The sequence below is a fragment of the Alligator mississippiensis genome, chromosome 12, assembly GCF_030867095.1.
Source record: "Alligator mississippiensis isolate rAllMis1 chromosome 12, rAllMis1, whole genome shotgun sequence".
NCBI classification, from domain to species: Eukaryota; Metazoa; Chordata; order Crocodylia; family Alligatoridae; genus Alligator; species Alligator mississippiensis.
In genome coordinates, this window is record NC_081835.1 from 44,993,805 (window position 1) to 45,137,406 (window position 143,602).

The following is a 143,602-nucleotide window of genomic DNA, read 5'->3' on the forward strand; positions in this document are numbered from 1 at the left end:
AAAACCCTACACCTCTTTGCTATATCTGCTGGGGGTAAGAGATTCATAAATTCTAGGGTTGGAAGGGACTTCAATAGATCATCGAGTCCAACCCCCTGCATAGGGAGGAAAGAGTGCTGGGTCTAGATGACCCCAGCTAGATGCTTATCTAACCTCCTCTTGAAGACCCCCAGGGTAGGGGAGAGCACCACCTCCCTTGGGAGCCTGTTCCAGACCTTGGCCACTCGAACTGTGAAGAAGTTCTTCCTAATGTCCAGTCTAAATCTGCTCTCTGCTAGCTTGTGGCCATTATTTCTTGTAACCCCCGGGGGCGCCTTGGTGAATAAAACCTCACTAATTCCCTTCTGCGCCCCCGTGATGAACTTATAGGCAACCACAAGGTCGCCTCTCAACCTTCTCTTGCGGAAGCTGAAAAGGTCCAGGTGCCCCAGTGTTTCCTCATAGGGCTTGGCCTGCAAGCCCTTAACCATACGAGTGGCCCTTCTCTGGACCTTCTCCAGGTTATCCGCATCCCTCTTGAAGTGTGGCGCCCAAAATTGAACACAGTACTCCAACTGTGGTCTGATCAGTGCCCGATAGAGGGGAAGTATCACCTCCTTGGATCTGTTTGTCATGCATCTGCTGATGCATGATAAAGTGCCATTAACTTTTCTGATGGCTTCGTCACACTGACAACTCATGTTCATCTTGGAGTCCACTAGGACTCCAAGATCCCTTTCCGCTTCCGTGCTACTGAGCAGGTCATTTCCTAGGCAGTAGGTATGCTGGACATTTTTCCTCCCTAGGTGCAGCACTTTGCATTTCTCCTTGTTGAACTGCATTCTGTTGTTTTCTGCCCATATGTCCAACCTGTCCAGGTCTGCTTGCAGTTGTTCCCTGCCCTCCGGCATGTCTACTTCTCCCCACATTTTTGTGTGATCCGCAAACTTGGACAGAGTACACTTCACTCCCTCATCCAGAGAGTTTTGCCTTAAGTATAAAGTATACAGCTCTAAGCACTGATTCATTTGGCATTGGATATATGTCCTCAGCCTTTCTTCCTGGGGAAAAAAATGGGAGGAGAAAAGACCAACAATCACATTGAATTTCATGTAAATACTTTAATTACATCCGAATGCTTAAAACATAGAAACACTTGAGTTCAATGACATCTTAATGCTTTTACTAAATGCTATGTATACTTTCAAGTACTGGGTAAGGAGGTGGAATTACACTAAAAGAATACTAGAGTAGAAATCCAGCAAATACTAGGAATATTCTTTTAGCCTCATAGTTGCATTTCATTGATGTAAGGGCTTCCTGCAGAGGGCAGAGCCTGTGTATACCAGAGAAATGTCTGAATGGCATTTACACCTTAAGCTTCTTAAATACATATTATTAATATGTACCTTAGTAATATCACAGGACAGACAACATGTGTGTTGTATACCAGATGAATGGCAGGCAGGTGCTTTGTTTGGCCTAGAGCAGGGACATCAAACAAATAGCCCACAGGCCGGATTTGGCCTGCAAAGCCCCACCATCCATCCCCTGCAGTGCTGCCCTTGGGTCTGATCAGACCCACACATGGTGTGGGGCCAGTCTGCAGGCTAGGTTCAGCACACAACTCTCTCCTGCTCCCCCAGCATACTTGTTCCAATAGTGGCTTCAGTCAGTCTGGGATCCACTCTGTGTGCCCCATAGATCCCAGAGTGGCTGGAACAGGCACTGCATGCTGTGCAGTATGGCCAAAGCAGCAGCTGCACTGTGTATGGTGGCTGGCCCACCTGGACTATGCTGTATGTGGTGCCCACTCTGTGACACATGCCACATACGACACCCGCTCCAGCCAGTCCAGGACCTATGATGCACCCAGTACTTTCAGACACCATGCAACATGAATCCTGGACTGGATCTGCATGTGGCACAGTATTAAAGCCACTGGAGTGGGTACCACAAGCGGTGCAGTTTAGCCAGGGTTGTTATGTGTGCTGTCAGTGCAAGTTCCAGACCAGATGGAGCAGCCACCAGATCAGGTATGTTCCTGAGGGGGAGGGGGCTGGAGAAGGGGTCTGTGGGCCCCATCTGGTCCATGGCCCAGCCCTGCACCACTCCTCTGGCCGGCAGGGCCAGATGAGGTTGACACCCCTGGCCTAGGGCCTGCAATTGCCTAAGCATGGCAAGGATTTGGGTTCTGAGCATCTCAGTGTGCTGCTGTTCATAGGAAGTGCTCTTTGTTGCCTTTTTCCATAGTTAGTCATTTAAAATTCCATGTTTTTGATAATCATTGTTTCAAAATTGATAGTTTTTTGCCCAATCACTCCAATTTTATTTAGTTTTATTTTGTTTTTTTTTAACTGCAGAATATTGTAGTCCTAAAAGCATCAAAGCCTCCTTGCAGCTGCAGCTGAAGTCTACCTGGGAGGACTCTGGTGCAGCTGCTGGCTGCTACTCCTGACCTGACTGAAAATGATATTAGAGCTCTGGTGGCTGCATGCTGTGATGTATCTGGCTCAGCTCCTCAAGTGATATAACTTGGAGTAGATTTTTTGAAGCCACGTTCACACTCTCCATTGAGAGCAGTGGAGATAGGCCAGGTTACACCAGCTGATGCTCTACCCATTGTTTTTACACCCCCACCCCCAAGTCATCAGCAATCCCTTATTAGTGTTCCCACTCCAAGTAGCCTAGCGCTGAGGTGCTGGGTTGCCTTCTCATGATTCCAGTTGTGTTGTCTGGCTGTATAGTGAGGCCCTTTTCCAAGAGCAGTCAAAGACCCCCAGATTCAAATAGGATCCTCAAGTCCTCAAGCTTTTAACGGTAAAGAGAAAATTGGGGAGGGAGGGGGAAAGGTCTGATCCCACAGTGCCTCAGTGAGGTGAGCAATGCCGGTAAGGATGGGTGAGATGTTTATATAAGGACTTCTCACAAGAGAGCACTATAGAAATAGGCAGATAAGCAGGTCTTAGCACTTAAAAAAGGGGGCAAAATACAAACATAATTTGAGGGGTGTAAACTGGCTGGCAGACTCCAACTTGTGCAGTTATGTTGAGTACCTGAATTGTTAGACCCTTTTCCAGCCCATGTCTCCCTGCACAATGATCCTTTCTAGGAACACATTCAAATTGTGGCTGCCACTGGAAAAAGTGAGCTTCTTACTCTGAGCCCTGGAGCAGGTTCTCTCCCTAGCCGAGCTCACGGATAAAATCCAGGTCTGGCTGACAAATGCATGCATGCCAGAAAACCTAGAAGAGGATCAGTACCTGGACAGTGCTGATGCATCTATGCAGGCACCGCATGCATCAGTGGGACAGTTGGATTTGGTGCATATACCCAGAGTAACCCAAAGGAACACACTCATTTGGAAATTTCAGTCTACCTCTTCCATGAATATATAAAATGGGACTTTTACCCAGCAGGTGGAAGGAGGCCACAGAGGTCAGCATATGATGAATAGGTAGATGCACGCTTATTTTCTAGGTTTCCTCAGAGTCCCACTGCAGTTTTATAGCTGGGAAGGGAAAGAGAAGATGGGGGGTGATTGTCGTAAGATTTGGACATCTTGGAGAACATGGGTAAAGGGTTAATTAGCCAGGATACAGTACAGTGTGGCTCATGCTGCCTCCAGTACCTAAACTAACTCCTTTAGAGCTAGCTAGGGTTTCTTTGCACAGCCCTATCTTGTGCCAAATAGCCATGCTTCAGAGATATGGTATTCCTCTACACAGACCTCTGTAAAACTATTGCAACACCATACACGGCCTGCCACTCACTGCTGGCATTCCCCTGCTGGCTGCTTGTCTAACTGCACTTCCTCTTGGTGACTGCCAGAAGGCTTTGCGTATGAGATCACCCAGTCTGTACTACCCAAAGCTAAGGTGGCTAAAGCAGCATAGCTGTACCATGATCCATGACAGCCCATAGGTTCTATGTTTGGCATTCTTCCCTTCTGGTATCAGTTGAAGGCACTGCAGCAGGAGAGGTGCTTCAGCATTAAAGGTGAACTGAAAGACTGGTTTTGCCCACCAAGACCCAAGTCTAAACTTGCACTTCTGCATCCGTGGATGCAGTGCCATTTCTTAAAGAGGAGCATTCTGCTGGACACATGGCAGAGAGTTGCCTGCTTCAGTACCAGAAGCACAGAACCTTAAATGCAGCTTCTGGTGGGTACATAAATAATGCTTAGATTTCCAGTAACTACTGATGGAGGTGTATTGATGTTTAATTTTAAGCCTATGTACCTATATTTCTCCTCAAAAAAGGATTCTGTTCCTCCCTCAAGACTTGGCTTTGACGGGGCTTTTCTCAGCCAAAGTAGAGGAATGGATGGGATAATATCAGCATCCATTTTAATCATTCAGGCACTGTGGTGTTTCAGCATCAACACAGGCTTAGGAGGGCAGGTTGGTGCCCAGGGCACTTGCAATGCAGAGGGCAGCACTCAGGCTGCTGCAGTGCAGATTGCAGTGGTGCATTCAGCTGCCATTTCTGCGGTGGCTATATTTGTGCCTGTCCACAAATGTGAAGCCTGCAGCAGCTGACCTAGTACCCCTTCCCCCCAATTGCCCTATGGTGTATCAATCACTGTCTCAGCAACAGGTGGTTTTGCAGGCTGATATAAGAGCTCTTGGCCTCTAGAAGCTGAATGGGTCCCCCTGCACCCTTGCTGCATCACTGATTTAGGACATTGATTAAATGTCAAAAGAGAAAATGGTTCAATCAGTTATTTTTCCAAAGCCCTCAGTTCATCTTTATAGCCAGTAATGCCCAGGCTGAAAGTCTTTGACACCACCCTCTATATATGCTTATGAATAACTCACCTGGCACAAGGGTGGTGCTAAAAGCAAGGGGGATAATATTCACCCCTGGAGATAGTATTGCATGCTCATGGATGCTGTCTAGCAGGCTGCCCTAGCTTCCAGCTCAAGGGGACTCTGCCTTCCCTCAAGTGTCTGTGAAAGCTGCTGCCTCTGCAGGCCACTGGTGGGGAGATGCTAGTGTCATACTGCAGGACTCTTCCGGGGATGTTATGGCACAAAGCCAATGGGAGAACCCTTCTGAACATATACACCCCTTCCCACTGCCCCTGTATTCATTTCAAATTTATTTGTTCAGAGACCAATCCATCTCTGAACGTTTGCATTTCCATTAGCACACAACTTAGAGAGTGCCTACTGCCATCACCCCTGAAATCTGGGCATGGCAGTTCAGGACTTTCAAGGGGCAACGGATGCATCAACAACTGCTGCAGCCACCATCAAGTACTTGCTTCCTGAAGTGGGTTCAGTGCCCTGCACTTTCTCCCCAGGTGCAACACAAACCAATAGGGCAATCAGCTGGGCTCAGTGATGTCACCCATACTTGTAGTAAGTTCTTAATTGGTTGGTTCTTTGGCTATATCCTGTCCAATCTCAGCACAATTCCAAAGCAGGGGCCATTATTGTTCATGCATTGATGGCATTAGCAACATCTGTAAACACAAGACGGCTGGGTCTCTGGAGGGCTCCTTGGTTTGTCAGAAGAATCTGCAAGGAAGCAGAGAAAGGTGGGATATGCTGCAAGGTATCATACATGGATTCATCCCCTTACAAGGGTCGTGCCAGGAGGGTCAAACATAAGGCCTGTGGGCTGCATCTGGCCCACAGAGCCATACCATCTGGGCCACCAGTGCTGCCCCTGTGTTTGATCAGAACCACAAGGGGCTCAGTGCATGCCAGTGGCATGGGGCCAGTTGCCTTCTTTTCCCTTCCCTCCCTTCCACTTCCTTCCTTCCACTTCCCCATTCCTCTTCCCCAGCATTCCTGAACCAATGGCATGTCTGGGAGCATGGCTTGGAACATGGATCCCGGAGTGGCTAGAATGGGCATCATGTATGATGGTCTGACCAGAACAACAGCCACACTTCACATAGTGGATACTGTATCAGACATGGCACCCACTCTGGGACACATGCTGCATATGGTTCCCACTCTAGCTGGTCTGGGACCCACACTGCACACAGTGCTTGTAGGTGCAGTGTGCAGTGTGGGTCCCAGACTGGCTAGAGTAGGTACCATACGTGGCACAGTCCCAGAGGTGCTGGGGTGGGTACCACACGCAATGCAGTCCAGGTGGGGTGGCCACTACGCTGCATGCAGTGCATGTTCCAGCTGCTCCAGGATCTTCCTGCCACACAGCATGGGTCTTAGACTGGATGGAGCAGTCACCAGATCAGGTATGCTGTGGGAGAGGGAGAAACAGGAGGAAGAAGAGGAGGAGAGGGGGCCTGTGGGCTGATCTGGCCTGTGGAGAGGGCCTGTGCTAATCATTCAGCCCGCAAGGCCAGACAAGTTTGACATCCCTGGGTTATGCTGATTAATGTGGTTAATGAGTGTGACACTGTAACAGGGGGCAAGCTCAGGGCCAGATCTCTTGCCCATAAAAGTAGGTGAGTGGGTTGGCATGCTGCCCAGACTCATCTGCCACGATTTTGTTGTTTTCATAAACTGTTGTTATAATGCAGGAGACTGCCTATTACTGCCCCAATACCGTGGGCGGTATCTGTGGCTCCGTTCTTCCCCTACACTGCAGCCCAAGCCTTTTAGATGCCATCCACATGTTGTAATTATATCCCAGCCCCTAACTCCGGCATCTCTCATTGGGCTCCGTGCCCCTCACTCATACTGGGCTCCTTGCCCCCCCCCCACACACAGTTGGGGCTCCTAGCCTCTGGGCTCCTTACCTTTCAGTAGGCTCCACTCCCCTTGCCAAACTCTGGGCTCCTTGCCCCTCATTTGCTCTGGGCACCTTGGCCCACTCTGGACCCCCTTTGGTCCTGCTGACCTCCTTGCCAGGCTACCCACTAGGATGTGGGGAATCAGGTTAAGGCACCCCTACCCACCTTTCACCGGGGTCATAAGTCTTGGCATTTCCTAGGGTCTCCCATACCACTAGGAGCTCCAGCAGGCCATCCACTCCCAGCAAGGTGCAGTTTTAGGTCATGCCAAGGACCAGGAGCTTCTAAACCATTCCCATTAGTTCCTGCCCTCACCTCCAAGGTTGTTTCTGCTGCAGCCCAGCTAGGCAATATTTCTGCCTGAGCTGGTAGCAACAGACTGCAGCCTTTATATACTAGGTTCTAAAAATGGCTGCTGCCATTAAGCACCTGCTAGATGCCTGACCCAGCCCTTAAAGTGGCAGGCACCAACAGTGTCCTGCCACAGACACAAATATATATTTAGCCAGATATTGAAGTCACAGGAGCCATACCCATCTACATTACTGGAGAACTTGGACCCTTGGGTCTAGCTCAGGGTTTGGGGAGCCAGAATGACCCAGCTTGGGTCTAAGGAGTGCATGTACTAGGACCTGGCCACCTCCGCTGTTTCTCCCTGTGTGAGGCTGTGGCACAATTTAGTGCCTCCCTCCCCCACAAGTCCAGGCACCCAGCTGCAGTGTAGAATAGGTAGAGCCCTGCTCCCCCATCCATCCTGAGGCTGAATGTTACCAAAGCCACAGCTCTGCAGGCTGTATCCAAAGGCTTCACAGACCAGAGTCAGCCCATGGGCCATACTTTGCTGACCCCCGGTGTAGCTTATCCAGGCCCACATGGATTAGCAACGTGTAAAGCTTTCTATCTCCTGTACCCTTTATGAGTTTTATTGCCTCACTTTATCGACTCTTTATGTAGAAGTTCATATGTACAGGACTGTCGCTTAAATGTTACAAAACTAGAAGACTCCTCCCTCAGTGGTCCCATGGAATCAACTATGTGCAAAACTGCCTTCCATGTTGGATTGATTCCCTTGTTTTTTTAAACAGTTAAAATAGCCATTTTCATTTCAGTGGTAGCTGTGGGGCATGAGACTCCATGGGGATCCAGGGAGTCCTACTAAATAGCAGGGATGCACTATTCTGGGGCTGGATGGTCTGTGGTGATCTTCTCCATGTGTTACTAAGATGAGTCATTTTTATTTATCTTGGGTGCATCTATACAAGATGTTTACTGCAGTTGACCAATTAGCTCCACAGTAAACATTTCAATGTCTACACATATGGCCTTATTAGGCCACAGGAAACTAATAAACTCTGCAGCAGGGTAGTACTGTAAGTACTATCATGCTGTGGAGTTGTTTTTGTTTTGTGTGAAGCAGCGCACATGTAGACACTGATGTCGCTGGCTGGGGCATGAGGGCTTCAGTGCAGGGGCTGCTTGCTGGTTAGCCCCATGCTGGAGCACCCGTCTGCAGCACATTGTGTTGGGTGGTAGCAGCCCTGGGCTGGCAGGCTCACTCCTTGGGTCCCCTGCCAGCTGGGGCTGCTCTGACCTGGCTCAATGTGCTGCAGTCCTGGGCACATGTTCAAATGGTATGCCTGGGAGCAATAAATGCCAATGCAATATATGCCATTATTTGTTTCAAATTAATTGCATGAGTAGATGCACCCCTTATGCATAATCCATGCATTTAATGTTTGTCCCTACACACACTACATGTAGTCAGGACTCCTCCTTTACATATTACTCCTCTGATTCATGATAATCAAAATATTCAGTACTCAATCCTCTATGACTAAAAATCAACCCCAGCACATGTGCTCATGTGCACACAAGCACATACCCACCCACAAACTGTACTACAACAAAAAGTAAGTTATGCAAGAGTCTGAAGTCATCTAAAATGAACACAAGTCTTCTTTGCCTTACCCTCCATCCCCTTGTAGCTCCCAAGTTGAGCCAGGTCTGAACAGACACCCCATGTTTTGGGAGAAGTGAGTTGGTATCTGAAGCAAGACTTTGGGCCAGTTCTCATCATTGGCCTTTACTCATTCATTGGTGCCACCAAAACCCTGCATCTAAAGTCCCCATGAATTGAATCAAGTTTTATAGTTCATCTCTGTCTCTACCCTAGGTTTATCCCTGTTAATTCTTGAAGGATTTACCATGGCAACTCTCTGAAGGAGAAGAAAGAGCAGCAAACACCACTACTGTTTACTTGACAGCTCTAGGGTTTCCCACCTGCACATACTACAGTTTACTGCTACATCTCACAGTTGTGCTTCAATGGGTGAAGGGAGAAAGTTGCCTTGAGGAAAAGCCTTTGGCATTACAGCTTGTTTGTATTTCCTGTTTCTTCCAAATCTGTTACAGATGAGTTAAAAATATTAAGTGAAATGTATGCGCATGAAAACTGACAGGGCTACAAAGTAACTCCCTGCCCCCAAGGAAAAGGACCACAGCGAAGAGCTCCAGAGGTTGCATGGAGCACTTGAGGAAGATCTAAGAAGGTGGCAATGTCTGCTCTACAAAGGAGCTGCAGTCACCTTGTTGGCTTGGAGACATACCTGTTCTGGCTGTCCCTGCAGGCTCTGCATTTTAGAAGGACTCTTGTTTCCATAAAGAAAACAAAAATTGCTGTGAAACTTGCCAAAGACCATAAAAGGAAGCCCCCTTCCCACTCCTCCCACCTCCTGGTGCACTTGGCAGACTGGCATGGAGCTCTCTGAAGGCTGCTAGGACTATACCAGCAGAAACAGAACACAACTGACAGAGATCCACTTGAGTCTAAACACTTTACTAACTAGTTAGTGGCCTCTACGGGCATGTGGATTTGTCAGTGTGATTGCATGTCACAGCCACTCAGAGCTTCATGGCAGCCAGGACGGTACAACTCATGTCTTGTGGGTACAAATCCACAAACCCTTCTCACTTGAGCAAGAGATGAAACTCACTTCCCTTTCTTCTGCCTAGACCACAGTGGCCCCTGTACTCAGCTGGTCTCGAGACATGAACCCTGGCTAGCCAAGTTCAGACACAAGTTATCATATTTCTTCAATTCAAGCTTTGATCTTGTGCCCTTTGGAGCTAGTGCCAAGAAAAAACAGCTATGGTAATAAATACATTGAAGACTGCTCCTTCCACAACAAGGCCTGTGCTGAGATATGCTTGTACCACAGCTGACTTGTGGACAAAGAATGGGGTTAGGTTCCTTACGTGTAGTTTATAAATAGTTAGGTCCTTTGATGTAAGCCAGATGTGCCACCCCCATGCATTTGGGGATCTCTGTCTGTCAACTCCCCCATCCAAGGCCAACTCTATCCAATACCCTCCTCAGACCTTTTGGCATCTCCAGAAATGAGCTATAGGAAACCTATCCCTAACTGCTGAAACCTCCCAACCTCCTAGCAGACAAGATTCTGCATAATTTTCTCCCACAGCTACCCAGTAATGACAGGCACTTGCCCCATTTACCCTCCAAGCTGCTCACACCTCCCAACTTCAAGGGAGCCACATGGGTTAGAGAAGCCCACCTAAGCCCCTGCATGGCCTGATCAACACACAGCCTCACAGAAAGGGCATTATCCTACAGTAAATACAATGCATGTGCCAGTCATGAGAACAGAACCACCACTCATCGCTGCACAGACTGGAGAAGAGAAGAGCCACATGACTAGACAATGTACAATGTCTTCTGTAGACAATGCCTGCCTTGCTCTGTGAGGCCTGCAAAGATGCAGCATCTCGCCCGTGCTCCAGTAGCTCTTGCTCCAGCTCATCCTGTTCTTCCGTGGGGTCAAAGTTGTACATGGGCATGAGTTGGTGCCGCAGCTTCTCTAACCTGCCAGAGGAAGAAGGGCAAAGGGTTATATGAAAATCAGCTGCTAAAGGGGAGAAAGAGATGGAAACCCCAGCCCAGCCTAGGTGAGCCTCTCCCCATTCCACCCTTCTGCTGAACAGCTGTGTGCAGGCTGGGTGTCCACAGCTGCATGTGAACCCAAGGGGAGCTTTTGTTCAGTACCGTCTCATGCTGCTATGAAGCAAAGCGATTCTGCTATAACTACAACTCACTGGGAGGGTAAGAATCTACTCCTGCTATTATTAGCTAACAGTTGCTTTGCAAGCTGAAGCAGAAAATGCCTATTCTGAAGTCCCAATGTTCAATAACCATTAATATCTGGTGGGGATAGCTGTTATATATGTGGCAGTGGCCTCTATAGGGAATTGATACAGGACAGGCTTCACTTGGGAAGGTGCAGCTGGGAGTGGGGCATCACACATTGGCTAAGCATGTTGTCCCTCCCCTCCACAATCATGATTAGCCCTGCTGAACAAATTACACTTCAGCTCAAGTGGGCAAGGGCTGTACTTCAGGTCTGGATTCAGTCTTTGCAGAGAGGACCTGGGGAGTATCAGATGGATCTAAAGAGACTTTGTTGCTCTTTGTGGTATCCTTTGCTCCCAGGCTATCTTAAGCTGTGTTGCTGGATATCGCCACAAACGGTTGCCCTACATCCTGGCCTGGATCACATAGCAATGGAAGTGACTGCTATCCTCAGACATGCATGTGTGCTTGTGCTGGAGTCCCTGCCTGTGACGGTGGCTGCAGTTTATGAGTGTGACTGTGCTGGGTGGAATGGATTCCAGAGCTGTTCCTGGCAGAGCAACCGCAAATATCCTTCTTGGCGAACACTCGGATGACACATTTTCAGCACGCCCTCCTCCTGCTTCCAAATGGGCTTTGCCAACTAAGTTATCAACTCTGGCAATTTTATGTTTACAGGCCAAATGCTTCAGCCTCTAAATTTTAGATTTAGAGACCAGCTTGGAAATTTCACAGTTGGCAGAAGTATATCAGGCAGGTTTGTGTACAGCCCAGTACCGCCAGCAGCAGTCAGCAAGAGAGGTGCTGCCAACAACAGATATAAACTAGGTGCCCATCCATTAGAAAGGGCAGAGGAATCTACACGAAGAATCTTTCCCTGTATTCTTCCCTCATCTCTATTTCCAGCAGTGAGTTTAATAGGAAAACTAGCCAGTAAGTCTCAGGCTAGGAAGCTTAATGCCTGTGCAAAATAGGATTCTCCTGAGAATAGCAGAGTGCAACCTGCCATCCGTCACTCCTTCCAGGCCTACAGAGACAAGTAGGGGGGTGTTAGAATCCCCGCACTTGCCATACTGAGCCCAAGCTTTGAAGAGCTGGAGTTTGGCAGACGTAGGGCATGTCGCTGTGACTGCAGTGGAAAACGGAGACACCTGAGCTAGCATTGAACTATAAGGGTGCACCAATAAAGATTTTTTTTGGCCAATACCAATGGCTGATTATTAATCAGCCATATTGGCTGATTCTGATCTGATATGCAGCCCAGCCAGCTGAAGAGCAGCGTCCAGCCAATAAGTCTGTGGGAGGGAAGGGGTGGAGGGTAGGGTAGGGGCATATTAAGGCCCCCTCAGGAAGGGAGGAAGTGGGGCTGGGGCAGGAGCATGTGCTTCCGAGGCAGGGCAGTGAATGTGCCCCCACCGGTAGTGGAGCAGAATTGCGGGCAGCTTGTCCAAGGAGCATGGCAGAGAGGGGGTTCGCCCCCAGGGGAGGCTGTGCTCACCCCTGGGGGAGGCATGGGAGGCATGTGGCCCCTCTGGATTTGTGCGTGGAGTGAGGACAAGCTGCCCACTGCTGGCTTGGAGCCAGGGGCTGCACTGGCTTCTTCCCAGTGTTGGGGGCTGGGCCAGGGCTGTGCTTGGGGGGAGGCAGGTAGTGCTGGCACTGGGAGGGGTGATTAAGGGGTAGGCTGTAGCCTCCCAAAAATTCCCCATAGCCCCACCCCATAGCCTCCCCTCCCAGCACCACCACTGCCCCCCCTGCCCCTGCACGCCCAGTGCAGACCTAGCCCAGCCCCCCCCACCAGGAAGAGGTTGGCGCAGGCCCGGGCCCCCAGCCTACAGTGGGCAGCCCTTCCTCACCCTGTGCACAAATCTGGGGGACACATGCCCCATGTGCCTCCTTTGGTGGCACGTGCAACAGGGGGGAGATGTCACCCTCCCTGCCCCCCTGCATCCAACAGACGAGCTGCCCATGGCTCTGCTCCACTCCCAGTGGGGGGTGCATTCACTGCCCTGGCTGGGCAGCACCTGCCCCTGCCCCAGCCCCACTCCCTCCCTCACCATGGGGGCCTCAGTCTGCCCCCTGGGTCTGCCCCTTCTGCCCTACAGACTTACCGGCCAGACACTACTCTCAAAGCTGCCTGGCTGCATTCCTGGCTGTGTGCATGTTGCATTTGTGTGCATGCACACACATTTATTGTTGACATTATTGGCTACACTGACCAGAAAAAGCCAATTGCTGATAATGTTAATTTTCCTTTTCTCAGTGATGATCCAATATGGACTGATATATGGGATGCACCCCTACTGAACTAGCTAGCTTGGGGACTGCTAACAGTCTGGTCATGGTAGCATGAAGCTCCAGTGGGCTGCAAAACTTGTTTCAAAAGCACCTTCAGTTAGCCTGTACTAAGCTCCAATCTGTCCCAGCTACAGTGCTAGTTTACTACTATTTCTGGTATCTCTGTACCACATTGTTGTCACTGCTGTGATTGCAATATAGATGTACCTTGCAAGGAAATTTCACTGAAGCAGCCTGCTGGAACAGAGTCCCTTCTGCAAACATGGGGCTGGGGCTAACTGGAATTTGACAGACCTTCACTGCTCTCCAGACCCACTCAGTGCTACTCAGGCTGCAGCTTCTTTATACCAACACAGGCCTCCTCCCTGTTTAGGATTTGATGAAGTAAGTTGCTGTTTATGAAAACTTATGCATCTCTTACTTAGTCTGTAAGGTTCAAATCTACCTTACCTTCTGCACTTTTCCTTAGCCCACCTCAGACATGAATGGTAAGGAGTTCTGAGGAACCCTCATCCCACAGGCAGTGGACCACAACTGCATGGGAACCCTTCAGGAGTTGGCTTTAAAAGGCAGCCTAACACCATTGCACAATGTAGAGCAGTTGCTCTCTCCTACTCCTTCAGTGGCTCAGATAGAGTTGCTCCCAGCAGATCTTGTTCTCAAAGGGACAACCCTCTGCAGCCTTCCTGTTGGCTGGAGACTTCCTGGCCTTAGCTGTGAAGTATTAAAATACTCTACCCAAAAAACAGACAGCACGTACCTCTTTCTCTTCCTGATGTACAGAACCTAGAGGAAAAAAAGAAATGCCATTATGACAATTCTGTGAGTGTTACAGCTTAGACCTCTGGGCTTATGAATAGGACATGTCTAGTCCAGAAAAGGAAGAGCCCAACAGACATCTGGAAGGGATTGCTGGGAAAAGCTGAGAATCTGAGGATAACAGGGCGCATCTACATGAGACATATTACTGCACAGTAAGCTTCCACATCTACATGTGCAGGTGTTTACTGCACAGTAATTGGCTCTAATCATGAGTAAATTTGCTACCTGCAAATGCAAGTAGCAAATTTATTCATGATTAGTAATGCACAGTAGCGCACGTATAGACCCCTGACTGGGATCGAATGTGCTCCTAGTCAGCTGAACAGCAGGGGTTGGAGATTGCTCCCTGTCCCTGGGAGCTGCCTACAGCCAGGGCAGGGGGACAATGTCACCCTGCCCTGGCAGCAGGGAGCTCCCAGTCCCCGCTCCAAAATCATGGGGCTAAAGCTGGGAGATTCTTAGTTAGCGCTGGGAAAGAAGGATCTCCCAGCCTGGGCCCCAGGACTGTGGAGATCGGGCTGGGAGATAAGGATCTCCCCAGCCCCTGCTTCCCAGCCCTTGCTCCCTGCTGCCAGGTCAGGGGGATGTTGTCCCTGGCAGGGCTCCGGTGGCGAAGCCCGCCCCGGCAATAGGCAGCCCCCACCAGGAGACAGCTGTCTCCTGGCCCTGTGCTCCCTGTGAGCCCCTGAGCTAGCACCCAGAGGGAGCCTAGAGCACCTCTTGGCTGCTGCAGGGGGCTGGTTCAGGGCCAGCGGGGGCAGAAGCAAATGGCTGCCATGAACAGCAAATCTGCCCCCGAAACCCTGCATGTGTACTCTAGAGTAAACTGATCCTGGATTATTTTCATGTGTAGATGCTCCCACAGAGAGGGAAGTACCAATATCTGTAGTCACTGTACACCAAAAGGGGTAGACTGCAACCTGTTTTTTTTGTATATCAATGTAAATCCTGTGACTTATTGAACCACATGGAAGGTCAGCTGTTTACATAGCATAGATTAGTATCTCTGTTGGTTACTGGACAGCAATGACTATTTAAACCACCTGAGGACCTGGCCCTTCATGTTTTACGTTCTTATTTTACCACAGAGGATATCTGTTGTTATCTGCTGCTGATTAGAGGAATACGCAGCAAAGAGATGGGAATCTGTGATCTGTCTCTCAGTAGGTGAGTTGCTGAACTGGAAGGGGAACCCAACACTTCTGATTCCCCCTGTTTTGAATATTACATGTGCTGAGTAAAATTGTCGAGAAGGCCTAAGTGTTGGGAGTCTTGTGGAAATTCTGATGGACACAAACTTCAACATCTCATGGATGGGGTTGAAAATTGTACTCATAGCCTGCAATAAAACTCTGCAGCAGCTGGTTCTACTGATTAAATTGTTGGGAGTTTTAAGAGAAATTGGCCTTCAAATAAAGAATTGATTCTTCTTGTTCCCTTCCACTTTCTGCCTAACAGGTGAATGAGCTTATTATCTAACCAGAGAAATGTAGAGCTTGCAGTGTCCTCTCTGTGAATGACGCAGACACACAGCTAGGAGAGAAAAAACATTTAGAAAGCTACTTCCTACAGCAGAGATGAAAATGCTGATTATATGGAGCTGTTCCTGGAACTTCAGGAGCTCATTAAATATCCTACAAGCAGTATTTAAAATTTCAGTGCTTACATAATGAATCTCTGTATGTCATCTCAAGCACTGACACATGGGTATGTCCAACAACATAGGCTCTTCCAACTCCACCTAAGAACTTAGCCATATAGGGATGCTCAAGGAAGTGAACACAAATTAATAAAAGTACAAATTAAAGTAGATTAATTAAATCTACATTATACCTCCATGTGGACAGTCTTATTCAGAATTAAGGTGGTCTTGGTTCATATGAGTTTAAATCACTTCCAAAGTAAATTCAGCTAAACTGAATTATGGTCACTTTTAATTCATAATGGGCATTTTCTGACGTGTTCTGATTAGAACTGAGTCTGCTGGAGTCAATTAACTGAGTTTCCTGGAACGTTCTAATCCAGTGGGCGGCAGGGTCTCATGTGTTCAGCATCCTGCATTTCAAAACCGCAGCGGGGCACTTTAATTAAAACTTGTCGAATGAGGTTTAGTTAAAGTGCCCCTGCTACCATTTTGAAATGCAGAATGGTGAATACATGAGATGCTGCAAGCATTCTAATTAGAGGAGCTCCTGAGAGCAAATTAATTGAAGCAAACTCAATTAATCGTGTCTCTGGAGTGTGCTAATTAGCATGCTCCAGCAGCCTTGGTGTCACGTATTCAGTGTCCTCATGCTTCAAAATGATGGTGGGGCACTTCAACTAAAATTTGTTGAACGAGCTTCAGTTAAAGTGCTCTTGCACCATTTTGAAGCATGGGACACTGAATACATAAGATGCTGCAGGCATAGGCGCTGACTTTTTTTTTTGCCAGGGGGGACCTAAGATGATGTCTCCCCCTGCCCCACCTAGCAGCATGGCTGAAGCAGAGCCCATGCTGGTGGGGGTGGATGCAGGCTGCCTGCTGCAGGTTTAGGGCTCTCAGCCTTGTTGCCGTCTTCCTGAGAGCCCTGCACTGGCCACACTGCCATAACAAGGTGCCCCCTGCTCCCCAGCAGCAGCGGGGGGCACAACTCCATGTGGCCACTCCTGCTGCTGCCAGGCAGGTAGGGGGCACCTCGCCATGGTAGTGTGGTTGGCGCAGAGGTCATAGGGAGAGGGCAAAAGGCCAGGGGGCCCCAAGGCAACAGAAGGCAGCCTGCATCCACCCCCACCTTGTGCACAAATCTGGGGAATATGTGCCCTCCCATTCCCCCTTCCCGGGAGTGCAAACAGCAGCAGGGAGCCAGCCCTTTCCCACCTCATGGACCTGTGGCTTTGTCCAAATCCCCACCTCAGGCCCGGGCCCCATGTACTGCCTTAGCTGGGCAGCGCCCCCCAGGTGCAGCCCCTGCCCTGCTCCCTCTCTCACTATGGCGACTTTAATCTGTTCCCCCCATAGACTTACCTAGAGGCAGCTAGGGGAGCTACTCTCCACTGCTGCCTGGGGCTGTATTCCTGGCCACATGCATGTGTGCATGTCCACACATGCACATGGCGCTTCCTGCATCCCGCTCCCGGCACCCCTTGTAGGCTGGAACTCTGCCACCCTGCAAGGGGAAACCTGCTGTTTCCTGTGTTTTTCCATGGTGAACACAAAAACTGGATCCCTACACGACACCGCGAATCCTAGACTAATGCTGTCCGGGAGTCATCCAGGACTGGGATTTGATGTTCCCATTTCAGGACCATCCTGCCAAATTAGGGACAGGTGGTCACCCCACCCTCTTCCCAACGGGGGCCAGGGCCCTCAGGTTCCCACATACTCAGCGCCTATGGCTGTGGGCACTTTAATTAGAGTGGCTTCCAAGAACCACTCTAATTAAAGCATTCCCCTTCATCCTGGAGCATGTGTAAAGACATCCTTAGAGACTAACTGGTTAGGTGACGTTTGAGTTTTCATAGCAACAACCTACTTCCTCAGATGCTACTAAAACTATGAAAAGCTTAAGCTTCTCTGAACCAGTTAGTCTCTAAAGTGCTGCGCTGCCCTACCTCTTGCCCAATTCTAAATGAGTGTCCATGCCGAACTTTAACATGGTTTAACTAATCCACTTAAAAAATTATTTCAGATTAACCTTCCCGAGGGTTCCCATGTAGATAGGCCCACTCAAAGGAGTTACTCCAGATTTACAATTGAGAGCAGACTACTTCATTACCTTTTACATAAACTCCCCAACACTATGAAAATAAAGTGCTAATACTCCTTATGGGAATTGGTTCTTGGCATCCCCTAACTTAGCCAAGCACTCTGCCTAGAACCAAACCAGGATGATTCTAGCACTACTGAGCAGTTTTTTAGGATTATCATTGTTCTTGGGGGCCCTTGGACTACTCCTAGGCTTGGCTCTTTCTGAGCACTGGTGACTGAAAATTGATGGACCTTTTTGTTCCCAATACTGTTGCATGATTTTTGGTGTGGCAGTTCTTTCTCAGTTTGGTCAAGTGATGTGAATCAAAACAGATGTGGATATATCAGATTCACACACCATTTTTTTAGAGAGAGAAATAGCTAGCAGGTCTCTCTTACCATAGCTACAGCCAACCCAATCACTGTAATGATTCCAAATGACAGCAGCATTGTGCCCATGCCAGGCCCACTGCTGGCCACATCAGGAATTTTGGTGCTGTTAAAGCTGGTGGTCTCAGGGCTTATGGTAGCAGTTTCTGGCACAGTCCCATCCACAGTTGTCCCTGGATCAGGTTCAGAGGTGGTAGTGCTGCTGTGGTACAAATTATGCACTGAGGATGTGCTGTAACTCATCCTGGACAAAAGTCCCACCTCCTCTTGCACTGAACTGTTGTCTCCACCTACTTAAGACTCTTCAGTTTCAGTTAAAAAGCATACTGTCTCTTCTACTATCAAGGAAACTCATGTGAAAGTTACTCTGTAGCATTTTCTGTGATGGACCTCCTTCATGGAAAACTTCCTGGCTTCTTCCTGTGCAGAAGAGACACAGACAAAACTTTATTGATATACAGATGTTCTGTGAAAGTCACAGAGATAGTCGTGGCCATTAAATCTTCCAAAGGAGTCATTCATTTGAAAAACAATGTTTAGAGTCTTTCAGGATACCCAAATTAAGATAAGGGCCAATTTTTCAAAGGTACTGGGCACGTCTACGTGAGATGCTTTACTGCGCAGGAGACTACTTTGCTGTGTAGTAAAGCATCACCATCTACACATGTGGCAATTAAGGCACAGTAGACTAATTTACTGTGCTGCTGGATAGTCCATCAGATATAAGTGGTATCCGGCATCACAGTAAATTATTGCACTTAAATGCATATGTAGATAGTGATGTTCGGATTAGTTTACTTTGGCTCAAATTGAGCTGGAGTATATTCAGTCACATTAATTGTTATGTAGACATGCCCACTGAGCACCCTGCAATTTCAGCTCAAGTCAGGGGAAGCTGTGAGTGTTCATTTTCTCAAAATCAGTTGGTGAGAGGCCTATGGGCCTCACCCACGACTGGTAAGGAAACAGTTAATTAGGTAGCTGGCCACTGCCCAGCCAGGATGCAAGCCTTGCTAGGGCTACAGATAAAAGGAGGCCAATGACACCGTCTGGCGGTTATTGGGCTGGGAACCAGTTGGCTAGAAGATCGGCTGTCTGAAGGGATAAGGTGAAGGCAGCTGGGGTAAGACCAGGTAACTGATGAACTAGGAACTAGAGACTAACAATCCTCAAGTGAACTAAGATCAGCCAGGAAGAAGCCTCGGAGGAAATTCCACAAACGGGTACGTGTCAGGCTCCTCTACACGTACCCGTTTGTGGAATTTCCTGCTATGCCTGACTTGAAGCTGGACTGGGGAGACGAGAGGAGGAAGTGTGGTGAGAAGTGAACACCTGACAGGGAGTCTCAAGAGGAGCTCCCAAAAGGCATCCAAAGTCAACCTATAACTGACTTCTGTTGCTTTGTACCTTCTCAAACTCTTGCTGTCTTAGTTTTCCTGTTGCTGTTCCAGCTCTGCCTGGTTGTGGGCACTTAGCAGAGCTGCCTGGCTGCCAATTCCTGATATACAGCCTGTATTGCAAATGAATATATCTATTTGATCTGGTTCCAAGAGGAGCAGGGCTGCCTTCACCAGTATGAATGGTATGTTCCTAAGTCTCCTGCTTTGTTTCCTCTGTCTTTCCTACTGAGACAAGTACAAAGATGGAATGAAACGTATTGGAGGGAAAGGGTAAAATAACAGATGTGAAGCACACCAGCTTGAGGCTGTGCCCTAGCAAGCCAAAACCATTCTTTGTCCCGCTCTGACAGAGTCCTTCACAAGATGCTGTACTTATTACCTCCATCACTGTTTCTTAACCCTTTGCTCCAGACCCTGCTGAGGCAATTTTCTTGGAGGGAGTGGGTACAATATTTTTTTCACCAAATGTTATAAAGACGCTTAATTCAGGTAACTTGCTAAATATCTCCAAATGAATTAATCCTTTAGAAACAGGTGATTGGCAGCCACCAGTTACAGACTGCACTTGAGTGGGTTGTACCTCTTTCTTAACCCTTTGCTCCAGGCCCTGCTGAGGCAATTTTCTTGGAGGGAGTGGATACAATATTTTTTTCACCAAATGTTATAAAGATAATTCAGAGGATATTTGGCAAACAGAGGTACAACCTACTCAAGTGCAGTCTGTAACTGGTGGCTGCTAATCACCTGTTTCTAAAGGATTAATTCATTTGGAGAGCAACTAACAAATTCAGCAGCAAGAAACGCATCTGTGTAACCCTTTTCTAAGGCAAAGGTGTACTGATGTGGCTGGCTGCCTAGATGGCTGCCACACAGAGGCAACAGTGATACCACACCTATGGCACAACTTTGTGGTAGCCACAGTTTTTTCCACTCCCTGCCCTCTTCCTCCCTGGTCCTTTCCCCTCAGTTGGCACCCAGGGCAGCTATCCCAGTTCCTTTGCCCTAGTTATGCCACTGCTTCAAGGCCAGGTTTCTTGCACCCAATTCTGAAAGTAGTCCAATGACACAAATTGACTGGGTGAAAAAGATGGTTTGGGGATGGAGATTGTCTTACATCTCCTGTGGTGTACTGGTGGTAGGAGAAGCAGGAAACTAATTCCCTAACCTTAACATTGGAATGGATCTGAAGGGTGCTTTAAAGAGTGATAATAACATAGCTCTATAGCACTCCAATACCTAATATTTCTGTTCAAATTCTAGATGTGGATATATCTGAGGGGAGAGAATATTTTGGAGACTTTATAAGTCCTTGGAAAAGCCACTGGGCTGATTTTTTTTAAGACCTAATTTCACTAAGGCTTGTGAAATATTGAGGATTTTGTCTTTTGTGTATACACACACACACACACACACACACACACACACACACACACACACACACACATATATATACATGTTATTACAAAAGACAAAATCCTCAACATTTATATATATATATATATATATATATATATATATATATATATATCGCTTCACTATGCACAGAAATCATTTTCCCCAACAATGGAATGCAGCTGCTACTGCAGTTCTAGTACTGCCTTAATTCAGTTCATTTGGCAAGCTGAATCACCAGTAATGGAAGGTAGCCAGGCCATGTAAGTCATTAAACTTCTGGAATGGAGAGGTAAAGATGGACATGAGGCTGGATCTGCAAAGGAGATCCAGTTTCTTCTTCCTATCCAGTCCCTGTTGCTGTGCGGTTCTGAGTGCTTTCCAAAAGTGTACTATACAAAGTGATCAGCATGTGTCATTAATTACAGAAGTAACAAAATTACTCAGTGCAAACAGCCATGATGTAGCATTTCCGCTCTAGTCATCCTGTTCCTAATGCCATTTGTGCTGCATCTATATAAGCTCTCTATTCTATCACAGAGGTTGCAATGCACTCTGAGCATAATTCTCAGAACAACTCCCTGAAGCAAAAGCCTCCAGATTTCTAGGGTAAAAGGAAGTGTCAGATTCCCATGTATCACTAGGAAAATGGTCTTATGTCTTGTCTTAAAAACAACACTTCTGTTGACAGTGTTCTCTTCGTATATCATGCTGGGACACTGGTATGTTACTGAACAAATGCAGTGAGCCACAACTACCCTTGTAGGCATCCACCCAACTATGAAGCTCATCTTCATGTAGCTTGAGGACTGATGAAATAACATTCATTGTCTAGGCCCACTGAGCACATCAGTTCTAGTTATTTCCTCTCCCTCCTGCTGAACCTAACCTAGTTCATGATTGTAGTGGCAGCTGAAGAAAAAGAAGGGGAAATGATGAATGGATTTTGGAAGGATGGGGAGCTCCTTTGAGAGATTCATTTATCTGTGCTAATCAGGGAAACTTAATGACAGTAATTAAAGAAAAACCCAAACAAGGTACTAAAGAATTAAACAAAGTTCATATACTAGGGTTGCTATAAAACTTGGATCTAGATTTCATACAACTCATACTTGAAACTGTAGTTTTGGTTTGGTTCTAAAACCAGAGGGTGTTTCCAAAAGTCAGTCTGAGGCCCAGGATCATGCTTTAAACATGCATGCACACACTGTCATCACCAGAGTTCTGCGTATTTTGACTGATCTATAACTGGTGCCAACCCATTCCTAGTCAATAGTTAATTACGGGGTATATTTTCTGCTAGAGTAAATCAGCATCTCTTCTGATGTCATATTAGAATTCTTCCTTTCTGAAGCCACATTCTAGCATAGCTAGCTTAAGCTTCCCTTGATTGTCAGCCAGATAATGTATTTCAGGTTCTATGGGGGACTCAGCTTTTACAATGGTGGGGCTCTCTGTGGATGAACAGGCCTTCTCCTGATGATGCTGAAAATGGTCCAACACTAGAGCTGCTTTGATAGCTGCTATGTGGCGAGAGCCCACAATACACTGTATGTAGCTTTAATACATTCTATTTCTGTGTACTCCATACACACAGGAGACAGAAGGACCAGCACAGGAACCAGACTTTGAGCTGCTGGTGAACTAGATTAGCTCCACTGACAACAGCAGCTGAGAATCTGGCCTCAAGACTGTCTACATTTCAATCAACAAATGTGTTTTTATATTGTCAGGGTCTCTTTGTGCTGAGGTCTAGTAGGACTGGGAGTCAGGACAGTTTGTGCCTTTTCCCTAAGGCCTGAATTTTCAAAATATGACTGCAGAAGGAGTTGCAAGTGATCAACACCTCTGAAAAACTGTCCATTGATTCAAGTCTAAGACTCAGGCTTTTTCAACTTTAGTTTTCATGTCATGGGTATGCTTTAGTTTCCTCCCATTTATGACAAGGACAGTGGTACTTGTCTAAGTGCTTTGTGTTATCTGGATAAAAAGGGCAAGGACATATTTGTATTTGCTGCTATATTGGTATATTTTCATTACTGCTGCTCTGGGAACTGTCACCAAAAAGAAACATGCTTTGTAAATCAACTACTTGTAACACATGGCATTTGGTCACTGTGGGGTCATGAGATGTGGGTTTTCAGTACAAGAGCTTGTGGTTTCCCCTTAAACCATCATGTCAATGGCCAGTCATTGACACGGCCTGCATGACCCACTATGGCACAACCATACACCTATATATCTGTAGGTGCCTTAATCACCATCCTTCTCTGGGGAGCGGGCAGTGGCGGACTAATGGTGGGGGGCGGGGCATGGCCCCTGGCCACCAGCCTGGATGGGGTGCCGGCTAGGCCCTTAAGAGTTCTTATCGCACAATGTGACTTTAAGTATTGCTATGAGAAGGATTGGAGGGGGAGGGGGGAGGGTGTGTGCAAACCCTGGGTGCCGGTACATCACTGGGAGTGGGATGAAGCGTCCACTGAACTGACTTCCATCTCACCTGTAATTAGGCCATACTGGAGTCCAGCTGGTCCCAACCAGAGGATCAGGGCAGTTCATCCTGAGGCTGCAGAGAAACAGGTGCCATCTGCAACAAGCCTGGATCAGTGCCCTGGGTCCAGTCAGTCCTAGCATGGCAATCAGGGCAGTCAGTCCCCTGAGGCTACAGGCAACAGGCCCCACCCACACCAAACCTTAAAAGCTAAGCCAGCCCAGCTACTCTGTCCTGGCAAAGACTTTGGAATTTGCTCCTGACCTTCCTTACTTTAATTCTTTGATTTCTGGCCCTGACATGGCTCCAACTCTGAATGCTACCACACCTTGACTCTGGCTCTGGCATACCCTGATTTGGCTCCAGCTTCTGACTCGGGTTCAGACTTCTGGCTCACCCTGACCCTGATACCAGCTTCTAGTTCCCTTTGACTGGCTTTGGACTCCTAGCTCCCTAGGAGCCTGGCCCTTGGACTTGTTCATGTATCAGGTGACCTTCTCTGACTGCCCACACCCTGGTTCCTAACATCATCCCCCTTACTGATAAACACATCACAGGACTGGGGTATTAGCTGATGTTTCAATGATCTCCTTGACCTTCACATCTCTCCCTGTGGGATGAGGGCAGGAACAAAAGGCAGTGAAGAGTCTGTCCTCTGGCTACTGTTAGCTCATGTCTCACTTCCAGACCTGAGATACAGCCTGATTTTCCTTAGACACTTCTGGATGGCTCCATAGCAGCTACTGGACCAATGAAATAGTCAGGGTGAGGTTTGAAGAGATGCTCTCCCTAGTCTGTTTCAAGCACCAGAGAAGCCAGATGATTTTTGTAGGGCTGCCTACTACATCCGCTCAGGGTCAGACCCTACATTTGGGATCAGGAAGGAATTTTACTCCATAGGAAGACTGGTACTGACTGGGGTTTTTGCTTTCCTCTGTAGTGGGGGAGATGGTCCTCTTCCTCAGATCTCCCAAGTGCATTTTAACAACCCTTGCAGTAGCAAAGCACTGACAGCCCTTGTCCCCCTGCTTTACCTGTGGTAGCTTAGATTTAGTATCTTTGGGCAATATGTCTTGTAGTTTCATAGATTTCATAGATTTCAAAGACATTAGGACTGGAAGGGACCTCGGGAGATCATTGAGTCCAGCCCCCTGCCCCAGGGGCAGGAAGTCAGCTGGGGTCAAAGGATCCCAGCAAAATAAACATCCAAATGTCTCTTAGAGGAGTCCAGAGTAGGTACTTGCACCACCTCTGGTCGCAGTCTATTCCAGGTCTTGGGGGCTGGGACAGTAAAGAAGTTCTTCCTTATGTCCAGCCTGAAATGGTCTTGAAGGAGTTAGTGACAGTTTGACCTTGTCATCCCTTGGGGTGCTCTGGTGAACAGGTGTTCCCCCAGATCCTGATGTACACCTCTTATATACTTATAGGCAGCCACCAGGTTGTGCAACAGGGTTGATTTACCAGTATGTAGTTTCAGGAACAAGCTATCTAAAGCTTGGATAGGGATGATACTGGCTTGAGCAGGGGTTGGACTATATCAGAGGTGGCCAATCTGCAGCACATGTGCCGCAAGTGGCATGGGCAGTTTCTGTATGTGGCACATGATAAATCAGGGGAGGGATAGGCAACACAATAGCAGACAGAATAGATGACTGGGAGGGGGTGCACAGGGGTGCACATGTCCCACCTGGCGGAGCCAGTGCCCACCCTGACAGCCATCACTAATGCTGTTGGTAGGGCTGTTGCCCCCCCTGACAGGGCCGCCGCTGTCAGTGGCTTCTGCAGGTGCCCTCCCATATTCAGGAGGCACCAGTCACTCATGGCAGACAGGGCAGAGAGCAGAGCAGCAGACTGGGCATGGAGAGGGCACAGGAGTGGCACTCGGGGAGAGTACAGGGGTAATGTATGCCACACCTGCCAAAAAAGTTTGCTCTCACTAGATGACTTCTGAAGGTCCCTCCCAACCCTCCTTTTCCATTATTCTATGATTGAGGTGATAGAATCTCAGCAGAGATTGCTCAGGGCTTTCATTTCATAGTAAGCCACTGTTCTTTCCTATGCTACAGAGGTATCCCTTTGAATTAGTTCAAGAAGATGACCCTCCCAGCTTGAATCATGAGGCACCTCAACAGATTAACTCATGTACAGCAGTTCAGGATGGTAAAAAGTTACTAAATGCTGTAGATCTGTCAAAAGTAGTCATTACTGATAGGACTCATACCCAGCTTCATGAGGCTTCCCAGAAGGCAAATCTGCCTGCTAAGCAAGATGACCACTTTCCTTCTCTTCTCTATTTAAGCAGCAGCTGTATAAATCTTTCTAGGCCCTAATCTCCCATGTATGTTTTAGGACATGGGAGATGTATATTTGCTGGGAGTCTGTCAGGTCTTCACTGGACTTTATACAATTACATTTTCTATTATTCCATGTTACAAAAGACACTTCACATATAAAGGAGTGTTCAACAGTTTGATTTTAACCAGAAAAGGTTTTTAAGCCCCAAATAAAGCAGGGTTTACAACATTCACCAACATAGAATTAAATCAGCATGTTATAGCATCTTGTTTTTCCTTGAGAAATCAGGTTCCCCTGACTGGGGGGTGGTCTACGGAAATTAGCCTTCAGTTCATTCTTTTCATGCTGGGATCTGACATAGTGGAATAAGGGGAAAGTGGCAGCACTGGATGGAGTGATGGATACTCATTTCCTGTATCAGACAATGTCCCAGATAAATTCCAACTTGGGTGCTTCCTTTTGTCTTGTCTTAAAAAAAAAGCCTTCACCATGCAGCACCCAGTGAAAAAATGATTCTTCACTTTCTTTCCTAAAAAATTATTGTGTAATACACAATACTTGGTATAAAATACCACACTCCTTCCCAGGAGTAACTGCATTTCAGTGGTGGATGGGTGATCTGTGCTTCTGTCATCACAGATTTAGAGTTTTGCTTTCCCCATTTCTCTCCTTCAATCCCAGTAGCCTGTTCTGACTTCACCCCTCTTCTCCCTCCCTTGCCTTCCTCCCACCTACTTTCAGTGCTGTAAACTGGTGCCCAGTTTCCCGCCCTCCTTCCAGCGCCTGAACAAAACAGTGACATCAGCACTTACTTAATTCCTCCCAGATGAGGAGTCGATTCCCCTCCTGGTTCCAGTCGTCCGTCTCAGACTGGGAGAGTAGCCTAGGCCAAGGCTCCGAAGCCAGCAGGCAGGCAGCAGGAGTACCCAGAGTCCACACAGACACAGTAACTGCTCACCTTCCCAGGAGAGGTACTGTCTGTCTGTCTGTCTGACCTCCTTGTCTCCCGCCTGAAGTGGGACCCTGGTGTCAAAGTCTCTGTGATGTGTTTGCTGGGGGATGCAAACCAATTGCCTTCTCCTAAAGAGAGCTGCTTCCAGTGAATACTGGAAAGCCACCTTAGCAGATGGATAATTCTTGGCTGAAGACAAGGATGACGAGCAGCCTTAGGCAAGTGGAACTGAGAGTGCCGGTGCTGGAGACAGGGGACCTGCTGCTGCTGCTGCTCCTATTGCTGCTGCTGTCATTGTGCTACTTGCCATTGTATTTTCCAAGATGCCAGGAGCAGCCCACCCTCTCCTCCCCTTTCTCTGATCTCAGGCTTTGATCTCCTCTTTGCTTGGGATTGGTGGGGAGAGGACTGGTTCTGGCTTGGGGTTGGCCAGGCTGCTTGTCACTCCTGAGCTGTTTGGTTGCCGCTGCAGGGCGATTCTGAGGTTAAACAGTGGGAAGCTGGGATTTGTAGCACCCGGCGCTGACAGTCAGGAAGGCTGCTCAGATGCTCTGCAGAGCAGAGGGATAAGGACGGGTTCACGAGCCTCAGCCTGAGCCCTCCTTGGGATGGTGTTTTGCCACCCTGTATTCCCAGTGGTTCAGGAATATGGAATTCCAGCCCTGCTCAGCTCGTCAGGAAAATGCATCACCAGGAATTTCATTTACAAGAGGGCACTGGTCCCTGCACCATCAATGCAGAACTATTCTGCCTTTCACTCAGTGCAGTTTTCTCTGGTCCCTGGTGGTGCTAATACATAATATTTTGTTCTTCTTTGCTTTCATTGGAGGATCTTAAAGCACTTTGAACTTTTTAGTACTGAAGTATACTGGACATATAGGACTAGAAGGGACCACTTGGGTCGTTAATTTAGTCCCCCACAATCCCAGTCAACTATGTAGTAGATATGAAGTCCAGACAGGTCCGCAAGAATGTGCCCTTTCCCTCCCCACAACACACATACATACCATGAGGCACAAATCACTATATACTATACTGTATATTTGTATACACCATACAAACTTGAAACCTTCAGTACAAAAGATCAGAATATTCAGCAACTTCAATACGCCATAGAAAGAGAGTGGGATTGACAAAGGTCACTACTAATGCCAAAGGCCCTGCAATGGCAAGGATTTGTTAGATGAAATATGCCCAAAGAGTTCTAATGAGCAATTTGTAATTTCAGCATTTGTCTGCTGGAAGTTTTGAAGAGAGAGGAAATAGAGCTCCTGTGCACTCGTGGCAGTTAGGAGCAGCTTGCTGGAATTACAGCACCACAATATCTGTCTGTTGTTGGTGAAATCAGAATCCAATCCACAGACAAACGGCCCAGTCTGCAAAGGTGGACTCTGAAGTCTCCTACCCCTCAATACTACCTTCACATCCTCCAGTGCTTTCTGAAAGATGTGACAGCTGCATTTTATATTAGTCTGAGCCCTTCTCCCACCTACAAACACAAAGGCAAAATCTTTTTTATCCCAGGCTTAGCAGCAACAATGCCAGGGGACATATACCAGGGGAGACAAAGTCCTGTCTGGAGAACTGTATGTAATTATTTGTTTCCAAAGGTTTGGTTTTATAAGGAAAATTAAAGGCAGTAGGGAATAGGCAGGGATTATACATGACTAAACACCAACATCCAAAATGTTGGGATGTTTATTTTAGTGTAGTAGTATTGCTTTGTATTTTGACCAACCACATAACTATACAAGGTACAAAACCCCCTTTGAAACCTTTTGATAATAGTGTGTCTGCAAACAGGCATCTGGAATGAGAAATGGCATACCAGGGACAGCCCCTTGGGAGATTACACTGAAGAGAGACCAGTGATTCTCAACCGGAGTGCCACAACATCCCAGCAATGCCATGAGATCCTTTTAAGGGTGCCATGGGGTGCTACACAACATTAGCACTGTTCAATATGCAAACACCTATACTAGTCTGAGCCTTTCTCCCACCAACAAACACAAAGGCATAATCTTTTTTCATCCCAGACTTAGCAGCAACAATGCCAGGGAACATATACCATGGAGACAGAGCCCAGTCTGGATTCACAAGATAAACCCAGAGATTTCAGATAGGAATCCATAGCATTGAAAACATTTTGACTTGGTGCAATCTTTTGGAATTTTTTGCAAATGAAAACTTGTTTTATTATTTTTCCATAATAAGAAAAAACAAGTGAAAGCTATGAGCTGGCACTTTTTGAGGGTTGTTGTCAGTCTAGCCAAGTTGAGAACCACTGAGCTAGACTCTTATATCAGTGACTAAAACTGGTCTCTTGAACGATTGATCATTATTTAATTGTATTGTGGGAGGACCTAGAGGCTGTAGTCCAGGATCTGTATTCCAGAGGCTGTATTCCTTTGGGCTTCTGTTTTGGCTGTAATACCTTGGATCCACAGTGAGCGACATGCTATCACTGGATGAAGAGCTAAATGTGTACATTGGAAAGGCTGCTACCCTTTCAGTAAGCTCTCCAAATGAGTCTGGAACTATACAAAACTCAGAAGCAAAACTAAGCTGTTTGTGTACAAACCCTGCGTCCTTAGCATCCTTATGTATAGAAGTGAGACATGGTCAACATATGCATATCAAAAAAAGAAGACAAACATCTTCCATCTACACTACTCATGGAGCACCCTTGACATCAAGTGGCAAGACAGAATTACCAACACTGAGGTCATCGCCAAAGCCAACCTGCCAACCATCACTGCACTACTCAAACAGTGGCACCTCCACTGGCTTGGCCATCTCCACAGGATGGAAGATGGGCGTATGCTGAAGGACATCCCGTATGGGCAAATTGCAGGTGGAAAGAGAAGAGTAGGGTGCCTGAAACTGCACTTCAAAGATGTCTGCAAGCAGGACATGAAGGCTTTTAGAATTGACCCAAACCTTTGGGAGGCCTTAACAGGAGACAGGACAAAATGGCTCTCCCTTCTCAATCATGGAGTACAACATCACTATGAGAAATGGTTACTTAAATTACAACAGAAACATGACTGAAGGAAACAGACTGTCAGTACAATAGCCCCTAGTGCCATGTACACCTGTGACTGCTGTGGCAGGACCTGCAAGTCTAACATCAGTCTCTACAGCCACAAGAGAAAATGCACCATCAGTCAGCAGAATAGCTGCGATAGCCATCGTCACTTGTTGACAAATGGATGCCATCGCGGATTCATTTGGGCTAGCAACTCACCAGATACATTACCAAAAGGCAGGCCTTATCCTAGGGAGCTCTCAGTTTAAGAAGAGGCTGTCCTTGTGCCAACACAGGGGCAGCCTGTCCAGATTCAGAGAAACTGAATCCAGTCTTCAAACGGGGCTAGGGCAGTGTTCCCAGGAAGGTCCTTGTTAGAAAATGGGATTTAGGGATACTGGGGAGCACTCGGCACTCGCTCTGCTAGGGAATCCCTTGATCGCTGCAACATGCAGGATAGATGTATGCCTTATAGACCAGCGATGCGCAACCGTGGTGCCTTGAGATCCTTTCAGGGGGGCTGCACAATGTAGGCAGTCAGGTGTGCCAGCCCGCTTTCCAAAATAAACCCAGACATTTGAAAGGGGGATCCACAGCACCGAGTGCTCTGCCCTGCGGTGACCTTCCTGAGCTCTCTGCAACCAAAAAGCTGCTGTTCGTTTTGCCTGCAGAAAAGTCAAGTAAAAAGGAAGAAGTGGCATCTCCCGAGGGCTTCCTTGAGTCTAACACGGATGAGAAACAGTTACAGGCTAACTCAAGCGTGTGTGTACACGTACACCGGTACGTATGTGTTTATGCATGTGTACATGCAGATACACACACCTCTAACACAGCTGGAGCTCGCTGCGGCGGTGCCGGGCCGTGCCCTGCCCTTGGGCCGGAGCCGCGGCCCTGGCCGGGAGCTGGAGCTGTAGGAGGCGCCGGGCGCCGCGTGCGCAGGCGCGGTTCGGTTCCGGCGGGGCGGGGCAGGGAGCTCCAGGTCGGCTGCGCGGCGCGGCGCGGCGCGGAGACCCCTTCCGACCGCCGGGTGGGTTCAGAGCCTGTGGGCTTGGTGCGAAGTGTCCGTGGCACGGCAGGGCCAGGCTGGTGCACGGCGCCGCCCCGCACAGCCCTGCCAGCCTCTGCTCCCCTGTGGCACTGCCTGTTTCCTCTGAGCCCTTCCTGTCCCTGGGTGGCCGATTTCCGCACCTGCTCTCGCCTCCGCCCCTCCAGCGTCTTCCCCCGGGCTCTGCTGCTGCCCCAGTCGCCTTCCTGCCCTTGCCCCGCTTTGCCCCCCGCTCCCGGGGCTGCGACGGGGCCACAGGCCGCCTCCGGCTGGCCAGTCCGGTCTGGTGCAGCTCCTGGGTGCTTGGAGCAGGGGCGGCGGGACACGGGCGAGTGCAGCGGGGACGAGGGAAGCAGGGCTGGGGGCACAACGGGATGCGCGCGCTGCTCTTGCGCTGTGGGAGGCAAGGTCAAAAGCCAAGAAGTGACTGTAGTAGTGCCTCCTTAGCACAGACCCTGTCTATAACAGCTCTTCACGCTTACCAGTCCCAGCAGCAGGGGGTATTTTTTTTTCTCATTGGAGGTAGATTTTCCACTCCAAGGGCTAAAAGGTGTTGTCCGGTCTGTCTAGGGGTTTTAGAAGATACTCTCCACTATGTATTACAATGTTTTTTTACATAATGGCATAAGGAGAACCTATTTATTCCTGTACTTGCAGAAACAGATACATTTCTCAAACAGAGAAATTAATCTGGCTTTTACAGCAAACAGATCCAAATGTAGTAAACCGTCTCACAATTTTCGCTTACAAGGATGAGGCGATTATAGTTAAGTATCCTTTATTACTGATATGAGTGATCCATCTTAACATTATACTTGATTTTATTGTCTCGATGGTGGATCTATGTGCACCAATATTATAGATTCATGTCTTGGTTTACAACTATATATTAATCATGTTTTTATGTTGGTGGGCTCTATTTTCAGTATAATATTTGTACTTTGGTTACCTTGTTCAAACTTATTTATATTATGGGTGTATGTGTGTTATGGTGTCTATGGGAGCATGGCATTTACCCAGAATCCTTAATAATAAATTGAATTGAATTGAACTGAATTGAATTAAGACGCAGCAAATTGATTAACTCTGTTATAGCAAATTTCCTCTTTTAATGAACTTTTCTCCTAGTGCTATGGGGAACAGGGGGTTGTTATAATGGGGTTGTACTGTACTGGTTAGCTGTGGCCACGTTCTGGCTTTTTCTCAACCAGATGTGTTGACTTGCCTATCCACAGACAAAAAGACCTGCAAAACTGAGGAGCTTGGTTATGATACAGATTCCAGGGGCCACAGCTTCCAGGAGAGAGATGAAAATGCCCATAGTTCTGTCTGGTAAGTCATCCTGGTTATACAGGCAGCACAGAATATGGTAGTACAGGTTTCTTGCAAGCTCTTCCACCAACATGCCTCAATCCTATAATACAGGCAGGAGTCTGAACTCTGTGGTTCATTCTGTGCCTCTGCTTGCATACAAGTGAGACAATGTGGAACGTTATTGTGGTTTGTGATGTGAATGTTTGTTCATGGGGAGCAGGATTGAGACTGTTTACTTATTTCACAAAGGGGACCCCAGCAATCACTGATAACTCTTAAGTGCTATCGACCAGGCACCTGAAGCTCTTGGTCAAGAGGCAGTGATCCTATTCACAGTATTCTGTGCCTACTAGTTCCCTTCATTTTAATATTCAGTCTTTTTAAAGATAGATATGTTCTATGATATCAAATGTTTTCCTTTGGAATGCGAGTGAGGAAAGCAGCCTGCTTTTTATGTAAGTGGATTTTGTTTGATGCTGCAGTAGTCTAGGAATTCAAGCTGTGCTGTCCCCTTCTCTTTCCAGGTCAGCAGAAGGACTAGTGTGAAGAGATACCTGCCATCAGGCCCTTTGAACTGTCATAGACATAAAAATGCTTTAGCAGTAATGTTCAGTTGGCATTTATGAGGTGGTGACTTGGGAGTGTCTTGTGGTGATACAAACCAAAAACCTAGGACTTACTGGATCAGCTAAATCTGACTCAGGGAGGAGGGATATACTCAGGTTCTTGGAAAATTTAATTTGACCCTGAAGAATGAAGCTTCTTATCAGCCCATTTCGGAGGATGATCATGGGCCTCCTGCCTCACTGGGGACCAGTGAGAGTGAATCCTATCAAAAGCGCTGCATTGAACTCCCATCAGTTTCTTCTGAGACAGAATTTCAGTGGTAAACCTGGACCAGTGACAGCCACAGATCTGGTCAACTACTGGCAAGAAGTGTTTGAAGCTAACAGGATCCCTGAAGCACAAGAATCCAGCGAGTATATTGTTTCCTATGTCCTGGGAGCAAAAACAGTTAAGTGGTATGAAAATGACGATGGTTATAGGGAGCAGAGCAGTGCAGAACTCCTGAATCCTCAACAAATTAACTCCAAGGTTTTGAACAAATCACTAATCTCCCCATACCCTTATTTTATCTTGCTGCAAACTGGAAAGAGTAACATTTTCCTGTCTTACATAGGGGTTGTAAAGCACTATTGGTTATTTGAAGATACCTTGTTCTTCTTTAATGCTTTTTATCGAGTGATCTGAAAGGGTAAGAATTAATTGCAGCATGCACATGAAATTCTGCCTTGGCTGATATAACCAATTGTCCCTGAATTTTGTCTGCCCTCCGGAAACCCAGAACACGACAAGTAATTTCAAAGAGAGTTTTAACTGTTGACTTTTAAGCGTGCCTGAAAATTCTGCTAATGATTTGGCATCTCAGAGGGTTGGGGTATTATGTATTTGCAAAGAATCAGGTCTCTGTTAATGTCTTGGTCAAGGGAGAGAGAAGGGGGATGCACAAGTTGTTCAGGTGGGCAGGTTTAAAGCCAATGTCCTCTTCAGTTCCACAGCTTGAGTGCCAGCAGCATGTCTACCCCCCTCACAGCAGAGCAGCAGGAGCAGGTCCAGCAGCTGAGTGCAAAGCGGTTGCAAAGGTAGGATCTTCCCCTTTAAAATCATTCCTGCCTCCTTTATTTCCATTGGGTTTTCTTCTGACTTTATTGCAAGCACAAGAAAAATTACTAGTAGTGCCTTCTGCTTATGCTCCCTTGGTAGTTTCTGGATACAGGAGACACCCTGTGCCCTGTCCTAAATGGTTATATTGTCATTGTGCAGTGTTACAGCTTTCACTTTCCATAACAGATTTGTCCTTACTGATGTTGGGTGTCTCTTTGTCTGTTGTAACTCTGGCAAAAATGGTCTTCATCTCCCCCTGCCCCTGCCAATCACTGGTGCACTGGATCCTTTGCTTAAGGAGTAAAATGGGCCTGGTGCCTGTAGGTCACCTGGAACCAGACATGCTGGGGGCTTTACGTGAGGAGAGGAAATGATTAACAGGGATCCAGGTTTTCTGTTTCCCATGGAAAAATGGAGTAAATCATGGATTTTACCTTTTACTGGAGGCAAACATGGATTTCTCATTTTACTGGAGAAACCCGCAGATTCTGCAGTTCTGTGATGAGCCTTCTGCAGGATGGCAGAGTTCCAGCCTGCAGGGGGCTGGGAGGGAGCAGGAGGAGGGCGTTAGGCATGGGGTGCCATGTGCACGTATATGCACATGACTGCCAGGCAACCTGGAGAGCAGCTCCCTCAGGTAAGTTGTGGGGGGTAGGGATTGAGGCCCCCATAGGGAAGCAGGGAGGGAGTTGTGCAGGCCTGGGGCCAGGGCTGCAGCCCAGCCAGGCAGTGCCTGGGGCCCCGGTGGGGAGCAGGACAGGGCCATGAGTGGCTTGTCCAGGGGCGGGGCCAGCTGCCCACAGCTGCGTGCACTCCCAGGGGGGCGGAGGGGACCCATGCCCCCCAGGTCTGTGCATGGGGTAGGGCAGACTGCTTGCTGTGGGCTCGGGCTCCTCCTCTGCTGCTCTCCCCTGGCGCCTCCGTAGCCCAGTGTGTGGAACACAACGCTATGAGGAACAGTGGAGCTGCGCAGGAGCTGCCTGCCACTGCAAGCTCTGTGTTGCCAGCATCTCCTACATGCAACCCTGTGCTGCAGCCATACAGTCGGGATGCCTTGCCAGGGCAGCGCGGAGCTCACAACAGCAGGCAGCTTCCTGAGTGGCTCTGCTGTTCTTTGCAGTGCCAGGTCGTACATGCTGAGCTGTGGAAGCGTCTGGAGAGGGCAGCAGGGTGGGAGTCTGTAGTGGATAGTGCACAACCCACCCTTCCCCCTCCCATGCACAGGTGTCGGGGATACGGGTCCCCCTGCCTCCCGATAGTGTGCACCATCACGGGGAGCAGCCCCTGCCTGAGCCTGCAGCAGGCAGGCAGCAGTGGGGGAGCTGGATGCAATGTGTAACTCGCCTCCTCTCTCAGGATGCCTGTGCAGTATGTCCTTGGTGAGTGGGATTTCCAGGACCTGACCCTCAAGATGAGACCCCCAGTCTTCATTCCTCGGCCTGAAACAGAGGTAGGACTGTGGAAAGGAGAAGCATGAAGTATTCTACGTTCTGCCTTGCTTTAGATTTATCCTGTGCCATGTAAGAAAGTTGTCTGGGGCTATTGACCCATGATGTTTGGGTAGGTGAGTCCCAGGTGAAAGAAACTGGAGTGGTTTCATTTCCTTTTTATGGTGGCACTCAAGCTGTAATGATTTTCCCTACAGTCTAAGGACACTGTGAAGATATTCCAATGGCTTGTGTAGCTTCGCAAGTGGCCTGAGATGGGGCAGTAGGTAGGGGAGGAGGGATGAGGTGGTGGCAAGCCCAGCCCACTTGCTGGGAGTGGGGCAGCACTGGTGATTGAGCAGCTAATTGCTTAATTGATGAGTCATTAGGTCAGCTGCTGTTTTCCTCTTTAACAACATAGGCCAGGGGTGGGCAAAGTCCAGTCCGGCCAGATTGGACCCACAGTGAACTCCATTTCCCAGCAGCCCCTGCCCACATTGCTGTGGCCGGTTTCCATGGAGACCATGGGAGAGGTGGGGCTGTGATAGTGTGGGGCCAGGGTTTCCTTGGAGACTGACCCCAGCAGCACTGGCAGGGCATGCAGCTGGGTGGGGAGCTGTTCCAGGGCCAGGGCTGGGATCTTGCAGTGGTGACAACATGGTCTGGGGCCAGGGCAGAGCCATGATCCGCTGCCAGCAAGCCCCTGACTGGGGCGTCTGGGCACTGGATTGCAGCTTTGCCCTGGCTCTGGACTGCAGTGTTACTGCTGCAGGATCCTGGCCCCAGAGCAGCTCCCCGCCCAGCTGTGCACCCTGTTAGCACCGCTGGGGCTAGTCTCCATGGAAACCCTGTCAATCATAGAATCATAGAGAAGTAGAGCAGGAAGGGACCACCAGAGGTCCATCTAGTTCAGGGGTGTCCATCCTTTTAGAATGTGGGGCCGGATCACGAACTTTTTATCACCCAGTGGGCTGGCGAGCCATATTCAAAGATGTCACAGGAAGTGGTATCATATCAGGAAGTGATGTCACGTGACCTTTGACACCAGTGAAGTTGCAAGGGTTGACATGGTGCTGGTTGACATGCCATGCATGCCCGGCTTGACATGGTGCTGCAGGAGCTGCTTGGCTACAACTGGGTTGACCTGGTGCTGGAGAAGCCGTGGGGCCAGGCCAGGGTTAACCTGGGGCCTGCCAGTGCCATGCCCGGGTTGACATGGTGCTGCAGGACCCGCCTGAGCAGAACCAGGTCGGCACTGGCCAGGAAAAGCAGTATGCAGCTGAAGCCAGCTTCCCACGTGCTGCTGGGGACGGGAGGAGGCCGACCAGGTCTGCACTGGCCAGGAGAAGCGGCGGCGGAGCCGTGTGCCGCTCGGGACTGACCAGTGCAGGCTTGTCCCATCCCTAGCAGCACATGAGAAGCGGCCCCCCCGGGGCCTCGCACACGGGCGGGCCTGGAGAACTGCAGTGCCCGGGGGGAGACTGGCCGGGGGAGCAGGTGCCGCCTTGCTGTGGGGCAGGGCAGGGCAGGGCAGCGGAGCTGGCTTAAAGCGGGCGGGTGAGGAGGCAGACGCAGGCCGGCAGTGCCAGCGGCCGCTGTTTGGTCTCCTGCATGGGGCCGCTCCCTCGGGTCCCATGGGGGTAAGCTGCTCCCCTCCCCTCGCTGCTGGCTGGGGCCTGCGGGCCAGCCCTGCCAGCCTCGCCACGGCCCCACTGCCACAGCTCTGCGGCAGCACCTCCGCCGCTGCCCCGTGCTCCACAGCAGCGGCTCCACACTCCGCACTGCTGCTGCCGCCGCCATGGCTTTGCGCTCCGCAGCGGCGGCTCCGCACTCTGCAGCGGTGGCGGCACCGCAGCCGCGGGCCAGATAAAATGGCTTGGCGTGCCACATGTTGGACAAGCCTAGTATATGCTAAAGAGATCTCAGGTAAAGGCTATGCCCAGTGCTAGAGAGGAGGGCAGAGTCCCCCACAGTCCATACCAATCTGACCATGGGGTAAAATTTCTTCCTGACCCCAAACATGGCAGTCAGTCTGACCCTGAGCAGAGGGGCAAGACCCTCTAGCCAGGAACCTCTGGCTTTGATTCCAGCAGGAGCACTGGCCCACACATTGGCACGCACATTGGCTCTGGCTTTGATTCCAGCAGGAGCATTTTCCCCAGTGGCTCCATAGTCAAAGTCAAAGTCCCCAGCCTTGTCTGTAGCCAGTTCCCAGTGCCTCTGAGGAAGGCTTAAAAACACCCTGAGACATGTAGCAGAAAGTTCACCCGTTCCGCCCGCCTGGTGGTAAGTGATATGCGCCTCCAGTTCCACGACGCTTGCTACATCGCGTTTCCCACTTCGCCAAGGGCAGTTCTCAACCAATTCTAGTTCTATCGTGCTTTCCCCGTATCCCATCCTCGTCGCCATGTCGGGGCCGAGGGGCTGTGGCCAGCAGCCCGGGCATGTGGGCCGGGGAGAAGGTCGGCACGGCGAACTAGAATTAGGCACGGACGCGTAGAGGTTGATTAAAGATTATTTTACTTACACCATAGGTGGTCGCGGTGCAGGCAGGAAAACTTTCTTGAGTTGCAGTTTCAAAAAAAACCACACACGTGGAGTTTGCTAGGCTCCACCGAAGACACACGAGCAGAGTTTGCTAGGCTCCGTGGACCGTCCGAAATGAGAGTCCGAAAGGTGACTCTCCATGAGCGTGCAGGGTGGGGTACATCGAGGGATTGTGCGGCGACAGGGAGAGGCTAGAGGTTGATCAGGCCCCTGTATCCTCCTTTAAGGCACACGCAGAGTTTGTTAGGCTCCACAGCGCGCTTAGAGTTCTTCACGAGATGGACGTGAAGTTCTCCTCCTCCAACTTGGGCGGAAACTGCTCAAGCCTCTTATACAGCTAGCAAGCCAATCGATAGCCGCCACGTGGGAATAATTTAGAAACAGCCAATAGTGGGAAACAAATTTACATACGGGTGGCGGGAACTCCTTTGCACTGGGGTTTTCTCCATGCAACTGAGAATTGCACCGTGCAAAGAAAGCTCCATGTGGCGGGAAATAATTCTGCAGTGCCAAAGCGCGCACACAATCATACCCTTTGGGTCATGACAGCCCTGATTTGCCCTGCCCTAGGGACAGCTCTGCTTGCACCTAATGCTTCTATTGATGTATCCTAAAATCGCCATCACCTTTTGTGCAGTTGCATCACACTGAAGACTCATTCTGTGGTCGATGAAGACTCCCAAGTCCTTTTCCATAGTGCTGCCATCCAGCCAGGTGTCATCCATGTTACGTTTGTGTTTTGAATTCTCCCTCCCAAGGTTTAGCACTTTCTATTTGAGTGCATAGAACTTCATCGTATTAGCTCTAGCCCAACTTTCCAATCTGTCAAGATCCCTCTGAATTGCACTCACATCCTCCAATGTGTTTGCTGTTCTTCACAGTTTTGTCATCTGCAAACTTGCTCAAGGGCCTTTCTATGCCAGCATCCCAATAATTAATAAACACATTGAAAATCACTGAGCCCATCACCTTCACGTCTTCCTCCAGTTCTTCCCTGTTGGTCAGGACAAAATCCAAGATAGATTATCTCCTAGTTGTATCCTCCAGTTTCTGGAACAGAACATTGTCCTTCACACAAGTTATGAACTGGTTTGACATTTTACATTTGACTTTATTGTTCTTCCAGCAGTTCTCCAGAAAATTGAAGTCTTCCTACAGTGCCATCGCATTGTTTCTGGATAGATTTGTCACCTCCTTTAAGAGTGCCTCATCCACTGCCTCTTCCTGATTTGGTGGCCTATAATAAATCCCCACCATTATGCTTCATCTTTCACGTTTCATCTTCACCCAGATGCATGCTGCTTTTCTGTCTTCTTCCTCCTGAGCATGTGTTTTTGATATACAAGACAACACCAACAGCTTTTCAAGCCTGTCTGAAACAGAATGTAACCCTCAATGTTGATATTCCAGTCATAAGAGCTGTCCAGCCAGGTCTCTGTGATGCCAGTCAGATCATAGTTCTTTTTACAGGCTGCAGCTTCCAGTGTATCTTGTTTATCTCTCATACTGCTTCTTGCATTTGTATACATGCATCAGACATATTTTCCATTTTGACCTATTTGCTTCCCTTTTATACAGTCCTATGGTTTTCTGGTCCTTTCCCACAGGTACGTTGCTGCTTTGAGTTTTCTTTTCTGAACTGTGTGCTCTGTTGCTGGATGGTTTTGATCACCATCCCCTGTGGAACCTAGTTTAAAGCCATCCTTACTAGGTTGTCTTGGTTAAACAACGCCCAAAGATGCTCTTCCCTGTTCTTGTCATATGGATCCCATTTCTTGATATTAGTCCTCCTTCCAAGAAAATCTGCCTGTTGCCAAAGCCTTCACATCAACACCACCATCTCAGCCCCATGCTTACTTCTAGGTTATGGTGGTCTCTCCCTGGATCCTTGCCTTCCATGGGAAAAATTGAAGAAAACACCACTTGGAGCACAGTATGCTCCAAGCTCCTTAATGCTGCTGCCAAGAGCCTCCCAGTTGCATCTGATCTGGTCAGTGTCCTTTCTGGCAGTATTGTTGGTGCGTACGTAGACAAGCAGGAATGGGTAGTGGTCTGAAGGATGGATGAGTTTTGGCAGTCTCTCTGTGATTTCCTGAATTTGGGCTCCAGAGAGACAGCACACCTCCTAGGCCCCCAAATCTGCATGACAAATTAGTGCCTCTGTCTCCTACAGAAGGGAGCCACCAACCACCACCACTCTTCTCTTCCTTCTTGATGCAGTGGTCCTGGAGCCCCTGTCTCTGGGGCCTTGCACTTCTTGCCTCCCTCTGCTGCTGCCTCCTGCCTCTTCCTCAGCAGTTCCACTGCAGAGTGCTTGAAAGCGGTTTTTGACTTCAGTCTGCTGCTTTTCAATTCTGGGGATCCTCCTTCTCTGAGTAGAGGCATGCTGCCACTTCTCCTCATTGCCCTCTCTAGTACCAGCCTCTCTCAACTCTTGTCCAAGTAATCTTCCCAGTCACAGATGCAGTGCAGCATGGATACCTGTGCTTCCAATCTGTGACTCTTCTCCTTCATGGCAGACACCAGCTTACACTTGGTGTAGATGAAGTGCTCCTGATCCACTGGGAGGAACATGAACATAGTACATGACTCTTCCAGCTCAGGAATGAGGGCATATTGGTAGGACGATATGTAGGCCCTGATTGCCAATACGAGAGAAAATTGCTTATCGTGCCTGTATGTTTGCATGATTGGGTAGATGTATTTCTGCTGGCCTAAATTACAAGCCTACCCCCAGGCTTAATTGGCTAACGTTGTATTTTCTGTAACCTAATTGCGTTCCCCTCCTCACCCCCATCCCTCTAATGTTAGTCCCTCGCTCTGGCGATTTGTATTTCCCTACTGGCTTTTTCATCTTTTTGGATTCACAATTCTAAACATCTACTAATAAAATTCAATCTGTTCTATACCGTGCTGTGCTAGAAAGAAGCTAGCATAGTCTGAGACAAAAAATTAGTGCAAGTTTCTTGACTGAGGACTAGTGTGCATCAAACAGCTTTACGTTATCCTTATATAGGAAAACTATTACGACCCATTATGTGGACTCTTCGTTATTGCCAATCATGTTTATTATGCTTGTGACTAATGGGCACCCAAGACAACAGCCCAATGTGCAACACACTCCAAAGCAGAGGCAGGTTTTTCAGATCTTGGAGGTAAGGATTTTCTAAATAGACAGGACTCATGCAGGGTAGGAGAAGGGGGAGAACATACCAGTGTTCCATAACCAGCATGAATGCAACATATGACTGTGAGAGGGTAAAAGGGGCAGATGTGAAATGAGGCAAACTGGTTGTGAGGTTGGGGCAGGATTAGAGGAACCAGCTGCTCAGTAAACAGCAGAGGAAATATGGTCAGAACTGCAAAAATGTTCCAAATGGCCAGAGGTCCCTGCTTTGATACCCTCTGCTTTAACTGACTGGAGTTTCTGGCAGACTTCTCCCAGGTTTCCTCAATGGCTCCATAGTGGGGAGAGAACCATTTGGGTCCCAGCTCTCAGTGTGTGTGGCAATGCCCCGGCAGGATTCTGAGGCAAGCACAGTTCTGAAGGGTTGCCCCACTTGGACCCAATTTTATCCCTTCCCCCAAGCACAGCAATTCTTGATTTGGCTGCTTTTGTTGGCTCATTTTGTGTCTTTTTTGATTATGGCATAAACCACCCTCCAAGTGACATAAATTAAACCTAAAAAAGGCATCTTACCCCAGAATAGAGCTGACCTCCGTGAGATTCAGCCTGTGGCACCTTTTCATCTACCTTGAGAGGCTCCCCATGGGTCCATAAATTTGTTGGTGGGCATGTGGTGTCATTGGTCCCATGCTGCCAAATCTGTGAACATCTGTCGAGCGCCCTGCCCTGCACGTTGGATCCAGTGCCTGATTCTGGTGTGCAGGGGTGGGGCCAAGCACCCAAGACCCAATCCTGGCATGAGGGGAGTGGGAGGGGGCAGTCCCAGTGCCTCTTGACCCAGTCCCAGCATGAGGGGGAAGGGGGCAGTGCTGGACTCTCAGGACCCAATCCTGGTTTGTGGGATAGGGAAGGGGCGGTGTCAGTCCCTAGGGCCCAATCCTAGCACAGAGAGCAATGCTGAGCCCCTGGGCCCAATCTGGCTCACAGATGGCCTGATCTGACCCACACATGAGCTCCAAACCACTCATCTGGTCCACAGGGCCAAAAGGTTGAACCACAGTTGCCCTACAACGTTTCCCACTAAGTCCCGCATGCAAACAAGCTGTGAAAGTTCCTTCGTAGATTCATAGATGCTAGGGTCAGAAGGGACCTCAACAGATCATCGAGTCTGACCCCCTGCCTAGGCAGGAAAGAGTGCTGGGGTCAGATGACCCCAGCCAGATGCCTATCCTATTCATGGAAGTGTTAACCAGCGTAACTGTGCCAGTTATACTCAGACCCTAGATTAGATCAAAATATCTCTTTGTGCTTGGCCCTAGATGCTGGAGTGGGCAGCGAAGGTGCAACTTCAATCATGATACCTTTTCCGAAAAGTGCAGTCATGTCACTCCTTCCCAGCCAGTCACACTCTCCCAGGGTCACCTGTGGGCTAGAAACCTGCGTGTGGGATAGAAACCCCTTGTCAATGCCCTGCTCAGAATTCAGAAGACTTCAGACAGACCTTTCATTGAGTTTCCTGTGAATGATTTTCACATCCACAGGAGAGATGTGGCAGGAAAACATGGCATATCCTACCACTCACTAATTTAACTCTAATTCACCAAACCTGACAGGAAGGAACAGGTGGTCAGGCAGCCAGTTGTCAAAACCAGTAGCTGAGATCTGGATGATCTTTAGGTGGAGGGAGGATTTATCCAATTCATCATTTCATCTGGATGTATAAGAGGTGTGGAGGCCATAAGTTATCATGGTAGGTGAGGATAGCAAGAGGGTGCTGATGAATGGAGCTTAATATCAGTGGCTGGATGGAGGGGGACCTAACGTGTTATGACCGAAAAGAAGAACAACGGCAGCCTCTACACCAGGCTGTTGCTGTCCTGCAGCTGGTGCTCTTTCTTTGCTTTCTGTTCTTTCATCACCATCATTGGATGTGTCATGTACTATTTGGCAGGAGCATGGGGGAGAGAGGCCGAGGTGTGCCTAGTTTCCCATTTGCTGCTGTGTGTGCGCCTGTGTATTACACAGGTCTGATTCTGTAATTCCTCCCTTGCAGCAATGGGAGCGCCTGTTGTTGGCTGTTATAAAGCTGTTGTGTTTTGATGCAGCCCCTGCCCTGCTGGTATTTGATGTTAAAGGGTGCTGCTGTATGCTTGCTGACTGGCCTTTTTTCCCATCTCCCAGTCTACCCACCTCCAAAGCTGACAAAAATGTTGGCAGCTTGGGTAGCTGGTGTTCTTTTTTGTTGCCTCAGAAGGTGTTTGGGAAAACTATTTACGTCACAGCCACAACAGCACTGGCACTAGTTCTTGGTTCTGGGAGCACTGGCTCTGTGGGAGTATATTTGAACAGGAAGAGCATGGGGGCAAGATCTAGGTATTCAGTAGCACCTGGCAACATGCTGGCTTTATGCACATGCTCTTTCCAGGAAATCATGGGCTGTGTGCAGTGTGTTGCACAAGCTGAGTGGGTGTCTAGCTCCTTTTCCCTATGCTGGCCTAGGCTGCGTCAGACATGGAGTTTTGTGCAGTGAGTCCTATGCCGGTGTCGCAAGCCTGTGTCATCAGTGCGTCTTTTCAGGAATTCCATTTTGCTGAGTACATGTAACAGGAAAATCTTCTTAACAATTTATAATCAAATGTCTTAACTAAAATTGTTCTTTTATTGTGATTTGCCAACAAGCAGCTTGCCCTCAAAGCCTTTGGTTGTTAGAAATCATTCACCAAATAAAGTCAGTGAATAAGTCATGGGCTGTAGATCATTTGCAGGCAGTTCAGTGCCAGGATTTGCTACCCTAGATTGCAGGGAGGAGCCATATTGGCAAACTTCTGGTCCCTAGTTGATTGAGTGTTGTTTCCATCACATTTCTAGTGCGTATATATTTACAAATACAAAATTGGGTTCCTGTTGCTATTTGGGAAAAGTGCTGTTTCTGCTGATGTTCCAGCCTGTAATCTCAGGCTCTACATGGGAAAAGAGACTGCCTTTTACTACATGTTTGTACAGGGCCTAATGCACTGGGGCCTCAATTCTTGATTTGAACCCCTGTTTTTGATGTACTAATAATAGACTTTGCTTTGTTGTAGTATTTAAAGAGTCCCAGGCATGGACCCATTGTGTTAAGTGCTGCGTGAACAAAAAGGGAACATCATCTTTGCTGTAAAAATCTTTAAATCTAATTAGAATATAATTCTACAATGGGTTATAGGATTTTTTTGAGAAGGATTACTTGGTCTAAATGGTGTACTGGGCCTTTTCATAATCTTCGAGCCTTAGCACCTTACTGCGTAAGGGAAAATGATCAGGTGAATGCTAGCTCAAAGTAGAGGTGAGACAGATATTATTCTACATGGGTAATTACAGATTTAGATGATTTCTTATCCTAATTTCATGTTTAGGAGGAAGTTTGAATCTTGTCCTCTACACAGCTAACTCCCTATTTTATCTTAGAAAGGCGTTTTTTCGGTAACATGTGTTTTACCCCTAGAGGGCACTCCAGGCTCAGATTCACCAACCTTCCTTTTGGTTCCTTTGACTTCCAGAAATTATTCTTGTAGTTAATTATTGTTAGGGTTTCCGGTATCAAATCCTCCCTCTCCCTCCCTGTTCTCTGATGCTGTAGACTGAGGCAAAGGAAAACTTGATTTTAGAGAAAAATTGTCTCCCTCCCTTACCTTGGAGATGATGGTTGATGGGGGTGTGGGAGAGAGCTGCATCCCTCCAGAACACTCTGACTTGCCTTCCTGTGGAAAGAGTTGCAGGAAGGGAGAATACCTGTTATCCTTATGAGGCTTATCCACCCTTGATGTCACCACCCAACCTGAGCCTTGGAAGACTCCCGAGGAGGCCCTGTGACTCCTTCACAGCCATTTGGCTCACGAGGATCTCAGCACTATCTCAGAGCCTCAGTAGATCTTCCTATCTTGTATTTGGAGGCCAGATCATGAAAACTGAACACTGGCCTGAAAAGAGAAAAGGACAGTATGAGCACAAAATGGTATATTTAGTGTGGAAGCTGGTGGGTATGTGAAACAAATTGTAAACCCCATTCTGTGGGAAACATTTTGATACACAAAGGAGGAAAAATGGCTGCATCTCTGGGGAGAGAGTTAAGATGGTTTGGATACTATTTTGGGGAGAATAAAACCTTTAATTCTGCATTTTCTATGTTTCTAACTTTTTTCTTGTGTTGTATTTTCTTATATTCTGGTATGGAACTACATACCAAAACCTTTGCTCCCTTTGTGTCTACTGGAGGATCTCTTTTGAATGGGAATTTATTTTTTTTTTTAAAACATGTACTCCCAAAGAGAGATCACCTGGATTTTAACCCAAATTTAGCTAATTTTAATTATTAACCTTTCAGTTAATTCATACCCACAGAAAAGAAGAGAAGGACAGAACAGGGACATTCTGAATTTCTTGACCTATATATTCAAATTGAAATTGCAAGGTGGGGATTTTTCCACAGCTTTATGAGTAAGCAGCATTGTATTTTTCTGAGTGAGAAACCAGTGTCAGTGCTCAGTGGAAAATTCTAAAAATCTCTGCTTTTATTTCCCTAGCTGACTGTTAATGCTACCAGCTGTCATTTATCAGAAAGTACAGAAGGGCATTATTAGTTTAATGGTTGAAACAGTGGGCTGCAAACCACAAGATCTGTGTTCTTTTCCAAGGTTTACCACTTTCTCACCAAAGGCAAGTTCTCCTTCCCTTCTCTGTGTGCCTGAGTTTCCTATTTGTGAATAAGTGTTTATACTGTTTGTGCACCCTAATAAAGGGCTTTGGGATCTTCTGATAAAACAGGCACTTGGACTTCTGCAAGGCCTGGGACTTGATAAGACACAACATTTTGGTTCAGAAACTAGAGTGATTCAATAACAACATGACACACGTTAAATGGAGTATAAACGCTCTCATTGATATGTTTAAAAATGTAGTTTGAATGTGGAGTCACCATCACACAAGCTTATTTTTGGTGGGGTCCCTTGTAGATCAGTTCTTGTCTTTCATCATTTCATATTTTTATCAGTGAGCTCGAAGAAAACCAGGATGTGGTTGTACTGCTTCTGGTCCCTGCACAGTATTGTATTATGCCTTGTAGGCATACCCTATAAGACAAAGGTGTAACAGGAATCAGAGGCTAGAGATCAAAGTTAAACAAATTCAGTTTAGAAAGAAGAGTTTGTGTTTCAGTCAAAATAACTAATCATTAATGGAACAATTTTACCAAGAGGCTGTGGAAGATTCTCTGTGACTGGAAGTTTTTCAATCAAGATGGCATGTTTTCCTAAAAGAGGCAACTTATTTCAAACCAAAGTAAATTCAAGGAAGCCATATGGCCTGTGTTATGTAGGTGGTCACAGTGGTTCTTTCTGGCTTTTTAACCATCTAGAAGGGTGGTCTGTTTGTATAGAAGGTACGTCATAAATAGGTGGGTGCCAGTGTACTGTATTAAAAAATGTCCATTTTAAATTAAAAATCCTTATCCTTTCTTTTCACAGACAATGTCTCCCTCTCCATGCCAAGCAGAGAAAGGGGGACTGCTGTCTTCTGATGGCATATATACGTTCTGTGACGTGAATTTAATTGATAAGTGCTCTAGATGTAGGTGACGTTATAGTGTAGTTGAGACACCAGTCCTACAAGCCCCAAGGCTTTTTAGTTTCCTTTCCTCAACTGTATCCATTCTGTTCAAGGCGGGGCCCATCCTAGTCCTGTATTTCTCAGGGTCTCAGTTGGAGAGAGCATGTTCTGGCAATTAAAGCACAGGGCAGACAGGCAGTACCAGAGCTGGGCGAGTTTACCATAATAAAGTCATGGGATAAATTTGCCTTGAATATATGTTGCAGATTGGTGCGAGCAATATCCATTGTGTTTCACAGCACTATAAATAGGGTTTTAGGGACTGAGGGGTTGCCATACAGGATTGGACTAACACCTCTTTGGGCCCACCCAGTTCAGGCTGTGGTCCCTGACAGTAGTCAATAGGAAGAGAGGAACACTCATGTGCTTCAAATGAAGCCAAAGGCTTGCTCATGAGAAGATATGACTAGGCGAAGATTTATATGGGAGGTACCCATCCAGCAATCTTGCAGTCTCTTGATTTTCCCACCTTCTTTTCTGTCTGGGAATGGAGACCCCATTGCATGGCCCGGTGCTGGCCTGCTGTCCAGAGAGCACTGGGAATGTCTGCCTCAGCAATCCTTCCATCAGAGGAGTCCAGAGGGGAGATTCATGAGGCCTGTGAAGTGTTCTGTCTCCACACAGCTGCAGCCCTGGATGTGAACCAGTTTGGCTGTAACCTGGCTGCCTTCTGAGCACTGAACCAGAGGCCTCATATTTGAAAAGGGGGCTCTTTTTCCATGTCTCCCAAGGTCATTGCCATATGCTCATGTTTCTGGCTTGGCTTCTTAGTACTCTGCCACAGGTTGATTGGCAGCCAGTGGACAAACAGGCACAGAACAGGGTGACTGAGTTAATATCAGATTAGGCTTTCTACAGAAAGTCCTGGATTCTGGGAAGCAAGGTTTCTGGGAAATGCAAGAGCTCCTAAAAACATTCCCAGGAAGTGTTCGAATGTTGAAGGGTACAGAGCTAGGCTTTGCTGTTGCTCTCTGCCCTCCACCCATGTGTGGTCCAAGAGCGTTGGAGGCCTTGCACCTCAAGTGGCTGCTGCCCCCTCAGACCTCATCTTTACTGCAGCTGTCAGGGCATTTAAGGCAGGAGAGACATAGTCTAAAGAGATGCCCTTGGGGAATGTGGGGAGTTTCAGAGTCAAAGCCTGAAGGACACCGTTCCCTGCTGCCCCATCCCCTATACAGTTAATTCTGTATTATATGAAAGGAAATCAACAGTTACTTCCCAGTATTTGACAGTAATTCCCTATCCCTTGGGGATCATACATAGCTCAGGGGATGCACCTCAGTCCTGGCCTGCAGCCACCCCTGTGGTACCAGTCCTGATCATAACACATACACTGTTATGCCAGATGCCCCTCAACACTGAACTGCACTGCCCTGTTCTGCTATAGTTAGCACTGCAGACAGGGGCTGAAGTGGCTCTAAACTAGGTGGAGCCAACCTTTTTGCCAGTTGTGCCACAAATCAAGCCCCGTGCCCTCCACGAATCCCGCTCAGATCGCCTTCCCCTGCCCAATCCACTGTTCTGCTTTCTGCTTCCTGCCCCCTCTTGATCTGCTGGTCTGCTTTCTGTTCCCTGCCTCTTCTGCCACTGTACTGCCTCCCAAATTGGCCACATGCCACACACAGGTGCCACAGGTGGTGTGTGCAGCCTGTGTGTGTGGACTGTCCTTGCTTTAAATTGTGCAGAGATTCTGCAGTATAACCATAAGTCTCCTAGAAAGGTTATGGGTGCCAGCAAGCGCTTCTCCAAGGAGAATGGACAGTTCCTTCTGCCATTATCTTGTGTTTGGTGGCAACTGTCACGTGGCCTTCTAGAGCTACCAGGAAATAGCATGACATCAGTAGAGCAGTGCTCATACAGAATCCACGCTGGATTTGATCATGAGCAACAGAGAAAGGGATGGAGTGAAGAGGTTAATTATACATGGGCTTTTCTGCCTTTAGCCTGCATTCTGTGAAAAATAATTTAGAAAGCTTAAGTTTTGTAGATGGGCCTGGGTTCAGTGAATAACAGGTTATTCAGCTAAATGTTTTTTTTCTTTAATATCTGCAAGTTACTTGTGAGTGACTGACTTGTAAAATTCCAGTGACTTGGCAAATAATTTCACTGAAAAATCACGGTGTATTGAGCACTTGCAAGTAGGCCATTTTGCTCTTCCATACTGGAGAAGCATCGACTAGTTTTGACAGGTGGGTTGCATTCTCCTATTTCTGTTCCATTACTAGAAGTGTTAATGTTTGGGTTCCATTTTCTGAGGTGAATGATTGTAAGTTAAGTCTCACATATACTATTTTCATTGTGGTTTTTTATTTGCTGGCAGAAAGAAGAAAGTAGAGAGACAGAATGATCTAATGCAAGGCTGTCCAACTGGTGGTCCATAAAGGGCATAGCTACTGAAACCACTGCATTGGTGTGGCTGCAGAACCCAGGGGGTGAACACCACTGCTGCTTGCTGCTACACGCCATTGCCCGCTGCCAAATTCAGAGTTTTCTGTAGCTGCTGGTGACTCAAGTCCACAGCAGGGGAACCAGGGGTGGGGGCCAAGCAGCAGCAGTGTTCATAACCCTGGATTCTGCAGCTGCACCAGTAAGCTGCCACCCTACTGCCAGAGCCGTGTCTTGTGGCCCACAAGAAGCCCCATGGTTTGGATCCATCCTACAAGGCCAAGTAAGTTAGACACTCCTGGTTAGGTAATAGGATGCAGGAGTAGGACAGAAGTTTGATTCCTTGTTCAGAGCCAGTCTCCCTGTACATCCCGTGTCTTATTGCAGAGATATTTAGAAAGCAAGTGCATTCATGACTCTTAGATGTCATGAGGCCCAGATGAAGGTCTTTCTAGAATAGAAGAGAGGGGTCAAGTTTGGTTCAGATCTAGCAATTTTAGTTTAACTAATAGTAACCAACAAGGTTAGGTGCTTTTTCTGATCTAGCATGAGAATCTCTAATGTATTTCCTTCTGTCTCTCTTCATGTTGAAAGCCTCCTGACCATGTACTGTCTGTTGGTTGTTGCTGCACAGCTGGGGAGGTTGTGGTTTGGGTGCTGGCAGGCAGCGTCCTCGCTTTCTCTTTGTGCAGCTGCAGTTCCAAGAATTACAGTGAACAAGAGACCTGGCCACAAGAAGAGGGAGCTAATACCAAGAACCTGTGAGAACACCAGTGCTGGGGAAGGGGGTTTGTGGGTGGAGGAGGTGGGGCAAAGGTTCCTGGGGAAACTGGAGGTGTTTGCAGAATTTTTGCACTTATTTCGCAATTAGCTCAGGAGATTGGGGGTGGGGGGAGGGGGAGGGGAAACCCAGCATGAACTTAGGTGGAATCAGACACTGAAGTTAAATAAGTCATCCAGGAAGAGTAAGATGAGGGCAAGGTGGGCTGCTTTGCTAAGAGAAGAATGTTTGAGGACCTCGCAGTAAGGAAAAACAAGCAATATTATATACATAATCTTTGGCCATCCTTTAAAAAGTTATGATGCTGAAATTCGTCCCTCCTGAGAAAAAAGCCTTCCAGGGTCTACTGCCCTATTACCTTCCAACTATATATATATATATATATTTAGTCTCTTTCTTTTGTGAGGAAAAAACCCTGGAAATTGTGCCTCAGAGATGCTACCAGCAACCTTGTGTCATCAAAGAAGTCACTAGGCTTGTGGCATACTCAGCTCTCCCTTCCAGTGTGTTGTCAATGAAACTTGGAGCCCTTCATTAGAGTAAAAGATCACCTCCTTGCTATCAGCCCAGCTTAAGAGCTCATAGATAGAAATGAATATATCATATGATATATTTTAAAAAACCCCTACTGAATGCTCAGGAACAAGCCATCCTGATAAGCAGGAAAATTAACATATACAGCAGGCGACCAACTTGGCTTAGCAGAGAACTCTTCAGTGAGCTTAAACACAAAAAGGAAGCTAACAAGGAATGTAAGCTTAGACAGACGGCTATGGAGGAATATAAGAATATTGCTCAGGCATGCAGGGGTGAAATCAGGAAAGCCAAAACACAGTTGGAGTTACAGCTGACAGGGGGCATGCAGGGTAACAAGAAGGGTTTTTACAAGTATGTTAGCAACAAGAGGAAGGTTAAGGGAAGTGTGTATCCCTTACTAAATGGGGGAGGCAACCTAGTGACATGAGGAAGAAAAGGATGAAGTGCTCAACGCCTTTTTTACTTCAGTCTCCACAGGTAAAGTCAGCTCCCAGGCTACTGCACCTGGCAGCACAATTTGGAGAGGAGGTGAGCAACCCTCAGTAGTGAAAGAACAGGTTAGGGACTATTTAGAAAAGCTGAACTTGTACAAGTCCCTGGGGCCAGATGCAATGCAGCTGAGGATCCTGAGGGAGTTGGCTGATGTGATTGCAGAGCTGCTGACCATTATCTTTGAAAACTCGTGGTGATCAGGGTAGGTCCTGGATGATTGGAAGAGGGCAAATATAGTGCCCATCTTTAAGAAAGGGAAGAAGGAGGGTCCAGGGAACTACAGACCAGTCATAGATTTCATAGACATTAGGGCTGGAAGGGACCTCGGAAGATCATTGAGTCCAGCCCCCCGCCCAAAGGGCAGGAAGTCAGCTGGGGTCATAGGATCCCAGCAAGACAAGCATCCAGTTTCATCTTGAAGGTGTTCAATGAAGGCGCTTGAACGACCTCCGGTGGCAGGCTGTTCCAGACCTTGGGGGCTCGGACAGTAAAGAAATTCTTCCTTATGTCCACCCTGAAACGATCTTGTAGTAGTTTGTGACCATTCGACCTCGTCATCCCTTGGGGCGCTCTGGTGAACAAACGTTCCCTCAGATACTTGTGGTCACCCCTGATAAACTTGTAGGTGGCCATCAGATCACCCCTGAGCCTGCGCTTTTGCAGGCTAAAGAGCCCCAGGGCTCTCAGCCTGTCATCGTAGGGTCTGCTTCCCTGACCTCTGATCATGCGCGTGGCTCTTCTCTGGACTCTCTCAAGCTTCTCCACATCCTTTTTGAATTGTGGAGCCCAAAACTGGACTCAGTACTCCAGCTGCGGCCTCACTAAGGCCGAGTACAGGGGGAGAATGATGTCCCGGGATTTGCTTGAGAAGCATCTATGGATGCAAGCCAGCGTTTTGGTCGCTTTACTAGCCGCAGGATCGCATTGCAGGCTCATGTTCATCTTGTGGTCAATGATGACCCCCAAGTCTCTTTCTTCCATAGTGCTAGCCAACATAGCACTGCCAAGCCTATAAGGATGCTGCAGGTTTTTTTTCCCAAGGTGGAGAACCTTGCATTTATCGGCGTTGAACACCATCAGATTCTCGTCCGCCCACTTGCTGAGCCTGTCCAGGTCAGCCTGGATCATCCGCCTGTCTTCTGGTGTGGATGCTTTGCCCCAAAGTTTGGTGTCATCGGTGAACTTGGCCAGTCCGCTTCTGACTCCAGTGTACACATCATTAATGAAGATGTTGAACAGTATGGGTCCAAGGACAGAGCCCTGGGGGACCCCACTGGTCACAGGACACCACGATGAGTGACTTCCATCAATTACTACCCTCTGGGTCCGACCACGGAGCCAATTTTCCAGCCAGTGGATCGTGGAAGACCCAAGGCGACAATTGGCCAGTTTCTCCAAGAGACGATCATGGGACACCAGATCAAAGGCTTTTTTGAAGTCAAGATATATGACATCAATCTCATCTCCCTTGTCCAGGTGATAGGTCACCTGGTCGTAGAAGGAAATGAGATTGGTCAAGCAAGACCTACCCGCAACAAACCCGTGCTGGCTATCCCTTAAGATGTTGGCGTCGGCCAGTCCATTAAGGATGGCCTCTTTAGTAAACTTTTCTAAGATCTTCCCCGGGATAGAAGTCAGGCTGATGGGCCTATAGTTAGCCGGATCCACTTTCCTCCCTTTCTTGAAGATAGGCACCACATTGGCCTTCTTCCAGTCTTCGGACACTACACCAGAGAGCCAAAAGTTTTCAAAGATCCGCGCTAGAGGCTGGGCTATGATGCTCGCCAGCTCCTTGAGTACCCTGGGGTGAAGATTGTCAGGGCCGGCTGACTTGAAGGTATCCAGCTTCTCAAGATGTTCCTTCACAAAGTCAGCATTAATGGAGGGCAGGGGATCACCCTCACCCGGACTTCCCAGCCCTGTAGCGGGCACGGGCGTCCCATGGGGCTGATGAAAGACCCACACAAAGTACCTATTTAATAGGCTGGCTTTTTCCTGGGCGTCAGTTGTCAGTTGCCCCATCTGGTTCAGCAGGGGTCCAACGTTGCCCCTGCTTTTCCTCCGGGTCCCCACGTATCTGAAAAAGGACTTTTTATTGTCCTTGATGCTCAAAGCTAGCTGGAGTTCAGTTGCAGCCTTGGCTTTCCTGGTCAGCTCCCTACAGGACCGGACCAGTGCAGAATAATCCTCCTTGGAGGTGACTCCCATCCTCCATCCTTTGTAGGGCTTTCTTTTTAGCCTCAGGAGGTCTGCTAGGTCCCTGGAGAGCCAGGGGGGCTGCTGTGCCCTCTTGCTGCCTTTCCTCTGAGATGGAATAGACTTAGTTTGTGCATTGAGGATCGCTCCCTTGAGGAGCAACCACTCTTCTTGAACTCCCCTCTCCCCGTGGTCATGGTCCCTTAGGGCCTCACTGACAAGCCTCCTGAGCTTGTCAAAGTCGGCTTTCCTTAAGTCAAGGACTTGCGTGTTGCTGACTGACTTGCCAGCTTTTCGGCAGATGGTGAAGGTGATCAGCTCATGGTCGCTGTCACCCAGCTTCCCATCGATCACTAGGTCGCCGACTAGGTCATCCCCAGTAGCCAGTACCAGGTCAAGCAGCGCTTTGCCTCTCGTTGGCCCATAGACTTCTTGAGTCAGGTAGAGGTCATCCACGCACGAGAGGAAGCTCTGCGACCGCTCAGATTTTGCTGAGCGATCCTCCCACGAGATGTCTGGGTAATTGAAGTCACCCATGACAACCATGGTCCTGGAGCAAGCTGCCTCAGCCAGTTCCTGGGCAAACTCCTGGTCAAGCTCAGGACTTTGGGTGGGAGGTCTGTAATAGACTCCCACCATTGTGTCCCCTGTGCCGTGTTCCCCACGGATTTTAACCCAGAGGGTCTCCAGCCGTCCACCCTGGTCGCCAATATCGGCTTGCAGGGATGTGTAGCTTTCCTTAACATGGAGAGCTACACCCCCGCCCCTTTTCTCTACACGATCCCTCCTGTACAGGGTATAGCCATCTATCCCCGTGGTCCAGTCATGGGTGGAGTCCCACCAGGTCTCCGTGATCCCTATGACATCGTAATTGTTTGCACTGAGCAGGAGAATGAGTTCCTCCTGCTTATTCCCCAGGCTCCTGGCATTAATGTACAGGCAGGCAAGTGCCCCCTGGGGGCTCCTTCCTTGCCCACAGATTTTACCAGGGCTGGGGCTGGGGTGGGCTCCCTTGAGTGCCGTGATCCGCTGGCTTTGCAAGGATTGCTCAGCGGGCCAGCAGTGGCGGTAGTCCCCCCGTCCCCCAACGGCCTCAATCTCACCTTAGTCCCTGGAAAAATCATGGGGGGAGACAGGTCCTCAAGGAATGCATTTCTAAGCACTTGGAGGAGAAGGGGATTAGGAACAGTCAGCATAGATTCACCAAGGGCAAGTTATGTCTGGCTGACCTGATTGCCTTCTTTAACAAGATGACTGGCTCTGTGGATGTCAGAAAAGCAGTGGACAATGATATACTTTGACTTTAGCAAGGCTTTTCATATGACCTCCTACAGTACTCTTGCAAGCAAGCTAAAGAAGTATGGATTGGATGGGTGGAGCGTAAGGTGGATAGAAACCTGGCTGGGTTGTTGGGCTCAACGGGTAGTGATCAATGGTGCACTGTCTAGTTGGCAGCTGGTATCAAGTGTTGTGCCCCAGAGTTTGGTCCTGGGGCCAGTTTTGTTCAATATCTTTATTAATGATCTGGAAGATGGAATGGAGTGTACCTTCAGCAAGTTTGCAGATGACACCGAGCTGTGGGGAGTAGTAATAGACATGCTGGAGTGTAGGGCTAGGATTCAGAGTGACCTAGACAAATTGGAGGATTGGGCCAAAAGAAATCTTATGACGTTCAACAAAGACAACTGCAAAGTCCTGCACTCAGGATGGAACAATTCCATGCGCTGGTACAGGCTGGAGACCGACTGGCTAAGCAGCAGCTCTGCAGAAAAGCAGTAGGGGTTTTAGTGGACAATAAACTGGGTGTGAGTCAACAGTGTGCCTTTGTTGCCTGGAAGGCTAACAGCATAGTAGGCTGCATTAGTAGGAGCATTGCCAGCAGATCAAGGGAAATGATTGCCCTCCTTTATTCAGCACTAGTGAGGCCACATCCATAACTGTGTCCATTTTTGAGCCCCTCCCTACAGAAAGGATGTGGACAAATTGGAGCGAATCCAGTGGAGGGCAACAAAAATGGTTAGGGGGCTGGGGCACATGACTTATGAGGACAGGCTGAGGGAAGTGGGCTCATTTAGTCTGCAGAAGAGAAGACTGAGGGGGGATTTAATAGCAGCTCTAAACTACCTGCAGGGTGGTTCCAAAGAGGATGGAGCTGGACTGTTCTCCGTGGTGGCAGATAACAGAACAAGGAGCACTAGTTTCAAGTTGCAGCCAGGGAAGTTTAGGTTGGATATTAGGAAAAGTTTTCTCACTGGGAGGGTTGTAAAGCACTGGAACTTGTTACCTAGAGAGGTGGTGGAATCTCCATCCTTGGAGGTTTTTATGACCCAGCTAGACAAAGCCCTGGATGAGATGATCTGGTTGGGGATGCTCCTGCTTTGAGCCAGGGGTTGGACTAGATGACCTCCTGAGGTCCCTTTCAACTTAATTTTCTATGATTATATGATTCACAAGTATTATGTGGGTACCTAAGTGCTTCTGTGGTCCCTGCCACCATAGCACCTGTCAGTCTTTCAGACACAGTCTTTCAATTCCCTACCACACAGTACCCTTGTGAGGTAAGGAATTATTATCATCACCTGTGTTTGATTGAGGGGCTGAGGCACAAAGAGAAAGTGTGACTTGTTCAAGGTTTTATAACAAGTCTGATAAAGGTGGGAGTTGACCTCAGGGCCTCTGAGTCTCAGCTTTGCTGCTCTTACAGACTAACAAGGGACTGTGGAGCAAAGTGTTGTTTGCAAGCAGATGCTGTGAAGGTGTGCAGTGAGGTTGCTAGATGGAATTAGGGTGCAGCATTGGGGCACTTGTGCCTTAGGCAGGCAGGCAGAAATGAGGCAACAATCTGGTGGACTATGGACTTGTCTTCTGGGAGGTAATTTTCTAGCTTTCATTATGGCAGTAAGTGCTCCTCAGGCCCAGCTTGCCCATCCTAACCTATCACCTGTCATCAGTTTTCTTCTCTGGATCTTGGCTTCTCCCATTCCAGTCTCTGTACCCTTTCTGTCTGTCTTTTCCAGGCCTCCCATCTGCTGTTCCTTGCTTTTGGGTGAAAAGTATCCTCTCTTTTTGAGGACTGATGGTAATGGCTCTCGGAGTAAAGCTGTGAGATGTTTGGACATCTCTCTGCACCCCACCCCTCACCTTTGTGCTATAGCTCATTTCCACTGCCAGAAGTTTGAGAGAATCTCATTAACTCTCTCACCAAGACTGTTGTGTGCCAGAGTAAAGCTGCTGATAGGGGTTGTTTCTTGTGGGGAGTGCGAGGGGAGATTTCTTCCAGATCTATTTTCCCTCTCTCCAGTGCACACCCCATTCCAGTGGAAAGAGTGTAGGTCATTCAGTTTTGTCACTGTTGGTTGCAGTGGCTCAAGTTAACAGGATTTCTAGCATGTAGGCTGCATCCATATTGATACTAATAACATTTGCTGTAAACAGTCATTTGAATTTTAATAACCCCATAATTGAGCATTTATTCTTGCTGTGGGTAATATACCTCCTGCCATGGGGCTAGTATGAAACTAGGTCAGATTTCAAAGGTGCATTATTAATGTCGCTCTTACATTTGTAATTTGCAGCAGTAAAAATAGACAAAAAACAAGTAACTTTTAGTGAGGGACTACATGTTTGAACACTGGGGAAATATGAGGTGGATCTTTCTGACCACAGAGAGAGGTAGTTAGCTGCATTTTTTATTATAACATCTTTCACAAAGGGTCTGTCCTCACCACAAACACACACACTTGGACAGAAAACTTAGGGACATTCAAATCAGATTTCTAGAGAGATGTCAGAAGAGCAAAGATGATTATGTTGTTTACTGTGCTCACTTAGGATTATGGAGCAATCAGTTATTTCCCACTTCCCAGGAGAGTGCTGCAGCTACCAAGCCTAACCCCCAGGTCACTCTGCCGGGGGTTGGAAGAACCCCTCAGACTGTGGAGGGAATTAAAACTAGGTCTCTCTTATCAGTGGTGAGTACTCGGGCTTCTACAATCTACTAGACTGTTGCATAAAAGAAAGGCATCAGCACCAGCCCCTGTATCACTTCCTTCCTAGGCAGTTCTACAACAGGTGGGCACCACTGCTGCTACTTACGCTGCTTCTCCTGGGTGCAACTGCCATGCTTTGAGCTGAACTCTGTGCTGTCAGTTGTGATTTGAGCATGCCTACATGGATCAGGCTTCTTGGGGAAACTTTATGGGAACACCTGCTTTGTGAGCACAAGGATGCATGCAACCCAGGCCCAGTCAGTTGCTTCCTACATATAATGGCATTGCAGCTTGTGCGGGCCGGGAGCGGTCCCAGGTTCTCGGGGGCGCGCGGTGGGCTGTGGCCAGCAGCCCTGGCACGTGGGCCGGGGAATGCAGGCCGGCGGACTAGAATTAGGCACGGACGCTTAGCGGTTGATTAAAGATTATTTTACTTACACCGAAGATGGTCGCGGTGCAGGCAGGAAAACTTGCTTGACTTGCGGTTACAGACAGAAAAGAAGAGAAGCGGACAAGAGTTCCTTCCACGCAAACCTCTAGCCCAATCCTGTTGAAGGCTCTAAACCGTGAGCCCGTCGTGTCAACCGAAGAAAACAACTCGGAGAAAGAGCTCTGGATACACTCACACGAAGTTTGCTAGGCTCCGTGGAACTTGCGCGCAGGGAAGGGGTTCGTCGAGGGATTGTTCGGCGATGGGGAGAGGCCAGAGGTTGATCAGACCCCTATAGCCTTCTCAAGGTACACGCTGGGTCCAATAGGCTCCGCAGCGCTTAGAGATCTTCACGAGACGTGAAGTTCTCCTCCTCCAGATGGTTGTGGAGTCCTCCAACTTGGGCGGAAACCGCTCAAGCCTCTTATACGGCTAGCAAGCCAATTGCTAGCCGCCACGTGGGAATAATTTAGAACTGGCCAATAGTGGGACACAAATTTGCATGCGGGTGGCGGGAACTCCTTTGCACCGTGCATTTCTCTTTGCAACTAAGAAATGCACCCTGCAAAGAAAGCTCCAAGTGGCGGGAAATAATTTAGCAGTGCTGAAGCGCACACAAACAAAAATCACACCCTTGGGTTGTGACATCCCCCCTTGCTGAAGGCACAGCTGAATTATACCACACGCTCGTCACTCGGGTGATCAAGAGCTCTTACCACGGGTCGCTGAACTAAACGAGTAAACACAAAATTCGTTAACATAAGAAGTTCGTCCTCTAGGGATCGAATCAAATAATAACCAGCACAAATACATATACACATGATTAGATTCATAACAAAGAACTGCACGATCAGGACTTCAGTGGGCATCATGGCGAAGTCGCACGTCAGGCCCTCACTTCTTCTGATGATGTTGTCCTTCTTGGGGCTTCTCTTCGCCATGCACTTTGAATTCCAGATCTGTAAACAAAACTCTCAGAAAATAAGTTAACGTATAACAAAATATTTACGAAGTTTCCATGGAACTACACTATCATTTCTAAAACATATAATACAAGTGTTTGTTACTTTAAACTACCCTCTCTTGCACACTCAACTAGATGAAATCGTCGAGGAGCCGTCGTCTAATTCTTCTAGGTAATGGAAACCTAACTTATAGGCCAGTTGCCATTGGCCTGCGTCCCGTAAAATCCGAAGTTGCCGCTTATTGAGTCCAGAACGCTGTAGGAGAAATCCAAACATGTATCGCTCCTCTGGTGTTCTCTGTGGCAATGATGGAAGATCCGATTCATGATGTCTTGTGCCCTGAATCTCGGTCAGGTGTCGACGTTCCCGATCACTAGATAATCTTGGCTCCATCAGGATATGCAGTCATGACAACTGACGAAGGAGGTTACTCACGGGTTGGTTCACCATTGGGTTAAGCAGAATCCGGAGGACGACGATGTTCTTTCGTCCATAAACCTCAAGACAACTGTCTATGCTGTGAACGGTCACTGGAATGGTTCCAGGATCTCATAGATGATGGTGAAGCCATGGTCTTATTCGCTGGAGTGATGTCAGTCCTAGTGCACATGCTCTGGGGTTCCAGGCACAGTACAAGACTCTGATGATCGCTAGCACGAGTTGCTCTGCGCCGGTATGTTCTGGCCGTCTGTCATGCCATGCGTGGGCTTTCTGACCGATCAGTCCTGCAACAAGCGCTGGCAGTGGAATAGGCCAGTGAACGTTAAACGCCACCATGTCGATGTCAGTGACATGTCCTCTACTCCACGAAGCTTGTCTGACCAAGAAGCTTGCTTCTTCCTGGTTCAGCAGGTCGGATCCAAGTTCCACGACCAAACGTCCCAACCACACAGCTAGAGTTTCTTCAGGTTGGATTCTTGATTCTCTGCACAAATCCTGTAGTTCAGTTCTGGTGCGAGCATAGTAGGCAGTAGCAACTCGATTAGTTGTTGTTACAGGCTGAACTACTGCTGCGGGAGTTACTGCTGCTGTTATTACTTCAGGCAGGAGGGGCGGATGCACTCCTCCGCTTGATTCTCCCTTCCGTCGGCGTGAAGGCGTGGTCACCGGAAGCGACGCTGCGTTGGTGGGCGGGGTCGCCGGAAGCGACGCTGCGTCGGTGGGCGGGGTCGCTGGCTGAACTCTCGTGGGTTTCTCCGAAGCTCCACCCTTCTCTTCCGGTTCTTCCACGCAGTCTCCCTCTTGCTCGGCGCCATCTTGTTGTGGCGTTTCAGGATTCTCTTTCGCAGCCGCTTCTTTGACCGCTTGAATGGCCACACACAGCTGGGCTTTTAGACTTAAATTCTTCTGCATTAAATCGGTTACAGCGCAAAAAGTTGCAGTTAGCACTCCCCCCTTGTCGTATTTTGGGGCCACCCTCTCATCCGCGGCGCATTCCTCCGTCTCCAGATCTTCACAGAGCTCAGATGGAAGCTCGCGACCCCTCAATCTAGACGCCAGCATAAAGGGGGCAAACCGGTCGATCGACACTGGTTCTTCACTCTCCTGAGCACATCTTAGGCAATGGGCACACTCCCAGGTGAGGGTCGGGTTCACTGCACCCGCCGGGTTGACTCTGGCGAGGGACACAGTGTCGAGGGGCCTGAACAGGACCCGCTCATCACTCATTATACACCCGAATGCCGTGGGGTGCAGATACACTTCCCTCTCTTTCGGGGCTCCATCTTCGGAAGCTCCCTCTTCTCCCTTCAGCGAAAGGCGTCTCACCCGTTCCGCCCGCCTGGTGGTAAGCGATATGCGCCTCCAGTTCCATAAAGCTTTCTACTTGGCGTTTTCCACTGCGCCAAGGACAGTTCTTAACTAATTCTAGCTCCAGCGTGCCTTCCCCTGATCCCATCCTCGTTGCCATGTGCGGGCCGGGAGCGGTCCCAGGTTCTCGGGGGCGCGCAGCGGGCTGTGGCCAGCAGCCCTGGCACGCGGGTTGGGGAATGCAGGCCGGCAGACTAGAATTAGGCACGGACGCTTAGCGGTTGATTAAAGATTATTTTACTTACACCGAAGATGGTCGCGGTGCAGGCAGGAAAACTTGCTTGACTTGCAGTTACAGACAGAAAAGAAGAGAAGCGGACAAGAGTTCCTTCCACGCAAACCTCTAGCCCAATCCTGTTGAAGGCTCTAAACACGCTAGCCCGTCGTGTCAACCGAAGAAAACAACTTGGAGAAGAGCTCTGGATACACTCACACGAAGTTTGCTAGGCTCCGTGGAACTTGCGCGCAGGGAAGGGGTTCGTCGAGGGATTGTTCGACAACGGGGAGAGGCCAGAGGTTGATCAGACCCCTATAGCCTTCTCAGGGTCACGAGACGTGAAGTTCTCCTCCTCCAGATGGTTGTGGAGTCCTCCAACTTGGGCGGAAACCGCTCAAGCCTCTTATACAGCTAGCAAGCCAATCGCTAGCCACCACGTGGGAATAATTTAGAACTGGCCAATAGTGGGACACAAATTTGCATGCGGGTGGCGGGAACTCCTTTGCACCGTGCATTTCTCTTTGCAACTAAGAAATGTACCCTGCAAAGAAAGCTCCGAGTGGCGGGAAATAATTTAGCAGTGCCGAAGCGCACACAAACAAAAATCACATCCTTGGGTTGTGACACAGCTGAGACACCAGTCGATTCCTCACAGCGTGGCAAGGGGTGCGTGACTATGAATCTGAAGGGTGGAAGTATAGTACATAGGCTTAAAGCAATATTGTGTATAAAATGGCAGACATTATATGAACATACGAAGTGTCATATTAGGTCAAACCAATGATCCACATAGCCCAGTTTCCCATCTCCAACAGTAGCAGAAGCAGATGCTATAGAGGGAGAGTATTGAACAGGATATCTCTACAGTGATCCATCCCCTATTTAGTACCCCCAGGCTTTCACCCTTATAGATTTAGAGATGCCAGAGGACACGCCTCTGACTATTCTGTTTAATAACCATTAATAGATCTATCATCCATGAATTTATTCAGTCCCTTTTTGCACATGGCTATGCTACTTGTCTCTACCACCTCCTGTGGCAATGAGTTCCATAAATTATCTACACATTGCTTAAAAGATTACTATCGTTAGTTTTAAATCTGTTCCATACTAAATTCAGTGGGTGCTTCCTAGTTCTAGTATTCTGGGACTTGGTGCACCTTAGTTCCCTGCTCACTTTATAGAATCATAGGAAATTAGGGTTGATTAGATTAGGGTTGACCTCAGGAGGTCATCTAGTCCAAACTCCTGCTCAAAGCAGGACCTTGCCCAGCTATATTATGCCACCTAAGGCTTTGTCTAACCAGGTCTTCAAAACTTCCAAAGACAGACATTCTGCAGCCTCTCTGGTTAACCTGTCCCAGTGCTTTACTACTCGCCTTATGAGAAATTGTTTTCTTATATCTAACCTAAACTTCCCTTGCTGCAATTTGTTCTATCATCTGCCACCACTGAGAAGAGTCTAGCTCCATCCTCTTTTGAACCTCCCTTCAGGTAGCTGAAGGCTACTATTAAATCCCCTCAGTCTTTTCTGCAGACTAAATGAGCCCAGTTCCCTGAGCCTGTCCTCATATGTCATGTACCCCAGCCCCTTAACCATTTTTGTTGCCCTCCACTGCACTCTCTCCAATTTTTCCACATCCTTTCTGTAGTGGGGGGCCCAATACTGGACACAGTACTCCAGATGTAGCCTGACCAGTGCCGAATAGAGGGGAACAATAATTTCCCTTGATCTGCTGGCAATGCTCCTACCAATGCAGCCCAGCATGCCATTAGTTTTCTTTGCAACAAGGGCATATTCTTGGCTCATATTCAGATTATTGTCTGCTGTAACCCCCAGGTCCTTTTCTGCAGAGCTGCTGCTTGGCTAGTTGGTCCCCAGCCTGTACTGGTGAACAGGATTTTTCCATCATAAGTGCAGGACTTTGAACTTGCCCTTATTGAACCACATGAGATTTCATTTGGTCCAGTCCTCCAACTTGTTGAGGTCTCTCCGAATCCTAGCCCTGTTCTCCAGTGCATCTGCTACTCCCCCCAGCTTGGTGTCATCTGCCAATTTGCTGAGGATACACTACATCCCATCTTCCAGATCACTGATGAAGCTATTCAACGAAATCAACCCCAAAACTGACCCTGGGGGCCCTCCACTTGATACTGGCTGCCAAATAGATATTGAGCCATAGACTAATGCCCTCTTAGCTCGATGATCTGGCCAGTCTTTTTATCCACCTTACAGTCCATTCATCCAACCTGCACTTCCTTATCTTACTTGTGAGAATGTTGTGGGAATCATATCAAAAGCCTTGCTAAAATCAAGGTATATTATGTCTGCTGCTTTCCCCACATCCACAGAGCCAGTCATTTCATCATAGAAGGCAATCAGGTTGGTCAGGCATGACTTGCCCTTGGTGACTCCATGCTCACTGTTCCTAATCATCTTCTTCTCCAAGTGCTTAGAAATGGTTTCCTTAAGGACTTGCTTCATGATTTGTTTGGGGACTGAGGTGAGGCTGACTGGTCTGTAATTCCGTGGATCCTCCTTCCTTCTTTTCTTGAAGATAGGCACTGTATTTGCCCTTTTCCAATAACCGAGGACCTCTCCTGACCACCATGAGTTTTCAGAGATATTGGCCAGTGGCTCTGGAATCACATCAGCCAACTGCTTCAGCATCCTTGGGTGTGTTGCATTTGGCCCCATGGACTTGTAGATGTCCAGCTTTTCTAAATAGTTCTGAACCTGTTCTTTTGCCACTGTTGGCTGCTCACCGCCTCCCCAAACTGTGCTGCCAGGTGCAGTAGTCTGGGAGCTGACCTTGCCTGTGAAGACTGTGGTAAAAAGGTATTGAATACTTCAGCCTTTTCCTCCTCATCTGTCACTAGGTTGCTTCCCCCATTCAGTAAGGGACCTAAACTTTCCTTGATCTTCCTCTTATTGCTGGCATACTTGTAGAAACCCTTCTTTTTACCCTTCACGTCCCTTGCTAGTTGTAACTCCAATTGTGCTTTGGTTTTCCTAATTTCATCCCTGCATGCCTGAGTAATACTCTTATACTCCTCCTTAGTCATTTGTCCAAGTTTCCACTTCTTTTTTGTGTTTAAGCTCACTGAAGAGTTATCTGCTAAGCCAGGCTGGTCTTCTACCATACTTGCTAATCTTCCTACACATTGGGATGGTTTGTTTCTGCATCTTCAGTAAGGTTTCTTTAAAATAGGACTAGCTCTCCTGGACTCCTTTCCCCCCAGTCTGGTCACCCCAGGGAACTTGCCCATCAGTTCTCTGAGTGAATCGAAGTCCAGGGTTCTTACTCTACCGCTCTCTGTCCTTCCTTTCCTCAGGATCCTGAACTCAGTCATCTCCTGGTCACTGCTTCCCAAGTTGCCATCTATGACTTAATTCCCCACCAATTTTTCCTTGTTCGTGAGCCGCAGGTCAAGAAGAGTACAGCCCTTAGCTGGCCTCTTCAACACTTGCACCAGGAAGTTGTTCCCAACACACTCCAAAAACTTTCTGAATTGCCTGTGCACTGCTGTATTGCCCTCCCAGCAGATGTCAGGGTGATTGAAGTCCCCATAAGAACCAGGGCCTGTGATCAGAAAACTTCTGCTAGCTGTTTGAAGAAAGCCTTCATGAAATCCTCCACACCCTTCATGATTTAATGGACCTCTGTCATATACCCCCTTAGCTGCCTTCTTTCCAAACAGAAGAGTCCTAGACTTTTTTATTCTCTCAGTATGGCAACTGCTTCATGTCCCTGGTTATTTTGTTTGGCTTCTTCTGTGCCTCATATGTTCCCCACCCTCCCAGCTTCCCTAGCTGGTCTTTAATACTGACTTACGATGGGCATTTTAAACCGATCTTAACTGCTTGAGTGGCAGAAAAATTCTTTGATTCACAGATATATCGGGGAGTCCTTGAACCCTCTCCCCCTCAGTACTCCATACGTAGCTATATTCCTTCTCACACATTATCTAGTTCCAAAGGTGGGTTCAGTGTGAATAACAATGACTGGCATGTGAAAGAGGGCTGACCCACATCAGGGGCAGTTTTTAATGAGTTGTGATAAATAGTCTGGTCCCACACCAATGCTAAGATGCATCCAGATACAGACCACAGTCACAATTCATGACTTAGTTTTACCGCTCCCTACTGAATGGGCCAAGAGATAGTTATCTCAGAGAAATGGGCAAGAATACAAGACATTTGAAACTTGAAATATATAAAACTCTAAGAGGCAAAAGCATGTGTGTGTGGAGTCTGGAATTGCCTTTACTATAAGGACAGATGCTGGTGTATCTGTAATCACACCACCCGCTAGCGAGTATAACTGTATATTCTCTACTGTATGTAGCTGCTGTTGATAATTTTGCCTGATTGTTAGTATTCCAGTAAACTGGTGTGTTGTTTAGAGTAATTTGCCTGGCTCCTCCTGTAGTTCTTTAGACAAAAACAGCGAAAGACTCTTGGAGTAATCCTGGATGTAACAGGTGGGGAGGATTGTACACAGATTTAAAACAACACTGTATTTAAAATGGTAGACACTTCACTAGCAAGTGCTTTATTTTGCAAAAAGTCCAGAAGAATACGCTTGTGAACATCAGAATGTGATTGTAGAAGACAGAAGGAGAAATGTGTTAGTATGCAAATTACTGTAGAGCAGTGGTTTTCAACCTGTGGTCTGTGGATGCCTGGAGGTCTGCGAAAGGTGACTACGATTAATCAAAAGTATGTGAATACCAACACTTACAATTCAGAGAGGTCCACATCTCCATTCAAAATTTCCAAAGGGCCTGCACATCCATTCAAAATTTTTTAGGGGTCCACAAATGAAAAAAGTTTGAAAATCACTGCTTGTAGAGTTATGTTACATGTTGCATCAGGAAAACTACTATACCTCTACAGTTTAAAACCTACTTGCTCCTGAAAACTTAGCTGTTAGGACCAAAGGCCTCAAGTGCTACAACCCAATGGTCAGTTGATGAAATTATGACAAGATTTAAAAGAAAAAGATGAGATGGTAGCAGCACATGACTTTACAAGAGAGTTGACCCAGTCCAGTCTTGGCCTTTGCGAAGCAAATGGCTCTTATATCTTGTAACTCCATTTTAGTGTCAGCTTTAATATAAGAGATCTAGGCAGTAGCTGTGTTGATCTGAGAACAAAAAGCAGGCAAAGTCTTTGGAAAGAGGCAGTATCTTTTATTAAACCAACTAAATAGTTGAGGAAGGATGTGTGTCCGAAAGCTTGCAAATAACAACTTTTTTGCAACTATTTAGTTGGTCTAATAAAAGAGATCACCTCTACCCAAAGACTTCTCCAGCTTTAATACACAAAGCACCAAACAAATATGAAAATGGGTGGATGATGTTGCTGCAATTCTATGAACAACACAGAAGAAACTAGGTGAAGATTTGAACCTGCAAGAGCCAAACTTCAACCTGTTTGTTCTTCACCACCTTTGGCATTTGCTGGACTGTGCCATAAAAGAAGGATTCAGAAGTTCAGAACTTTCCCAAGATGTGGTAGATTTTGGAAGACAAAGGTTCCTTGGGTGAATTTGATATCTTTTATTAGACCAACCCAAATGGTTGGAGAATAGTTATTAAGCAAGCTTTCGGGTTCAAAAACCCTTCGTCAGGCTAATTTTGGATACGCATTCAGAAGCTTTTTTAAAAATATGTATGTGATGTCAAGAGATTATTTGGTGCCTGTCATAGAGTTAGTGGTAAACCCTTGTTTGTCACCAGGGTCATGCAGAGCTACTTGTACTTAGTTATTAAAGTAGTAAAGGTTCTGATCAAAATCTGGCATTTGTGTATTACTTTTCTCAACAGTGCAGATGCCAAAGGCAAGAAATGTGGATCTTAGAGGAAATATGTGGATGAAAAAGTGAGGAAAAACAAACCCTCTTGTCTCTCCAAGTTTTCTATAGAAAAGTTATGCCTCTCACATCCCAGAGAATTGAAAGCTGAAAATACCTACGCACATCAAGTATTCAATAATCTTGGAGTCCAAGCAAAAGTCCTTTAGGAAAGCAAAATTACAATACAAATTTGGAGAAGCAGCAAGCACTTTGCTGAATTGCTTGCCTTTAGAAGAGCAAGAAGACCCAGAATTAAGTTTCCACTACTTTACAAGACTGCGCGTGACAAATCACCATAAATATTTCAGCTCCTGAGACTGAAATTTGAGAGCAGCTCTACAATACTGTGGTAAACAGTAGGGGAAATTGATCCATCTGAAAGGCAGAAACGTTCTCTGAGCTTTGAGAACTACAGATTTCTATTTGAACTATAGATTTCTATTTTCATTTCTCAAGAAATAAAAAATACCAGCACAGTTTGCAGGATACTATTGCAAACTCTTCTGGGCAGTTTCTGTTAAAGGCTTTATCATTTCTAGGAAGGAATACAAGGACTGCAACTTAAATTGATTCATTATACATTGCAAGTGTGAGTTTTTAGCTGTGTCCAGTGCAAACAATGAGCAAGCATTTTCAGAGATGAAAGCCATGAATGGCAAAAAGCAGTATCCTACTATTCTCAATTAAAGATGATGTGCATAATGTATAATTGCAGCAAGATCAACATTTATTGTTCTATTTTTGATACGTACATAGTTGTAGCACTTGCAATTTGACTGAAGATTCTTTATCAATACTTTTCTCTTTTTTGGTTGAATCATGGAACTTACATTTTCTTATAGATTTCCATTTTCCTTGGAGATAGACATTTACATGCATTGACTTAATTTGATTCCATGGTAATATTAATGAGAGAGAGAAGGGCACAATCTTTAGATGACCGTGTGTTTATTTTTATGGGTTTTTTTTTATTGAATACAACCTACATTTTATGGTTAATATGTATATTGTATTCTCCTGCAAGGGGAAACCTGCCATTTCCCATGGATCCCTGCATGAGGCTGTGACTCCAGGACAGATGCCGTCTTGGAGTCCCGCAGTCCAGGACCACGACTTGAGGGTTCTTATTGGGAGGCTGTCCTGCCCCTTGCTGTGTCCAGTGCTGTCTTATTGGGAGACTGCCTGGGTGGTCACCCACCCCTTGCTGCTGATTGACTGAGGGCTTCCTGTCATGTGGCCTTGCCTTCCACCATTCAGTGGGGAGAGACAGGACTGCATGACAGACAGCCCTCTCAGCCAATCAGGGCAGGGGCAGACAGCGCTCTCCACCAATCAGCAACCAGTCCTGCGATGTGCCCACTAAATTGGCCAGCTGCTTCCTTGAGTTGGGTAGACCCCTACTCCTCCTGAAGGTGGCATAAATATTTCCTCCCTCTACTCTGTGCTCTGTTGTAGTGAAGACCCTTCCCTCTATCACATGGGACCGCTTCTGAAAACTCTGCCTCTCAAGTACCTGGAGGTAGCCAGCAGCCAACTGCCACTAGCCAAGTATTCTGCAAGGTACTCTAGAGGGTTGAGGAAGATTGTGGTAGCAGCTCAGCAGTGGGTTCCCTAAACCAGGTTTGATTCTGTTCTCTCTGGTATGACTTTACTACACAGGTATCTCAGGCCCTTATTCAGGCATGGCCCAAACCCTTGTCTTATCTGCCTGTGAAGACTGCTGACCTGAGTTTTATGGTGATTTAAGTCTGGGTTGAGGCTTTTGGCTAATATCTGGTGCCACTTTCACTTGGGCTGTCAACCCACACACTTTGCCATGAGGATGCAGAGTAAACATCTTGAATACCGATAGTCATAGTTTCATAGTTGGTAGGGTCAGAAGGGACCTGAGCAGATCATCAAGTCCGACCCCCTGCCATGGCAGGAAAAAGTACTGGGGTCAGACGACCCCAGCAAGGTGTTCGTCTAACCTCCTCTTAAAGACCCCCAGGGTAGGAGCCAGCACCACTTTGCTTGGAAGTTGGTTCCAGGTCCTAGCTGCCCTGACAGTGAAGTAGCGCCTCCTGATGTCTAGCCTGTATGTACCCTCTGCCAGCTTGTGACCGTTATTTCTAATCACTCCTGGTAGTGCTCGGGGGAACAGGGACTCCCCCAATGCCTGCTGGTCCCCTCTGACTAGTTTGTAACAGGCCACTAGATCCCCCCTCAGCCTTCTCTTGTGGAGGCTGAACACATTCAGGTCCCTTAGCCTCTCCTCATAGGGCCTACCCTGCTGCCCCCTGATCATGCAGGTGGCCTTCCTCTGAAGTCTCTCAATGCTGTCCACATCCCTCCTGAAGCGCAGTGCCCAGAACTGGACACAGTACTCCAACTGCGGCCTGACCAGTGTTGCATAGAGGGGGAGGATCACCTCTTCGCACCTCTTCGAGATGCATCTGTGGATGCATGACAAGGTGCGGTTGGCCTTCTTGACCGTGTCCCCACACTGTCGGTCCATGTTCATTTTGGCACCAATAATGATTCCAAGATCCTTTTCTGCCTCTGCACTGATGAGAAGGGAGTTCCCCAGCCTGTAGGTCTGCTGCTGGTTCTTCCTCCCCAGGTGCAGTACCTTGCACTTGTCATCCAATCCTGTTCTCATCTGCCCACCCCTGTAACCTGTCTAGGTCCAATTGCAGCCTATTCCCCCTTCTAGCATGCCCACATCCCCCCACATCTTAGTGTCATAAGCAAATTTGAACAGGGTGATTTTTACCCCCTTGTCCAAGTCACTGATGAAGATGTTGAACAGTGTGGGTCTGAGGACCAAGCCCTGGGGGATCCCACTGCCCTCATTCCTCCAGGTCGAAAAAGACCCATCCACCACCACTCTCTGGGTGTGGCCCTCCAGCTAGTTAGTGACCCATTTGACTGTGTAGGTGTCAATGCCACAGTTCCCTAGTTTTTTAATGAGAATGGGATGAGAGACTGTGTCAAAGGCCTTCCTGAAGTCCAGAAAGACTACGTCCATTGCTACCCCTGCGTCTAAGGATTTTGTGACCTGGTCATAGAAGGCCACCAGGTTGGTCTGACAGGACCTGCCTCTAATGAACTAGTGTTGGTTGCCCCTAAGATAACCTCCCCTGCCCCTCATGGACATGCGCCAGGATAATTCTCTCAAAAAGCTTACCCAGGATCGAGGTAAGACTAACTGGCCTCTAGATTCCTGGGTCGTCCTTCCTCCCTTTTTTGAAAATGGGAACCACATTGGCCCTTTTCCAGTCCTCTGGCACCACACCAGAGCACCACGAGCGCTCATAAAGCCATGCCAGGGGTCCCGCAATGACGTCTGCTAATTCCCTCAGCACTCTGGGGTGGAGGTCAGCAGGACCAGCTAATTTAAATACGTCCAGTCCCTCCAGAAGTTCCCTGACTAGATCCTCACTGACCCTAGGTCTGGGTACTTCTCCCCCAGGGCCTGAGGGGTCCTGGCAGATGGGTTGATCTGTTTCCTGCTCAGGAAAATGGAGGCAAACAAATCGTTAAATAGGTTAGCCTTGTCATCTGGTGCGACAACCAGATTTCCTAGCGTGTCTTGCAGAGGCCCCATGTTACCCAGTACCTTCTTTTTGCCCCCCTATGTATTTAAAAAAGGGCTTCTTGTTGTCCTTGATCTGGGTAGCTAGTCCCAGTTCCATCTCCACCTTGGCCTTCCTGATTGACCCCCTGGAGCTCCGAGCAACCGAGGTATAGTCCTCCCTGCTGATGGCCCCTACCTGCCATTGGTTGTACGCCTCCCTTTTAGCTAGGAGATGTTCCCGTAAGCTTTTGGTGAGCCATGGGGGTTTTTGTGCCGTCTTGCCCCGTTTGATACGTGTTGGGATTACCTCCCTTTGGGCATGGAAGATCATCTTCTTAAGGAACGACCACTCTTCTTGGACACCTGACTCTCCTTCCCTCCGTGGCCTCAGTACTTCCCTAACTATTCTTCTTACCTCATTGAAATCCACTCTCCTGAAGTCCAGGGCTGCTGCCTTGCTGCAGGCTTTTGCCACCTTGTGCTGGATGGTGAGTTCCAGCAGATGATGATTGCTGTCGCCCAGGTGGTTGAGCACCCGCAGCCCCTTCACGAGGTGGTCGCCTGTGGCCAGCACCAGATCTAACAAGGCGTCTCCCTTGGTGAGGCTGTGCACCCTCCTGGGTTAGGTGGAGGTCCTGTATCTTGGCTAGGAACCTACGTGAGCGGTCAGACCTGGCTGACTGCTCTTCCCAGCAGATGTCTGGAAAGTTTAGGTCACCCATGATGACCACGTCTTTTGACCTAACTACCTCAGTGAGCTGACTTAAGAATTCCTGGTCTAGCTCTTCCCCTTGGTTGGGTGGCCTGTAGTAGACCCCTACCTTTAAGTCCCTTTCCCCTCGACTCCCTTGTATTCTAACCCAGAGCACTTCAGTGTGCCCCTCATCTGACCTTGTGCTACTAGATGAGGATGTGTATTCCTCCTTGATATAGAGCACCACACCCCCACCTTTCCTCCCTGTCCTGTCCCTCCTGTACAGCCTATAGCCCTTGATATTCACTGCCCAGTCGTGCGTTGCGTCCCACCATGTTTCTGTGAGCCCCACTATGTCTGGCTTGGTGTCAGCTAGCAGGAGGGTAAGTTCCTCCTGCTTGTTCCCCATACTACGAGCGCTTGTGTAGAGGTATTTGAGGCCTCCTGAAGATGTGTGCGCTTGCCCCCTAATCTCTGTACTGCCCGGGCCCCAGTTGCTTACCTGGGTATTCATTCTGCTTGTCGTTGGTCCAGGCTGGGCTGTTCTTGTGGGTGTCTCTTGGTTAATTGATGCAAGGCTTCTTCCGTCCTCATCTTCCCTGTCCCCTGACGAGCCTAGCTTCAAGCCTGCCGGAGGAGATCTGCCAACCTAGAAGAGAACACACGCTTACCTTTGGGGGAAAGGTGAAGCCCATCCCACCCAAGCATGTCTCGTCGTGATGTGCGGGTCATTGTCTAGGAAGCCGAAGCCTGCCTCGAGACACCATTCCCGAAGTCCTGTGTTACCTTCCCACAGTTCCCCCTCTATGCTCCAAAGGACAGGCAGATTCTCCCACAATTCGGTGACAGACAATCTTAGAGCAGTTCATCTTACTGCAGCATGAAGAGCCTTGCAGTGTCTCCCCCAAATTCCTTAGTTATACACACGGGTGAGGGCAGCGCCAGTGAAGATCCTCATACTTGGGCATGGCTTTCCAGCATGACTGCTCACACTTCAGCTAGGCTAATCCAGCTGCTGACCAGATGAGTTATCTGAAATGTAGCTATAACTTGCGGGTTCCTGAGTGGGTAGAAGGTGGATGGGGGCTGGGAGCTGGATTCCCAAGTGCTGGGGCAGGAACTGCTCAGCTGCAACTTCCCCTTACCTGGAGCAGCACAGCAGGGGCAGGAGGAGGAGCCGTTGGAGGCAGGGGAGCCAAGCAGTATCCTGGCAGCTGCACTGGGAGCAGCCTCACCAGGAAACTGTGCACTCTAGTCAGAGCTAGGGTGTTGGCCGGTGGGAGTGCAGCACAGGCTGCCCTGGGCAGAAGTAGGCAGGCCTCGGCCCCATGTGGAGTGCCATGAGCCTGGGGGGCACGGACTGCACCTGGTGTGCACCACCCAGGCAAGATCTGCTGCACACATCCCCTGCCCCCCCTGACAAATAATTGCCTACCTCTGCTGTACACTGTTGCTGTGCTTTCAGAGGGACCTATGAACAAGGGGCTCCCATTAAAAATCGGGCAGTTCAAAACTGCCTTTCAGATTCAGGTCAGGATGGCACTGAACAAATCCAGGCTGTTCATGCAAGCTTCAGTTCTCGATTGTGATAGGATATGTATGCATTTCATTAATATTTTGAAGAGCAACTCACACCTTGTAGGGAACTTCCAGGAACACTCTCTTAAGAAAGCACCTCACTTCCCCCTTTATTGCTCAAGACCCCCTTTACAGCTCAAGAAAGCACCCCACTTCCCCCTTTATTGCATGGAAGCAGAATCTTTATTTCCTAGGGCTCCTCTGCCCCAGCTCTTTATTGCTGCACTGGTTTGCAACTTCTTCAACTGTTTCCACAGCAGTCTGTGATGACACCAGCAGGCCCAGGATGGAGAGTAGCCAGCAAAAACAGGCAGCCTCGTAAAAGCCATGCTATATTACCTGAGGCTTCCACTGTACTCTAGCCCACTTCAGATTTAAAGTAGGGGGTGTGCAGTTACTGGGGTGATATGTAAAAAGGGAACTATTGCCTGCAAACCCTGTTCAGACTCTTGTGAAAACTTAGTGCTTTACATAAACACTAAGTTTATGTGGCTTTCACACTTGTCGCATGTTGCTGTTATATGATTCTATATATAGTGAGATAAGCATAATGGATTTTATTAGCAGTCATAAAGGATTGCTAAAAATGAGACCTATAATTTTTATATTATCCTTCTGCTCATATATCTGTTGGCAAATTTCATGTCATTCTTTGTGCAATTGTATTTTTACCTTGGAAAATGGTTTCACTGATCACTTTTCCGAATAAAATATACATGCCAGCAGGTTGCCACTCCTAAGTGACCTTACAATAAAAAGCCAGCTCAGGAAGCCACTTGTTTGGGCCACTTGATGGTGTATTGCACTTATTTTTCATTTAGAGGTTGGATTATTGTTTAAGTAGTTGCTTCTAGGGATTGCGGTCTTGCTACCAGCAGGTTTAAAATGAGTGACATTTCAGGAATCACAGGCTTATAGTCACAGGGGAAGCTTTCAAAGAAGGATTAATATTTGCAGGGTGGGAGGGACAGACACAAAAGGGGTGAGAAGATGTGTTCCAGCAGCTTATTTTTTCCAAAGGCCCTAGATCTCAGAGGATTTGTGTGAGGTGTCCTCTGGATTTGGTTATAACGCAGAGCACCTGTGGTGTTGGGGAGCCAACATGGTTGCTACCATCTCAGCTGCTGCCGCTTGTTGCTCTTTAAAATACAGATACATTTAATTTGAGTATAAGGGTGAACATAAGTAGCTGGCTGTCCCTCTTGTCTTAGGATCTCATCTCTTTGGTTCTGGAAGAGGCATCTCAGAAGAATAAGAGCTGTGTGGATAATGCAGTTCACCAGTGTCCTCCTACTACTCCTCTCCTTGTCATCCTGGAGATTGGCTGTGGCTCAGGGGCCATTGCCCTGAGTCTCCTCAGCAAGCTGCCCCAGGTGAGCTTTATGCTGTTTTCTCATTGTGCTGGGCTGTATACAAACATATCACAGAAGGATGGTCCCTGCCTTAATGAGCTGACAGTTGAAGATAAGGACAAGAGCAATGCAGCAAACAGATGGGCAGAGGCTAAGGGAACAGCAAGTCAATTGTGATAAATGTGACAGGCAGCAACTTTGCTTAACTGCTATGAAGTGGCCATTTTGATGCGTTTTTGATGCCCATTCATTCCTTGATAACATTTCCCCTGACCTCATCCCCACCCCTGGAGGAAAGAAGGAAACAGGAAGGACTGAGATCCAATAACTACGGAAGCCCCTGTGATCTAAAGTTATCAGTCATTATTGAAAACAATAATTCCTCCTTAGTTCTCAAGAAAGAGGAAAAATGAACCCAAGGTCTTTGCCCGCATTCTCTGGGGGAGACATTTTATTTCCATATCTGGAGATTGCTCCATCCCTTGAAGGGAGAATCACCAGAGCTGATTATCTTTTTGGAGAAACACTAGCATCAAAACTTGGTGCCTTAGACATACTGGAGGGTCAGGACTATGGCACATATTCCTTCACCAGTGATCTTTTACAATTGAAGCATGCTTTCCGCTAGGATAAACTGTAATTGTTCCAATTTCCCTAATCATGCTTCATGCTGCTCACTTAGCATATTGGTCATAAATGACTAGAGAATCATAGAAAACTAGAGTTGGAAGTGACCTCAGGAGGTCATCTAATCCAACCCCCTGTTCAAAGCAGGACCATCCCCAACTAGATCATCCCAGCCAGGGCTCTTTCCAGCCAGGCCTTAAAAATCTCCAAGGATGGAGATTCCACAGCTTGTGTGAGTAACCTGTTCCAGTGCTTCACCAACCTCCTACTGAGCAAGTATTTCCTAATATCCCACCTAAACTTCCCTTGCTGCAACTTGAGACCATTGCTCCTTGTTGTCATCTGCCACCACTGAGAGCAGTCCAGCTCCATCCTCTTCTGAACCACTCTGCAGGTAGTTGAAGGCTGGTATTAAATCTCCCCTCAGTCTTCTCTTCCATAGACTAAATGAGCCCAGTTCCCTCAGCCTCTCCTCAGAAGTCATGTGCCCCAGCCCCCTAACCATTTTTCTTACCCTCTGCTGGACTCTCTCCAACTTGTCCACAAAGTTGGCATTCTGTGATTGTAACTTGTATTAGTGGTCTAACCTGCATGCTGTCATGTCCCAAATTGCAAGAAGCGTTGAGTTAATAGATCAAATTATGCTACTATATAAAGCTAATTCTTCCCTGGCTTACCCACCCTGCAATTACCTTGAAGTATGTGTCAAAGCAGAACTTAGCTTGAAAATGATTCATTAAAATAAAGAACTGGTAACTTCTCAGGTATTGTTCCAACTGTGGCTTCTGCCTTATGGATAAAGCTCATCTATGCAGGAGATGGAACTTTTCTGATGACCAGTTTTAGACTGTGGAATGAAGTCTCCATAGGACTAAGGGACAAGACATGGTTTTTTGATTTTGCCTTCTTGCATTTTAAAATACAGCAGCATGTATATTTAAACCCCCCCCCCCCAAAAAAAAACAAAAAAACCAACACACTTAACTAAAATAAGGTAGTCCATTGTGCACACTTCTCTTAGGGCAAGGATGAGAGATCAAACAATATGTGAGTGGTGGTATTCAGAGCACTTAATGCACCACAGGAAAGCAATCAGATACTGTAGTGATGAGCACAGTAAAAGAATCTGTACGGAGTAGGATGGAACAGCTAAGGTGAAGCTCTCTGCAGAAACAAACTGAAATTCCTGGGTCACCTGTCTCAGCACGCACAGCATGGATTTGTTAGGTATTACAAAGCCAGAGAGACCTTTCCAAGATATTGTCTTGGCATTATTCGTCTTGCATGCCCCTTTTGCTAAAGATTAATTTTCCAATCTTAATATGTAATATTAGAAATATAACATGAGGTTTGTTTTATTTTGTTCCAGAGTCAGGTGATAGCCGTGGATAAAGAGGTAGCTGCTGTGAACCTCACAAGAGAGAATGCCCAAAGGTAGGAACCACACTTACTACTCTTTTTCATGTAGTTCTTTGGGAAAAGTACCAGATCATCAAAGGACTCCTTGACCAATTCCCATAAACAAGTAGAGCCACCAAAGTTAGAGTGTATGGCTTTCATGGGCTAAAGTGGATTAGTTCCAGCTTGGCTCTCATGTACACCTCCTTGCTCCTCTGGAATGCCTCTGAATCCAAAGAACATGATAGATTTTGCCACAAATTTTCCTTCAAATGTTTTTCTTCAAGGAGATTCTCTTTGACAGGGCAACAGCCTGAAAGGAAATCGCAGAGTAATAAAACGTTTGTCACCCCTTCTTGCCATGTATTTCAGAACATCCTGGGGTGTGTAACCTTATCCACATTTTATACTGTCGCAGGTCACCTCAGTGCCTGCTCCTAGGGAGTAGAAACTGCCAGGGAGAGAGAGCCCAGGCAGACCATAATGAGCACCGCTGCGGGTTGCCAGGGCAACTAATGTGAGTCAGCTGGCCAGAAGGGGGCAGGGCCTGGCCCTTATAAAGCCCAGGGCTGAGGCCAGGGTCGCAGTCTCTTGCCAGTAGCTGGAGGGGCAGGAGCTCCTGCAGTTAAGATGGGAGGAAAAGCTTAACAGCAAGTATAGCTTGAGAGAGAATTCCAGAGGCTGGAGCAATTATATTGAGTTACAGCCAGGAGGCTTATGTTGTTATGGCCCAGTGTCTTATGTTTGAATTATAGCCAGGAGGCTCGGGTTTATGTTCGGCTTAGATATTACACCGGTGGTTTGGGTGAGGCTATAGGGGTTGGAGGAGGCCTCATAGGGACCCACAGGGGGTGGGACCCTAGCGCCAGTGAGGGCACAACTTGCGGGGTGTGTAGACGCCAGCCCCGGAGAGGGGCGTTTTGAGAAGCCCCAGCGCGGGCACGACGAGCCCCAGGAGGGGACGCTACCAGGAGGCCCGAGCGTGGGCGTGGCGAGCCCCAGGAAGGGGGAGCGCACTTTAGGGAAGCCCAGCGTGGGCACAGCGAGCCCCAGAGAGGGGGTGATTATTATTGAGAAGCCCGGCGCGGGCATGTAAGGTCCCAGAGAAGAGGGACTATTGAGAAGCCCGAGACGGGCGTAGTGAGCCCGGCTGTAGGCTAGTGCGGCAACAGCCCTCAGATAGGGGCAGGGTGCTGCTGTGGACCCCGACGGAAGGGGTTAGTAGTACAACGCCCCAGGAGAAAGGCAAGGTGCTGCAGTGGTCCCTGACCAAAGGGGATAGCAGTGCTGTGAGCTGGGATCAGAGAGGGTAGCCGTGTGGTTGGCCTAAAGGACCAGAGACCCGCTAGAGGGTCCCTGAGCGGGACAACGCTTTTAGAGAAGGCCCGGAGTGGGCTCGACGAGAGTCCCAGTGAGGGGCTGTGTATTACAGAGAGCCCAGAGTGGGTTAGACTACAGGGGAGGCCCAGGAGTGGGCTAGATTACAGAGGAGGCCCGGGAGAACGGGCGTGTATCGTGACAGACCAATGTCCAGCACATCTGCGAGGCTTGGGGCGTGGTATTAGGGGTTGGTAGGAGCCACGCGTAGCCCATAAGGCTAGGGTGCCTGGGGAGCACCCATCATACCGGGAGACCCCCAGGGGGTCCGGGAACACACGGGGACAGAGGTCCCAGCCAACCGTGCCCAGGGAGTCGTAAGGCAGCCTCCCAACTTTATCTAGTCATCAAAGACGTGGCGGGCGAGAATTTGAGGGTGCCCTTGGGCCGAGTTGGCACGGTGAGGGGGCCGTAAGGAGATCACGGCCCTCCTGAAGGACCCCGCCGTGACATATGCATTTTGAAACTGAGGCACAGAAAGGATAAGCAATTTTGTGCGTGTCACAGAGTGAGTCAGGGCTAGAGATGGAACACAGAACTCCAGACCCTCTCTCTGACTCACTGCATCTCACTTACTGCGTTAATCTGATATGCTCTTTTCAGTCAGGCTCTTACTTCTGTCCTTACCTTTCTGTGTTATCCAGACTGTCAGGGTGTCCCTTGGTGTGCTCATGCGGTGTCCCACAGCCTTCTTCTTCCTGTCTGGGTTTTTGCTAGAAATAAGTTGCAATGAACTGAGCTATTGTTCACACCGGCCACCTGCACTGTGACTCCTTTATAAGAGCTTCTAAACCGGCTTTACTTTAAAGGAACCTCTGTTGTATTTGCACTGATATAACTGACACAGAAACTGGCTTCCTAAAAGTTCCTGGTCCCAGGGTCCCATTTTGCACTGCATCTGCAGGAAGGACTGTTAAGGGGGTGACACAGGTAATTTGCTCATGCCCATGTGTCCCCAGAATTTCAGGCTGCATTGGGAAGTGAAATGGTCTCTGGCATAGATTAGAGCAGCTTCAAAGGTGCTCTATTTTACAGCAGCACTCTTAGAGCACTCTGTGGGCAGTTTCACTGTCCAGAGCAGTGAGAATCTTCACAGATGTATGGCTGTTGACCTCACTCCTTCCCTTAGGCCATCCCCTGCACAGAGACTTATAAAAGGGAATGAGGGAAGCACAGGGCAAGTGTGTCTATATTGGGGAACTCACTCTCCACCTCTTGTGATATCTCAGTAACCCATATGAAAGGCTGGAGTGATGTATAGGAGTAGAGCAGAGGATGGAATTTGTGCCTCCTGCCTTCTCTTTTCACTCTCACAACCAGTATTTCCCAATGCAGTTGTGAGAGTGAGTGACCAAATGGGCTGTTGATGCATGAGACAAGGTCAGACCAAGCTCTTCCCCAGTTGTAGAGTCTTTGTAACTCAATGATACAATGGGAAGAATCATGCTGGATTTTCACCTCCTTGGCAAGTCTGTAGGTCTGACAGTTGGAGGAATCATCTCATTAATAATGTTAATCTGAGGGGAGTTGCTGAGACACAGTGAACATAAAATTGAACAACCTTGGGTTTTCAGGATATAACTAAAGTTCCTTATAGTCTTGTCATGGCCTGTGACCCTGCTGCTGATTTGACAGAAACCAGTGGGTTAAACTAAGTTATCACAGACTCGGAGTCAGCATGATACTCGCCTTCTTGTTCAGTCCCGAGTCATGGCTCCTTTCCCAAGAGGAGAGGGTTTGGATGAGAAATCATTCTCAAGTAAATCGGCACCATTCCCAGACTGCCCATAGGGGTGTACTCCAGATAAAGGCCCTCCCTTCCCCAGGGCCTTCACAACACCCAGGTTCTTGAACCCTTCAGGAGAGCACATTTGGGCTCAGGAATGGCACATTTTTCAGAGTGCAAACCTTGGACCCCTGGGCAACCCAAAGCTGCTGATATGTTTGATAGGAAAGTTTGGAAAGATAACCCTGGAATTATGAGTTATTCCTCGCAGAATGATAGAGTGCTATGAAGAGCTAGATAGTTTGGAAAAGCTTTTTCTGCATGATATATATATATAAAAATGTGAAGAGGAGCAGAGAGCCTTTTTGAATCAGCCATTGTGTGCTCATAGTGTGCCAGTGTGGAGGTCACACCTTGTCCAGTGAACAGTCTCCCTCTATTAACAAGCCTTGAGAAATCTCACCTTTCTGTGGCTTTTTAAAAAAGTGATGTGGTTTTCCTGCCTTCGTAGAGTTCTCTCAAAGGCCAGAGGCAGTCTGGTGGAAGGAGGAGGAAGATGGTTTTGTGATTAAATCACACAAGTGGGGAACCACGGTGGCTCTGTGTTCAGTTTCTCATCGCTACTATCTGACATTTTCTGCATCTGTTTCCCTTCTGTAAAATGAGGTCCCCAACAAACTATGTGGTTAATTTTATCATGACTTTCCTATGTCCAAACTCCCTTTACACTACTGTTGCAGCTTATAAGGGATTTGAACCTATGTGTCTAATTTAGAGGAAATTTTATCTAACCCCTGGAAGGGGGGAATATTCTGGAATAGGTTCAGAGTGGGGACGGGATATTTCAGTATTGTATTGGGATGTATCTGGGGCATGCTGCCCTGTATCTTCTGGCAGCCCTCAGGCTGTTCTAACTTGCATAGATTGAGAAAATGGTCCAATTTCTACCAGTATACAGGATGGAAGGGATCAGAATAATGGCAACAAACTATCTATGACACTCTTACCAGCGTGATCAGAGTTCTGCCCCTGCACTGCTGGCATCTGACCCAATGCTAACAAGGACTTCTGAGCTTCTTGGATTGAAGGGATGGATAAACGCTGAGTATTATAATTTTCCTAAGGTGCAGCAGAGCCTCTTGTCACCATAGTGCCATGCATGCTTGTGCCCTTTCTTAATCTCTCTCCTCTATTTCAGTGGAAAGAGAAAAGTACTTATGTCTCTTGCTTCCTTCGAGGATCCCAATAGTGCAGAAGTTCTCATGGATAATATTGTGCAAGCTGAGAACCACTATGTGTGATCTTGCTGGTGACCATAAATATGCCAGGGTGGAGAGTGGGTCCAAATAAGAATATTGTAACTCTGAAGTTTACTGTCTCATTTAGTCGCATTGTGCCATAAGGGACCATGAGCTAGCTATCCTTAAAGCAATCCTGCCTGATTTTTATGGGTGTGCATCTTGCAGGGTGAATCAGCTGCATTGGGAGCCTTGCATTTTTTACATCCTAGCCTCACATTTATGCATGCTGGTGTCATGCCATGTCAGCTGCAAAAACCCAAATGTCACCATGTCCCTAGAAGTCCTGTAATATATTCAGGGTTTGGAATTCTTTTAAAGCCAGATTTTCAAAGCATAAAGCAAAATAAAAATTGAGCACATTGCCTACATCTTCTGAGCCCTATATTTGCATAATTGAAAGTGTGGTAATTCTGTCTGTGCAGGGGCAGTGAGTTCCCATATAGACAACATTCAGTATGTAGATAGGGCAGAATAATTGCAGGGGCAGTGATGAAGTGCATGTATGTGTAGCCTGGAGTATAATGTAGGCATGGACACAGAGGGGTTGAGTCTATAATGGCCATAAACAAAAGATTGTGGGGGTTAAAATGAGAACTTGAGGCACATGGTGGGTATATACCTCTGAAGGTCTTTGTGCATGCAGAAAATCTGCTTCACTTTGAATAAATGGTCATAGCTTTTTTGCAAGCAAAAAACAGATCCAAGAGTTTGCTCAGAGTTCATGATGGTGGGCAAGCCTGTGGCAAGTGGCAGAGCGGGGTTTCCTAGGTAAACAATATTTGTGTGTTACAGAATGGCCTGAATATAATATTCTGTTTATCCATATGCACCTCTAATTCTCTTTTCTCTTTTGTTTCCTCATGGATTGCACTCAGGTTTCAACTCGAGCACAGGCTAAGACTTTTCCACCATGATGTCTTATCCAGTAATTTCTTTTCATATATATTTTTTCATTATTATTTTCTAACATTTTAACTTGATAAGGGGAGAAGGGTCTGAGAGTGGGAGGTGTGGCTTGGTACTGACATGCAGGTTGCTTTGCAGCAACCTAAGACATTGGTCTAGCACATGCGTGTCCCTTTTCATTCATATACATGACTGAATGCCAGTCTATAACACACTGTGAATGAGACAGCCCAAAAAATGGATGTGTAAGGAAATGGGTAAATGGATGCCAAGTGCTTATTTGTATATGCAGAGGTACTCATGTGTGTACATACAAATATGACAGAGGCATGGACAGAGGTGAGCACACACATCTATGGGCACACTTATAGCCGCCTTTTCTGTAAATGCAATTCAGTAGGTGCATTTCCATGTGCAACTAATGTGCATGAATAAACTCCAGAGCTTATTGCTCTGGAGCTTATTAGTGTGCAGCACATGGAGCACAGATGGAGCAGTCCAGGCTGGCAGGGGACTCTAGGGGTCAGTCTGCCGGTTCAGGGCTGCTCCAAATGGGTTCACATGCTGTGGAGTGGCTGGCTGGGGCACGAGGGTGCTTCAGCATGGAGGCTGCCTGCCAGCTAACCCCACCGAAGCACTCTGTCCCTGAGCCAGCCAGGGCACTGTCTACATGTGCGCTGCTGTGCATGAAAAAACTCTGCAGCAGGGTAGTACTTGTATTTTACAAATATTACCCTGCTGCAGAGTTTATTAGTTTTGTAAACCCTAATAGGGGCGCATGTGTAGACACCAAGATATTTAACGTGCTGTTAATTAGTCAGCTGCACAGTAAATATCTTGTGTAGATGTGCCCTCTGTGTACAAGCTGTGCAATGTCTGTCAGTTGCAAAGAAATTTCAGTGATTTGCTCTTGCTTTTAAATAATTTTGATTTCCATTCCCCTCCTCCCCTTCCCCCCATGAGTGTGTTTTACTTCCCTTCCTGCTAAATAAATGCCCCTACTCTTCCTCCCTTACAACAAACTCCACCCCTTCCCCTTCACTCCTCCAGGGACATACCATTTGAGGCTGCAATTTATCATGTTAAGCAGCCTCTGGGTCCAGTCACTGCATGTCTTGGACATGTGGAAGGAAAACCTGGGTGCTGCAGTATTTGGTATTTGTTACTACGTGGCCATTATTTTCATATGCCTCCACCTTGTGGTGGGGAGCATGGTGCAGTGGATGTCACATGTGAGCTCTCAGCACAGGGTCTGCCTGGAGCCCCTGCTTTCATGCGGCTCCAGAGCCCAGATAGTGAGAGCTGCCAATGCAGTTCATCCTTTGCTTTTCCCTGCTGCTGAATTTAGTGGTGGGGGGGAAAGGAGAGGATGGGTGAACAGCTGCAGCATTCAATCCTGGGCTCAGGAGCTGCATGAAATCTGGGGCTCCAGCCAGACTCCACCCCACTCAGCTGATGAGCTCACAGCTCAACCACTCATTTGGAGCTCTGGCAGGAGCCCACTCTGACCAAGCACTGAGCTCAGAGTTCACTACATATGTATGGCACACCCAAAGCTTGTGGGTGGGGTACACGCCTCTTGTCCCATTCCTGCATTTGCTGCTGTGGGATATGGTACTTCTTAGACAATAGGAACAACTGAGATCTTGACTATTCACAGGCATTACTTATCTTTTGGCACTTTTAGTAAGTAGAAGTTGGTTATTAGGAAAAACTTTCTCATCAGGAAGATGGTGAAGCACTGGAACAGGTTACCTAGAGAGGTGGTGGAATTGCCATCCTTGGAGGTTCTTAAGGGCTTTGTCAAGCCCTGACTGGAATGATCTGCTTGGACACAGTCCTTTGAGCAGGTAGTTGGATTGGTGACCTCCTGAGGTCCCTTCCAACCCTAATTATCTATGATTCTGTGATTCTATAAGTAGAACAAGGCTCACCTCTTTCTGTGCTACTGTCAGCCTGGTGCCTTATCCAAATTCCAACTCTCGTCCTGCTGTGCACCGTAAAATTCTCTTTGTCAATCCAGCCACATACCATGACATTCATTTTAAGTTTGGGTGGATACAGCATTCTTTATCATTTCAGGGGGTCATGTGAGCATCCCTCCTTTGACACAGGTGCTTTCCCATGTTTATTTCTTTGAGAGAATGGGCCATTTCAGATTGTTCTGTCAAGATAGGAGATGAAGTCCTATCTATAAGGAGAGATGATCATGCACAGACTTGTCTCTGTAGGGTTGCTGTTAATTGAGATATTACTTCAGTGAGTAGCTTTGAAGATGCATGGTTAGGGCTGATATTTGTCCTTGATTCTTTTCCTGATCTAGGTTCCTGGGAGCAGCTGCTCCCCTGGGGCCCTGTGGACATCATCATCAGTAACCCACCATATGTCTTCCATGAAGACATGGCTCACCTGGCTGCAGAGATCCTCAGGTAAGACAGGACATTTTGATCTGTCTCTTCCCTATACTCCATTTCATTTTCTTCTCTTCTCTGGAGAAAAGTTTTCAGGCTGTAGAACCAAAAATGCAGTTAAGAAATACTAGCTAGGGAGGTGAAGTGGCCAAACTCGGGGTCAGAAGGGCAGTGTATGATGACATATTCATTTAGGAAGTCTGTTCCTTTCATTACCATCAAAATCCTTGTAGTCAGAGATTTCCTCTTGGTCAGTTTGCTCCTTGGTGAGATTGGTTACCTCTAAGTGGTTTCTGGGGCACAAGGAATTGAGCAAAAGAAATGTGAAAGCTCTGTGTAACTTAGTCAAAGCCCCAGGCTTTTTTTCTTCCCAGGGTTCTGGGATAGCAAACTGGTGTTAGATACACTGACCATCCACATCATTCCTAGGTTATCTCACTGAAACACGCTCCCAAGTGTCTCCTGTGTATTATGCTCCAATGTTGAGTGAGAGCTATTGTAGGAATGAGGCTGCAATCTGGAAGAGCAGAGGAGCTTAGACTATCAAGGAGTTGGCCTGCTTTTCACTAAGAGATTTATGAATAAGAGTCTGTCTCTCTGTCAGTTAGAGCTGGTCAAAACTTGGAATTTACATTATTTGAGAAATTTCAAAATTTCCTGCAAAATGAAAAGTCTAAACAGTGGGGGTTTAGGAAAATTTTCATGTTAGAACTTCAACAAAATAATTTAAGGCATCTTTACATGTGCTTCAGGGTAGGGGGGTGCTTTAATTAGAGCAGCTCTCAGAACCCCACCCCCTAATTAAAGCTTGTTTGACAAGCTTTAGTTAAAGCACCCCCACCACCATTTGAAGCATGGGGATGCTGAATACATATGATGTGGATGCTGCTGGAATGTGCTAATTAGCACATGATTAATTGAGTCTGCTCTGATACATGCTAATTACACACTGGGTACGTATATAGGTGCCCTTAGATTTTTTTCATTTTTGTCGTATATTTAATCTATATTATTTTATGCAAATGTTTTATTTTGTACTTAAAGGCATTAAGGACAACTGATGAAAGAACTTATATATTTTAATTAGAACAGAAGTATGCCTTGTGTGTGCATTGTTTCATTCCAAGACTGTATTTTATTAGTACTTGTGTAATGCTCTGAAATAATGTCTAAAGTGGGGAATCTAACTGTGACAGGATGGAGTCTGAGGGCCTCTGTGATACCTCCTAGTAGCCATCTCTATCATGTTTAGCCCCTACTCATGCCACCCCAGGTCTCAATCTGCTCACTTGCTTGCCATACCTTGATGTTAAAGAAAAGTAATGAGGGCAGGCTCTATGGGAGTTCTCTGTCTGTCCGTTCGTCCGTCTGTCCGTCCCTCTCCTTGAACACCCCTGTGGCCTTCTCATCACCACTTTTAGCCACACCCAGCCTTTCTTTCCCTTTCTTGGGTAAAACAACACTTGGCAAGCCCTGTTACCACCGGGCTGTCACCTCTCTATGGGTAAAACAACACTTGGCAAGCCCTGTTACCACCGGGCTGTCACCTCTCTGTCTCCAGGGTCTCTCAGGGAGCTCCTCCCCTCCTGGGAGCTCTGTTCCCTCTGGAGCACCAGCCCAGCCCTTCCTTCGTTACTCAAAGTGCAGGGTTTTTGAGTACCTTTGAGCGTGGCCCTTCCTAATCGTGTGATTCTTTAGCTTGGGCACCTTTTTAGTTCTAATGGGCAGCTTGCCCTGCTTCCCAGCTGCAGCCCGCAGCTAGTGTGTGCCCTATTTCTCCTGCCTATTGATGTGTAGCTTGCCTCTTTCCTGCTGCCTGCTCACCTCTGTCCTTGTCTTCCCCTGTCTAATAACAGGAGCCTCTGGTTTCCTGTTACAATAACATTCAAAATGAAATCATGACATTGCCAAAATACAAATATCCTTGCTTAATTTTTCCGCGTTTTCCATAGGAATTTTTGTCAGAAGCTATATGATTTTTGAACATTTTCTGATTAATCAAAACAGGTTTATCTGACAAAGACTCTCTGAAAGTACATTTTCCAATTCTATGCCAAGGCTTTTGTATAATAAAATTTTTAACATTGTTTAGGTTTCGGATCTCTTTTATGCCTTCTAGGGTCTCTCAAGATTTATTTAGCTGGGAAATAGTACTTTTTTTTGTGAAGACAATATCTTGTAAGACACCAATAGCAAAACAAGTCAAAATCTTGAAAAGTTGGCTTCCTTTAGGGATATAAAATCTCAAGCTGTTCTGGGTTAGGTAGAGTCTTCTGTATTGTAACCTGGTATGTTAGGTTAGAAGGCAGCCTGACCTGGCTCTTTGCAATCCTTGAACTAGAAGTGATAATACTATGCTTTACCAGCTACTAACCTACCCATTATCCTATCAAATTGGTATCAATGATAAATGTGAATAGGACACATTTACATGGTGCACACAGTTTCAAGTACTGAATAACAGTGCTGTGCCTTGGTCAAGAATATTGAGGTTCTGGTTCTAGTCCTTATGTTCAAGAGGCAACAGGAGTAATAATTGGGGTGCCTACACTTTTGGATTTGCTGAGGCTTGAGTGACTAGTGGCTGGGAGCATTTTCACTTGTCTGCTTTCCCTTCTCTCTTAAATATGAGTTCAGTAAAGTTCAGTAGCCTGCTCCTGACCCAACTCTGCAGTTTATTTGCCTGCCCAGGGGGAGGGAAGAACTTTTGGACCCATATTTTTGAGTTCCCAGAGGCTAGGGATGCAGATGATTGGCAGCGGTCAGGGTGGGAATGAGAACATGGCTGGTTGTTAGACAGTTTTTATTGTACAAGCAATGCAAGGGAGCACATTGATTTAAAAAAATGCCAGCAAAGGAGGGGAGGAATAAAAAAAAGGTGGGGGGAGTAATAGAGTTCTGGCCATGTACCAGAGTAGCCAGTTACAGTAGTGGAGGAGGGGGAGTGAATGAGAAGCAATGCAGCGTGGGATGCATGGAGGACTGACCACACCCATGTCACAGAAAGTTTACTGTCCACATGAAAAATTGACCCCATTCATAGTGAATAGTTCCAAGAGTATTTGATTTTCTAGGTACACTTTTGAACCATTCTAGGCAGCTTTAAACCAGTTTAACAGGCTTGTATGTCTGTCCACTTCAGGTTGAAACTACATTTAATCTAGTCTAAGTGTTGTGTGTGTCCTTAAGAGTCTCAGCTGAGTCCTAGTGACAATCCCCTTATAACTCTCTTTATTTTACATACCACCCATCTGAGTTGCCGGAGGGAACTGAGACTTCTCCATCAATACAGATGCCAAAGTTACTTTGCATAAACTCTGACTTTGTCTATGGGCAGCAAGATTGCAAGCCATTGTTAACAGTAGGGAAGTTTAAATTGGATATTAGGAAATACTTTCTTATAAGAAGGGTAGTAAAACACCGGAACAAGTTACCCAGAGGGGTTGTGGAACCTCCATCCTTAGAGGTTTTTAAGACCCGACTAGACAAAGCTTTTCTGGAATGTTCTAGTTGGAGATGGTCCTGCTTTGAGCAAGGGTTTGGGCTAAATGACCACCTGAAGTCCCTTCCAACCCTAATTTTCTATAATTCTATGTATGGACTAAAATGAACACCTAGTGCCAGGTTCCTGGTGGGAGACTTTACTGCTATGTATAAAAGGCTGTAATACTTGTCTTCATCCTCCAGGTATGAACACCTTGATGCCCTGGATGGGGGAAATGATGGGATGAGAGTGATAAAAAGGATTCTGGAGCTGGCTCCTTATATTCTAAAAAATTATGGGTAAGAGACCTAATCCTAAAGCTTGTGCATTTGTTGTTTTTCTATTCTTCTGCCTAACCACACCTCTCATACTTCTACACTAGTACACTATGTTCAGAAATATAAAGCAGGTAAAAAGTGGATGCATCTACATGAGATCTGCACTGTTGCTTAAATACCTCCACAGGAAACATCTCAGCATCTACACATGCAGCCTTGTTAGGCTACAAGAAACTAATTAACTAGGGGTACACCGATAGAGATTTTGGGGGCCAATACCAATAGCTGATATTTAAGGAGGCATATTGGCTGATTCTGATCCAATATCTCATACAGCTGCTGTCAAGTGGTAAGTCTGATATGGTGGAAGGGGAGGGGGCAGATCAATGCCCCCCATGGTGAGGGAGGGGGCAAGGGCAGGCACTGCTTCGAGGGGGGTGGGGCACAGGACAGAGGCGTGGCTCATGGAGTGGGGGCAGCTCCTGCTGCTGCTTGCACCCCAGGAGGGCAGGGGGGCATGTTCCCCTGGATCTGTGTGGCACGGGGCGAACTGCAGCTGTGAGGTAGCTTTTCTTGCTAGGGGTTGGGCTCGGAACAGACTCTGGTGGCGCTGGGAGGAGGCTGCAGCCACCCCAGATTTTGCTGCAGCTCTGCTTCCAGCCCTGCGCTGCCACCTACCACAGCCCTGGCTTTTCCCAGCACTTGGATGGAGTTGGAGTGTTCAGCCAGGGCTGTGGCAGAAAGCGGTGTATAGCTGGGAGTGGAGCTGAGGCAAAATTTGGGCTGGCTGCTGCCTCCCAACGCCACCAGAGCCTGCTCCAAGCCCAGCCCCCGGCAAGAAAAGCCCTGCATAGTGCCGGCTCCACCTCCACCCCGCAGCTGCAGCCCACCCCGCGCTGCACTGATCCAGGGCACCCCCCCCCCCCCCCCCCCGGCGCTGCCCTTACCCTCTTGGGGTACAAGCAGCAGCAGGAGCTAACCCTACCCCATGAACCACACTTCCTTGCTGCCCCCCTGCCCCAGCTGGGTAGCACCTGCCCCCTCCCTCACTGCGGGGGGTGTTGATCTGCTTCCCCATGCCCCTCCCCTCCCCTTCCAATTTATCAGCTGGAGGCAGCTCTCCATGCTGCTGGCTCTGTTCCATGGTGCACTGCAGCTGCACGCAGCACAGGCATTTATTGGCCAAATTATTGGCCCCATCAGGCTGATATCCAATATAGACATTTTCTTTATATTGGTACCGATTCAATATCGGACCAAAGCATTGGTGCACCTCTATAATTAACTCCACTGCAGGTTAGTACTTGTAATTACAAGTACTATTCTGCTGTGGAGTTTTTTCATGCACAGCAACTCGTGTGTAGATGCTGACCTGGCTGGTTAGGGCACAAAGGTGTTTCAGCACAGTGGGCTGCCTCCTGGCTCTCCCCACACTGAAGCACCCTTGTGTCCCAGCTAGCCCCACTATAGCACGTTGCTGCTTCAACCCACCTCAATGTGCTGTGGTCCCAGGCACACATGTAAACATGGTGACTGGGAGCAATAAACTCTGATGCGATATGCTTTGCATTAATATACATATGTAGACACACTCAGCCAGTGGTAAACAAAAACCCCATTCTCTATTATTATGTTAGAAGGGAATAGAATGACAGTGGCGTAAGCCAAACGTATAGACCTTTAACATACTTACTTGGGGAGATTATGTGCTTTGCCATCAATCCTACCTGCTTAGCATCGCTGGTTGATGGCTGTTACCTAAGTGGGGAAAGTAAAGATCAAAAAGCAAAAAAGAGTAGGGAGAGGAAAGTAGCAAAGGAAAAGATTAAAAAAGGCTGCAAAGAAGCAAATGGCTAAAGAGAGTGATTGAAGTTCAGGAAGAGCAATGATAAACCTCTCTGTAGAAGTGAAATTTATGGAGGTGAGACAATGTATTGAACATCAGAGAAAAAAAATTTACCCAGAGGGTGGTTTCTAGAGGGATCAATTTCCTCCATAATACACACCCAAGAGATTGTTGGTCCCATTAACCATCATGTGGTGCCCCTCCTCTCCTCTCCTCTCCCCCTTGCTAACAAGAAATATCATCAATATTGACAGCTCAGGCAACCAGACCCCTCTGAGCTGCGGTATGCAAGTAAAGGGAATGGAGTTACACTTGCCTGACAGGTCAAAGAAAGACACTTGTTTGATCATTGAATTCCAGTGGGTTCCACAGGCAACATAAGCTGGTCAGCTGGTTTCTTTGTCAGGTTATATGAACCAGTTCTGGGGAGGAGAACCTGAAATTTCTAAGCTGAGACAAGAAAATATGCATCACTTTTGTTATACCTACTTTCAGGAGTGTGTTTCTAGAAGTTGATCCGAGGCACCCAGAGATGGTGGAGAACTGGCTGCAAAGTCGTCCTGACCTGTTCCTTTCTCTTTGTGCTACCCACAAGGACTTCTGTGGAAAGTAAGTATATTTTATCTTCTGTCAGCCATATGTGACTGCATCCCATGCCACTCTGCACCCTTGGGTATTGAAGTTAAACTCAAAGAAAGTCCCTAGTCAAATGTGTCCTCTTCCTAAATGCATGCCCCTTTCAGACTCTTCCATTTTCTTGTATAACCTGAAGATGGCACTGAAAAGCATTTCTGAGTCATCTTCATTGTTTATAAGATCTGAGGGGACTTGGAGTTTTAAGTGATGGGCATAGGTTCATATTCTCCCTGGCAAAACTTAAGGCGGTGCTCATTCTTATCTTCCACAGGCCAAGGTTTCTGCACATTCAAAAAACATATAGCAGGTGACTGGAACCCAAGGAATGTCTCCGTCCATCCCAACATGCATATCTTGGGAGTTCCTTGCTGACAGATCCACTGGAACTCAACACAGTAACATGAATCTGGACTACCATTCCATTTTCCAGTGTTTTGACCTCCCCATGTATTGACCATCCATAGCTGGTAATGGATTTCACTTGATGGATCAATAGCGAGGGCCTAGGATCTGCACAGGTGTTTCATTTTCCCCAGATGGTCAGACAAAGCTTTCTTGCTCACTTAGGTAGATCAATTAATAGCTATGAGATCCCAGCCCAGAGGGAATTGCATCTCATTTCTGTTATGAAAAGCTGCAGATAAGTGTGGCAAAAATACAACTTCGTACATCAAATGACATACTTATATGACTCTTGTCCTGAGTGAAGAGCTGAGGGCTTTACCAACATAAGAATTGGTCTTAGTGTTTTTCATTTCTTTTTAAGCATCTATTTTCAGTATTTCAAGTGGGTCTAATGCGAGATTACCAAACTGCCTCTTTGGATTCGGTTCTATTCTGGAAGCCTAGTGTTGCTGACTGATCCAACAATAGTAAAGCAGCATGTGCTGCCCAGCCTTCCTGAATGACCTTCAGCACATGTGTAGTTCTTATTCTAAATGTGAGATCTTTCTGCAGATAATTGGACCCAGACTGAAGGTTTTGCAAGGTAGATTTGGGATGGGCCTAAACCAAAATTTACTGGGAAATCTTCACTTTTCTTTGGAAAATCTTGTTTTAGACTGGCAAGGCAAAGCCTTGCATCTGAAGATTTGCAAGATATATTTAGAAAAGTTCTTTTTGGCACGAAGGTTTTATTTTCAAAGTCCTTTTTCTGAAGGGGCCCCAGCAAAACAGGACTTGGAAGAAGACTTCTGGTGTTCAGTTGGCATGTGTGTCAATTTATCACTTAGCACATCATGGATGCTAACAGTAAGAAATAAAAAGTCACAATAAAACTAGCACGGTATGTTCTGTGGGTAGATTGAGCCTTAATTGAAAATGTGACTCAAAAGAACAGCTGTCAAGAGGGAAATATTTTTAAAGATGATGTGGGGCCTGGATCCACACATTCCACCGCATAATAAATCCACCTGCATTGTGTATTTTCCCATAGATTTCAAAACACATTACACAGAAGGTCAGTGTATTAATTTCCCATTTCACAGATAGGGAAACTGAGGCACATAGAGGGATGGTTACTCAGCAGGTTGATGGCTTTGTCTGATGTAGAACCCACACCTCCTGACTCTTTCCCCAATCCACCTTGAATAGGTAAAGTCTGTTTCTTCAACAAGAAGTGATCCATGCAGTGGTTCTGCCTGAAAGTACTTAGAAAGAAGACTGCCTGCAGCAGACTGACAAAACGTGCTATTGTAAATAATGGAAGGACTTAAATGCAAGTAGATTTATTTTTCCTAGTGGCCAATTCATCTGCTGCCTAATGTTAGCCCTGAAGAAGAGTCTGAGGAGTTGATTCAAATAGAAGCCTGTACTGGGTCACTGCTGGGGAGCAGACCCATATGGAATGTATTCATTTGTGGTCTCAGAATGTGCCAGGTGTTTAAGAGAGATCCTCCCAGGCTGGAGTGGCTGCAGACAAACTTAACTAGAGCCTGGTGCCACCCACCACAAATTTCAGCACGCCTTGGGGCTGTTAGAAAGCTCCAGATTTCTGAGGCTTATTGAAACAAGAGTGTAGTTTAGGTCCGTCATCCTCACCCTTCTTTTCACTCCATCACTTTCCACTTGGCGTCTCTCACTCTTACCTACTCTGTTTTTCACTCTTGAGTCTTGTACAGGGCTTTGCAAATGCACCTCAACTTTTGACTGATATACCAGTACCTAGCTTCCAGTCTGGGCCTCAGCCCAACTCCAGGGGCTTAGCCAAAGCCTCTGTCATTACCGCCATCATTCACAACCTAGCTCCATGTCACCATTGCCCATAGTGCATGCAGCTTGGGCCCTGTGATCCTGCTACATGAGTTGTGCGCGCTGTGGCCCTTCTAATATTCAGTAGCTATCACACAAAAAAGGAAAAAAACCTCCCTCCTCTTCCTCCAGGAAAACATGGTAAGAATAATCTAATGAGCGCTACAGCAAAGCTAGAAATAGGGACCCTCCTGAAGTGCATCTCACTCCATGTTTGAGAGTTTAGGAACTAGGTGTAATCCTGATTTATCCAGTTCCATCTGAGATGATTTTTTTAGCACTTTTGTAGCTCAGTGCAGGGAAGATCCAAAATGTGTTTATGTAGGTTAAGAAAAAGAACTTGTAGTTCTCAGCTGAAGTGGAACAGTTGTTTTTAAGTTGAATTTAAGCAAAGTTCCCACACTCAGTAATGGATGCAGGCACTAAACATGAAATGCAGTCAACAAGTGTAACTTGCTATTGTAGGATATTTAAAGAGGTTGCATAATTTATTGATTTTTAAGAGTGTTCATTGCTGCCACAGTGCATTCTTCAGAGGGTGAGCTTGTCACTTGTAGGAATCCAGGATGAACCCTCCTGTGCAAGTCAAGTCTGCTGGCAGGGAGCATTATCATTTCACTTGAAAGCATCAGTTGCCCTGAGCAGGGTATGTTTTATGAGATGGACTTATGTCTAATCCAGTAGGGCAAGTGCTACATTCCTATAATTATCATGTTTATAAAAAATGCTTACAGTACAATCTTTGTTGTGAATTGATTACATAGTACAGAAGATAATGTGACATTTCTGACCTTTTTCTGAGGACAAGTGGAGAGAGATCTCATTCTGTCTCCAGAGAAGCCATTCACTTGCCAAAGTCTCTTTTCTAAGGGGACAAGATTGCACAGTACAGTATGTACTGCAACACCTGACACACATTTGCCCAGACTCTTCAGCACAGCGACTTTTAATCACATTTTGGATGGGACAGCTTTCAAAGATCCACTGTGACACCCCCAGACTTCTTGCTCTCCAAAGAGCTGAGCAGAGAGATTCTAAAATCTAAATGATTTAATTTGTTTTAGTTCTCTGGACAGTGTGTAGTTGCTCAGTGAAGTTATAGAAGGCTAATACTACTGTTTGCATGTTTATATAATCAGTGTCTTGGGCTGAATTTTCAGGCACTTGACCCACATTTACATCTTTTGAAAACTTGCCAAAGAAGTGGCTTGATTTTTTCTGAACTAATATTTGCATTTATTTTTCCTGGGAGGTCTGGAAGAGGACTGACTTTCTTGGGGGGCATAGGAATGCAAGAAAGGGGAAAGGGGAAACAGGAGAGGGGCTGAACTATCTACTGGGACCGGTCTCTTTCCTAGAAACAGAGTTGGAAACAGGGAATTGAACCAGTATTTAATTGGGTTTGGTTAAGGTTCTGGTTCAAGCCACCCAAAACAATAAATAAATAGTGATTTGGTTATTGGTTCCAATTGGTTCAAATAAAATTTCTTTTACACACAGCACAGAAGGAATTTACCAGTTTCAGGGTAAGAAATAGACTTTTAAAACAGACACGTTTTAAAATGTATACTGCTTATTTAAAGTTTATACGAGTAATGTTCTTTTTTTACTGAACTGCGCTTGACTTCAACTTTACATGATTTTGGCAGGGTTTTTGTGTTGTCAAAACAATTATAATTTCATGAACAATTTGTGTGAACTAAAATACTGTCTTCTATTATCTGCTTTGTCACATTGCATCTGTGTGCTGACTGAATAAATTTGAAGCCTGAAAATGCTATTACAAATTTTGCCAGTTGATACAGTTCAAACATGGCTTTTTTATTTTTGATGTTCCCAATATTTTTATGTCTTCCTTTTTACCGAGATGTTGCTCGTCGTCAAATGACTCAAAATATGGCCCTTTCTTATGCCCAGCCCCACAAAAGATCTTTACTGTCTGAGCCCCCAAGGCCTGGAACAGATTGCTGCCAGAGGTAGTGTAAGCACCGGCTCTGGACTCCTTTAAGAGACATTTGGACGTTTATCTTGCTGGGATCCTTTGACCACAGCTGACTTCCTTCCCCTGGGGCAGGGGGCTGGACTCGATGATCTCCCGAGGTCCCTTCCAGCCGTAATGTCTATGAAATCTATGAAGTGTCTTAAGTTGAATGCCATCTGGTAAGACAATCTGTGATTGAGTGTCTATACTTTAATTTCCTAATTATTACCAATATTGTTAGTCTACACCCCCCCCCAAGCTTTATGAATTATGTTAGCAATTGTACATTCCTCCAGTGACTCTTCAGCTGGAAGCTGCAGTGTACGGGCAGAACAGCAAATTCTCCTCAATGTTATACCAGTAGCCTCAGCAAATATATTAAATTCAGCCTCTTCAACCATCAGAACCAAATTATTATGATCTTGCTCCATATCTTCTTGTTGACAAGCTTCCCCATGCAGTAAATTTCCTCTTTCTTCCTCATTCTGAATTTGTTGTTCTGCTTCCTCAGTTTCCTGGGCCTCAGTTATTAACCTAACTGGTTCCAGCATGTTTGCTTCATTATATATTGTAATACGATATATTTGTCTGAATGTGATTCTATACTTACGGGATGCATCTACACATGCAATTAATGTGAAGCAATAAACTCTAGTGTATATCATGCCAAAGTTTATTGCTTCCAGGCACCATGTTTGCACATGGGACCACAGCATGTTGAACTGGGTCAAAGTAGCCCTGGCTGGCAGGGGACCTAGGGGGTCAGCCTGCCAGCCTGGGACTGCTCCAGCCTGGCTCAACATACTACGGAGGAGCTGGCTGGGGCACAAGGGTACTCTAGTGCATGGCTAGCTGGCAGGCAGCCCCCACACTGATGCACCCTTGTACCTCAGCCAGGCCCAGCAGCATATAAATGTGCATTGCTGCACAGTGAATAAAGCTGCCACAGGTTAGTACTTGTATTTACAAGTATTAACTTACTGCAACATTTATTAGTTTACTGCAACCTAATAGGCAGCTCCACAGTAAACATCTCATGTAGACATACCCACTAAGAACTTATTCTTAAAGTGATTTTGTATATACAGAAAAAGTATTTCCCTGTGCAAAAGTCTGAAGAACAATTTGTCCTGCAACTGTATACTGAACGTTGATCCCTAAAAGTGAGTGGCCAAGTCGTGTGATGCTGTCCACTTTCAATTAAATTAGTCTTCCCTTAATTTGTTTTTTAGATTCCCTCCTGAATGGGGGCAGCGAAAGTGGCAGCTTTGTTTCAGATAGTTTGAGCATTCATTGTGAATTTTGTCCCCAAGCTTGCTAGAATGGGGTCAACAATTTTGTGTAATCGTGAATCTTCCATCAGCTGAAATGGTCTTCCATTTACAGCAGCCAATTCTAGGCAAGCATCCAATAAGGTAGCTTTATCAATTTTGTGATTCCTTTGTTTTTAACATGGAATCCAAAATAGTTTGTATTGTAGTTATCTTTTTGGGTGTGGTTCATCAGGACTGCATCCATAGCATGATTAACTTCATGCATGTTGTCATCTGGAGGTGACAGCAGCAGAAACAAACATGCCAATGATTTCATCAATTTCATGTTAACTCCCTGTGCAGTTAAGTGGCTGGCTTTGCAAGAGAGGGAAAGGGATGCAGCAGTCCTTCCTGGCAGCATCAGTGAGGGGTCACATGAATACAACCTTTTATTTAGTAGTTTATCAGAAGAAAACACAGCACAGGCAGCTCTTATTCTTTGTCCCTCCCTTACATTTTTGGGCTGGTATCCCTCCATTCCCAATCTGTTTCCTTATAAAATATGCTACAACTGCATGAAGTGTCAAGCTTTGGCAATGGACAGTTGAAATTATATGGTCAGTGTAACACAAAACAGTGGTAAACAATAGGGATTAAGAATAAGAATCCACTAATTGAGAAAGCAGTAGTATTAACAGCTATTCACATCCATTTGACTCAATTGTCTATTAATAATGTAGACTTAGGAACCAAAACAAATGAACCATGATAGAAATGGTAAGTTCAGAGAAAATCCTGAGGATTCACTATAGAGCTGTGAGGCATACCTTTTAGTAGCAATCTCATATCTATGCATTTTTATTTTTATATTATTTTATTTTGTGTGTCATAATGAACCAGTAGTTTCAGTTTGATTCCAGTTCAGGTCTGGTAGGAGAGGACAAATAGTTCTGTTCCAATCTGGGTTCATGTGAAAATACCAATTCAAACCAGTTGACTCCCTGGTTAGAAACAGCGTGGTCTTTGATAAAGCTCCTGTAGGTGGTACTGTGAGCCCAGTTACAACAGCAGCATGAGTGTTAGGGAGTGTCCACACTACCAAACAAAGCCAGCCCAGCCCTGTCAGAAAGAGGTAGATATGTGATCCTGAACAATACAGATGTGCCAGAGGGGGGTGGGCCCTGGCATAGTTTCAGGCATACTGGCAAAGCTGCTTTTTCTGGAAAACTGCTTTGTAGGGCATGACTTTACTGTACCAATGCCAGCTTGGTTCTTTTAGTTGAGCTGCATCCATTCTGGGAACACTTTGACCCTGTAGCATTTTCCTATATCAGGAAAGCACTTCTAGGCATAACCTTTGAAAACTGAAGAACACAGAGGCAGACCTATTTAGACTTATAAGATTAGTCTTATTTATTTCACAGTCAGCTTCTTTTCTGATTAAACATCTGTTCTGCAATACATGTACAGGTTCTGTTTCTGATTTTTGGCAGTGTAAGAGTGATGCTGCAGCCATGATGGTCCAGAAGTTTTGTAAGAGGCAAGGATTTCTTAGGGTTATATCTTTTATTGGACCAAGTGTGTACTTGGGATAGAGGTAGCCAAGGTGTCAAATGCAAGACATTGTTCATGATTTGCATTCAAAAGCTTGTCTGATTATCCCAACTGTACAATTGGTCCAATAAAAGATGTTACCCTAAGAAATCATGGTCTCCAATTATCTTTATGTATGTGCTGGAATGCCATAAAGGGAACTTACAATCACTAATGCATTTATTCTTGCAACACCTCCCTTGTCTGCTCAGAAAGTGCTGTAATTCCTATTGTACAAAAGAAGAATGTTCAAATCCCAGCTACTGACCTTGGATAAGATGAAGAAAGAGCAGTAAGGAAATTTCTGCCCCATTGGGAGCAAGGGTCCAGGCTAGAACCCAAGACAGTATCAGTATCATTGAGCCACAATCCCTCTATTTGGCACTAGTGAGGCCACATCACTTCCCTCGATCTGCTGGCAACACTCCTACTAATGCAGCGCAGTATACCATTAGCCTTCTTCACAATAAGGGCACACTGTTAGCTCATATTCAGCATATTGTATACTGTAACCCCCAGGTCCTTTTTTGCATAGCTGCTGCTTAGCCAGTCGGTCCTTAGCCTATACTGGATGACAGGAGGCTGCCTCTGCTGGCAAGTGTCACAAGTTTTGCTTTGAAGAGTTTGAAGTGCAGTTTCCTGGAAACCTTTGCACCCATCTCCTTGAAACTTGGCAGGCTTCGTGGCCTCAGAAGGTGCTACCATCCCTGCAATTTGCATCTGAATCAGGCAAGAAATGACAGCGTTTTAGGCATTTTCATGATTCCCCATTATAGCCTATGGGCAAAACATCAAAACACGTTGAAACAGCAAAGCAGTTTTGACAAAATGGAACAGTGCTTCAAAACAAAACAGTGAAACAAAACACTGCCCTTTGAAATGGCAAAATGGACTTCAAAATGAAATGATGGTGTTTTGCACAGCCCTAATTACTGCCTCTGGGCCTGGGGCACTTCCCAGGGCTGACAAGCTAGAATTTGAAGAGCTGCACTTTAGAGGGTGAAATAGATGCATGTGCCATTTGCTAAATTTTTAATGACTTGTCTGTTTTTCCATGTGGGGTAGGTAAAAGTCCCAGCAGCCCTTGACATGGTCTCCTTCATAAAGGAATATGTATAAACAACTTGGCCTTACTACTAATTTATACCTGAAAAGGAGCGGGGAGTAGACCAATACACATGTTAGCATAGTCAGGTAAATGTTAGATAACTGAATATGTTTGGTTACAGAATCTTCTCACAGGGTGCATCTACAGATGCATTTGAACTGGGATCAGTTTACTTGTGAGTAAACTACTCACATGTAAATGCTTCTGGAAAGGCATCTACATATGCAGGGAAGTGGGAGCAGATTTTCTGCTAGGAAGCAAACTGCTCCTTCCTGGGGCCCTGCAATGCCCCCCTGCCACCACGAGGGGGAGGTCTAGGCTCTCCCTGGGTGCTAGCCCAGGGGCTGGCAGGGAGCATGGGGCCAGGAGACAACTGTTCTACAGGGCTAGGAGACAATCCCCCAGCCCTAGCCACATAGCCCTGGCTGGGGCTTAGACATTACACTCTGCCCCAGCAGCAGGGAGCTCCTGGCCTTGGCTCCCCAATCACAAGCAAGGGACTTGGAAAGAGCTTCAGGGGTCAGGCAGGTCTCAGCCCCCTGCTCTGATCTGTTGGTGGGGCAGCTACCTCACTGCTCGCTGCCCATCAGCACATCAGGACAGGGGGCTGGGACCTACCCCACCCCTGCAGCTCTTTCCAAGCCCCAGGCCTCGATCCTCTGGTTGGGGCATAGGGCTGGGACCTACCCTGACCAGGGCACATCTCAGCCTCTGCTCCACAGTTGCAGGGTATAGGCTGGGGAGCTTGTTCCTCGCTCAGCTCTGTGAAGGCAGAACTGGGTGGGGACCAGGCTGGGGAACAAGCTCTCCAGCCTGTTCTGCACCCAGCAGAGCTAAGCAGGAAACAGTCTCCCTAGCCCCTGCCAGCAGGGAGCTCCCAGTCCTAGCTCTGTGACTGTGGGGCCAGCCCTCAGAGATCCTCATCTCCCAGCATCAGCTCTGTGATAGCAGGCCTGGTGCTGGGAGATTGTTATCTGATAAGGATCTCCCAGCACTGGCCACATGACTGCAGACCTGGCGCTGGGAGATAAGGGTCTCCCAGCCTCCCATTCCCTTATCTCTCAGCCCCCACTTTGCCATCCTGATTAGGATCTCCCAGCCCCCACTCCTCAATAGTGATCTTGAAGCAGGGGGCTTAGAGCTCCCTGCTGCTGGGGCAGGAGGACATAGTCCCTGCCTGGGCTCCGGTGGTGACACCTGCCCCAGCAATAGGCAGCTCTGGGGGGCAGGGAGCAACCTCCTGCCTGCTGGTGGGTGGCTAACGGAGCAGATTTGCTCCCAGTCAGGCATCCACGTGAGCACTACTATGCTGTTTCTAATTGAAAGTAAGCTTGCTACTTGCATTTACAGGTAGCAAATTTACTTGCAATCAGTGAGGTTTACTATGCAGTAAGCATGTGCACATGTAGACGAACGATTACTGTGTAGTAAACTATGCTACTGCGCAGTAACATGTCTCATGTAGACACACTGACAATGATGTAATGTGATTCAGACCACATCCCATCCAAGTCTTTATCATGCAGTTTTCCCAGGATGTTGGCTATGACTGACATTGCAAGTTAAATGCTTTTCAAGCAAGATTTATTTATTTTTTAGCATAATTGTAATTTATTGCACTGTGTGAACAAGTACCATGGGAGAAAACACTAGGTTTAAGATACCATGTGAATCAAAAGAGCCAGGGGGACAGAAAGGAAATGTGAACAACAGGATAGTAGTAGGGTGTGGCTCTCACTGCCCCATCTCCTCCAGGTAATACTGCCATTGCTTTTACCCCCTTTTGGAAATTCAGCACAGCTGCCTGCCCTTCATGTGCCAATCTACAGGTGGCAATATTGAGGAGTGAGAATAGATAGATGAATAGATAGTGTCCCAACAGTTTGGATGTTCTTTGCTCTGCCACTCACTTCTTGTATAACAATGGACAAGTCATTTAGTTTCTTTGCCTTGATACTTATCTGTACAATGAAGCTAATACCACTTTCCTACTTCACAGGGTTTCAGTAAGGATACATGCATTAAATGGCACAGGGTGCTCAAACACTACAATAAAAAAGGGATATGCACATATATGAGAGCCTAAAAGGGCCACAGTTATCTTTTAACTACCTTCCCTTACTTCCCATTTATACAGGGCTCAGCATATTCTAACCCTCATTAAAAGGTTTCTTTACTTACCTCATGTTTAGGCCCCACCCAGCAACCAAGGCAGGAGGTAAACAGTGCAGTATTAGCACAATTTTGATTCCTAGCAGTGTTTTGCATGTGCGAAATCAAAGGACATGAGAGCACACCTTTTTGTTACTGCTTGCCCTTCTTAAAACAAATTCAGTAAGTTCATGAAAACAACGCACAGACATAAATGATCCTGCTGCAGCATGCCGAGAAAGATGAGTCTACATTCTGTTCCCAAGAACAGTGGTGTTTTTACAGTACACTGGCTGACATCTAATATGTTATTAATACAGATAACAATGGAAAACAGTGCAGGCACATATTGTGGTCTTTAGTGTTTATCTAATGTGCTTGCATTTGGTTGTCATCATAAAACAAGTGGTGTGAAAGTGGCATCTTCTCGCTGTAAGATTCCCACCCTTATCTCAGTATCTTGCTTTGCCTGGAAAAATGGTGCCTTACTGCGAGCAGTCCTGTGCGCACCACCCAGCAACAGGATAGCAGGCTGTAGTCCATTCTTTGTCATGCATTATCAAAAAAGAACCATCTAAATTCCGGTTAATCTCTCTACATTACTGGGGAGAATGTGACTCATAAGACCCCAACTTTGAGCTTTGAATATTTCTTTTCTGACTTGTAAACACAGCACACAGGTGAATAATGATATAACAGTGTAAAGTTACAGGATTCCAGTTTTGCTGTGAAGGGCTAAGGTGTTATTCCTGGTTGTAGTAGAGTGACACCCAAAGTCTCTTGTAAGATCATTGTCTCAATGTGTTAAGCACTGTACAAAAAAATAATAAGTGATGGCCCCTGCCCCCAAAAAAGGTTTCTCTCATCAGGCAAAGCAGATTTGGGATGGGGAAACAGAGAAAGCACTTGCCCAAAGTCTCCAATGAGGTTCACAGCAGAGCCAAGAGTAGAGCCCAAATGCCTTGATGCCAGCAAAGTGCCTTATCTACAGGACCACAGCATCTCCTTGTGCATTAACACACCTTAGTTAATGAACATTAAATCTAGGAGCTCCATTGTGAGGTACTAGGAAAATGTGCATTAGCCTGTCTTAATGTGCATTAACTAAAGACTATGGTTTATTAGTGACACTTAATGCATATTAGCCTATTTTAATAAACATTAACTAAGCACAGGTTTTATAGTGATGCTTTAATGTGCATTAAAATAGGCTAATGTGCATTAAAGCGCATGTGTAGATGTACCCAACACCTCCCTCCCAAACTTTCCAGTAGCTTTTCCAACCCTCTGTGAAGCAGTCTGTCCAGGTATTCCATTGGAGTGCTATCCTGGGAAGATGAGACTGCTTTGGGGGGAAGGAGGATCTCCTTAGTCCATTTAGGAAAAATGGGAGAAGTCATTACTACAAGATACGTCCAAGATTATTCTGAGCATCATTACAAGGATGCTTTCTGCAGATCAAGGTGCTGTGATAGTCCTTTCCAAATGCTACAGGACCAAAATAGACAAGAATGGGAACAACGGGCATCCTCCTGTTGGTATGTGCAAGAAGAAGGAAGGAACTAGTGACAAAACATATTGCATAAGAGCAGGAACATATGATTAATACAGAGAAACCCAGTCTGCTTTAGGAAATGCAGGCCAAAAGGATACAAAGGTTTTGGAAGAAGTGTTCCCCCTCTGCTATATTCCATCTCTGTGTCCCAGAGTTAATGAGGGATGGCTATAGATGCCACAAACTGCAGATCAAACATTGGTCAACAAGGAATGGGTCATCGGGGAAGTGGGGAGCAGAGGCAGGGAAACAGTGATGGATGCAGTACAGCATTGCGAGTGACGATTTGGCTCCCTAGTACTCTGATATTAGGACGGATTATTGGAGTCACTAATGCAAGTGTGTGGCAAAAGAACTACTTGTTTCAATGTAGCCATTAGCTAGCAAATGGGATTCAGCATCCTCCCTAGAGACTTCCTGGTTTTTAACTTGATGTCTTTAGCAACGCCTTTGTGGGAGACTTCTGTGACTTCCTGATTTATGCCTACACCCTTGTCCTTAGTTTACCTTGTTCTTCACCCCTCTGCTTCTGCCCTGTTTTGTTATGCATTACCTAAATGTTTAAGGCTGTTGAACAATTAAAAAAATTGATCGTCATTAGTTGCAAGATTAAAAAAAATAATCTAAATTAATTATGCATAATTTTTAGTTTTTAGCTGTGCAATTAAAATTGCAATTGAGACTAATTTTTTTAAATTGTGCAACTAATCACAATCAAATGTTTTAATTGTTTGACAGCCCTACTAATTAGATCCACAGTAAAGTCTTGGTGTCTACACGTGCAGCCCTATTAGGTCTTAGTAAACTAATGCCGTCGTAGGTTAGTACTCGTGAATACAAGTACTATTCTGAAGCAGTGTTACTTACACCACAGGAACACACGTGTAGACACTGATGGGGCTGGCTGAGGCACAATCGTTCAGTGTGGGAGTTGCCTGCTGGCTAACCCCACACAGGAGCACCCTAATGTCCTAGATAGCCCCTCGGCAGCATGTCGAACTGACTCGAAACAGCCCTGGGCTGGCAAGCTGATTCCTCAGGTCCCCTGTCAGTTGGGGCTGCTTTGGCACAGCTCAACATCCTGCAGTCCCAGGAGCATAGGTAAATGCAGTGCCTGGGAGCAATCAACTCTGGCACAGTATACACCACAGTTTATTGCATTGCATTAATTGTATGTGTAGATGCGCCCTGTGTAACTCTGTGCCACCTTAAAACCAGTAGACATTATAACACAAGAAGTCCCCAAATCAATCGCGAATCTCATCCCCAATCCCACCATCTCCCCCTGCTCTTAGCACCACATCCTTTCCGCTCCTTATTCAGCAGCCCATCCCCTTCCCTCCCATTTAGCCCCTCCCTCACCTGCTGTCTCAGGCTGATAAAGGGGGAGAGGGTGACCCAGAGCTGCTCTTCCCTTATTCCAGCAGGGTTCAGCAACAGAGAGCAGCGGCAGCAGCAGCAGTGGGTGGGATCCTCTCTCCCAGCCCTCCTCAGGTGTTCACTGCTGACCCCAGCTGTAGCAGCTCTGGAGCCCTCCCTACAACAGCCAGGGGCAGTGCTAGGGGGAGGCTTGGGGGGGGTCTATAGCCACCCCAAAATTTGCCTTAGCCCCCCCTGTATCCACCCCTCCCAGCACCACTGGTGCTGCTCACCCATCTCACACAGTTGAGCCCACTCCACCCACAGCCTGCAGAGGTGTAGTACTCATGACCCAGCTGAGCCCAGACCCAGCCCCCACTGGAAAGAGGCTAGTGCTGGTGCTGCCCCTGCCAACAGCCCTCCCAAGCCACAACTCTCCCTATTCATTTCACAGGGGGGAGGGGATTCTGAGCTGCTGCAGTAAACTCAGCATCAGACAGGGGCAGGTGGATTTCCTTGGAATACCCAAGAACCGGGCAGAGAAAAGGAATGTGCTGCTGCTGCTACCACTGTTTCCAGCTGGAGCCAGCAGGAGTGGCTCTGGAGCCCCCTTAGCTGGGGACAGCAGCAGGAGCAGCAACAGGGCCTATGTGGCTGAGGACAGAGAAGGGAGATGGGGAGAGATTTTTTTTACCTAATTTGTGAACTTAAAATCTTTGCTGCTGTTCCCAGTGCAATCCAAAAGGCTCTGCACTACTACATCTACATCTTGGGATTTACCCTGGTAGGAAAGGAGCAGTTCTTGTTTGTGTCGAGGGTAAGCAGCGTTGTTTGCTTGTCTGTTGCTTGGGGTTGGTTTGTCAGTTGTAGTTGGGTGGGTCTGTGGTTTGGTTGCAGCTTTCAGAGGCTGCTTCAGGGTTGTGTGTTGTGAGCAGGACACATGCCTTGCAACTGATGGTGTGGGGTAGGCAATCTGACAGCTAATGGGCTAATTTCCAAAGCTTAAATAAAAGGACAGTGTTGACTCTAAGCAAAAAGCTTCAAAAGCCAAGAAACTGGCAACTCAGAGTGCCTACTAGGCTGGTGCGAAGCGGCTAGTATTTGCTTTGGATTCGGCTGATTCGGGGGGCAATGATTCAATTCAGTGATTCAAATCACTGTCCCTAATCAATTTGGCCGAATCCAATTTGGAGATTTGGCCACAGCTAAATCATCTGAATCTGCAAATTGCCCCATCCCCTGCCCACTCTCAGTGGCTGCCCTGCCCATTCTGCCAGCTCTTTAAAAAAAGCCCCTACTCAACGGCTGCTGCCAGACTGGGGGGCTGATCCCTTCTGCCTCCCACGCCACATGTGGCTGATCCCTTCTGCCTGGCCTGCCACATGTGGCAGGCCAGGCAAGGCACAGCTGCAATTGGGTCGCCAAAGTAACCAGTCAGTGAGATGGATCAGCAGGCACCTGCAGGCAGCCTAGGGCTGTCTCCTGACCGGAAGTGGGCAGGGACCTGGAAGGTAAGCCTGGGGCCTGAGCTAGCAAAGCAGTCTAGCCTTGCAAGCTGCAGAAGTTGGAGCTCCTGGCCAGGAAAGCTACCAGGGGATGCTAGATGGACTACTGTGCTGCTTTGGATTACCAGCAAATCTCTGGGAGCTCACAGGGATATAATCCATAGCTGGGAGGTTATCCTGGTACCAGAGGTAAGGGAATGTTTTCCTGTTTAAAGGGGCAGTGTGCTGCTTCCCCTTTTGTTGATATGGGTGGGCCCAGAAGGGAGAGTTTGTTATAGCCACGGGGCTTACCTTTTGGTTACAGTACATATTAGTGGTTTGGGTTGGGACTATGAGGGGTGGCATTTGGAGATTTCATCAGTGCCCTAGGGCATGTGGTTGCCTTCAGCCCTGCCAGGGGCCCAGCACCTGAGAGAGGTGGAAACAGGGGCCAAAGACCTGGCAGAAAAGGGGCATGGGCCTGATGTCCAAGAGAGCAAGACTAGAGCTGGTTCCTCAAGGCCAGGTCCAATATAGTGGGTCCAGGCTAGAAGGCCCAGCTAGAGAAAGAGGGTGTAAGCTGAGAAGGCCAAAGATCTAAGAGAGAGAGTGATAGTACAGCAATCCCCATGAAGCATGGGATGGGGTATAGGGGTGGACAGAGCCACGTAATTAGCCCCTAAGGCTTATAGGTGCCCTGGGACAGAGATGAGCAGAGAGTGCCCATGCAGCTCAGGAGCTAGATCAGGGCCAGCAGTGCAGGAGGGACCTGCTGACTAGTGGACAGAGTAAGGCTTAATCTAGGACTCTCAAGGAAGCCTCCATTTCTATACAATAGGTACAGCTAGGCTTAGTGGGTTAGAAGGAGGTGAGGATACCCTAGAGGCAGAGTGGGCCACAGGTTACAGAGCCACCAGGGGGTGTCACAGCTACCCCTGGGATCCATGTGCTACAATGACAAAGATGATTGGATATAGAAGCTGTTGAACAGACATTATCTTCAGGTGCATACCAGCAGAAACCTCTTATGCACGTTACTCGATAGGACTCGTGGAAGAGAAAATCCAAGGACTAGAAAATGCAGCTGGAGACAACAGTGAAGTTCAGATGTGTGGAAAGGAGGGGACATGGACAATTCAAGATTTGCAGACACCTGTGGAACAAGAGGACCTGAAAAGCAAAGCCATAGACAAGGATACAAAGAAGGATGTGACCGTGCAGACAAGGCAATAGAAGAGACCAGCCAGCAGAGGAAAAAAGTAAAGCCCAAAAAATCAGTTAGCCGTGTTGGAGAATAAAGGGGAAAAACAGGCAGAAACAGACTATGGGATGTATAACAGAGAGCCAAAGGCTTTTGTTACTTTAAGGGTGAAAGAGCAACAGGGAGAGCCTCAAGTGGGAAAAGCCACCCATTATGAGCTGCCAGGGAACATGTACCTGGGGATTTACTTGTTACAAGTATTTACTGTCAAACCAGCTGCACTACAACAGCACAATGGGCTACAGCAGTGGTTGTCAACCAGGAGTACGCATACCCCTAGCGGTACTTAAAAAGGTTGTAGGGGGTACCCAGAACTGATGTGGCCAAAATGTGATCAATAAATGCTGTGTGTGCAAGGGTATTGCCCAGGATGTGGCACAGGCAAAGTCAGATTTGGCAGTTAAGGACAGTGTCATGGCACTGGGTCCTGCAGGATGGCTGTGATCTCCCAAGGCCCCCTTACCATGCCAAGTTGGCCCAATAGGCACCCTCGATTCTCACCCGCCACGTCTTTGTTGGTAAATATATATTAGGGAGGCTGCCTTTACGTCTTCTTGGACACGGTTTTGCTGTACTCTGACCCTGTGGGCTCCTGGACTCCTTGTGGGTCCCGTTCTGCAATGTGTTTCAGGGCACCCTAGCCTTATGGGCTGTGCGTGGCTCCAACCACCCCTTTACCACATCCCAAGCCTCACAGATGGAATTGACGTTGGTCAGTCTGGGCCTTGTTATAATTTGGCCCCCTGGCCCTCCCTGGGCTCTCTGCGGCCCTGTCTTGCACTGTGCCCCCCTGGCACTCGGGCTGTCCACAGCCCTGTTTCACACTACACCCCCCTGGCTGTCTGCGGCCCTGCAAAGTGCTGCACCCTCTCTGGTGCCAGGGTTGGTGCACCCCCAAATGCTGCGCCCTCTCTGGCACCAGGGTCCCCATGCCACCGTGGGTCCCTTATGAGGCCTCCTCCTTCCCCTAATAGCCTCATCCAAACCACGGTCTTAAACAGCAAACAAAACACAAGCCCCTTGGCTATAACATAAATTCAAGCTGCCTGGCTATAACATCTTTCAAGCCACACCAGGGGTACTCTGTTCCTCACCAGTATCAGAGGCTGTACCTGCAGTCAGGCCTCTCCCCGTTGCTTGCTCTGGAAGAGCTTCTTCCCCCTTGGCTGCTGGCAGGGACTGCCATCCTGGCCTCAGCCCTGGGGTTTATATATGGGCCAGGCCCTGCCCCTTCCGGTCAGCTGACCCCTGGCAGGTGTGGGCCACTAGTTCCCTCTGGTTGCACTGGTAACCAGCAGCTGGGGCTCCCCACTGACTGCTAGGGCTCTTTCCCTAGCAGTTTCTACTCTTTAAAGGAGCAGGGCACCTAAGTGCTCTGCGACAGTCTGGAAACCAGAAGCCAGGTCAGGCACAGTGGGACTAGGCCAAGGGAACTGGTGAAAGATAAAAGGGGCTTAGGATGGAAAGGCTGAAGCCCCAACAAAGGTGTAAAGGCCTGAGGTGGTCTGGTATCAGATTGGGGCTCAGGGCCCACCAGAATTATTAAGTGGTAACACCGGTGAGGTATGGGCATTGCTGTAGGAGAGATTGGAGGCTGTAATTAATCCTTAAGGCTAACAGGTGCCCTGGGAAAGGGCACTGATGGGCCAAAAGGCCCACCTAGCAAGGGCAGGGTGGAGACCAGCAGGAGCTAGGAAGAACTAGCTGGTATCTAGAAAAACTGAGCTCACTCTAGGACCCATTAGACAGCCGCTCTTCCAATCAAATAATTACATTAAGGTATGACAGGAGAGTACGAAAGGGAGGGCATTCTAGAGTTGGAGCAGGGCAAGGGTTGTGTGGCCACCAGGGGGCATCACAGCTACCTCTGGAGTGTGAACCTAACCAGGGTAGCAAGGAAGAAGGGAAGGCAGCCAGCTGCAGAAGAGGACACAATGGAAATAGTCAGTGACTAGAACCAGAGGAGGAATGAAGGTGATATACAGAACACTCTGGCCCCTGACAGATGTTAAATTAAAAGCATAATGGGATCTGACGTACACTCCCAACAATAATGCTTTCTATCATGCATGGCAGGAGACACAATTGTGAGGATGAGACATCAGATCCCCTCACACCATGTTGCTAATAGAGGGGGAGTCTCAGCTAAGTAGCCCCAGTCAGCTGACAGACATTCCCAACCAGAGAAGGAGATGGTAGCCAAAGGCTCCATACATTCTTATGGAGGGCAGCTCCAATCAGCTGACAGGCATTCCCATTACCTGGAGCACACGGGAATCTTGAAGAGCCTCAGTGTGCTCCAGAGACTGGGTGTATTGGCCATATGTTCAGTTAAAGGTGTGATAGAAACCACCCACAAAATTTTTCACATTTTGAGTGTGTCTACACATGCACTTACTTCAGCCTAGATTTACTGTGCAATATGGTACTGCACAGTAAGTATTTTTAAGTAGGTGTCTACATATGTGGGAATTAAGGAGCAGATTTGCTCCCAGACCTTGCAGTGACTGCAGGGTTTGGGCTGGGAGATAAGGGTCTCTCAGCCTCTGCTGTGCAATCGCGATCTAGGAGCCAGGGAGCTTGGAGATTGCTGCTGCCAGGGCAGAGGGACATAGCTCACTACCCCCAGGAGCTGCCTGCTGCTAGGGTGGGCTCCACCACAAGAGCCTGGGCAGGGACTATCTTCCACCCCATGGTGGACGGGTGACCAGGAGCAGATTTGGCTCCAAGCCAGGCATCTACATGAGTGCTCTGGCACTGTTACTAATGCCAAGTAAATTGGTTACTTGCATTTGCAGGTAGCAAGTTTACTTGGGATTAGGGAGATTTACTGTGAAGTAAGCATATATATGTGTAGTAGGGCTGTGCGAGGCTTCGGACTGTGCTTCGGATCCGGAGAAGCTTTGGATACTTTCTCATCCGAAGCAGTGTGTCCAGATCAAAGCATTGGCTTTGTTAGGCTTTCCAAAGTGGTTCAGAGCTTCCGAAATGCTTCGGAGCCACTTCGGAGTTCCAATCATAGGATATAATGGGGAATCAGTGAAATATCTATAATATGTTGTTTTTTGTCTGATTTGGATGCAATTTGCAGGGGTGGTAGCCTCTGCTGAGAGCACGAAGCCTACCAAGTTTCAAGAAGATCAGTACAGGGATTCAGGGGGAACTGCACCCCAAATTCGTGAAAGAAAACTCACGTCATGTCTATGTGTTACAACACAGGGGTGTGAAAACTGGTAGCCCCTGGTAAGGCCACAAAGCCTGACAAGTTTGAAGGAGATAAGTGCAGGGGATTGGGGGAAACTGCACCTCAAGCTGCGGACAAGCAAAACTCGTGACACAGGTGACACTTTGTATGTTAAGGCGCAATGGGGTGAAAACTGCAGGGGTGGTGGTCCCTGCTGCAGCCACGATGCCTGCCAGCTGTCGAGGTGTTGGGGGTTCTGGGTTCTAATGTGTAGGCCTATGCGTTTACTTCACAGAAAACTATGCTAATTCACCATTAAGCCTCTCATGTAGATATGCCCTTTGTGTAATAACTTTATGGCTTATTCCATGTTTTATCATGCTATTAATTAATTGAATGTGTGGCCACATTATTACGTAAAGATGTAATTAGCCAGTTAATCACATCTTAAGTGTAATGTCTGTCAGGGCTTCTCAGAGAGAGAACAGGAGACAGACTCATTTGTAGACAGAAGGCAGAATAGAAGTAATGGGATGGGGAATTCACACCAGTATCAGGAGGAAGCAGATCTAAGTGGCTGAGATTCATTCTGAAGAATTGACAGGCCTGTCACCCAAAGTAGATCCAGAGAATAGAATGATACGCTGCTGTCTGCTGGGTACAAGAATACAAAATACAGACACAATGCTGAAAAATGTCCTGATGGGGGCAAGAAAGAGCCGACTGCTGTCCCAACCTTGGGGAAGATGCTCAAAGAAGTGGAGGCTCAAGCGATCTTCTGTAGAATTCTTCCAGTCCTAGAGAAGGAAGGCAAAAAGGCACACAATATACAGTGATGAAGATAAACAGATCTTTAAGGATTTGTGCTATCCAGAAGGAGATGCATTCCCTGGAATGCATTTGCAGAGAAAGTACACTTCTTGATGACTGGACTCTGTCTGAGTACCAGGAGAACTGCTCCTCTGGGACCAAAACTGGCATGACTGTTAGGAATATCTTTAAACTAAAGGAACAAGGGGATAAGTTGGGGAGAGGCTTGTGTATTCTCCATGTTAAATTTTATTTTAGAGGAAGAGGAAAACCAGATAAATGATAAAAGGAATATCAGCTGGTAGGATGATAGCATAGAGGAAAAAAAGATTAGTATTAATGAAAATGCTAGTCAGGTAGACAGTACAGTTAGCCAAAGGATCATGCTGGATCTGCCAGGGAACTGGGTGTGGGTAGTAAGAAGCAAATGAAATGTCTATCCAAAGCCTAGGCAACAAAATAAAGTACTTGAACTGCTCATGCAGTGTATGAAGCCAGCTATCAGAAGAATAAGAGATACAATGTGAAATAGCAGTCCTGCGTAGCATACAGGCATAAATGACCTGTTCAGGAAAAAGAATCAAAGATAAAGGTGGTAAGGCAGCATTCATGAAGACAAAATGGTAGACAGTAAAAAAATGGATAAAGGCTGTTTGGGTCAAAATCATTTTGGAGAACAATGATAAAAAAGGTTCTATTGGGATAGTGCTGGGAGTCTGTTACAAACTCCCAACATTTTATTTGGATCTTGACTTCTGTAATGCTGTTAAAGAAAAAAATGCTATAAGGAATTGTATAATTAACTATATAATGACTCGAGATAAATGCTACTAATAGTGGCAGATATTTCCAGATATTCATATATACTAACGGTATTATAGAATACCTGGTTATAGAAAATAATTTGGGATTGAATGATCATGAGTTGTTTCAAGTAGTGTTGGGGACCTAATAATGAATACACTGCAGAACCAACCTGAGAAATAACTGGGCCCATCTACAGATGCATTTTAATATGCAGTAGCCTATTTTATTGTGCATTAAAGCGGTGCATAAAATGTGCTAGTCTACTAATATGCAGTAAAATAGACTACTGCACATTAAGCATTACCTAAAAAGTGTGAATTTGTGCTACTATGCATTAGCATAACCTAATGCACATTAATTTAGTACCTCAGGGCACCTATATGCAAGCAGCAAGGTTGCTCCAACGTGCTGTAATTAGTGTGTAGGAGCAGGCTTGATTAATTGAGTCTGCTGCAGCATAGTAATTACCACGCTTTTGCAGACTTCAGTGTCTCGTGTATCAGTGTTCCCATGCTTAAAAATCGTAGTGGGGCACTTCAACTAAAGTTCAATGAGCTTTAGTTAAAGCAATGCTACTGCCATTTTTAAGCACAGGAATGCCGCTATACATAACACTCCAGGCACTTTAATTCGAGTGGCTCTTGGACCTGCTCTAAAGGCACCCTCCTCTCCCCCCACTCTCAGAACATGTGTATAAATGCCCTCACATTGCAGGTTGTAGCCATATTGCTCTATAGGCAAAAGGAATCAGAACTCATGATAGAGGTGATATCTTTTATTAAATCACCTAGATTTTTGCAAAAATAATTATTTAATTGTAAACTTTCAGGTACAAGCACCCTCCTTCAAGCGTAGGAGAAAAGATTGTAAAAGTTCTCCCCGGATGAAATGGAAGTTCATATTTCATAGGAGAGTTAAAGGTGTGGTAAAATCTCCTGTTTGGAACTGTTCATTTTATGCAGGTGAGGCTCAGAGAAAAGTTGGACTAGTCTATTTACCTCAAAGTTGTTTGGTGGCATGCATATTTACTGTGGTTATGATATTTCATATTTTGCAGAAAAGTAAAAGGATGGAATGCTCTTCTGGGTAGGAATATCTTATGTGGTCAGGTATCCCTAGGCTCTGTGATAATGCAAATTACCTCCAACAAAGGCAGGAGCAGGGTCTCAGGTTTCAGGTAGTAAAACTTGCTTCCTTCTTGTAAAATTATGAAGATTACATTTTTAAAAAGGCTAACATTTGAGTGGAGGGGGGTAGGGAACGACACTTTAATTAGAGCAGTTCCAAGAGCCACTCTAATTAAAGCTCTACTGCGTCTCATGTATCAGCATCCCCACGCTTTGAAATGGTGGCAGGGGCGATTGAACTAAAGCTCATTCGATGAGCTTTAGTTCAAGTGCCCCTCCCCCACACCATTTTTAATCACGGGGACGCTGATACACTGGACACAGGAGGCTGCTGGAGTGCAGTAATTGCCACACTCCAGCAGACTTGATTCAATTGAGTCTGCTGCAACACACTGGAATTCCAGCATGTTGGAGGAGCCTCTGTGCTTGTATATAGGTGCCCATTGATGCTAAATTTAATGCACATTAGGAAAAGTACATTAATGCACATGTAGATGCACCCACTGCCTCAGAAAAATAAATTAGGAATAAGGAAACAGCCTAGAAGGAAAGTGTGGGAAAAGCACTGATCAGTAGAACTGCATTGTACAGGTCAAGAAGTGAGAATTGCCAAAAGTCAAGCTGAGTTAGATCTTATCAAGAATAATAAACTGTACAGCAAAAAGTTCTTCGTCTGTTTAAATGAAGAGAACAAAGAAAGAAAAGGGGCTGCCATACAGTGAGAATGTGGCAGAGGTTAAACATAATTTATGTTTGTGCTGAAAACTAAATTAATACTAAATGAAAAATTAATACTTTCTTTGCTTCCAGAAAGAATGATGTTGAGTTTGGGGAGCAAAAGCAAAATGAACAATGAGAATGAGGTTATGGAAAACAAATGGGACGGAATCAAACTTCAAAGAATGTAATGGTCTTAAATTAAGGAGAGGGTACCAGATCATCTCCTGGATTTCTGAAAGAACTGCCTCATGCAATCATACACCTGGTAGCAAAGTTTTTAATAAATTTATCAAGCCTGAGGTGGTGAAACGATAGCAGTTTTAGTGCCTGGACTTAAGAGGCCTTTTAGTTTGGCCTCAATAATATAGAAGGCCTTCAGAGAAATTTTAAAGGAAAATGGTGAAAGATCTGGAGGTAACTGGGAAATGAGATGAATTGTAATTGTCCGCTTTAAATGCACTAGATCTTGTCTATTGAGCTTTAGCAAAAAGCATTTGATATGGAGCTTCATAAGAATTCCTTGTCTGCCTCCAGCTGACCAATACTTTGTTCGCATCATTGCATATGCACTAACAATCAATGCCAAGGAAGAATAGAACGAACAGTTTTATGCTGACCTTGATGAAATCCTGAATGTCATCCAAAAGAGGATAAGATCATCTTTCTTGAAGATTTCAAGGTGAGAGTTGACTGGGACTTAAACATATGGAGGGACACCATTGGGAAGGAAGAGGTGGGCAAGGCCAATTCCACTGGCATCCTCTTACTCAGTAAATGTGCAGAGAATTACTTTATCATTACTAACACTATCTTCAGACAACTTGACAGGTATAAAACAACATGGCAACACCCCTGCTCAAAACAAGACACCTCCTTGACTTCATCATCATAAGAGTATGTGAACTAAAAGACAAATGCATATTATGAGAGGAGCTGATGACTGCTGGACTGATCATTGCTTAGTGAGATCCATCATGTCCATTAGAATTGTGTTGAAACATCAAAATCAACCCAAATCAGTCCATAGACAGTACAACATCAAATACCTTCAGACCCCTAGACACCGTGAAGCCTTCCAAACACATCTGAGCAAGAAATCCATGAGGCTTGCATGGAATCAGTTGGCTTTATCACCTGATGCCATCAGGACTGGTCTGATGAAAAAATGCTGAGATCAAAGCCCTTCTTGATCAGAAGAGAAAAGTTTCAAGTCGCTGGTGAAAACTATTCTACATCTAGTGACAAGCAGGGAACTTTTCAGTGGCTTAAAGCTGAAGCTCAGAGGAAGATTCAAGAAATCAAAAACAAATGGTGGAAAGAGAAGGAGAAAGAAATTCAACAATTTGTTGACAATCATGACATGCAGTGCAATCAAGGCTTTGTATAGGCCAAGCTCGTCTGGACGCATCCCGCTTAGTTCTGAAGATGGCAGTACACTCCTCAAAGAGAACAAGTCCATAAAAAAACACTGGAAGGAGGACTGCCAAAAGCTCCTGAACTGAGAATAAATGTTGATGGCTGAATCCATCCTACAACATCCAGTAAGGGAAGCACTTGCCAGTCCATCAATCTCTGAAGAAGTCCACCAGGCAATATAAGGCAGATGAAGAACAACAAAGCACCTGGCTCTGATGGCATACCAGCTAAGGCCTTCAAAGTTGGTGGGAAAACTATGACCAGCAAGCTCCACACACTGTTTCTCAAAATCTGGAACACTGAGGAAGTTCTCACTAACCTAAAGAATGCCAATATTGTCACCATTTTTAAAAAGGCAGATAAGTTTGACTGGAAACTATCAAGGTACCTATCACCCACCTCTCTATCACTTGGAAGATCCTTGCATGAATTCTGCTCAAAAATGCTCCCTCTTGCCAAGGAAATCCTTCCTGAGTCTCAGTCCAGCTTCAAACCATCAAGAGGCACCATGGACATGATTTTTGCAGCCCAGCTGATCCAGAAAAAATGCTAAGAACAACACCAGGAACCGTATATGTCCTGTATCGATTTGACCAAAGCTTTTGACTGTGTTAACCATGAGGCTGTATGGAAGATCTTATTGAAGTTTGGCTGCCCAGGAAAATTTATCACCATCCTAAGACTCCTTCATGACCAGATAGATGATTGCTCACATCCTATATAGTGGCTCTGCTATGGAGCCCTTTGCCATTCATACTGGCATCAAGCAGGGCTGCAGGATCACACCAATTTTATTCTCCATCCTTCTTGCAGTCATCATGATACTCATCTATGACCATCTGCCACATGGCATTGGCACTGGGTACAGGATGGATGGGAATCTTTCTAATCTCTCCCACCTCTGTACCAAAACCAAAGTTACTTAAGCCTCAGTTGTGGAACTTCAGTATGCTGATGAGTGTGCTATTATTGCACCTACAGAGGAGGATCTACAAATGGCCCTCAACTGCTTCTCTCTAGCATACCAGTGCCTGGGACCTACCCTTAACATTGGAAAAACAAAGGTAGTGCTTTATCAGCCAGCTCCGGGCCAGTCAACCCCCTGGAAAAGATCCTCACTGCTGCATAGGAGCTGGAGAATGTTGAAAACACTGCATACCTCGGCAGCCAATTCTCAAAGAAGGCCAATATCAAGGAGACCCAGTATAGGATCCAATGTGCCAGCTCTGCCTTTGGAAGACTGAATCATCATGCATTCAATGATCATGGCATCAGGACATAAACAAAGCTCCTATGATATAAGGCTGTGATAATCCCAATTCTTCCCTACAGCTGTGAAGCTTGGGTGACCTACAGGGACCACTTGAAAAGCCTGGAACACTATCTCCAGCTCTACCTCCAAAAGATCTTTGGCATAAAGTGGGAGGCTCATTGCACAAGTCCCAGTGTCTTCACCGACACTAGTACCACCAGCACAGAAGCATTCATTATTCAACATCATCTGTGGTGCACAGGGCACTATGCACACATGCCTAATGTACATTTACTAAAACAACTGCTATACTTCCAATGGAGGCAAGGACAAAGGACATATGGGGGCCAAAGGAAACACTTCAAGGACACCCTCAAGGTGAGCATTAAGGAGTGCAGCATTGACACCACAAATTGGGAAAAACTAGCCCAGGATAGAGCTACATGTTGATACCTTGTAAGAGAAGGTACATCTTACTTTGAGGAAAACCAACTTGCCATGAAGGCAGAAAAATGACAGAAATGAAACGGAAACAAGACTGAGAAATCCATGTGTGAGAGCAGAAGAGAGAGCCCCCTCCCCACCAACTCACCCCGTGGTACCCCCTCCTTACTCAACCTGGTACTCACCACCGGAAGCAGCAATAAGCAACAGCTGTGGGGAGACACTGGGACAGCAGGCTCAGACATGGCAGTTTCCAAGCTGCCTGAGCTTGCAAATTAGCGGCGAAAGGGGGTGTGGCCAGATGGAGGCATGGGCTCTTCAAAAGGCAGCTGGGAGTGCAGCTGGAGGACGCCAAGGGAGAGAAGAGCATGCCAACAGAGGGACACTACCTGGAGAGTGCTGGGGAGCAGGGCACCAGGGAAGCTGCAGCACTCCTGGGAGACACCTCGGAAGGAGGGTCGGGCCAGGCTGCCGGATGTGATGAGGAAGCTCCAATTGCACTTCTTAGACCCTTGGGAGGAGGCAGAAGCCCCACAGAAGAGCGTGGTAAGAGCGAGGAGTGTGGTGTGGGCACTGAAAGGAGTGGGCCCAAGGTTGCAGCAGCATGGAGCCCACCAGGGTCCCATGAAGAGGGCAGGTGCTGGGGGTTGCGGTAGATGGTGGGCCAGGCAATGGCACAGGGCTTCAGGGCTATGGCAGCCTGAAGCTGACCCAGGAGGGAAAGCCAGGCAGAGTGGCGAAGGCTGGCAATGAGGGCAGTGCTGGGAGTGGATGTAACAACCCAGCTTCAGGTCAGCCAGGGCCATGATGGGAAGGAGCAGGGGCCCAGAGGAGGGCCCCACAAGACAACCAAAAGAGGCGCAGCAGGGAGCCACTGAGCCCAGAAGATAACTCTTAAATGGGGAGAGAAATCCCACTTGGGATCTGTGGGACCTGGGAGGTGAGACCCAGGGCCCTGTCAGCAGATGCTGATTATTTTCTGTTCCATTGCGGGTATCCTTAAGTTCCTTTTTCAGTCGCCAGTGACATTATCCCTAAGTTCCTGTTACCTCAAGAGTGCGGCGAGTTTGGTTGCAAAGGCCTGAGTCCAACTCAAACAATGGCTTGTGACGAAAAGACAGCCAGGAGGTCAGTTCCCTCAAGAAGCAGAATGCCACAGGCGAGAAGACATCACCTACAAGCAGGACTTCTAGAGATCAAGGGTCATCTTGGCCATGGATGTGATAAGGGTGGGGTAAAGGGAAGGTTTGGAGCCCCACAAAGAAACCCACATGTGAGATCTCATGGACCACCTGCCAGACCTGTCTCCCAAGAGTAACATCAAAGGCATGGCAGGAAAGCAGGACCAGCAATCAGATCATGTAGGTGGTGCCAAATTGAGATCCCACCCTGATGTCGCTGTGGGGGAAAGGCACCAGTCAAGAAGGAGCCAAAGCCCTACAACACCTACCAGCAACACCATGGTCCAACCCTCCCTTTAACCACCACCAATGGCATTTACCAGACAGTCTGTGACTCTAGGACTGGCCTTCTTAGCCATCAGTGGACTCGTTTACAACCCTTTACTTGACCCGTGGGAGTGATCATTCTTGACCGTGAGGGATCACAAATGACATAAGAAATTATTTCAGTATTAGGATAAAAATTGTAAGGTAGGTAAGGAACTAGCTAAAGGAGATATTCCAGTAAGTAATATAATGTATTGGAAGGAAGCAATTAGTGGAGAATTGTGTTAGGATTGATCTTGTTTTAATATTTTTGTTAGTGACCTTAGCACATATAGTAAGGCTGTGCTGATAAAATTTGCTGATGACACAAATTTAAAAAGTGTTATTCAACACAGAGGAGGATTGGGATATCACACAGGAAGAACTAGATGACCTTGAGGACTGAAGTAATTAAATGGGATGAAATTCAATTGTACAAAGTGCAAGGTCATGCACTTAGAGACCCATAACAAAAATTTCCTATAAATGGAACAGCACCAGGATTCAACAAGTGGAAATGAGTGAGGAAGAGGTGAATATGGGCATACTAGTTATGCACAGGATAGCTATCAGACACCAGTGTAGTGTAGCCTTTAAAAAGGCAAATGAGATCTTAGAATGCATTAGTTGAAATAGTAGAGATAAAGAAGTATTAATGATTGTAGAGAGCTCAGGTGAAACTTCATCTGGAATACTTTATACCATTCTGGCTGGCTGGCTGTATTTCAGAAAAATGAACTAAAACTGGAACAGATATAGAGCAGGATTAATAGGATTACAATAGAAATGAAGAGAAAAAAGTAAAAGCTTTTTCTACCAGGGGAAACCTGGTAGAGATTTGCCAGGGCTGAGGCTCAATAAGGCTTGTGGGCAGCCTCCCCTATTCAGCCCTTAATAAGAACAAGGCATAGCAAGTAAGCACTCAAGGGAGGGGAACATTATAGTTGTAGCCAGGCAGGAGCTACACAGCTACCAGGGGGTGTCACAGCCTCCCCTGGTGCTTGGACTTACTAGAGAAGCATTTTGTGATTTTCAGATGGAAAATGCTGTAGGTGTCAAGCAATAGTAGAAGCAGAAGTAGAGGTACTGCAAATTCCATGACAGAGTCTGTGGAATGAGATGAAGACTTGGGAAGCTAGGCTGAGCAAGGCATCTGCATTTCAGAGGTGCATCCAGAAGCACGGACATGTCTCTTGCAGCATCTCAAAGCAGTTGAGGCAGGCAAGAGGCATGCTGGGAACAAAATAATGTTTCCCACACTGCATATTTGCAGTGCAGGCTCTAAATGTGGTACCTGGAAATCCAGGTATAAAACCCCCCCCCCCAAACCCTGCAGAAAGCCAGAGTGTCTCTATGATGCTTCTGCTGCCCCACCATGCGGGTCACACTCCCTTAGCATGCTGGGGTAAACAGAAGTGGAGCAAGGCTGTGGCATGACTAAGATCTGGGCCCTGTCCCAGGTAAGTTAGCAGGAACGTGGGGGTCAGAGGGTTATGGATGTGGGGTGTGTGGGGAGGGGTGTGAGGAGTGGGGGTGGGGTGTGTGGGGGGATGTGGAGGGTGACAGGGAGTGTGTGGAAGGATGTGGGGTTTGTGAGTGGGTTGAGGGGGGCTTGAATGGGGGCTGCCACACGCCTGCCCACCCCCTGTGGCATTGGTGGCAGCAGCCAGCTGGGCCATAGTCCAGCTGCATGCATAGCCTGCAGTAGCACAGCGCTGCCTGATGCAGGTTTTGTACATGCTGAACAGACCTGCCCCAGCCTGCCCCACTAGTGAACAGCTTTGGACAGAACCGGGAAAACTGTGCGCTAGCCGGGCAGGCTGGGCCGGGTCCGTTCAGCATGTATGGAGCCCATATCAGGCAGCACTGCACCACCATGGGCTATGCCTGCAGCTGGCCCAGCTGGCTGCTGCCCCCAGTGCCACAGGAGGCAGGTGGGAAGGGCAGGCATGTGGCAGCCCCCACTCAAGCCCCCCACACAAACCCACCCACAAACCCCACATCCCCTCACACCCAGTACTAGCAGCCAGCCAGGCCATGCCCACTGCAGCGCTGTTTTACCTGCAGTCTGTGCATGGAGAATGGGCCCAGCCCAGTCTGGCCCACCCCTCTAGCATGCCTTTGGACAGGACTGGGACAGCTCCTGCCACCACCCATGGATCCTGTCCAAAGGTGCGCACTAGCAAGTTGGGTCAGGCCAGATCCATTCTCCATGAGAGTCAGGAGGTAATGCGCGGCTGCAGGGCTGTGCTGACATCCACCATAGTCCTGATGGCCTGGCAGGCTGCTGCTGCCAGTGCCAAGGACTGTGCACTGCAGCGGGGGGTGGGGGGACAGGTGTGTGGCGGGCCCCCCCTCAAGCCCCATATCCCCACCCACACACCCCTCCACCCCCATCCTGCAAACTTCACACCCACCCACATCCACCTACACACAGTATATCCCCCCACACCTCTTCTCACCCCCTCCTGCAAACCCCACCCCCCACACACCCAATATGCCCAGCTGCCAGACAGGGCAGGAACTGTGGCTGCAGGGGCAGCTGTCCCCACATCCTAGTTAGTGAAGGGGTCAGGGAGAGCTCTAATTTTTCTATGATAAGAAAGCCAAAGCAAACATCATACCATATGGATCTTCGGAATTAATTTTTTTATGATGATAGATGCACTGGTAGGCTTCCAAATTGCTTTAAAATTGTAAATATATCAATAAAACATTGCTCAACTGATTTAGTGGTCTTTGTTTTAATTGTCAAAGAACATGGATTTTGGGGGTAATTTAAAGAGTGAATTTGGGATTTTTTTATCAGAGAATTTGCAGTTTTTAAATAGGGAACATCAGGATTCCTGCTAATGAGGCAAGCGGCAGGACCCAGGCAGAGGTGCCTATTCAGGGCTGGCACCCAGGACCCACCTGGGGCAAATGGGGTGGCTGACATCCTGGCTATTTGAGGCCAGGAGGACATGCTTTGACAGTTCAAAGCAGGCCACCATACTGAGGACATCTTTCAGGCGATATCTGCCCAGATGGCAGGGTGAGGGCACACATGGCAGCAGTACTGCACAAAGGACAACTGTGCAGCCACGGCCCACTGGCAGCTGGCCCAGAGATGCAGACAGCTCTGCTGCAGTGCCCATGCTACAGCCCAGACAGCTGTGCAGTGCCAGTCCAAGTCTGGCAGGTGTGCAGACATGGGGCTGCATATCCAAGGGGCAGATGCCATCGCAGGTGTGCATTAGGTCACAACCAGGCAGCAGCCCCCACTGCCAGACTGCTGCAGTGAGTAGAGGATACAGGGGCCACTGTAGGTCAGGGCTGCTGTAGCAATCCAGCTAGCACAGGAGGGCTAGTGTCCCCATATGTCAACTGGCTGGACCTCACAAGCTCCAGAGAGCAAGTAGCTCTGAGCTTCTTGCCAGGGCAGGTTTTATACTGCTGGGGCCAGCACAGGTGCTGGCCCCGGGCTCTAGCTCCCCCCTAATTTGACCCATATCAAAGTGCATGTTCAGCAACGTGTACTGAGGCAAAAATCTCCAGCACAAATTTGTGCCACTCCTATTTGAAATGCTACAAGTGCACGTTGAAAGAAGGAAGTGTTGTCAGTCTGTCTGGGAGAGGAGCACAGGGAATGGAGGAAGGGACAGTCAGAGACACCCCAAGAAGAGTGCGGGGCCCCAGGGCAATTCAACCTGTGCGAGGCCCCACCCCCAGACGCGAGGAAGCTGGTGGCACATTCAGCGGTGGGGGGGAGTGCTGAGCGGCCAGATGTAAAGCCAGCAGCAGCGCAGAGTCACTGCGGCTACTCCACCTGGCTCCGCAGGGCCCCACAAAGTGTGGGGCCTGCGGCAGTCGCCTTGATTCACCCCACATCCCAGGGACAGCCCTGGGGACAGTACATCCTAAGCAGCAGATAATTATCTCTGTTCCAAGTAATACAGTTAGTGAACAGGACAAGGACAAGTCTCCTGCAAGCTGAAGCCGTTTGGAGTTAAGGATACTTAGCACTTCACAGAACACAAGGAGAATAAGGAAAGCAGATTCAGATTGTATCTGGGGCATGTGTGGGAGCACTGGAGAACATTATCTGGGGAAATCTCTTTGTTTCTGCTTTAATGCCCATGTTTCACTTCTGCTTAGTATTTATTTCTTTGAAGTCCTTTCTGTCTGACTCCTGAGTAGACTCAACTTATTGTGGTCCAACCTGATTCTTGTCTTGGTAGCAAGACAAACTTTATATGCAAAGCAGCCAACATGTCCATTAATAGTTGATATGTGCTAGACGGAGAAAAGCTATCAGAGAAAGTGGCTACCAACATGCACTTACCTCCCTCCCCACCCGAGTAGCCTAGGGTGGGTTTCAAGACACAATGGGAAAGTGAGCTAGCAGCCTTGCTTCTCTGCAGTGAATTAAGTCATGTTGGCCCAGATCCTTTTCTGTAGCTTAGACACCCAAAGATAGTTCCACTTATCCCAAAAGAATGCATCTTGCTCAGAGTCCTATTTTTCCACCTAGGTTTTCTCAAGAGGCAGTTGAATGTGCCTCCAGAGGCAGATCCTGTTCCACCCGGGGAGGTGCATAACCCTCCGGTCTCACAGTGGGCAGCTGTGGGTACCTTCTTTAGGTCAGGATCCAGCCAGCTATGACTTCCTTAGAGGGGAGACATCTGTTTGCTTGAAGTGTGGTGAACTGACAGGCAGCAGTGTTGACTTCAGTGTTTCTGTCTTTTGCCCAACAGCCTAATAGTTTACACTCTTGCGTAGGAGGTAGAAAACCTGGCCCTGGTCAGCCTCAAGGAGTTTGAACTCCCATCTTGCATTTCTCAGGAGAGTAATCTAACCTCAACGTTCTGGACTGGGCAGGATGGAGAAGAGCCTCCTATTCCTCCTATTGAAGGTGGGCTTCTGTGCAGCGAGCAATGAAAGTATCACAAAGCCAGAAGAAGAGTAGTCGAGAGACAGCCTGATTTTGTGGCCCAGTGTAGTGAGCACTGCCATGGAAGAGAGAGAGCCCTGGCCCCAATGCATTTTGCATGACTTGCTGGATAAAATGGATATCTTTTTGTTCCATGTTACAGATCCTACGTGTGTTCTGTCTGGGTTCCAGAAGTTGAAGAGTTTTTTGATTAGGTGTCAGTGGCCCTGTAATTATTAGACAGCAGAGATTTGATTTGGGGTTTTTCCTCACTTCAGACTGGAGTATATTTGTGACTTGTCCTCTCTGAGAAGACTTAATATTTTTTCTGTATATTGAAAATATTTCCTCACCTGCCTGGCCAAACAGAATCTGTTATGCCTGGATGGAAATATCTCAGTTCCAGTCTAGATTAGAGAACTTGAGCAGCAATGAGCCCTTTTTCAAAGAGCTGTCTTGGTTGGTTGAAAAGACTAAGCTCTTATCTTAAGTAAATAAGAACAGAGCAAGTCCTCAACACTTCTTAGAGAAAAGGATGCTTCAAGATACCATAACCTACAGAAAATCTCTCTTTCTCCTGAGAGGTTCTACAAACTCTCATATCATGGTCCACATAGCATGTAACGGAAAGCAACTAAAGCACACAACGGATCTTTTCTTTCCTTCTCTTTTTCTCTGCTATTCTCTCTCTCACATACTTTTTTCCATTAGCATAAGCTAAATTGATGTAAGACACTACTAAACTAGTAGTAAGTTCACGCTGATTTAAGTGCAGGTCTTTAGTGTGTAGACAGGTCCTTACTTTTCTTCCTGAACTGGTGGAGAGGAATAAAACAGTTCTCAGGTTCACCTTATACAGCTGTTTACACCAGTCAAAATTTGCATGGGTATGAAAAATTAACTGCCCAAGGCACACAGCAGTAGATAATCAGGTTCAGAGCCAATAGAGGATATGATCTCCTGGTCTTTTGTGTTAACAACTGTTATCTTCTGTTTATGCACATGACGTTCTGTATCCTTCCAGTGTGTAAGTGACTATTTTTAGCTTTACTCAGACTGCTCTGGCATCATCCTCATTAATTCCTTATACAGCTTTAAAAGTAGAAAAGAAAATGCTTCAAAGGAATGTCAAAAGTTTAGGATCTGTTTGGGGCTCTACATTCCTAAATCTGCTCCCACTGAAGTAATCAGCAAAGCTCCCTTTGATTTCAGAGGTGCAATACCTGCTCTGTGGGGATATTTTGAGGAGAAAGCTTAAGGTGATCTTTAGGAAAATGTAATTACTAGAGGTGCAGCGATACATCAGGTTCCAAGGTACATCAGTCCCATATTGGATTGGCACCGATATAAGGAAAATCAACAGTATCAGCAATTAGCTTTTTTTGGCTGATGTGGCCGATAAATGCCCGGTGCATGCATGCAGCTGCAGTACGGCATGCAGGCAGCCAGAAGTGCAGCCCGGAAGCTTGGAGAGCAGCCAGGTCTGGCTGGTAAGTCTGTTGTGGGGGAAGGGGTGAGGGGAAGGGAAGGGCCGTGGGGGGGCAGATCGAGGCCCCCGCAGTGAGGGAGGGGGTGGAGCAGGGGCTGCCCAGCCAGGGCAGGGTGTGGGACAGAACTGTGAGCAGCTCTTCCAGGGGGCATGAAGAGGGGGTGTGGCTACTGCCACTGCATGCACCCTGGGAGGACATGGGGGTGTGTGCCCCCCTGATCTGTATGTGGGGCAAAAGCAGGCTGGGGCTGGGGCTGCGCCGAGCTCTTTCTGGCGGGGGGCAGGGGCTGGGGCAGGTGGTAGCAGCACTGGGAAAGGGGATTATGGGGGGGCTATGGGAAATTTTGGGGTGTCTGCAGCCCTCCTGTAGTCCCCCTCCGAGTGCTGCTGCCACCTGCCCCGCCCCGTGCCCTGCTGGGAAGAGCTCAGCACAGCCCTGGCCCCAGCCCACAGCAGCAGCCTGCCCTCGCCCACATATAGATCCAGGGTCACACCCCTCCCCCCCCTTGCAGTGGGAGCTACCCCCTCCTGCACCCCCTGTATGAGCCACTTGTGGCTCTGTCACATGCCCTACCCTGGATGGGCAGTGCCTGCCCCTGGCTCAGCCCCAGCCCCACTCCCTCTCTCACCACAGGGGCCTCGATCTGCACCCCCTTCAAGTCCCTTCTCTCCCCCCACCCCTTCCTCCACAACAAACTTAACAGCCCAATGCTGGTCTCCAAGCTGCCGGGCTGCATATCGGCAATCAGATCAGTATCAGCTGATATGGCTCGTGAAAAATTGGCCATCAGTATCAGCTCAAAAAATCTCAGTGCATCCCTAGTAAGTCCCTTATTTCTGCCTAAGTCCCCTGTCCAATTTTGTATCTTGTATTTCTGCAGGGCATTAGAGCTTACTGCACATGCTGATCATGGCTGCTGAGTGTCCAAAGGTGCAACTTGCCATTAGTGGGAGCTGCAGGTGATCACTATGGCTAGGGACAGACATTACACATAAACCGTTTTACGTGATAAGAAACTGGTTTAAACTTGTAACAGAACAGATGTTCAGTGCACATAAGCTAGTCTGAAAATGGCTGAAACTGGTTTGAGATAAAACCTGGTTGAACATAGTATCAGACCTAACTGATTTGGGTCAAACTAGTTTATGGATTGTCCCAGACCCCTTCTTGGTTTAAATTAAGCCAGAGTCCCCCAGCATCCCAGATGATTTCCAACCCTGGGCAGGGCTCTGATCTCTGCTCCAGCCCAGCAGGGCTGGCCCTGCCTCTCTGCCTTACACAGACACTTCTCAGTGTTAGCTAGCATACCACATGTTGCCTACGGTCTGTGCTGTGAAAGACAGGACAAAAGGAAGACAGGACAGTGTTGGCTTAGGGCTTTTTGGAGCTAATTTACATGTAGTTGGTAGGGGTGTGCGAAGCGGGCCCTATTCAATTTGGATTTGGATTCAGCCTGAATCAGGGACAGTGATTCAATTAATTGATTCATATCACTGTCCCTGATTCAATTTGGCCAAATCCGAATTTGAAGATTCAATGCTGATTCGGAGAATCAGTGATTCGGACATAGACACAGCTTTAAAAGTTTTTTCTACATACCTTGAGGTAGCAGTCATGGCTCATGATCGCTGTGATACTGGGACTCATGCAGCATCCCACAGGACTGTGTGGGGGGCCCTCCACATGCTTGGTGGCAAACCGGAAGTGGACCAGAAGTACTTCTGGTCCACTTTCAGGTCAGCTGGGGAGTGCACTGGGCCCCCTCCCATGCCTCCCCAGCTCAGCAATCAGCCACAGGGGGACCCTGGGTGCCCACCCCAGACCAAGGAGGCACCAGCCACTGAGCCAGGGGGGCACGGAGGGACCCCCTGCGTGCTTCCTGCGGACCCGGAAGTGGACCGGAATTGCTTCTGGTCCACTTCCAGGGCTGCTGCCAAGCGTGGTGGGGAGCCCCCTACACTCCTGTGGGACACTTCATGCACTCCAGCATCTCAGCATTCATGAGCCCCTGCTACCTAGAGGTATGTAGAAAAAACATTTAAAGCTGTGTCTATGTCCAAATCTCCAAATCGATTTGGAGGGTTCCAGTTTGCTTCAGAGAGACTGAAGGGTCCTCTGATTCAGTTCTGATTCAGAGATTTGCCCACCAAATTATGCCAGATCTCTGCCGAATCAAATCAGGGACCAGAAGCTTCACACAGCCCTAGCAGCTGGTAATGTCCCTCTGTTCCTTCCTTGTAAAATAGTTTTTAAGAAGAGCTTGAACTAATGAAACAGGCTTTTGCTTTTTGATGGTCTGATAAATGCTGTGTTACTCCCTATATAATTCTCTGCTATGTAAGTCAATGCTATGTAACTCCCAGCTGGCTCCCTCAATGGTCAGGAGCAATGGTGGGGGGGGGGGGGGGGGGGAACCCCTTCCTAATCAGAGCATCTTGCCAAGTCCTGGCCATCCCCCGCCCCCAGCTCAGCTCTGTAGAAGGGAGGGGAGGGCTGCTCTGGTGGCCCCAGCTTCTAGCCTGAGCCACTGCAGGTATGTGCTGGTATTTTCTCAGCCCAGAGGGGATGTCTATACAGTTACAAACCAGTTCAGTCTAGCCAGGTTAGACTAACCTGAAAAGATTGAATCAATTCAGGCTTAGGCCTTTTGAATGTCTGTCCCTACCCTATCTCTGTAATGCTTTTCAAGTCAGGCATCCAAGAAGTGCAGTCCCCCACATTATTGTTCACTTTGGAAAACATGTATGTTAAGTCACTTGTCCTGGGTCAGAGCCAGGAATAAAATGTGCATCTCCTATCTGCTGACTGCGTTAACTGCAGAACTATCCTTAGCCTCCTAACAAGCATGGGGAACTAGGCCAGGGCTCTTATTAACACATTGTGTTCCCACATTAGGTTCATAAATCTGTTACAAAACTTGTTAACCTGCCCTGTGTGGCCCCCAGGGGACTCAGATGCTTGCTGCAGAGTAGGTTAATGCAAGTGTCTACATAAGTCTTTAGGCAACTGTGTTCACAAGCTCTGTTATGGTGACTTGAAATGGTGTAAAATCTGACACAGGGTGCCAAACTACACCCCAAGCTGAAGGAAAATCATGCTCCTGGAACAATCCATGCTGTCACCTCCAATAGAAGGAGGAAGTTGGACAGTAGTTGAGAGCCAGAATGGTTGTGTTGAAAAGAATTTGGAGATTTTTAAACCAACAGCTGAATTTTCACACTCAAGTGCCATCCTGCCTTCTGAGAATAAGGTAGTCAGGCTTTCTCTGAAAGTAAGCCTTCAGTCTTTCCATTGACCAATGCCAGAGCTGGGGGCCACTGCACTAAGGGTTTGTTTACCCTGTTAAGCCCGTGGGTTTAGCTAAGGATTTTATTGCATCAGCTTCACTTTGGCAATGGGTAGCATTTATTAGGTGTGGGGGGAGGACGTGGAACCCAAACAGCACACACTGTAGGATAATGTTATAAACTGAATGAGGTTTGAGTTTGTTTGCACAACCAGGGTTGAGTAAGAACAAGATTGAATTACCTTGGAACCTGAATTCCCCTATTTCACTCACCTCAAGAGTGACCTCTCCTAGTATTAGCTGAAGATTTATTTGTAAAACAGTCAAAGGGAATCCCAGACTGAGAATAAAGATTGAATTCCCCTCTTCATTGCATTATCACATCACAGAAAAGTAGAGTTTGAAGGGACTGTAGGAAGTCATCTACTCCAGCTCAAGGCAAGAACTGGAAAAGCTTAAATGTGCTGGGGAGCAACAGATTGTTCATTCAAACCTGGGCTTCTCCTTTCCTGAACTTTGATTCAAGTGAACCACTCTTCCTCTTGTCATAACATACTACTGATATCAGTCATGTTCCCAGAAGTAACTTCATTAGCCCTAGCAGCTGGGACTATGTGCAAAGAGAGAGAGTACTGCTTCATGTTTGCTTGCACAGAGCCAGGATCTCTGCTGCTATAGAGAAAAGGTTAGGGATCAAAAGGAGTTCTGTCATCATCAAGAAGGCATGAAAAGCTCTGTGCCTCTCCTTTCTCTCCTCCCTTGGAGAACTCAAAGGGCCTATGGGCTGGATCTTGGAACCTACCCTGAAAGACGAGCCAGCCGTAACAGGTTATAAATACCCCCTTTATCATACCTATAAGGGATGGAATGCAACAGCAGAAAATTCCCAAATACCCCACGCCCAATCACTATAGCTTGGCTCAGCATCAAATGACATGATCTTACTCCTTAGTGATTCCAACTGTGGCTTGCCACTATGGCTAGGAGCAGATTTGGGCTTGTAGGGACAAATCTTGGCCATATCTTATTGTATGTGGAGGGCTCCATTAGTAGCAGTTGTTTTTCAGTGGAAGTGCACTATTAATTGGAATCAGGGGGTGTTTATAGCTGTGCTTGGGTGGGGGTGGGGGTGTAATTAGCATGGCTCTGGGAGCCGTGCTAATTTAAAGTGCCCGGAGTGTCACATGCATTAGCTTCCCCACACTGAAAATGGTGGCAAGGGTGCTTTAACTAAACCTTGTTGAACTAGCTTTAGTTAAAGTGCCCCTGCCACCATTTTTCAGCACAGGGACAATGAATGATACACATGACGCTGGACTCTGCTGGAGTGCAGCAATTATCGTGCTTCAGCAGACTCAATCAAGTCTGCTTTGATGCGTTGTAATTGCAGTGTATTGAAACAGCCTCCCTGCATGCATATAGGAGCCTAGGGTGTTGGTAACTAGGGTGGGTCCTCTTGCTGGCAGCAAGGACATTCTAACTAACACGGGATTTCCTTTTAACATCTGAGTACTGGGATGCAGGCTGCTTGCTGCCTTTATGTTATATTTAAAACGACATGTCCAGGGGAAGGTGGTGGTATGGGGAACGTGAAGGCTCTGGATTCAGGGTAGAGGATGGTGCCTTTTGGACCAAAAAAGTTCCTGGTCATGGTGAAGAGATCAGCTGGAGAAATAAATGACACTGACATAAAGTTGCTTGATAAATCCCACAAATCAGGAAATTCCTCTGTCTTTTAGCTTTCCCATAATTCCCATGACCATGGAGTAAAGTTTTGGCTTCTGTTAAAATCAGTTTGTGGGGGAGGTATTCAACGAACACCACAATTTAATTTCTGGTATATCATTTCCACTACTCAGTTCTTTGCTGTGTTGTCTATGCAGCTCAGCCTAATATAGCTCCAACTTTCTACTCCTCACTCAGTCACGATCCATCTCTTCCTTTCCTTGCCCTCTTGTGCTCACCATCCTACCCACCTCCATCAGATTGGAGTCTATATTCATGTCCATATTCAAGTCCGAGTCATCACCCTATTTCTGCCAGGACGGAACTTATGCACCCAGAGTGCATAACAGAGTGACTCATACTTAGTCCGGTAACCCAGAGGCAATTGCAAGCTGCACTTTGGCTATCCACTAGGTGAACTATACTTCTGGCTCAAGTCCAACACTAGTGACATAATTGAGGTGAGGAGGAGTGGGAGACATTTAAATAATAATAATAAAAATGAAGCTACCCGTCCTATAGTAGAATTTTGTTCTGATACTACACAATGCACAGCTAACAATCACTGTGATTTGGCATGCCTAAAACTTCCCAGTTGAACTATCTTTTACATCTGGTAATACCTTGCCATTCAGACTGAATTTTGTGCACAGCCAGATCCATTGCCTCTGCTTCCTGTGCACAGTATAACCATAATTTTCCAAACTAAACTTACTGCTGTTCTGAGGGGACTAGCCAAATGCGGGTCAACAATGATGTGGGTGTGGGGGCAGGCAGGGAAAGAGCACTGCCACCCACCACTCCACACCACCGCTGCCTCCCATGAACTGGGTGGTGGGGGAAGCTTGCACATGGCAGCCGCTGCCACCAACCACCGCCCCACGTGGCCACTGCTCCACATCTGGCCACACGCAACCTACCCCCCCACTCCACATCCGGCCCCGTGCCCTGCCCACCCCCGCGCATGTCCTGCCACTCCATGACCAGCCCCATGCCCAGAGGTGAATTAATGTGTACTGGGGCCCTGGGAAAACACAAATTGGAGGCTGACTTGCCCCCTGGGAGCTGGACTGCTGGGCAGAGGCAGGGACCCTTCTTCTCCTGGTGCTGGCAAGGGAGGCTGGGTGGACCCTGCCAGGGCTGGGGGTGGGGGGGCACATGCCCCCCTCTTCTCCTTGCTCCCTGCCCTCCCTGTCCTCCTATGGCCAAACATACACTCACACACAGGTGTACACAGAGGAGAGCACACTACTCTCACTCTCTGCACATGGACACACAGACACAAACATACTCTCCTTGCCAGGAACACAGATACATGCATGCATGCGTGCATGCATATACACAAGCACACATGCAGACAGGTGCACTATTCACTCACTCTGCACATAGACACAGACACAAACACACTCTCCCTCCTGCCATGAACACAGACACTTACACACACATGCACTGACACATGCACCACACACACAGACACATGCATGTACACACGCAGACAGGCGCACACTCTACTCACTCATTCTGCACATGGACACACAGACACAAATACACTCTCCCTGCCATAAACACAAACACATACGCACACATTCACACATGCACACGCACTCTACTCTGCACATGAACACACAGACACAAACACACTTTCACACCTGCCATGAACAGACACATGCAGCCACACACACGCAGAAGCAGAAAAAGAATTGGGGGTGGGGATGGGGGGGGCTGAGTGTTCACGCATGTGCCCCCGCACTGCCTCCAGTGGGAAAGTCTGCGGGGGGGGGGTAAAGGGGGGGAGTGGGCTTGGAGCAGACTGCGATTGGGAGGGAGCAGAGCAGAGTCAGACTCAGGGCTGGGCCTGCTGTGTCTGTGTGGCTGCCCCTTCCCCCATGCCTGGGGTCATTGACTGGCACTGGCAGCCCCTGCAAAACTGCCGCCCCCAGCCCCAGCTGCCTCCCTGCACTGGCCCCAGACCTGCACCGCCCAGGAGGGCCCGGAGCTTAGGGCTGGAGAGGTGTCAGCCTCAGCTGTACTGCCAGGATGCAGGGGACAGAGCACCAGGCACCCCCACACCTACCCCACCTTGTCCTTGTGAAGAGCCCCATACAGCCCGTTAGCTCCTCCAAAGGGGGTGCCGGGGAGCCAAGTGGGGCATACAGCCCCTGATCTGTGTACGGGACAGGGCAGGTGCAGCTGGGGCCAGGCTCTGCCTGCTCCCAGCCTGCGCACCTCGCTCCTGTCATAACCCAATGATTTTTAGTGCCTCGGCACATTGGAATTTTCCCGCCACATGGAGCTTTCTTTGCACGATGGATTTCTCAGCTGCAGAGAGAAATCCCCGGTGCAAAAAAGTTCCCGCCATGCATATGCAAATTTGTGTCCCACTATTGGTCAATTCTAAATTATTCCTGCCTGGCGGCTAGCGATTGGTTTGCTAGCCATATAAAAGGTCAGAGCAGTTTCTGCCCAAGTTGGAGGACTCCACAACCATCTTGTGGAGAACTCTAAGTGCGCTGTGGAGCCTAGCAAAGTCCGCGTGTGTCTTGGAGGAGAACTTAGGGGCCTGATTAGCTTCTAACCACTCCCCGTCATCATGGAAATATTGACGTACCCCCGTGTTGAGCGCTCGTGGAGTTGTACACCGACGACTCATCTCGGTTCGGTTCGAAGAGAGATCTCACCCCTGTGTATTTGTGTGCAACTGTAATTCAAGCAAGTTTTCTTCCTGCACTGCGACCATCGGCAGTGTAAGTAAAGCTTTCTTTATACAACCAATACGCTTCCGTGCCTAACTCTATTCCATCGTGGAAAATACTCACCTGACGGTCTGGGCTACTGGCCATAGCCTTAGACCGCCCTCGGCCCCCACAGCTCCCACCTTTGTCCCACCTTGGCTCCCCAGCACCGCCTCTGGAGGAGCTGCCAGGCTGCACCGGGCTGTTCCCAGGGATGGCCCAGGGTGGGCAGGGCAGGGATGGAAGGGGCTCTGTCCCCTCCAGGCTGACAGTGCAGCTGAGCCTGGCCCTGCTCCGGGCCCCAGCTCCAGGCCCCCACAGGCGATGGAGGCCCAGGGCCGGTGCCATTGTGGGGCGGGGGGGCAGTGGTTTCATAGTGGCTGCTGGCAGCGCGCAATAACCTTGGGCATGGGGAAGGGGTGGCTGCATGGGCACATCTGGCCCCACTCCACCTCCCCAGTGGCTCCGTGTCCACCTGGCCCTTGTCTACCTACCTCCCCTCCCCAGCGGGTCAGGCAACAGGGGGGGCAGAACCACCATGATCCATCCCCTCGCCCTCAGGCAGGGAGCCATGAGGTAGCCCCACTGCTCAAGTGGCCTGCATGGGGCAAGTGGCAGGATAAACCCCCTCCTGTCCCCTTTGCCAGGCACCAGAGGGACAGGGGAATAACCCCCCTCTCTGCCCGCCCACCTAAGGGGCCATGCCAGCCGGGCTCTGATTGCACCCTTGCCCTGCTGCTGAAGTAGCGAGGAGGCAGAGCCCTTGATGGGGGCAGCATGGTGCCTACCATGGTGTCCAGGGAGCATGAGCATCTTCCCAGCAGGGGAGCCGTGAGCAAGGAGTCGGAGCTACTGTGGAATGAGAGGGGTGAGTGGCGGCACTGAAGCTTGGAGAAGGCAATGGCCCCCCAAACTCCCCTAGCATCACTGCTCCCCCCGCACAGTCCATGGCAGCTTTCCCTGCCCCGCAGTGTGGCCCCCCAGGTGGGAAGAGGCTTGCACTCTGGGACACCAGGACAGGGGTTGCTGCCCCCATCAAGGTCACTCCCCCCACACTGCTCCAGTGGCAGGGTGCAGCATGGCCAGAGCCCAGGCACACCCCTTATGTGGTGGGGGCAGGGAGGGGAGTTTGGTGGAGGGGGCAGGAGGGGGCCCATCCTGTGGCTCACCCCATGCAGGGAGTAAGTGGCAGTGGTGGCAGCAGTCAGGACGGGCACACCCCTTCTGCCTTGGGGCCATTCTGGCTGGTGTCTGGCCATGCTCCCCCTGCTGCAGCAGTGAGAGGGGAGCACCAGGCAGACCCTGGCTTGAGTCTGTAGGACAGGGAGGGGGGAATTAAGTCCCTCCCTGGCCAGTTCACTCCAGGCTACTGCCAGGCCTGGCCACACCCCCCAGCACAGCTCGCTGCAGCCAACAGCATGCTCTAGCACCCCCTGGTGCCTGGCCTGAGGGAATGTCTGTTCAGTTGCAAACTAGTTCATTCTGGGCAGGTTAGACTAACTTGCAAAGACTGAATCAATTCAAGCTCTGGCTTTTTGAAAGACTGTCCCAAGCCTCTGAGAACACCATAGGGAAGAAAACAACCCGTAAGGGCTCAGCTTCAGAGCGTCTTGCTTGTTGTGTTGACAAATCACTTCGATTCCCCGTGCTATATTTTCAAAGGCAGCAAATAATCTTTTAAAAAAAAACATTTTAGTATCAGCAATTGTTTGAGTTTCTCCCTGTAGGCTGTCCAGATGGCGCCATGTTTTTTTAACATCTGACCCTGATTCTAGTTGGGACATCGAGGTTAATAAGGAGCTAGTGAATATACATTCTAACACATTTTGGGGTCAGAGATATGGGGAGTCCATTTAAAATGAGTCATGATAAAAAGCCTTGTTAGTTTGGTCGATGAGTGCTGCCAAACACTGCCCTTAACCTCCTGCTTAAGTCTCTCAGAATCATACTTGGAAAAAAAAAAAAAAGTCTCTTTTTTGCTTGTCATAAAGCAGAAATTGTGATTGTGTTTAGCACTGGCTTTATTTTAATACCGGTGATGTCTGTTTCCTTTTGGAAAAATCTCACTCCTAAAATAGTATAAAAATATCTATTTCAACAGATATAAGGAAAAGAATTTCCTTAGTAAAACCCATTGTAAAATGTATTTCTTTTCACAGGAAATATATATATTTTTAAATTTTCTAAAAAATAAAATTGTTTTTGAGTGAAAAATTGAACATTTTCAAATTGGTTGAAAATCCTTTTTTTTTTAATTGAAAAATGACCTAATTTAAATCCTCATTATTATTTATTATATTGTAGCTTTTACAGTGTGCAGACACCATACATGAGCTAGCTATGATTTAATAGATCATTCAAAGCTCTACCTTTATATATGTAATGTATGCTTCACTACCTCATTCAGACTTTTGATCGTTACAATGAGATCTCCACTGTGTTCTTTTTGACTTGTTAAGAGAGTCAGAGGGAATGGTTCTCAATCTTTTTAGACTCAAGGCTCCTCTTGGAAAATGCCAGCACTTAGTTTTTGCTGATTTTTTTGCTACAGGAAAAATACTAGAGCAATTCTTCTATTGCAAAGACCTTAGCAAGACCACAGCAGGTCACTATGATACTATGGATTTCTATTTGAAATCTCTGAGTTTATCTCGTAAATCATGGGTAAGTGTCTGAACCCTGTGGAACCTGTAAAAGGATTTCATGGAACCCCAGTTGAGAATCACTCCTTTACTCTCGCATTCAGATGGAGCTTTTAATAGCAATGATTGCATGGGTCCCATGACAGACATGTGCAGGATCGGTTTACGGCAATGACTGAAAACAAGATCTTCTGGAAATGTTGTAAGAAGCAAAATCTCCATGAAAGTAAATATTTGCAAGGGTTAGAACATAGACTTCTGGGCTTTTCTGCCTCCCTTCACCCCAGTTTTTTAATTTTTATTTTAGTCAAAGTTCAGTGCTAGCCAAACATTGTGAGACTGAAACCCTTTGACCCTCCCCATAAAATAAGTACATCTCAGTTAACAAAAGTTCAAGCTTCCATATGCCACCCTGCTTAGATGAACCTGACCTTCAGGGTTCTCTAAGGCTAGTGTAGACAGTCAAAAAGCCTGAGGCTGAATCAATTCAGTCTTTGCAGGTTAGTCTAAACTGCACAGATTAAATTGAAACAGAAGTGAACAGACATTTACCTTTGATTCAGGAAATGCAGTCACATGCCTACAGTGGCTAAGACCAGACACTGGGGGACACTAGATTATGGCTCTCTGGCTGTGTGTTCACTTCCTCTTCCTGCTGCCCCCAAGGTCTCTGGGATTTGCAGTCCATAATTACAACAGCAGGACTCTGCAGGGTTGTTCATCAGTTCTTCTTCCTGCTTCCTGGTGCCTCTGGGATTTGTAGTCCACAGTTGCACTTAGCAGTAAGTTTGAGCAGGGGAAGGGGTGTTTAACCTTCTCCTGGGCCCCAGATCCTAGCTGGGGTTTGTTGCAGGGGGCATTGTCAGCCAGCCGTCACTGCTCCAGCTAGGGAGTAGAGGGGAAGGGCCAACCCTGCTCTGTGGAGCAGACAGCCCAGCCCAGCCCAGCCCAGCCCAGCCCAAGGCTGCAAAACGCTGGAGGACTGTGATTTAACTTGAACCAGGAAGGGGTCTAGGACAGAAGTTTCATGAACTGGCTTGACTCAAATCAGTTAAGTCTGATACTGCATTCAACCAGGTTTATCTTAAACCAGTGTCAGCCATTTTGAAACTCGTGTATGTGCTTCTGTTCTGTTACAGGTTTAAACCAGTTTCTGATCACTTAAATCAGTTTATGTGTAACTTCTGTCCCTTGCCCAAGAAACCAAGTGGTTTTTGTTCTCTGGTTCTACAGGTCTCCAGTTCTCTATTATCCTACTTATTCTGCTTGCAACTGTGGGGTAAAGCTGACGGATATTTGTAATGCTGCTTCTCTGCACAAGGAAATGGATGCCTTAGTGGAAATTCTGGTAGGTTTTTTTTCCACACTGGTTTCAACTGAAGAAATAGTAAACCAATAGGGCTGTTACTTTTGGTCAAGAACCTACCATATACTGCCCTCTGGAACAAATGGAAATTTTCACTTGGACTGTTCTTTAGGGCTCAGATCAATTTCTGCTGCAATCACTGGATAGTCAATAGATGGTACATACATTTTCACCAGAAATTTAGAGCAGATTTGTGCTGGTGAGCTGCAGGTGAGCAGTGCTATATGGTTCATTCAGTCCTTCATTTATTTGGTTTACGACAATTTCAGTTTTTGTCACCGAGACTCAAAAGATAATTAAACTGAACTAAAAGGACTGGGTACTTATATTCAACTTCCTTGAGCTTATTGTATTAAGTTGGCCACTTGTGCCACCAGATCCCATGCAAAGAATTTTTCCATGTTTTCCATGGCAGGTCTCCTGATGGAGTCTAATAGCTCTACTGCCACAAATACACAAATGGCATTTCTGGGGGTTTCTAAAATTATTCTTTTTTTCTGCCACTGAGTGGTTGTACAATTGGCAATGTACAATCAAGACTCCCTAGCTATACATACAGAGGAATAAAATAAATGGGCCAATATAACTTATAAAAACACTCTCAAGCATTTAAAAACTAGCTCATCTGAAAAAAATGTGGTTTGTACACAATGCATGGTGAAGTGGGATAACAGTTGTCTCATTGTTTTTTTGGTATGATATGCCTAATTCATTCGTCTGTGCTTTCCTCATTTATGAACAATGCTGCCTTCCTAGCCTTGTGCTGCTAAAGCCTTCGCAGCATTTTCCTTCAAGTACTATACAACTCTTCAAGGGCCTACATGCTTGGAGAAGCAACACTAGATTCATCACTCTTAAAAGCATAAGTTTTTCACTGTATCTCTTTTTCAGGCAGGGAAAAAGAGCAATTTATGTGAAAGAATAATGGTGGCACAAGAAATAATTGGTATAAACTGGCTTTGAATAAATTTAAACTGGAAATTAGAGGAAAGACTGACTTGAGAACAATCAAGTTCTGGAACAGCTTTACAAAGGGAGCAGTGGAGGCAAATGACCTAACTAATTTTAAGTTGAAACTTTACGAGCTTATGAAAGAGAGAATATAATGTGCTGCCTGTGATTATAGGGCATGGGACTGGATAAACGCAGAAAGTCTTTTCCAATCCTCTGTTCCTAATTACATTTTCAAACATATTTGCATTAAATCTACTTTGCTGCAATTTATTTAGATAAACTGTCAGAGAAAGCTTCCTTCCCTCTAGGACAACTAATAGGGCTGAGCGAAATTACACCGGCAGTTTTGTTTCAATGCTGTTTTGACTCATTTTGAGCTTGAAACAGTGAAATCAAAATGAAACACAGAGCTTTGAAACAGCCTTGAAATGAAATAAGGCATGTCGAAATGTTTCCAAATTTTTTAAACATTTCGAATTTCAAAGCTCAAGCTGGGCTTGCCTGCAGGGAAACAGAAACTAAAGTAAGGAGAGGGAGGGGGAAGGGGGGGGGAAGGAGTGCTCTCATTATTGACTCTGTAGCTGGCCAGTGACTGTCATCCTTTCTTGAGGTCCCTTCCAAGCCCAGTGCTCTGGGGGAGGGATGGAAAAACTGCATAAAAGGCAGCATTGTTTGAACTGCCCTGCTTTCTGCCTTGGTGTCAGTTGCTGAGCTGTGTGTTCCAGTTTTGCCTGTCAGCAGCCAGAGGTGCAGGGCCCCAGAATAGAGATTCCCCCTGCACCTATATCTTTGACAGGTGGCAGGCTTTGTGGCCAGAGCAGGGCCTAGCAGGCCTGCAGTTTTCAACCCCTGTGCCCCAAGACAGACACAGTTGCACAAGGACCCATGTCATGAGTTTTGCCTGTCAGCAGCCAGAGTGCAGGGTTCCAGAACCCCTGCACTTATCTACTTGAGAGCTGGCAGGCTTCGTGGCCTCAGCAGGGGCTAGCAGGCCTTCAGCTTTCACCCTGCTGCGCCTTAGCACACAGTGTCACCCATGTCACGAGTTTTGCTCATCTGCAACTTGAGGTGCAGTTTCCCCAATGCCCCTGCACCTATCTCCTTGAAACTTGGCAGGCTTCATGCCCTCTGAAGGGGCTACCATTCCTGCAAGTTTCATCCAAATCAGGCTAGCAATGACAATGTTTTAGGCTGTTTTGTGCTTCCCCATTATAGCTTTTGGGTGAAACGTTGAAACAGGGAAACTGTTTCGATGAAACGAAATGGAACAGCGGTTTCGAATCGAAATGAAATTCAGAATAAAATGCTGTTCTGTTGAAACGCAAGTCGAAACAGAATGGTGCCATTTCACAGAGCCGGAATAACTAAGGCAGTGGAACAGACTACCCTGGGAAGCTGCAGAATCTCCTTCATTGGAGATTCTCAAGTGGAGGTCAGATAAGCACTTGATAGGTTTGGTTTAGGAATCTCATTCCTGCATATGTGCAAGGGGTTGAACCAGATGACCTTTGAGATTTCCTTCCAAGCCTCTGATTCATTAAAATATTTCAAGCCAGAAGGGCCTCTCCTGTTAGAAGAACCAGAACTGGATTTCTATACCCTCTTTGAATGGGTTCTGGGTGCAGGCCCAGGTAGGAGAATTACCTTGCCCAGATCCTACTGGAGAGGATGCTGCAACAGTCTAGTTATGTGGCTGGGTGCCTGGGGCACAAGGACAGTGACACCTTCCAGTTGCTACCGTACTGTCGGCATGATTGCAATTATGACTGTGTGGCTGCCAATGGCAGCCTTTTTTTCCCCTCCCCACATACTTCCAAGTCAGTACCCAGGGCAGTTGCCCCTTTTCTCCCATCCTAGTTACACCAATATAATGCTGGGTATAACTGTGAGTGGGGCAGGAGGCATGGGGGGTGGGGGGTGGCTAGTTCCAGACTAGTAAGCTTGGGGCATTCCGGAGCCCAAATCACAGAATCATAGAAAAGTAGGACTGGAAGGAACTGACAGAGTTTAACTTGTCTAACCACCTGCCTGAGGTAGGATCATCCTTATCCAAACCACCCTGTACAAATCCATTGTCTAACCTCTTAACAAAACAACTCGGTCAGCCCTGTCACAATCCTAAGGCATAGCTTGTTAATTTGCCATGGGTAAAGCAGAAGGACCATGGCATCCAATATTTTGCTGCTGCAAAAGTTGTTAAGATATGCTTGAGAGATCTAAGGAACAAGGCCATTGGTCTAGCCCTGAGCAGAGGGACAAGACCCTTCAGCCAGGAATTTCTGGGGTTTGTCAATGTTTAGGCAGGAGCATTGGCATAGCCCAGTCAAAATCCCCAGGCTTGGCTGCAGTCAACCCCTAATACTTTTTTAGAAAGGTGAAAGCATTCACCTTCTACCTCCCTGACACATGTAGCAGCAGGAAGGGAAAAATATCCCAGCCCCATGTGACCAGCAAAACCCAGAAGCATAAGAAATACCCATTGTAAAACATAAGCATAGCTACTCCCAGAATATCCCTGACCAATTCCAGCCTCTTCTTATACACCTCCATGATGGAGAGTCCACAACCTCCCTCGGCAGTCTATACCATGGCCTCACTGTTCTAACACTGAAGAAGTTTTTCCTGATATTAAATCTAAACCTACTTTGCTGTAACTTCAAGCCATTGGTCTGCATTGTACTCTCTACAGCAAGAAAAAAAAGCTGTTACCTCTTCTTTATGGCAACCCTTTATATATTTGAAGACTGCTGTCATGTCTCTTCTTAAGCACCTTTTCCCTTAAGTGAATGTGCCTATTTCCTTCAACTTCTCCTTGTATGATTGCCTTTCAAACCCTTTATCATTTTTGTTGCCTGCTTTTGGACCTTCTCTAACTTCTCCATGTCCTTTTTAAAATGTGGAGCCTCAAACTGATAACAGAACTCCTGCTTTTTGGAGCCATCTAAAGTAAGTACGCTGTGTTAAAACAGAATGACCTTGAGCTAAATATGGGTTCTTGCCTTTTCTATTACATGTAACTCTTTCCAAGATTCATGATAAATTAAAGAAGGGAAAAGTTGCACAATATAATTAAGGAATCTTCACAGACTGAGGCGCTTCATGATTGTTGCATAAGGTAAACAACGAAGCACCCAGGGAGCTTGGCAGCAGCTCACACTCTTTCTATGCCCATTTTTGCTGAACACATTTTGTGGTGAGCTGAGTCAACAGGATTTAGCTCAATGCACCTAGAGAGCTGCTGGGAGTTTCTCAGGATATATGGAAGGGATTGTGTCGTTCAGTAACAACACTCCTTTTAGATGAGTAATTTCATCAAGGCTTGAACTCCACCCACTTGCGACCATCTAAACAACAGCAGCTGCTCAGCGCTCTTTTTCCTCCCAAGGCCTCACCAGGTGGTGGTTCATAAAAACTGCTTGTAGGGATGGGGAATATACAGATTTGTATAGCTAGTTTTTATACAGCTGTCTTCACTCAGGCCACAGAGTAGGAAAACCTTTCAGAACTTTCTAAGGAAGTTGAATAACACCCTGTATATAGTAGACTACAATCCCCTGCTGAGAATCACGTGTGGAGTTAGTCAAAGCTTTCAAAAAGATGGCCCTAAAATTAACTCCCGAATTATAATTCAGTCTCAAAAGATCATGTGACTTAGGAGGGCTTAAATGGGAGTTAGCTCCTAAACCACTTAGGTGCCATGGAAAAATTTAGTCCTATATAAAGGGGATAATTTAAAAAGTGCTGAGCACACAGCAACCCCCAGTAAAGTCACTCAGAGTGACTGAGCACGTAGCATTTTTAAATCACCCCATTTATTTAACCATCAAAATCAGGATGCAGAGAGCTAATTTAAGGCTCATCAACACCATAAATGTCAAGATCAAGATCACACATGATGAGGCAAGAGCAAGAATTCACACAGACCATGCTGAGACCACACAAAAACAGAGGGCTGAGCAACACATTCAAAGAACAGCCAGAGACAGTGCCTTCAAACTGCACAGCTAAACCCAAGTGCTCAGCAAACCTTTGAGGCAGCCTGCAACACAGTACAAACACCACAGACTGGGGGCCACCATGCATAGCCCCAGAATACAGAAAAGATTGGAAAGGCTGCCTTTTTCACCAAGCTACAGAGGTCACCTTCTGGTGACTGACAGTGCAGGGGAGAAAGGGTGAAAGAAAGGAGAAGGGGCTGTCCAGACAGCTGGTTCTCCAGATTTCATGATCTGGGAGGGCTCCTAGAGTACAGCATTTTATGAGCTTCAAAACATCAGGTCTAGAAGTTGCTCAAGGGACTTAATCTTAAGTAAGTCCCTTAAGCAACTTTTTGTAAGTTTCTCCATCTATGTTGTGGGTGAGAAGGGGAGGGAAGAAGGTACTAACTAGGGCTGTGCGAAGCTTCAGCCCCTGATTTGATTTGGCGGATATCCGGCCCAGTTTGGTGGCCAAATCTCTGAATCCGAATGGAATCAGAGGAATCTTTAATCTCTCTGAATCGAATCAGAATCCTCCGAATCAATTCAGAGAGATTTGGAAAGATTCGGAGATTCGGACATAGACACAACTTTAAATGTTTTTTCTACATGCCTCTAGGTAGCAGGGGCTTGTGAATGCTATGATGCCGGGGCGCACCCACAGAAGTACGGGGGGCTCCCCAGCGTGCTCGTCAGCAGACCCAGAAGTGGACCAGAAGCACTTCCGGCCCACTTTTGGGTCTGCCAGGTTGTGTGCAGGGGTGCCCCCCCAATGCTCCCCTGGCTCGGTGACTGGTGCTTCCTGGGTCTGAAGGCACCCAGGGTCCCCTGCCGCCGACTGCTGAGCCAAGTGGGCCTGGGGGGACTCCCTCACATGCTCCCCAGTGAAAGTACTTCCAGTCCACTTCCAAGTTTGCTGCCGAGCACATGAAGGATCTCCCCCCACTCCTATGGGATGCTCTGTGCGCCCCAGCATTGCAGTAATCACAAGCCGTGCCTGCTACCTCAAGGTATGTAGAAAAAACTTTTAAAGCTGTGTCTGTGTCTGAATCACTGATTCTCCAAATCAGCACTGAATCCTCAAATTCGGATTCGACTGAATCGAATCAGGGGCATGATCTGAATCAACGAATCGAATCATTGTCCCTGATTCGGGACAAATCTGAACTGAATAGGGCCCACTTCGCACACCCCTAGTACTAACCATATCAACATCAACAGGGCCCACTGCACCAGCTTTTCTACTTCTATCTCCTTTCCCTTTTTACTCCTGCATTTTGCCATTTAATTTAATTTAAACCTATTTTTGAAAACTTTGACTGTAATTTACGGACCACTGATGCAAAGGCTAAAGGATATATAAGTAAAAAAGAAAGACTTCTTTCACTTTTTACATTTTGTAATCATTACAGATTTGCTTTTCTATCCATTAGCTCAGCAGCAACAGTGGGGGATGAATTAAGTCTTTCTCATCATTCAGTGTCTCTAATCTAATATTCAAAAGGTGTTTTGCCCACACCTGAAGCATCCAGGATTTCCAAGAGATCTCCTATCCAAGAACTCACCAGGTCCCCTGACTGCTTAGCTTCTGAGATCGGATAAGAACACCTGTTCTCAGTATGCCATGCCTTGGGGCAAGGGCCTCAGAATATAGTTTGTTAAGCACAAGTTAGAGAAAGACTCTGACACATGCCCATTCCATGCTACAGTCTAGATAATACCTTCCCAGCAAAAAGTTGTGGATTTTTGCCACAATATGCACAAGAGACCTGCTCTGAAATATTGAGAACTAACTCAAAGCTGCTCTGAGAGGAAATTATCTTTATAAGACAAGCCCTCCATAAGTCAGGGTGTGGTGGGGAATCCCCACCCAATCAGTTCAGTTAGCCAAGAACTGTGAGATATAAGGGGCCAGATGTGTCCTGGATCCTGCAATGAGATGTTTAGCTTCCATGTACAGTGCATGGGAAGTGCCAGACTCCTCACAGTGGACTCCAAAACAGCCTGTTAAGATGCACACCATTCACCCCTCTCCTGAAGAGAGCAACACATCCTTCAGCCACATTTAAAAGAAAGTGGCAGCTGGCATTGCATTTCATGAGGAGCACGGTGCTATCACTGTGTCGTAGACACGTTCTGAAAACAACTCCTTGACTGAGCATCTTGGGGAACTTTAGCAAAGAAACACAAGTGTCTGGATCCTAGTCAGGCTTGGGTGTGGGCTAGGCACCATGCTGCTCAGGCCTGTTCTGAGGCACTTCTGGACATGTGCGAGAGTAAAACTCCATGTTCCCATCTGGTATCCATGAAGTTCAGGTGCCTCAAAGGTTAGATGTCAGTGTTTGTAACTCGAATTTGGGTGCTTTGGTCTTTCATTTTCTTGGGCTAGATCCCCCAAAAAGTTGTCCCTGCATTTATTGCAACATATTTGGAATGTTAAACAAAAGCATTCATGAAAATATGAAAGGGAATATTCTGAGCATCATTTGACTGCCAAAAACATGCTTAGTGTTTCATAAAAGCCACAAAATAAGTGTTGCTGGCCTGAGAGCTTGCAGCCTAAATTTGATATGAATTAACAAGTGACGATTATAACTGGTTAAAGTGCTGGGAAAGGGAAACAACTCGTTATTAATATTAATAATAATTAAAATAATAAGCTTAATTGTATGCTGGTGTTATGGTAGCACCCAGAGGCTACAGTGGTGCTACGTACTGTACACAAACATGATTAAAACCCCACAAACATATAGAGGAAAAGATATGTATTTAATTTAGCTGACAAAGCTCCTACAGCACCTAGTAGCTAGAAGCTGAAGTTAGAAAAATGCAAACTGGAAAAAAGATCTAAATACTTTATAGTCAGGACAGGTAGACATAGCATCAGCTTACCAAGGGATGCAGCTGACATTCTTCCTTAATACCTGTAAATCAGTTTTGGGTATCTTTCTCAAGGACACACTCCAACACAGTGATTCTCAACCAGGGTGTGGGGAAACCTGTGGTACCGCAAAATCCTTTGAAGGGTGATAATTTGCAGCGTGGCAGGATTTTTCTGACACTGGGAGATCCTGGTGTAAAAAAAAAAAATGCACCTAAAGAAGTGGGGTGGAGCATGTGGCAGCAGCATGTGCCACTGAAACCAGAGCCTGGCCAAAGGGGTGCCTGGAGTCTAAGAAGGGGTGCCTTGGGTCTAAAAAAGTTTAGCACAACCACAGCTTGTTGGACTCAGTGTAGGAATCGCTAGCTGGAACTTTGTGGCCAGTATTAGGTTAGACTGTGATCTTCTTGGTTGCTTTTGGCATAAAAATCTATGGAAAAGTGGTTTCTACCAGAAAAAGGCTTACAAGCTAAGAATGCTATGGGTGTATACAGTCACCTTAGTGGTTCCCTTAATTTTCCCCAAAATTTTAAATTTAAACAATAATATAATCTTGCCTTTCCTTTTCCTCTGCCCCTTACATAAAATCACATGAAAGATGTTTCAGAAGGAATTTCAATGAGGTGAGGGAGCTGGTTTTCTGAATAGGTTAGTGAAGGCATATTTGGGGTAGTTGTCTGTAGAAAAAGGAAAAGAAAGGGGTACTGAGACTGGTATGGACAGAGAGGAGAACGTAAAAAGGGACATGGACTGTCTGATGGAGGGGCTTGAAAGCAAGGACAAGGAGCTGTATACACAATGCAATGAGGAGCCAGCAGAACTTACAAAACAAATAGAAATAGCAACCATAAAATCACAGAAAATTAGGGTTGGCAGGGACCTCACGGGGTAGTCTAGTCCAACCCCCTGCTCAAAGCAGGACCATCCCCAGCTACATCATCCCAGCCAAGGCTTTGTCTAACTTGGTCTTAAAAACCCCCAAGGATGGAGATTTCACCACTTCTTTGGGTTACCTGTTCCAGTGTTTTACTACCTTCCTAGTGAGGATGTTTTTCCTGAAATCTAACCTAAACTTCCCTCACTGCAACTCAAAACCACTGCTCCTTGTTCTGTCATCTGGCACCACTGAGAACAGTCTAGCTCCATTCATCCTTTT

At 47.2% G+C, this 143,602-nt stretch overlaps 2 protein-coding genes across 5 annotated transcripts; one reads left to right on the forward strand and one right to left on the reverse strand.

Moving 5' to 3' along the window:
* Nucleotides 1–5,065: 5,065 nt before the first annotated feature.
* C12H3orf18 (chromosome 12 C3orf18 homolog) lies at nucleotides 5,066–26,558 on the reverse strand. 2 transcript variants are annotated; one of them, XM_019475783.2, is made up of 6 exons: nucleotides 26,469–26,558; nucleotides 23,371–23,497; nucleotides 18,088–18,498; nucleotides 13,897–13,922; nucleotides 10,445–10,574; nucleotides 5,066–5,504 (listed from the first exon to the last, which is right to left on the reverse strand). In XM_019475783.2, exons 3-6 carry the CDS (start codon nucleotides 18,319–18,321, stop codon nucleotides 5,424–5,426), a joined length of 471 nt encoding a protein of 156 aa, XP_019331328.1. In that variant the 5' UTR covers nucleotides 18,322–18,498; nucleotides 23,371–23,497; nucleotides 26,469–26,558; the 3' UTR covers nucleotides 5,066–5,423. The 2 variants fall into 2 exon arrangements, with proteins under 2 accessions (XP_019331328.1, XP_006270374.1); XM_006270312.4 differs by lacking the exon at nucleotides 23,371–23,497 and having other exon boundaries at nucleotides 26,469–26,557.
* On the forward strand, nucleotides 26,544–93,289 carry HEMK1 (HemK methyltransferase family member 1). Of its 3 annotated transcripts, none has more exons than XM_019475782.1 (12): nucleotides 26,544–26,627; nucleotides 31,917–32,013; nucleotides 32,520–33,009; nucleotides 33,547–33,638; nucleotides 35,017–35,110; nucleotides 73,109–73,270; nucleotides 75,246–75,310; nucleotides 80,554–80,603; nucleotides 82,908–83,013; nucleotides 86,683–86,778; nucleotides 89,099–89,212; nucleotides 89,511–93,289. In XM_019475782.1, the coding sequence occupies exons 3-12, from the start codon at nucleotides 32,749–32,751 to the stop codon at nucleotides 89,548–89,550; spliced, it is 1,080 nt and encodes a 359-aa protein (XP_019331327.1). In that variant the 5' UTR covers nucleotides 26,544–26,627; nucleotides 31,917–32,013; nucleotides 32,520–32,748; the 3' UTR covers nucleotides 89,551–93,289. The 3 variants fall into 3 exon arrangements, with proteins under 3 accessions (XP_019331327.1, XP_014455636.1, XP_006270372.1); XM_014600150.3 differs by lacking the exon at nucleotides 26,544–26,627 and adding an exon at nucleotides 30,595–30,663; XM_006270310.4 differs by lacking the exon at nucleotides 26,544–26,627 and adding an exon at nucleotides 31,331–31,447.
* Nucleotides 93,290–143,602: the final 50,313 nt, after the last annotated feature.

What these genes read in the sequence shown, in the direction of transcription:
- C12H3orf18 (XM_019475783.2), bottom strand. Translation starts at nt 18,321, where the DNA reads ATGAGTTACAGCACATCCTCAGTGCATAATTTGTACCACAGCAGCACT. An exon ending in TTGGGTTGGCTGTAGCTATG is followed by an intron (nt 13,923 to 18,087) that starts GTAAGAGAGACC and finishes TTTTTCCTCTAG; the next exon opens with GTTCTGTACATCAGGAAGAG. An exon ending in TGCAGGCCTCACAGAGCAAG is followed by an intron (nt 5,505 to 10,444) that starts GCAGGCATTGTC and finishes GCTTCCTTGCAG; the next exon opens with ATTCTTCTGACAAACCAAGG.
- HEMK1 (XM_019475782.1), top strand. Translation starts at nt 32,749, where the DNA reads ATGAAGCTTCTTATCAGCCCATTTCGGAGGATGATCATGGGCCTCCTG. An exon ending in TCCTCAGCAAGCTGCCCCAG is followed by an intron (nt 73,271 to 75,245) that starts GTGAGCTTTATG and finishes ATTTTGTTCCAG; the next exon opens with AGTCAGGTGATAGCCGTGGA. An exon ending in ACAAGAGAGAATGCCCAAAG is followed by an intron (nt 75,311 to 80,553) that starts GTAGGAACCACA and finishes GATTGCACTCAG; the next exon opens with GTTTCAACTCGAGCACAGGC.